Source organism: Varanus komodoensis, unplaced genomic scaffold (assembly GCF_004798865.1).
Source record: "Varanus komodoensis strain SLA01 unplaced genomic scaffold, ASM479886v1 scaffold29_1, whole genome shotgun sequence".
Taxonomy (NCBI): Eukaryota; Metazoa; Chordata; class Lepidosauria; order Squamata; family Varanidae; genus Varanus; species Varanus komodoensis.
In genome coordinates this window covers 12,147,785-12,268,127 of record NW_025335759.1, presented here as the reverse complement: position 1 = coordinate 12,268,127, position 120,343 = coordinate 12,147,785, and the positions used below count along the sequence as shown (strand labels likewise).

The 120,343-nt window shown below is 51.9% G+C and overlaps 2 protein-coding genes across 7 annotated transcripts; one reads left to right on the top strand and one right to left on the bottom strand.

Annotated features, from left to right (window-relative positions):
- The first annotated feature begins 7,741 nt into the window (after positions 1–7,741).
- On the top strand, positions 7,742–17,861 carry LOC123025904 (galectin-4-like). Of its 2 annotated transcripts, XM_044435045.1 has the most exons (12): positions 7,742–7,786; positions 10,930–11,018; positions 11,539–11,740; positions 12,272–12,406; positions 12,894–12,932; positions 13,092–13,133; positions 13,944–13,946; positions 14,058–14,099; positions 14,989–15,018; positions 15,120–15,208; positions 16,077–16,239; positions 17,671–17,861. In XM_044435045.1, the coding sequence occupies exons 1-12, from the start codon at positions 7,742–7,744 to the stop codon at positions 17,815–17,817; spliced, it is 1,026 nt and encodes a 341-aa protein (XP_044290980.1). In that variant the 3' UTR covers positions 17,818–17,861. The 2 variants fall into 2 exon arrangements, with proteins under 2 accessions (XP_044290980.1, XP_044290981.1); XM_044435046.1 differs by lacking the exons at positions 13,944–13,946; positions 14,058–14,099.
- Positions 17,862–30,562: 12,701 nt separating this feature from the next.
- Positions 30,563–114,178, bottom strand: ACTN4 (actinin alpha 4). Of its 5 annotated transcripts, none has more exons than XM_044435318.1 (22): positions 113,931–114,178; positions 68,055–68,169; positions 66,068–66,187; positions 61,619–61,705; positions 59,981–60,068; positions 59,556–59,634; positions 58,765–58,846; positions 57,614–57,699; positions 49,822–49,914; positions 48,516–48,746; positions 47,455–47,602; positions 40,841–40,991; positions 37,571–37,679; positions 37,341–37,481; positions 36,892–37,074; positions 36,618–36,752; positions 35,594–35,773; positions 34,746–34,892; positions 32,799–32,879; positions 32,385–32,450; positions 30,866–31,024; positions 30,563–30,769 (listed from the first exon to the last, which is right to left on the bottom strand). In XM_044435318.1, the coding sequence occupies exons 1-22, from the start codon at positions 114,069–114,071 to the stop codon at positions 30,611–30,613; spliced, it is 2,781 nt and encodes a 926-aa protein (XP_044291253.1). In that variant the 5' UTR covers positions 114,072–114,178; the 3' UTR covers positions 30,563–30,610. The 5 variants fall into 5 exon arrangements, with proteins under 5 accessions (XP_044291253.1, XP_044291250.1, XP_044291248.1 ...); XM_044435315.1 differs by lacking the exons at positions 32,385–32,450; positions 57,614–57,699 and adding exons at positions 56,612–56,697; positions 106,554–106,753 and having other exon boundaries at positions 113,931–114,044; XM_044435313.1 differs by lacking the exon at positions 32,385–32,450.
- Positions 114,179–120,343: the final 6,165 nt, after the last annotated feature.

Here is a 120,343-nt window from a genome sequence, read left to right as displayed (position 1 = left end):
CACAAAAGCAAACCTTGGCAACTGTTGAAGAGGAGAAGGAAGCAAGGAGGAAAGGAGAGAGGGGCAGGGCTGGGGGAGGGGGCCGTGGCCATGGCCCCCCAGGGAGGGAGGGATCTGCCCCAGGCCTGCCGCCTTCTTCCCCTTCTCCAAAGGGCAGCAGGCAGTGAATGTGCCGGGACGCCGGGAGGTTGTGTGGTGTTGTGACACAACATGCGTAGCACAGCCAACGGGCCTTCATTCAGTTGGTCAAAGTGTGTGTTTGGTCTGTAGACCTTTCCACAAATCAGTACATAAAACCATTATCATCAAATAACTGTTAAAACAGGTATTATTAAAGGAACAACTAGAACAGTTTTGAAGCCGAGCAGGGTTAGTGAGTTGACCGAGAAAAGCGGAAGACCAAATGGTGCACAAGTGCAGACTTTTCATCTTTACGAACAGCCGTGTGTGTATGATCTCACCTTAATAACTGCCACAAGCTCTTGGTTGTTTGTTCTAGTTCAGGCTTATTTATCATAGCCCACAGATGGGGAATAGAATCGCCCTTCTGGGCAGGAAAAATAAGTCGAGCAATTGGAAGGTGGGCCCTGGTGCCATTATACAGGCGGCGTGGCGCTCGAATCTGCCCCAGTCCCGACTGACATGGTCCCAGCCCTCACTCGAGCAGAACTTTTGGAAAACCTCCTCCCTTGCCTTCTAATGGACCAGGGGTCGGCAACCCGCGGCTCCGGAGCCGCATGTGGCTCTTGGACCCCTCTGCCGTGGCTCCATTGCTCAAAACACCGCCCGCACAGCCGCTGATCTGTTCGAAGGAAGCTCCAGTAGCTCGTGGAACGCAGCGCTAGCTAGTTAAATCAGCTAGTTAAGTCGGTCTCTACGTTTCTTCGCTAAACAAGCTTCCTGCAGGGCTCTCATGTTACAGGAAACGCTGCTGAAAGGATTCTCTTTGTCCCAATGTAATCTCCTTCATCTGAATGTTAAAAGCTGCGCTTGGGACCTGTCACAATTCACAGCACTTGACGGTTTATCTGCTAATCAGTCACTAAACACACCTGTATCTCTACTGCTGATGAACTTGGGTTTGCTGTTTAATGCATGCAGCCCTTTAAGCACTGATTTTGACTCTTCAGGAAGCTGTTCTCCTATTCAAAATATGTGAAAGGAGTCTTACTAGTGCATAGTGTAAGATTAAAAATAACAGTTTTTAGTGACTGAACAAGAGCTGCAGCTAAAGCATAGCTATTTATTTATTCATTAAAACATTTCTATGCTGCCCCTTGCCGAAGCCTCGAGGCAGCTTAAGACACAATAAAATACAAAAATAACAATATAAAATTAAAATTAACAACATAAAATAAATAAACAATATAAAAGAAGTCGCCCTGGCCAGATAAATAGTTTGCAGTGGCCGGTTTGCAGGGGATGCCGTATGAGGCGAGACTGAGGGAACTGGGTCTCTTCAGCCTGGAGGAGAGGAGACTCCGAGGGGGTCTGTTGGCGGCATGCAGGTACGTGAGGGGGTGTCACGCAGAGGTGGATCAAGGCCTGTTTTCCCCTGGGGAGGAGGGCAGGACGCGCTCCAACGGAGCCAGGCTCAGGGAACCCAGGTTCCATTTGGATGCCACGAAGCACTTCCTGACAGTCAGGACCCCGAGGGTGTGGAATGGGCTCCCACGGGAGGTCGTTGAGGCCCCATCGGTGTGGGTGTTCAAGGATAGGCTGGACGTCCACATGGTGGGCATGTCATGAGCGGAGCCGGCTGGAGCCAGGGGTCAGACTAGATGGCCCAGGAGACCCCTTCTGACTCACTCTGTTTCTATAATGAAGATATACATAGCATTAAGGTAAAAAAAAAACGATATATGCAGTGTTATCTTCATTTTAGATGTCAAAAGGATTTTGTGGCTCCCGGTGTTTTCTTTTGTGTGGGAAACGGGTCCAAATGGCTCTTTGTTGAAGGTTGCCAACCCCCGTGATAGACCAAAATGACAAGAACCCGGTGCTTCTGTATTTGTGCTTGCCTTCCTCCGAGAAGCTCCGACTGGGTGAGAAGTGGGGGAACCTGCATTTTGCCAAGCCCCGTTCGGCACAGCTCGAGTAGCCGGCTGCTTCGGGATCGCCCAGGCAGCACCATGGCCTCGTGGGAGCTTGGACCTGTGCCCTGGCCCTAGCCAACCCGCTGGCCGCAGCTGGCTCTTCTGCAGGCAGCAGATGCCCAGGCAGGCTGGGTCGTTCTGGGGAATGGGGCTTGGGCAGCTGGGCTGCAGAGTTGAGGCCCAAGCTGCTGGTTGAGGCCCAAGCCTTCAGAACCAACCGTTCTTGGTGGAAGGCCCCTGGAAGGCCCCGTGTTCTGACTGCACCCACAACCTGAAACCAGCAGCAGGGTGCAGCCACGGCCGCCACCGTCCTGCTTGCAGAACGATGGCAGAGCAGGTTCTGCAGGTACCCACGTTTCTTCCTCGTTCCCCATCTGCCGTGCCGTGCACAGCCCACCACCAGGAAATACTGCTATCTCGGAGCATAATCTCCCAGCCAGAGGTTCCATTCAGGCCTGGGTCCATCCAAGGGTGGATCAGCGCAGGCCTTGGCAGATTGGTATCGCCTTGTGTGAGCAGCTCATAACCTGATAACCCGAAACTTTGCAAACAGCAATAAAGATCTAGTTGTTAAGACCAAAGGTGTGCTTCCTGCTGCGTGGAAGGGCGCGAAGCTTCCCTCTTGCAAGGCCGCTTTGCAAAAGCCCCAGGCCCTCCTGCCCCTTGGAACCGGGGGGGGGGGGGCGCCGCCAAAGCTGCTGTTATGCCACTGTTTTTGTTGCCAAGACGTGCAGCGAAAACCCCTCAACTTTCCTATGAAGTGGGGTGCCACAGGGAGCAAGATGCACCCAGAAGGAATCGTGTGTTAAAGCAAAACGGCCCAGGTTGAGGACAGTGGGAGCTGTAATCCAGGGCATGTGGAGGGCACCCAATTGGGGAGGCTGCCCTGCACAGCCCAGCACCGCCTCCCCAGCTGTTGGGCCAGGGTCTTTCCCAGCGCTCCTGGGGCCTGATCCTGGGGCGCTCTGCGTGCAAAGCAGGGCTCTTTTTCCACTCGAGTGCCGCCCCTCAAGTGCCGCCCCAGCCATGTGCCAGAAGAACCGTGAGGTCTGTGTTTGCATTTGCCACCCTTTCGGCTGCTTTCGGGAAGGACGGCCGTGCCTCCTTGCACGGTTCCCGGTTCCAGAGAAGAATCTATGCTTCCGAGCAGGGCTTTCCCCCAAAGAGCCCAAGGCAAGAAACGGTTCCTCCGATCCTCCTAGTGAACCTGGGGAGGAAGTCAGGCCATGGGCCAGGTCTCTGGCACGAGGCACCCGCCACTCGCTGCTTGGCTGAGGGGATTGGAGCCTGGGGGCAGCCTGGCCCCACACTGACCAGCTCCCCTGCACCCAAGTCCAGGCAGCCTCTGGGCCGGTTCGGCTCCCCAGGTCGGGCGGCCGCATCTGCCCACTGCCCACGACACGAAGCGTTGAGAGGGCCTTATTTTGCTTCCTGGAGCGGCGGGAGGAGGCCGCCTTGGCCGTTGCTCTCCTATTCGCGGGCCCTTTGGCGGGGGCATTTCTGCCCTCCTGCCTCCGCGCCTCTGACATGTGGGCTGCGCCCCCTGTTGCACCAGATGGACGCGTCGGCCTTCAGACCGTCTTCAGGGCCACGATCTCCATGGCACACGCAGATGTGGACGGGGCGAAGGCGGAATGTGTGTGCTGGCCAGGTTTAGCGTGGGAAGAGCCTGCGGAAGGAGCCCGGTCAGGGGGCCTGGCTCATGCGCCCACGGATGGCGCCAGCCCCGGGGAAGCCTGTCTGGGAGTTGCCGGGCACTCCCTCCGCGCTCTCCTGCCACCGCACACCACCGGTCAGAGTCCAGCTGGCACGACCTCGCCTCCATTCATCCGGCTCATCCAGCCCCCGCACCTGCTGTGCCCTCCCCACCCCACTGTCCTTTGCCCCGTTTACAGCGCTGCCCATCCCTTGGGCGGGTCCCATGGAGGACCGCGATGTCGCCCAGCACCCAAGGCCCGGGCTGGTTGGCTGACGATTCAGCGCGGCTGCCTGGCTGGGCTTCTGCAAAGAGCGCACCTTTCGTTATTCCTTGCGCCAACGAAAGCACTGGGGCTTCATTGCCCCTCTTGCCCCTGCAGGCTCTCCGTGCATCCAGACGTGCCCCCCGTGGGCTGGCGGGGGTGAGAGTTTATGGATTCGTCCATCAAGGAACAGAGACGGAGAACCTGGGTTCCCGGTCTGCCAGTGGTGGCACTCGCTGCTAGTGCCCCGGCCAGCAATGCGTGCACTAGAATAACGTTTCCTTTGAGCATGTACTAAGTGCCCTTGCCTTGCCCCCGAGTGGTGGGTGGGGGATGATGGCCTCCAAGGCTCAATGCAGCTGGCCTCGGGCTCTGGAACTGGCAGAGCTCGGTGGAACAACGGTGAGCGAGAGCTCCTAGGCAGAGGCAGAGTTTCTCCCCTTCCACGATGGAGAAGCCACACACAGCACCCGCTCGACTGGCACTCAGGTGCAGCATCCCAGGGCGTGCCAGAGCCCTTGTGCTTCTCCTCGGGAAGCTCGGAGAGGGCCCTGCGGGCGAGGGCTTCCTCTGTGTCCTTCCAGAGGGCCTTCCCAGCTGCCACCGTGTGCTTCTAAGCGCCTTCCCCACTGGCCTGCTTAGCCCTACTTTTCAGCACTTCTGGAACTGCTTCTGCCTTTCTCGCACCCGTAGGGGTTAATTTGCTGTTGATGACTTGACCACTTGGAGGAGATACACTCTGCACATGGACAGAAGCCCTCTGTTCTTTTTTGCAGAAATGGAGTGGTACAAACTGGAGGGCAGCTGCAGGTCCCACTCTGCACCCCTCTGAGGCCTGCAGCTGCCCTTCTAGGAGTCGCACCAGATACTTGGAGTGTGCAGTGTGCATGTGTGTTGTGTGCAACACGTGTGTGTTGTGTGTGCATGCCTTTATGCACACCTCCTATGAATGACCACCTTTACCAGAGGAAGCTGCAGCACACAGGAAACGGGAGCATCGCCAAAGTGCTGAGACTTCAGGCCAGCAATTCTCCGAAGCGCCCAGCTCTCCGGCTTCTACGCCAGCCACACCCCCCCCACACACACCCCCACCCACCCCTAGCTTTGCTCCAGGGCCCTTAATAGCAGCTTAGTGTGCATAAATTCCACATGTGTGAAATCAGATACTGCTCTGTGTGTGAGCTTTCCCTGCACAAGGTGCTTAAAGGTGCAAGCAGCAGCAAAGGACCAGGAAAGCGCCCGCAAGTCCGAGTCCCTCCGCCAGCTTCCCCCTCCCTTTGCCTTAGCTGCCGGGCCAGCGGTGGTGAAGCTCTGGCCCATGTGCCGCAGCGGCATGCAGAGCCCCCTCTGTCGGCACGCGGGCCGTGTCGCCCCAGCAGCCGAGCATCGGGTAACAGTGCGCATAGTGGCCATGCTCGGAAAGGACGGGCTGCGACTCATAAGCCACCACTGGGTCGGGGTTGGAAAACGAGGTGTCCTGGCACGAGTTTGATGGCTGGAATGTCTTCAGAATGGGCAGAGATGATGAGCTGTGCAGAAAAAGCTACTCAAGGAAGGCATTTTCAAAATCGCCTTCTTTTCAATGGAACTTTGCCCCCATATTAGGGTTAGGGGTGTGCACCAGGGTAGGGTTAGGGTTAGAAAAAGCAGGTGTCCTGGCAGGATTTTGATGGTTGGAATGTGCTCAGAATGGGCAGAAATGGTGAGCTGTGCAGAAAAAGCTACTCAAGGAAGGCCTTTTCAAAATCGCCCTCTTTTCAATGGAACTTGGCCCCCACATTAGGGTTAGGGGTGTGCGCCAGGGTAGGGTTAGGGTTAGAAAAAGGAGGTGTCCTGGCAGGATTTTGATGGTTGGAATGTGCTCAGAATGGGCAGAAATGGTGAGCTGTGCAGAAAAACCTACCCAAGGAAGGCTTTTTCAAAATCACCCTCTTTTCAATGGCACTTTACCCCTATATTAGGGTTAGGGCTGTGCGCCAGGGTAGGGTTAGGCTTAGGAAAACCAGGTGTCCTGGCACGATTTTGAAGGTTGGAATGCGTTCAGAATGGGCAGAAATGGTGAGCTGTGCTGAAAAACCTACCCAAGGACAACTTTTTCAAAATCGCCCTCTTTTCAATGGGACTTGGCCCCCACATTAGGGTTAGGGCTGTGCACCAGGGTTGGGTTAGGGTTAGGAAAACCAGGTGTCCTGGCAGGATTTTGATGGTTGGAATGTGTTCAGAAAGTGCAGAAATGGTGAGCTGTGCTGAAAAACCTACCCAAGGACAACTTTTTCAAAATCGCCCTCTTTTCAATGGAACTTTGCCCCCATATTAGGGTTAGGGGTGTGCACCAGGGTAGGGTTAGGGTTAGAAAAAGGAGGTGTCCTGGCGCGAATCTGATGGTTGGAATGTGTTCAGAATGGGCAGAAATGATGAGCTGTGCTGAAAAACCTACCCAGGGACAACTTTTTCAAAATCGCCCTCTTTTCAATGGAACTTTGCCCCCATATTAGGGTTAGGGCTGTGCACCAGGGTAGGGTTAGGGTTCGAAAAAGGAGGTGTCCTGGCAGGATTTTGATGGTTGGAATGTGTTCAGAATGGGCAGAAATGGTGAGCTGTGCAGAAAAAGCTACTCAAGGAAGGCTTTTTCAAAATCGCCCTCTTTTCAATGGAACTTTGCCCCCATATTAGGGTTAGGGGTGTGCACCAGGGTAGGGTTAGGGTTAGGAAAATGAGGTCTCCTGGCAGGATGTTGATGGTTGGAATGTGTTCAGAATGGGCAGAAATGGTGAGCTGTGCAGAAAAACCTACCCAAGGACAACTTTTTCAAAATCGGCCTCTTTTCAATGGAGCTTTGCCCCCATATTAGGGTTAGGGCTGTGCACCAGGGTAGGGTTAGGGTTAGGAAAACGAGGTGTCCTGGCGCGATTTTTATGGCTGGAATGTGTTTAGAATGGGCAGAGATGATGAGCTGTGCAGAGACACCTACTCAAGGAAGGACTTTTCAAAATCGCCCTCTTTTCAGTGGAACTTTACCCCTCTATTAGGGTGAGAGGAGCGCACCAGGGTTGGGTTTGCCCTTTGGTGGCGAAGCTTTGGCACACGTGCAACCGCAGGCACGGAGAGCCCGCTATGTCGGCATGCAAGCCAAGGTGCCCCAGCATCGCCCCAGCAGCCGAGCATCGGATAACAGCGCCCATATGGACCACCGCATGCTCGGAAAGGAGCAGTGGCGCCAGGCGGTGATGTCACGAGCCACGACTCGTCCGGGCTTTCGCATGCCCGGTCAGTGCCCTGCAAGGATGCATACATACAGATTTGCTTGGGCTGGCTGTGAAGTGTTTTTTCTAAACTAAACCCTCAGTTTTCCAGTTTTATTGCAGTGTTGGCACTTTGCGATAAATAAGTGGGTTTTCGGTTGCAGTTTGGGCAGCTGGTCTCTAAAAGGCTCACCATCGCTGTGCTGGGCCGTGCCAGAAGAGCAGCAAAATCCCCAGGCTTTCCGTGGGGAGCAGCCGGGGTGGGGCGCTGCTACGTAGTGCAATGAACTTTCTTCCAGCTGCGGTGGGTGGACCGGAGCCGCCTCCTGGGCGTTCCAGCCCTTCCGGCCCGCGTTATAAAGGCTTTCTCCTGGGACCTGCCAGGACTCCTCACCGCCCGCTCTGGACTCTGAGTCAGCGCCGACGCAGCAGTTGCAGCACCATGAGTTTCGTCCCGGCACCAGGATACATGCCTACCTTCAACCCGGTGAGTGCCCCCCTCCGGCTCCCGGATCCACTGTTTGCCCAGAAAGGCCATTTAAAATGCAGTGGTGCTGATGTTTTAGTGGGCTGGACTGAAGCATTTTTGGAGTCATTACCACAACCTCCAGGATCCCTTTTGCTTCGCTTTTCTTCATCCACAAAACTACTTTCTACTGAAATGACTACAGAGTTCTATTAATAAGTAACTTCCTGCGCTTTTTTCTAGCGAAGAGCTTGCTGGCTTCCTAGTTTGCTGGAGTATGAGACCTGGGCAACCCTAAATCCTGCATTGCCTTGCAGTGCCTGGAGATCAAGTCAGGGGACACGCTGCTTCCCCCAAAGCAGAGGATCCAGCCCTCCTGATATGCTGGCAAACTCAGCACTGCCAGGGCCCCCCAAAACTTGGGGTATGGCTTCTTTCCAATCCTGCAGCATGGGTGGGAACGATGGGGAATTCTATCAATTACTGCGTCCTGTCCACTAAATTTCCCAATGAAGAATGCAATTCTGTGCCTGTTTAGACAGAAAGGGCACGGGGAACACTGGGGCCGGAGGACGGTTTCTGTCACAATATGGCACCCGCACTCCCCTTATGGGTGAGCTCACACAGTGGCCATCCCCCCCCCGCCGACTTTTCACAAGGAACCCCTATGACGCCACTGTAGGGTTATTCTTTTTAAGATAACACTGGATGTATATCCCATCTTTTCTGCCTTAGAATGCAGCTGGGACGGCTTTAACATCCTGCTTAAAAGCAGCACCTTACTAAAACATAAGCCAGGGAGATGTGCAGGCTTTTCGCATCTCTTAGGCCTTTCAAGTGCTTAAAGGTGCATCCTCATGCACTTTTTGGTGGAAAATTGTCCTGCAAGTTCGGGCCCAGCCCAGCCAGCTATCCTGGGAGCTCAGACCTTTTCCGGTCGAAATATGCACAGGATTGTGCCATAAATGAAGCTGCATTTCCCATTTCCACAGGGCTTGGTCATCCTTTTTATCAATGGGACCAGGAGTCGAACCCTGGCACTCAAAGTTTGGGCCAGGCATGACGTACACCAACCTCCCCTAACCTGGTGTCCTTCAGAGGTGTTGGCCTACCATTCCCATTATCCCCACCCTCTGCCATAGTCCCTTCGCACGGGGTTCTTCTGCAGGCAAACGGATGCTGCAGGGCTCCCCTTGGGAGGATGTAACAGACTTGCTCAAAACAGCAAATTTGGCAGGTGCTTTTTAAAAATCAGGCGTCTGGTTTGAAAGCAATCGCTCATCCTCGGCCATTTGTGTCCAGTTGATGGCCACCTTCCAGCCCATGTACCTGCTCCATTCCTGCCTTGTTTCCTCCTGGGAGGAGATCTGAGGCAGGTGCATGCTATTTGCATCTATTTGCTAGTCAAATCTTCCTGCCCAAGTTTGGCCCTGGAGACACCTGTCCCTGGGCAGTTCTTAATCTGTGACAGTGTATTATAGTTTTCTCCCAGCTTTTTTTCCTTTCCCAGCAAGGGACTCAAGGTGTTGTATGGAAGCTTCCTCCACCAACACCCCTGTGAGACAGGTGGGGCTCAGAGTCAGTGACTGCCCCAGAGTTACCCAGTGGCCAACAGGGAAAAGAAACAGACTCTCCGGAGTTGCAGCCCTGCTTTCACACTGCCACGCTGCACCGGTTCTGGTTCGGGGTTATTTATTCATTATTGCTTTATGGGAAACGCTTGTATGCTGGCTGTTGTGCCACAGCATCTCTAGGAGGCTCACAATTGGACAATTAAAGCCCTTAAAAACTAAAACAGCCATTGCCCCTAAATCCACTTCATAAACTGCATCAGTTAGGATACAGTTCTCTGCGGCTCAGCCTGCTGCACCCTCGAAGACCCACATGCCTCTCAGCCCCCGCTGGCCAAAGAGCGTGCCCAGATCCTGGTCTCACCAGCCTGACCCAGCTGGAGTTGGCAGCTGCTGCTGTTTCCTGCCCGCGGTTTTCACTCCTGTGCATGAACAGATCTGATAAGGGCGGGCAGCCAGCCAGCCAAGTGCCCGGCCGCTCACTTCCCCCATTCCAACCAGGTGAGCAAGGGCGAGGGCGGAACTGGCTGGCAGCCTGAACCCGAGGCCCGGCCTCGCCCCAAACTCCCTTTCATCGTTCGATGGGTTAATCATTAATCCACGAGCTCTCCTTGCACCCCCATTTCATGATAACATCTCTGATGCAATCAGAAAGGCATGAAGGTGGTGGTGGGAAATTGGACCCTTTTGCCTCAAAAGAGGGATGGAAAAACTCCTGCTGTGTGCGTCATTAAATTAAAAAAGGAAAAAATATGGATTAAAGTTGCCTTTGAGTCACTACAGATATTATTTGACAACCACTCCAGCTTCTGAGTTCTCAGCAGATGCTATCCATCCAGTTGGCAAATATGCTCTCTCCATCAAGGGAGCTAGAAAACAGCTAGAAGGGAGCTTTTTATTTAAACGTCATTTTAATTGTTAATATTATTTGCTTATTTTATCTGGCCAGAGCGACTTATTTTATATTGTTAATTTGTTTTATATTTTGAATGTATTATATTTTAATTTTATGTTGTGAGCCGCCTTGAGGCTTTGGCGAATGGGGCGGCATAGAGATGTTTTAAATAAATAAATAGAAATTTGAAGGGTTTTTACAACGATGCCTGAAATTCTTAGCAAATAAGAATTCCCTAAGTTCCACTGCAAAAGTTGCAAGGGCCACTAAGCACCCTTGGACCAGAAGACCAATGGATATATTTCGGCTTGGCCTTCCTGATGCCGTCAGCATCTGTACTCTGTCTCTTTCATTCTACCCATGACCAACCCAAGAAGTGCATTTAGCATCTGTTTTATAATGTAGCTTCATTTCCTGCCAGTGATGACTGAAGGCCCTCTGCACATGTTCAGGCGCTCTCCTCCTCCCTCAAGCTCATGATGCAAGAGCCGCAGCCCCTCCAGCTCCCACTGGCCTTATCCTCTGGGGACTGGGGAGGGGAGAGACCAGCCCTGTGAAAGCTGGCGCAGGGCCTGGGATGCCCTGTTGTGAGCCGCCCCGAGGCTTCGGCGAATGGGGCAGCATAGAAATGTTTTAAATAAAATAAATAATAAACGCTGGCATGGTCTGACCCGTGTGCCCCCCCCCCTGTTTTCCAGCCCCTCCCCTACTCCATGCCCGTCCCTGGGGGGCTCCGCCCCGGGATGTCCGTCTATGTGCAGGGGATGGTCCCGCATCACACCAAGAGGTAAGGTGCTCCGCGAGAGAAAGCGCTGGTGCTGTCCCGTGCACCTTCTCCCCGAACCGCCCAGATCTTGACTAACGCCCCGAGGGCAGCGGAAACCCCCTGCGTGGAGGCGCTTTCATGCGAACCTTACCTGCCTACCTGGATGCCCCCACCTGTGCGGGCGTCCAGCAGCCACGCCACACCTCTGACTGCCACGAGCCCTTCCTCCTCGTGGTTTCCCTTCGGAGATTTCCACACCTCGCTCCTTCTGTTTTTTCCACCATGTGCCCAGAGTCAAGAGGACTAGAAACCTGCCTTGACCCGCGAGGTTGTGTTCAGGGGAGGAGGCTCCAGCGCACGTGAAGGGGGCCGGGGTGGGCGAGGCCGAAGGTGATCGGTGGGAACAGAGGAGGGGGAAACCTGCGCAAAAGCCGCGCATCTCCGAACCGGGGGGCTTTGCGGGCTGGGCTGGGCTGCTTGGGGCGGCGGGCTTGGGCCCGTGGGATCAGGGAAGGCCTCACCTTTGGGGCTTGGCTCGCAGGTTCCGGGTGAACTTCTCCTGCGGGGGGCACGAAGGGGCGGACATCGCGCTGCACTTCAACCCGCGCTTCGACGGCAAGGACAAGATCGTCCTGAACAGCTTCCGGGGGGGCTCGTGGGGGAAGGAGCAGATCCAGAGCATGCCGCTCCGGAAGGGGCACCCCTTCGAGGTCGTCTTCATCGTCAACAACGACGGCTACCAGGTGTGTGGCTGCACCCCCCCCCCCCGAAGGTGCCAGGCGGGGGGATGTGCCTGGGCCCCCCATCTAATACTGGGCCCCCTTGGGAGTCGAGATGCTGTGGCCATGGGTTAAAGCCATTCAGGGCAAAGAAGTGCATGTATTTCCCCTCCGCATAGGTGAGTTTATTTTTCAGTTGTGTATGTTCTGTGGGAAAGGAAAGACGGGAAAGGAAAGACGAGGTCGCCGCGACGAAGAAGGACAGTGTGCACTTCCCAAAGAACTTTGATTATTGGCCAATGTAGACATGCTGAAAATGAATGTTTGAAAAAACAGGCACGGCTAGGACCCAGGTCCATGTAGCCACAGACTCAACGGGGGTGAGGCATTGTTCTTGGCCTTAGTTTTTCCACCTGTAAAATGGGCATGATTGGCCCTGCTTCCCAGGATTGTTGTAAGGATGATTGAAGTGCGAGCGCTGCCTAGCCTGGCCCTTAGGGATAAAGCTGGCCATACGCATAGTGATCCAGCCGCTTGTCTTTGCAACCCCGGCAGATCCTGGTGGATAGGAACCCCTTTTGCACCTTCGAGCACCGGATCCCTCCTGAGCATGTGCAGGTCTTGAATGCTGATGGAGACCTGGAGCTGCAGTCCCTGAATCTCATGGGAGGGGCCATGATGGGACCTGGGGTGAGTATCCTGACGGGCCAAGAAGGGGGCTTCCCGAAGATGCCACCCCCAGAAGGCATTTTCGGCATTTTCCTCTTTAAACTGGAGTGCTGCACCCAGAGCTGGAGAACCAATGACTCCCGGGCCCAGCAGGCAACGACCACCTGTGTGGCGGAGCAGTGAGGGTGCATCCGGCCACCTGCGCCAGAGCAGCCCCGATTGCACACTAAGCACACCACTCAGAAAGAGAGCACAGAGTTGGCTTAAAGGTGCGATAGCTGCAGAATTAATTCGGGCGTGAATTTACGTGGAAATAGCTGCTCAGTTCACCGTCCAGGTGCAGGTGGCTGTGGGCACTCCCAGGCCTCTAAGACGGCTCTTTATCGTTAAGCTGAACTTGGACCAGACTTCCCTTCAGACAGAGGCCAGTCCTCTATAAAATAGGGCACCCGGCTGCTCTGGCTGGCCTTCCCTGCTGATGTTACCTCTGCTTCTTTTCTTGGCACAGGGGATGCCTCCCCAAGGCTATCCGCCGATGGCAATGCCGGTGAGTAGGTCGAGAAAATAATCCTGAACGGGGCGACAGGGCAGTGCCTGGATTAGCGGGCGATCCCAGGATCCGGATCAGGTTCCATTTCTGCCCCGATCTCAGTCCATATCCCAAGAGCGACTCACGTATTAAGACCTCTCTCTCTCTCTCCTGTAGGGCATGGCGCCCGGTTCTGGATACCCAAATCCAAACCTTCCTGTAAGTACACAGAATAAACAGGCAGGGTGGGAGAACCCGGGAAGGTCCGGATCAGTCCCGCCAGCGGATGAACGGTGCAGGTCCAGGCAGGGAAGCCGGCCTACGGCTCTGGGAGTCGCGGGCCTTTTCCCACCCAAACCTGCCGGTTGCTCTGAGCTGAGACGGCCTTGCATATTTGGTGGCACAGGGTCTCTGCTTGCAGGGTGGATCAAGCGTTTTAGTCCAACCCCAGATGGTGCTGAATCCGGATTCAGTTCCGGCTTTCTTAAACTCGGTCCCGGAAGCAGGAGCGATTCCTACCTTAGAGCCGGCCCTTTCTTAGGGCATGATGCCAGATGGGGGTTACGGCTCTTCAAACCGTCCTGCAAATAGGCAGAATATGTCAGGTGAGGGGCAGGATAGGATCGAAATCGGGGTACATCCCATGGCACCCCTGTCACCTTTCTCAACACCCAGCTCTGCAATACTGAAAGAGACCGGCGAGTGTGCAGGAGGGAAGGTTTGGGCTGCTGTGCACGACCCAGGAGCAGAAAAGGCCATTGCTTTCTGCGAACTTGGTTCGCGCAGGTGCCGAAGGCTCCGTGTCCAGAGGAGGTGCAGGCTTCCTGTTTCGGCTTTTAGCGTGTGGGTGCTCGGAGCCCGCCTCCGCCTCGCCCCAGCCGTTTGGGCTAGTTACATGTCCCCTGTGACTAGCCCCACCTCCCATGGCAGCCATGTTGTGGTGGCACCCATGGCAGGGTTTCCGCCTGTCTCCGTAGCTCCCAGAGATAACACACCCAGACCAAAGAGTGCGAGTCCTACCAATACCAGGGTGTTGGTGCTGAAATGGGCAGAGCTCCCCCAGAGCAGATGGAGGCACCTCTGGGATCAGCGCCGACCTTCCTGGGGCCGTGTGGTCCCCACCTCACAATACATCCTTTCTAGGCCATGACACCAGAATATGGGTACGGAGTGCCAAACCTTCCTGTAAGTATTTGGAATAATCAGTGTCAGTGTGACACCCCCTGCAAAAACCACAACAGCAGCAGACAGGCTAAGGGCACAATCTTATGCCTGTTTAAATTTTAGGAAGCCTTGCAACACTTGCCATTCCCCAGCCAGCCAGAATATATTTAACTCCAAGGCCGAATGCAGGCTGACTCTGGAGCAAGGGCTTGGCTGATAGCTCGCTACTTCTGGAATGGTTTTCATGTATGTTTTTCTCAATAGAGTTCTTGCAGGTTTTTGTGGGGGGTTTGCTCCTTTCCCTGCATGCGTATCATGGCTTAAATTAATGCGGAATGGCCACCAGGGAGAGAAATTGCAAATAATCTGCAAATAAATGAGCAATCAAAAAGCTGCCTTGGAAAACAGCTTCATCGAAGGGGCAAATTCGCAGACTCTGTCTTAGCTCAGCACTGTGGCTGCAGGGTGGCGCACTGATTGACCGCTTCCACTGGTTCTCTGCCTTTCTGCCCAAAATGCCTACAATCATTCAGGCAACGCGGATAAAAATCATAAGCAAATCCGTCGCTCACCATGAAATGCGATTCAAACGATGTAAACGGCAAGAACAGAGTTTTAAAAGCATCCATCTCGAGAGACTCGCTTTCACACCAAAGGTCTATAATCCAAGAAGTCTCAATACACGGGGGGAAAGGCATGAAGTGGCCGGAGGGGGTCTTAGGTCTTGGCGGGTGGAGCTGGTGGAAAGGCCTCCAGAGGCACAGCCACCTGCAATGGCTGCTGGTGGTAAGTTGACGGAGCGCGTTTATTGAAAGCTTTTCGGCACTGCCCTTCCCTGGGTCTGAGAGCCCTTCCCCAGGCGCCGAGGCAGGGCTGGCGCCTGACATCTCTGGCTTTCTTCCCCGCACAGGTGATGTCCGCCCCGACTGCCTACCACCCGGTAAGTGGAGCCAGACTCGCTCGCGCGGTCTCCGCAGCTGCTCGGGGTGCTGACCCTCTCTCCTGCATCCAAGCGTGATGGATCTAACGTCTCTTTTTCAGCAAGTGCCCTACCGGGGGAACCTCGCTGGAGGGCTGGGATCCAAGAGCACTGTTGTCCTGAAAGGGTTTGTGCCACCTAATGGTAAAAGGTAATCACTCCATTTCTACATGAATGTATTTCATGAATTAATTGCCTGCTGGGGTACCTGCAAGACCACAGGGTGGAGGTAGGAGGAGAAAAATTGATTGTGCTCTAACCATTGGGACCACTGTCCCTTCTGCCATAAGGTCCAGGTGATTCTCTGCTCTGTAATCTGGCCGGGATGGCAAATTAGGAGCCAAGGAACCCAAGTTTGAGCCTTAGCCGGTTGAGTCCCTGCACTGTCTCCGGATAGCTTTATTTTTCCAGATGGTTTATAATTTAAAATAACAACAACAATTATATATACACAATTGTAATAAAACCAGCAGTATGAAAAGATTGAATCTGCCAAAAGCACTGTAAACATGGCAAAATAAAGCAGCAAAATTAGTTTAAGAGCAATCAGAGTACAGTCTTGCGCATGTTTCAAGAGAGAGAAAACAGACGATAATTCCGAACGTTTTCCAGCCAGCATATTTAGAACGTCATAGTGAGAACAGGTGGGGCAGATGGACAGTGAACCAAACCTGGTGCATGTTTAGGCATTCAAAGGGTCCCACAACGCCCAGTGCTCTCCTGCCATTTCTCTGTCTAAACATGCTCAGGATGAGGTCCCAAAAAACTTAAGTCCAAGAGAGAAGAAAGGGCTGGATCTCTTCCTTCGGGCAGGGCTGCTGCCACCTGCTTGGGACAGAGCCGGGGGTAAGGTCTCACATGGTGCTGGGACCTCGCCTCCCCAGGCAAGAAATTCCAGAGCCCGGGAGCCGGCTGCACAAGGCCGGCGCATGCATTCCCACCAAAGGGGCACCCGGAGTGGTGCACAAGGGGTGAGACCGTGGCTCGGGACCTCACTGCGGGTGCCCCTTTCTGCCCAGATTCCACATCAACTTCAAAGCCGGCCCCCAGGACATCGCCCTGCACATTAACCCCCGCATGGACGAGCGTGTGGTGGTGCGGAACAGCCTCCTGAACGGCAACTGGGGTCCGGAAGAGCGGGAGCTGTCCTTTAACCCCTTTCAGCCTGGACAGTACTTTGATGTGAGTATTCTCCAAGGCGCTGAGTTCGAGTCCAAGAAGAAGGGGGGCGGGGGGGTAGTGGTCCTGTGTTTGCTGCTGCCCTCCCCTGGAAGGGGTGTGGGCTACCTCTCGGGGAAACTACCCATGTCCTGGTCCTGATGACAGGTGCATCGGAACATGTTTGTGTCAGTGATCATATCCCAGGGTGGGTGTATTCAGTGAACAGCGCATGAAGATTTTTATTCTGGACTCTGAATCCAGTTGCCTGATTGTCTTGAGTTTATTAGAACCAACTTTCCAGTCCTCATGGTTGCAAAGCTACATTTGACAGTGCATGGACAGTGTTTCTAAGAAAATTGGGTAAATTGTGGCCAGGCTGGGGTGCCCTTACCACACTTCAGGTTGCAAAATGTCTTTGGACATCCTTGGTTTGTTCCCCAAATCAAAAGGTCATGCTTTCTTCTGGGTAGGACCTGAGAAGGAAACTGGGGTGCCTTTTCTGCTTATTCTGTGTCTCTTCTGCCATTAGCTAAAGCTCTTCAAGTGGCTGGGAAGGGAAATCAGAAAACCATAGAATACAACAATACAGCTTGACCTACTGAAAAACCCTAAGTTCAAAAGAGAATAAAACCAACGTATACAACCTTTGGAAAATAGCAAGGTCAACCAAATCTGCAGTCCCACACAAGTTTAGATTTTTTTTCAACTCCCTGAGAGCTCTGCCCCCCATGGGTTAAGATGAGGTGGCAGTTCAAGTAATTTCCCTTTAATATCTCCTTCTTGTTTTAGAAAACATTTGCCTCCTTTGACAAAAGGCAGGCAAAGCTTGACCTTCGCACTGGAACCCTGGGTTTTGCGTAACACAAAACCTTTCCCATGCGAATGGTTTGGTCCCATTTAGGAAGGAAGGGCCTCACTAACGGAGTTGGTCTTTGACCGAAATAAAGTTCTTATCCATCTAAGGGCCTCCCTTGTTCCTACCACACCTAGAATGCTCCAGGCAGTGAATTCTTATGAGAGCCAGTGTGGTGCCGTGGTTAAGACCGTGGGACTGGGACTCAGACGATCCGGGTTCGAGTCCCCGCTTGGCCATGGAGCCAACTGGGTGACTTTGGGCCAGTCACAGACTCTCAGCCCAGCCTACCTCACAGGGTTGTTGTTGTGGGGATAAGATGGAGGAGGAGGATGATGTAAGCTGCCTTGAGCCCTTTGTAGGAAAAAGGCAGGATATAAATAAATAAATAAATAAAAATTCAGCACTGTTCTGCCGAGGCCTAGATTCAGATGGTTCAAATGTCTGTCTTCCCCTTTGCTAGGAAGCATTTAGTTTCATGGGAGAGCCTTTGGGAACTAAGAGAATTGCCAGTGGACTACAGTTCCCAGGATTCCCGGGGGCAGGGCGCCACGGCCATGTTCCTGCCATCTAATGCCTGCTCTCCCCCTCCCCTACAGCTCTCCATCCGTTGTGGCAACCACCGGTTCAAAGTTTTTGCCAACGGCCAGCACCTCTTCGACTTCAACCATCGTTTCCACAACTTCCAGCAAATTAACATGCTTGAGATCGATGGGGACGTGAACCTCTCATACATCCAGTATTGAGCCTGGGAGAAACGAGGCGGAGGGGGACATGCTCGCACACACGCCCCCCCGCCGGTGTTGGGATCGGCCCTCGGCATGAGCGTGCGGTGCAGTTCTCATGGGCAGCATCAATAAATGTTTCGTACCAAAGGTGGCAACTGTCTTGCTTCTGTGTACAGATAGGACAAGACCTCTGCTTCTTGGATGCTTTGGAATGCAACTACCATCATCCCCGACTATTGGCCATGCTATAAGGGGCTAAGGGGCGTTGTAGTCTGAAGCATCAGAAGGGCAACATTGGGAATCCTTAGCTGAGTCTTCCAAAGCAAAACTGCCCAGCAGGAGTCCTAAATTCAGGGGCCGTCTGCTCATTTCATCGCTTGGTTTCTCTCTGCCCGTCCCAGTGGCCAGCAGCAGGGGCGGAGGGGGGGCGGTCCACGGATCTGCCAGACACCCCCTGACACACCACGCCATGCTCTGCAGAGCATCACTTTTTCATGCCCAGACTCTACGCCTGCATCACCAGAGCAAAGTCTGCAGGCTTGTCGGACCCCCCGAGTCTGGAGACGGGGGCTAGGGCTTCCCTAGGTGGCTATGCCCCTTCCCCCCAGCTCTCCTGCCTCCTGTGCCCCCCCTGTCCTGAAAAGTTGAGGTGCGCCTGCCAGGTGTAGCAACTGGCTGTGGATCCTCTGGCAAAAACATGCCCCATCTTGTCAGCCATCAGTCCTTCGATCCCCAATTGGGATGCGGTCCCAGAACATCCCTGACCTGGACTTGGCCTGGAAGATGTAACACCGGGTGCCCCGGGACATTCTGCTGCCTGGGCCGGAGGGCTTGAGGAGGGCCCCCACACCTGCCCCAACCCCCCCCCATCTTGTTGCAGCACAGGCAAGGGGGCACTGTTTCCGCCCCACCGGGAGGCAGCAGGGGAGCTTCTGAAGCATGCGGCAGACCAAGGCGACACTTCATCGCATCACGCTACCCAGCACAGCCTCCGTTCTTAGGCACAGCCAGCTCAGCGCCCACCAGCTGATACTGGAAGGTGGGCTTTTTGCCCCAGTTGCTTACACTGAAATGCGTGGCCCTTTGGGTGTCCATCGTCCCAGCTTGGAGAGAGATCGCTTGGAGCCGCTCAGGATGCCCTGTGGCCTTAACCACCCTTAATAGTTTTGTGCCATCCACAAACTTGGCCGCTTCACGGCTCACCCCTAATTCCTGATCATTTAGGATTAAGTTGAAAAGCACTGGTCCCAGTACAGATCCCTGCACTGGTTACATTCCTCCGTGGAGAGAAATTGCCATTTATTACCACCCTCTGCTTTCTATTCTGTATCTAGTTACTGACCTCGCTTTAATCCTATGACTGCTAAGTTTGCTCAGGGGTCTTTGGTGAGGAGCTTTGTCAAAAAACTTTTTGAAAGTCCAAGTCAGCCCTGCCTACCCGAGTTCCCCATCCAGCTATGGACACTCAAAGAACGCTGAAAGGCTGGTAAGTCAGGACTTACTTCTGTGATCCCTGGAACCTATCGTGGTTGATTCTGTAGCTGTTTTAAAGTATTTTAACCACATATGTTAAAATTTTACATTGGGTTTTGATTATTTTGCACGTGTGGGTTGCCGTTTTTGTGAACGTGGTACAGAGTTTGGCTACTGGGCAACACTGGAATGAAATGGACTGAGGACATGGCACAGGTGTGAGTTGAACCAGTGACTTTCCAGTTCACGCACTGAGCTGTTCTGCTCCACCTGCAGTCAAAGCATTCAAAAACAAGGAGTCATCCATTATCTTCAGCCTTGTGATAAAAAAAACCTTCTTGGCTTGAACTGGGTGTTCCATGCGTGGAACTGGTCCACCGGAGCAAACTCTCCTCTCTTTGGCAAGGACCTAATTAATTCTTTGAGTAAGAGCATCGCCACCCCCCTCTAGGTGCTGGGCGTTTGCTGTTGCCCAAGCTTGTGGCGAGGGGAATTTGCGTCTCTCCAGATTGGCTCACACGGGTTGTGGAAGGTTACGCAGGACCGGGCCCTCCTGGAAGCGCTGACCTTTCAGGCACCAGCTGACCCCGCGCGCGGTGACATCAGCCTCATGGGGCTCTTGAGTAAGCGCGGACTCACTGGGCGCGGGTGCTTGTGCCGCTCTGAAAGATGCCCCAGAGGGGAGAGGAGGGCCGGCATCACTTCTTGGCACTGCATCTATAAAAAGAGGTGGTTGGCAATTAGAGAGACTCGTTTTTGCATGTCTCCTGCAGCGCAGGTGCGACCGAGATGGCGATCGAATTTGAGACCTTTGTGAGTACAGAATAGCTTCCCTTTCCTTTTTCCGTCTTGGCCCGTGGAGGCGAGAGGAGAGGGTGTGGGAGGACCTGAGAACGCTGACTCTGGGCTACGCTAGCGTGACTGGCTGGGCTTCACTGGGAACGGCAGCTCACGATGCCTGAAGGACAGCAGGTTTGGAAGGGCCATCCTGAGTGCGTGGAGCGGCAAGGAGGGCCCGTGCCCAGCGGGACCAGGGTGCAAGCCACAGCCCAGGCCCAGGAAGTCAGCAGGCGAGGAGAGGGGAGGAATCAGCAGGAGGCACGCCGGAACAAGGTGCCAAGATCGACACAGAGCCCTCGATGATCGGATATGCCAGGGAGAGACAGGTCTCCGGCCCTCCGGAGGAGCAACTCAGCTTGCTTCCCCAGCCTTGAGGAACTGCACTTTCCCAGCGTCTCTCCCCTACATCCTTCGAAAGACACAGAAGCTCCCCTGTTCCCTGTGCATCAGGGCAGCTGACTGAGGGCCGATGTCTAAGACAGGCCCCTGCTGGCAGCCCCCGCCCAGCAGGACAAGCCTGCAGACAAGAGCCCCCTGGACATGCCCCCCCTTCCCCTTTGCCACCTGCTTCCTCACTTGCCCCTTGCTCTGCCCCAGGTTTTCTGTGCCCACTGTGGCCAGAGGGGAAGGGGCAGGATCTGCAGCCCCGCACGGGAGAAGGGCTCTGGCTTGCAGGAGGCTGACCTGTGGAATGCCGGCCCGCTTGGCTTTCCAGGGACATCCGGCTGGCCACATGGGTGCCCCCGAAGGCCCCAGAATTTTTGGCGACACTTTTGCTTTGCACACGGAAGGTGCCGGATCCAGTTCCGACTCTGGCATCTCTGATCAAAATTCTCAGGCAAGCTGCAACCAGCAGCCCATCTTGGGTTGTACGGACCAGCGGCCTGACAGGCAAGGAGGCGGCTTCGCAGGCAGAAGCAACCCACAGCTTCTTTCACAGCAAACTGGGTGGTTACTCTGGAAGGCGGAAGTTCGAGATTAGCCACCCACCATTCTCTGGATTAAGTGGCATCAATCAATGTGGGTTTTCCCTCCCAGTGTCAAAGCAGCCTACCAGAGTTTTCTTTTTGGGGTTCCCCTCCCTGTGCCCTCATTTTTGGCACCTCTCTTACAAACACTGCACCTGGGCTGCAACCAGAAACCAGTTCTGGAACCAGTCTATTCCTGCTCCCTGCACTGAACAGCGCGGAGGCATTTTCAGCAAGTGGTGCAGCCAGTCCCCACCCACCTTCAGATGGACTTTCCCAGGATGCCGGAGGTGCCAGGCCAAGCAGTGCTTTGCAGTCCATAGTGAAAATCCCGTGCAATTAACATGAATAGCTGCAGAGCACGGCTGCTATGTGAGATCGTACATAGACAGTCGACATTTTAAGTATGCATTGTGTGCTTGCTTTAAATGGTTAAAAAATAGTAATGCTAGATGTTCTTGTAGACAGTTAGGTCTCCCTGTTTAAAGCTCCTAAATCTCATCCTTCCCCAAGTTGACACCCTCTAGACACTTGGATGACAACATTGCTGGGGGATTATGGGAAAAAGTCCCAGAATGCTCAGTGTGTTCCAGTCAGCTATTGCAGGTCTGGGGTCAGGTGTATGAGGGGCATCTTCTGATGCATGTTTAGGCAGAAGACAAAAGGCTATGGCGGCTGGGACATCCTGGGAGAAGCAGGGCTCTGTCCTACCTAACTGGATGCGGCACGGCACCCTTCGTAGAGCTGGCTATAGGTCCACTTTGAAGAGGTTTGAAATGTCTGACATCTCAGTCACACCACTGGTTTAAAATGGCTCAGTAGCCACTTTGGACTGTGAGGAGATCAAACCAGTCAGTCTTAGAGGAGGTCAGTCCTGACTGCCCTTTAGAAGGCCAGCTTCTGGAGATGAAACTCAAATACTTTGGCCACCTAATGAGAAGGAAGAACTCCCCGGAGAAGACCCTGATGCTGGGAACGATTGATGGCAAGAGGAGAAGGGGGCGGCAGAGGATGAGGTGGCTGGATGGGGTCACTGGGGTGGTGGGTGGGCTCCGGGGGATGGTGGAGGCCAGGAGAGCCTGGAGGAATGCTGTCCATGGGGACGTGTGGTGGGTTGGGCACAATTTTGCGAGGAACAACAAGCCCCCGCACATGTACCTGGGACTGGGGGTTGTTAAGAGACAGTCCCCTGCCCTATCCACCTTTCAGAAACCCCCGCCCCAAAATACAGGCCCCAGGCTTCTTGGTGAAAGGGAGGAAGAGCCATGAGAAGTTCACTGGGTACATAACCTTTTGTCGCAATCTCTAGCTTGAGGCCGGACGCTCAATTTAAGTGCAAGGTGGCAATAGAGGGAAATGCTTTCTGGCTGACGTCCTTAACCACTGTGTCACGCTACCCTGTAGAAACCATCCTCTCCCACGGGAGGCTGCTGTGAAACAGCCAGTGCCAATGCAGGCAGCCCTGCAGGCGAGACGGTGCTGTGCTCAATCACGCAAAGGACCTCTTTCTCCTCGTGTCGCGGGGACCATTCCTCCGTTTCCTTCCCTTCTAATTTTAGAAAGGAGGAACTGAGGTGGACTTAGGGTTTCTCAACTATTCACTGGAATTTTTGAAAGCAAAACAAACCCAGTGCACCTCTCACCGGAACGGATCTCATCAGCCTGATTGGTAACATCGGAGGCATTCCTCGGAATAATGCGCCTTCTAAGATTGCGACAGCACACGATTTGGGGAGGGGGAGGGAAGGATGTGCCAGTCCCGTCTTGCAGGGAAGGTTTTTGCTTGCATGACTCATTCACTGGTCCCTGGAACAACCCTCAGAGGGGAACGAAGAGGTTTTAAAACCCATGTCCTGCTTTTGAGGAAACAGAGGCTTAGATGGGGGTGAACTCACGGGTAAGGAGAGCTTTGTGTCCGTGCCGCAGGAAATACCGAAGCTCACTGCCAGGCAGGGCAGAAGAGCAAAGAGGACACCGGGCCTGAGCTAAACCAAACCAGAAGAGAAGACACCTGCTTTCTGGCACAAGTCACTTGAGGCAGCAAGAGGGATGTCACAGGAGTGCTGCGGATACAGCTTTTGGCTCAGACCAAAGACCTGGGTTTAAATCCCTGTGTAGCCATGAAACTCAAGCGGTGATTCTGGCCATTCACTCGCTCCTCTGCCTTTGTCCTGCTGCGTCATTGCATCCAGTGCTGAGATGAGAGGCAGTTGGAACCTATTTCCTAAAGCGGCATTCTCTGATCTGGTGGCCTCCAGGCGCTTTACTACAACTCCCACAATCCTCCAGCCAGCGATCTTGGCTGGGCATTCCGAGGGTGCAGTCCGTTTGTAGCGCCGTTTGTGGCTAAAGCGCCACTCGGAAAGGAGAAGGAAATGCAACAAGTTTTGGTTTTGAGAGGCGAGGTTCTTTCCTGTCCTCAAGAGGACTAGAGACATGGGGGGGGCGGGGCGAGAACTGATACATGCCCCCTTTTTTCTCCCTTACAGAAGATGCCGTATTATCGAGCCATCCCGTTTGGACTCGATCCGGAGTCCTGGATGCTACTGGAAGGCGTCATTCCCCTGCAGAGCAAAGGGTAACTCAGCCCCAGCCCTATCAGCATAGAAACCAATTCAGTGAGCTGCACTGGTTATGTAGGTGGAGGGAATTGCTAATTTGCAGGGCTTAATTTAGGGCAAGTCTGTACTCCCCACTCCCGCCTCATGCCAGCGGTGGTGCAGGGACTCCTCTGCGTGCCGGATGAAAGCCAGCGTTTGCCAAAACAGGCAGCGAGTCAGGCTTCACGGCCATCCTGGCCCAACGGTCTTTTCAGCGATGAAGACGCATTTAGGAAATGAGGCTACGAGAGGAGTCTGGGCGAACCCCTCCAGGCATTTTAGCCGGCAGCTCCCCATCTCTCGCTGTCGTCTATGCTGCTGAGGGCTGACGGGAGTCCTAGGCCTAAGCAACCCTGGGCTCAGAAGAAAGCTGAGACTAAACTGCCCCCGCTCTGTATTTCTTCTTTCTGGCTTAGCTCCTGTGCCTTTAATGTGAGCTTACCTGGCGCACAACATCTACCAGGTCACCCTTCCCTCCATCACAGTCCAGAGCAGGAAAGAGCAGCAGTGCAGGGATCCAGGGCCTGGATGCCACCCGGCCACTCAACTCGCTGGGTAACTTGGAGCCGGCCGCAAACTCTCGCCAGCCTCCCTCACAGGCTGTTGTGAGGTTTAGAAGGGAGGTGAAGGTGGCTCCGGGCAGCATAGAAATGAAAGAAAGGTTCAGGAAGCAAACCAATCCCCAGAGGTCAACTCCAGGGTGAATGAAGGGAGGAAAGGCTGCGGAAACACCCGGGTGACTGGGCTCTCCCACCTTCTCGCTCAGGTTCCAGGTGGACTTTGCATATGGCCAGTTCCGTGGAGCCAGCATCCCCCTGCGGTTCAAGCTCAGCTTCGAGGGACCCCCGTCTTCCTCTGCCGTGGCAGTCTTCAACAGTTTCACCGACAGAGAGTGGGGGAAAGAGAAGAAGACGGCAACCCACATCCGGCAAGGACAGCGCTTCAAGATGCAATTCATTGTCACCAGCAAAGGCTTCAAGGTGATTTCACAACTGGTGCTTGGATCAGGGACACGGGTCCTATCCCAGGAACTGGGGTGCAGTGAGGGAGACGACGCCTCTTGAGATGCAGCCCAGAGGTTCATTTTTGGGCAGGGAAAGTTAACGCTCTTTGAGCTTTTTGCAGCGCTCAGGGCTGAGCGAGGCATTTCAGTTGGGACAGGAGGAGGGCTGATGCATCAAACTTCTTGAGGCCTGAAGGCTGGCGTCCGTTTTGGAGCAGCATTTCAGGGCCACATTCTGGAGTCAGGTAGGGCCAAAATACCAGTGCACCTCCACTTCAGCTTTACAGCCAGGAGGCCTTCAAACGACGTTCCAATCTTGCACGATAGGAGCCGGGAGAACTGTGCCAAAGCCAACAGCCAGATGATTGGTGAAAATTTGGCAGATCGGTGAAAGGGCGCGTGCTTGGGGAATGCGGCTGGGCCAGATCCAGCTCACGGTTGCTGGGGAACTTGGGTGGGAGGGGGCCGCTGCCCTCACGTGCCATGTGGGGGTTCCCCACTGAGGCAGCTGGCTGGGCATGGTGTGAGCAGAATGGTGGTCCAGGATGGACCCTTGGCCTCCTGCGGAACAGCTCCCCGTGGCAGCATTTCAACATACTGCGAACACGGCAAGAGTTGTGTCCCGCCTCCTAGATCTTTCATCCCCAAAGTTTTCCTGCCCAGCTAGCCGTGCACCAAGGTGTGTCTGACTTGCAGAATTCGCAGGCAGTAGCTTTAACGCACCTGATGGGCCCATGTATGAAATGGTCTGTTGCAGTGGAAGCTTAGACCCTCCCCTGGCTTGAGTCCACAAACCATTAATAACCCGGTGCTTGGGACAAAAGGACCAAGCAGGCTGGTTTGGAAGGGACGGGTATAGATGCATTTCAGACCACAGACTGCTGGGGTCATTCCGGTCCCTTAAATAAGAGCCTCACAATCCAGAGAAAGCACGGGGTCCTTAGCAGATACACAAGCATTTCGCCCAGTACGAGACATTTTGAGGGCCTGCAGGCTCATCCATCACACGGCCTTTTTCTTTGCCAGATAATGGAGAACGACACGTTTCTTTGCGAGTTTGACCACCGACTCTCACCAAAGAAGATCCGCTTCTTGGAGATGGATGGAGACATCAAACTCGAGAAAGTGGCCTTTAATTGGGAAAGCAGCAACGCAGGCAGAAATCACATCCCCGCATCCAGGGCAGGCTGGCGAGTGCGTTAAGCCGCCGCGAACTGGGGGCACAGCGGGCTTCCTGGAATCAAGCAACCTGCACTCAGCACCATGGGAAGGAGCAATTCTGCGATGAGGATTGGGAATTTGGCAAGACCTCCTTTCTGCTTTACATAATTTATTTTCCCGCACCAGAACCCTGGAATATGAAATGGAGACATGGGGAGAAGGGAACTGGCTTGAGGGCAAAGCAGCTTATCTGCGGGGGCCATGAAGCGAAGGCAGGGGGTCTCTCCAGAGAGCCTCTTCCACGACATTAATCTGGTAAAGCGCGTCAAGTTGACCTACCAAGAGGCAGATGAAATGGCTCCTTGAGGTGGGCAGCACCAAGTAGCGTCTTTATGGCAGAAGGAGTCCTGGCTCAGTCCTTAAATGCTTCTCCCATGATAAAAACAACTTCTAGTTTTATTTTACACGGCAGGAATGGGTGCCATTCAGATTGTGTGCCTCAGGTGCCAACATCTTCCACTGGTTCCGGTCATGCCCTCCCTCAGCTCCTTAATGTCAAGTCCAACCCTCACGCGAGACTGCCCTATGGCACGTGGTATCCGTAGCTTTGCTTGCCATTTCAGTGGCCAGCCCTGCCCCATGTTTAGCTGGAATTCCTGTGAAATTGTCCTTACTGCACTTTCTTCTCTGCCTAGGAGAGGAGAGAGAGAAGGCGACAAGCCAAGATGAGCAGGGTAAATCTTTTGCAGGAAGTAACAGACATACATGGAAAGATTGTTCAGTCTCATAATCTTCTAACCATACCCAAGTATCCAGTGTATTTTAGCATTTCAGAAAAATAAAAAAGATGGGCTTGAAGAGAAAGTACCTGGAGTTTTCATGCTTAGTTGAGGGAGAACACCTTTCAGGCAGCCTGGTTCACATGAGTAATTTAATGCTGTTGAATATTTCTGTCTCAAAGACTGAAGACGTAATGCCTTCCAAGAAAGGCTATATACTAGATTGGTCTTCCAAGTCCTTCCACTGGTTTATGAGCGATAGTGTGACTGCGACATGTGCCTGACAAGTGACTGGATCTGAATTTGTTTTGGAAACTCTTCCCAATCCAGCCCATAAATCCACCAGGGAGAGGAATTTGGGGCAAAAAGAAAACTCTCTCTTCCTAAACCATTGTGTGAGTGGAGAAGCTTCTCACTTTCAGCCTAACCTACCTCATAGGGTTGTTGTGTGGATAAAAATGGAGTCAAGGGGAACCTTGTAAACTTGGGTGCCTTGCAAGAGGAAAAATGTAGGATAAATACAATGCGGTGTATTGTGGTGGTGATATAATTGGAACAAGAGAGTTCTGATGTTAACATTTATGATTTGCAGTTTGCAGAACAATGACTGGTTTTCACACACACAGACTTACAGAGGATTGTGATCAGACACCACAGGGTTTTTCTGAATGAACGAAAAATGAAGCTCATACCGCCCTCTGCAACTAGCTGGCTCCCTCCCCTGGGATGGCCAAGGGCATGGGGACTCAGCCCTCCTCCCTAGAAGTCTAGGAAGAGCGTCAAGGGGGTGACACGAGGCACCCAGGCATGTGCTCCCAACCCTTCAAACACCAGGGCAAGGAACACTTGCCACAAGGAGCTCTTTCGGGCAGAGGGGACCGTTTCTGGCGCCCTGCCCCGCTTCTTCCCCTCACAAAAAGCTGGGGGGCGGGGGACAAAGGATGCAGCAGAGCTGGCTGCCAGTGGGTCGGAAGCCCTTTTCAGGAGCTCGGTGGTAAGGACAGACCATGCTCCGGAAGCCACACACCTCCCTTCCAAAGGCTCTCTGGTAGCCGGCCGGCGGAGCCCTACACCTGCCGCACTGCAGAGTGCCTGGCCACAGGCTGGACAGAGAGACGCTGTGCCCGCTTCAGAGGACGGGCCTCTTGCTCACACCGGGCATGATCCAGCTGTGGAACCTGCTGCAACCCAAGCGCCGACAGCCACCCACCTGGCCAGCTTCTGCCCCCTCCAGAACCAGAGCAAGGCAGCCCACCTTCCCTCCCACCCAGGGCCACTTCTGCAGCTCCATTTTATCTCCCAGTGACAGCCTGGGGTTGGGCGAGAAGGCGAGGCTGGCCCAAAGTCGCCCACGAGCTTCGTAGCTGAGCGGGGACTAGAGCCCAGACGCCCTGCGCCCCAGTCCAGTCTTCGGCCTTTGCTCTGATCCAGAGCGATTCTTCGCAGGACAATAACACAAGTGGCAAGAGGAAAGTGGAGGGAAAGAAGACAGTACAAAAATAATCCTTAAAAATATTACACTTTATTGTCTTGTTCCCAAAAGGGAGTGGGGGGGCTGGCTTCCCCAGAAAGCTTGGAAGTTTCAGAGTAGACTTGCTGATGAACAGGGGTGGACAGGCACTGACTACTCCCTTTCGGCTGAAGCATCTGTCCTCCACGGGCAGGCATCCAGTAGCAAACGCAATAAAAGAGGCTAACCTTCTCCAACAACAAAAAAGAGAACCTAAACAAAAAATATGGATGACGACGACAACAAAAACACTATGGGAATGTTACAGTTTCCAGTGCTACAGTCAGCCGTAATTTTAAGTACATGATGAAAGGAAAAAGACAAAAAACGCCACTGATCGGCACTATGCGATGCTAGATGAATATATATATACTTTATAATAATAAATCTGGACGTTATTAAATTGCAACAGCTTGCTGTGTTTTTAATTTCTCTTTTTTAAAAAAGATCTTTGCACGGTTCTCTTCTGTTTAAATTTGGTCCTCAGAAAACCCTGCACCATGATGAAGAAATTACAAAAAATAGATATATATATAATATATATATAAGCGTGAAGCAATGAATTTAAAGGGTTGTTCCAAGTGGAGAGAAAGTGAGGAAGACTGAACCGGTGAAGCACCCCTGCCTACAGAGGGAAGGAATCAACTGAGCGGTTTGAGGCACCCCAGATTAACAGGGAAGGAGCTGCTTCGGGCTCTCCCCTGACCCGTCCCACGAGCATGACCTCTTGCTTGGGCTTCCTGCAGCCCAGGAGTGGAAGCAAGCAAAAGGTCTTGCCATGTCCCTCCTTCGCAGACACCGTTCCAAATTTCCCTTTAAAAGCATCCTTTAGTTATGATCCCTGTGGATCAATACCCCACCCCACCCCCATTTCACTTCCCCCATGACGCATGCAAAGGGGGAAACAGAGGGTTCCACCTATCTGGGAGGAAGGACTACCTTCTTTTAAGACTGGTGTAGGCACCTGCTCCCTCGCAGCTGTGAATCGGCCTCTATTACATCCCTGAACCTGTTCTGTGCTTCGCCCTTCGTCTGTGTCTGTATTGCTGAGATAAATGTGTTTCTAAACGTCGTACAAAAAAACCGACTTGGGGATGGGTAGAAAGGAGGAGTAGTTTTTAAAAACAGGACACAGGCCTAGCATGCAGAGGAGGATGAGGGCATCTCTCTCTATACCATTTTTCCTTCTTCATAAGGACCAGTGAATAAGCAGCCGACTGCGAGATAGAAGAGCCTGCAACTTGCGCTCACAGTTTGTGTAACGCAACCAGGGCCTACTTCTTCCCCAGAGCGAGGTCTCCTCTGATCCCCACCCCAAATAATCCGGCACTGGGCTGGAAGCCAGGTGGGTAACTCTCAGCCAAGTGGGGAAGGTCAACTAGAGGGGTTAAGACAAGAAAGGAGGCAGGCAGACGATGCTTGAGGAGGGAAAAGAAGAGCTGGCCGCAGGACTGGCAGATCGGCGAGCTTAGCTGCCTGCCTGTGCTGAACGGCTGCTTTGGGCCAGGCAGTGTCTGAAGTCCAGCTGTGCCCCCCATCCTGGGCGCATTTGTGTCAGGTGGGCTTCGGGGGGGTGGAACAGGGAGGGAACAAATGTTCTCCAACTGCCTGGCACAGTGAGGTGGAAGGGCTGAAAAGGAATGGGGTACCCAGGTTCTGTATTTAAAAACTCAAAACAAAACAAAACAAAACAAAACAAAACAAAACAAAACAAAACAAAACAAAAGACACCTGCAGAAAGTGTATCTTGGTGGTCCTCCAGACCGGAATTGCTTGGGTGTCAACATGCCGCTGACCCACGGCAGGGCTCTGGCCGCCGTGACGCAAACTGGGAGAGGGAGGGACAGACCGAACCGTGAGGGAGAGTGAGATCCAGTTCTGGAGAACTTTGCCAGCCATTCGGAGAACAGAATCTCCCCTGCTTTTCTGACTGAGGAAAGAAAACGGAACGGGACCTAAGCTTTAACGAAAAGTGCCACCTGAGCCACAGCTGCCTGGATGTTTTCTGCGTTCGACTCTTTGCTGCAAAGCCCATGGACCTGCCTGTCTCCCTGCCTTGCAGAGCAGTGGAAAGCCGAGGCGACAGGGAGATCACGGCCCTCTCCCCCCTGCTTAGTGTTGTAGGAAAGAAAAGAAGTACAACCATTGCATAGGTAACAGTATACGTAAAATACGTCATTAAAAAAAAGTTATATAGGTCAGCTCCTAGGGTCGCCCAGCGTGGAGGCAGCTTTCTGTCCTCAGAGAGGGAGAGAGAGCGAGAGAGAAAGAGAGAGAGAGAGAGAGGGGGGGGGGGAGGACATAGTCCCCGTTGCTCTGTGTGTGTGTGTGTGTGTGTGTGTGTGTGTGTGCGTGTACGTGAATACAGCTTGGAGGGAAATTCCAACTGTCGCGCCCCCTCCCCTCCCCTCCCGTCCCCCCACCCCTCCCCAGAAGCGCCAGCGCTTGCTGTTTCCGCTGCCGCCGCCCTCTCTGCCTCACAGATCACTCTCGCCATACAGCGCCGTGGAGAAGGACTTGTAGTCCAGGGCTCCGGGGGTGGCGTCGGGCCCCTGGTAAGGTGCCATGCGGGCAATGCAGTACTCGGCCTGATCCGGGGGAAGCTCTCGCTGCAGCTCCTCCGCTGTGATGTAGTTCTGCGGGAGACAGAGAAGGCGTCAGGGGCTGGGCTCTTGCCGGTTGTAGGGCAAGGCGCTCGCTCTGCGAGCCCCGTTCCCGTCCCGGCCTCTTACCTTGTCGCCAGCCAGGACCTTGAAGGAGGCAATGACTTGGTCCGCCGTATCCGTGTCTGTTGTCTCCCGGGACATGAAGTCAATGAAGGCTTGGAAGGTCACCACACCGCTCTGGTTGGGATCCACAAGGCTCATGATCCGATTGAACTCTGCATCTCCCTGGCAAAGGGTGGCGGGAGAGAGGATTTCAGTTCCCCCACAGGAGGTGACGGCCGCGGCCGCTCTGAAGGCTTGGCGCAGCACGGCGAGCCGCAGCCTCCAGCCAAGACGGCACACCCTGGCGCTGGTTCCTGGTGCAACTCCTGGCAGCACACAGGGGGCAAAAATGCCTGCCTGCCCGAGACCGCGGAGAGCTGCTGCCTGCTGGAGCTCTCAGTCACTGACAGGCAAGAGTGGCTTGCGTTTGAGAGAGATGGCTGCACACTGTGTAGCTTCCACGGTGCAAAACCAGAGTGAAGTTCTGTGTAAAACTCAGGCTCCTGAGATGACAGCAGGGAAAAAGCCAAGACTCTGCTATTCTGGGAAAGCGTGTTGGAGGAAGAGGAAGATTTCAGGAGCTGCCGGAAGCTGGAAGGGTTGGCGCCTGTTTGGTTTTAACTAGTGAGGGGTTCCAGAGACTGGGTGTGAAGGTGTACGGGCCCGATCCTGAGCCATCACAGGCTGGGCCTCTGGCATTTCTGGCACTGCCAGGAGGGTGTCTCCTGATGAATGCAGGAATGAAGCAAGATGGTATGGTCATACTTGGCTAGACGGACAGGATGCACTGCCTGCCCTAGGCCACTCCCCATGGCTGGCTGGGGCATGATGAAGTTTTAGGCCTTTTTCCCTTCTCCAAACTTTCATAGGATGGTGCTGCAAGTTACCCATCCTCACCCATCTGAAGGAAACCCCTTCCCACCGCACAATGCGGCTCCTCACACATCTGTGTTGCAAGTAGGAGCAAATACTTGGTTGCAGGCGCCCAACTTTCCATAAAAGCCTCCACCGAGTCCAGTTTTGATTGGCAGGGCTGTGACTTAAGGACCACACGCCCACTCCGTACTTTTGCTTTGGCAGCTAATTATCATAGCCAACTGGTCTGCCAAATAGAAATTACAGGTCAGCAGCAGAAAATGAATCGAGGATGGCTTTTTTCTTCTAAAACTAACACGTCTCCTTTGTTTAGAACTTGCTCCAAGGTCTCTCCTCTGCCTTTGATCTCTCTCAAAAGACTCCCACACTGAAGTCTGGGTAATATGCAAATATATTTATGCTAAAATAGATTTCAAAATGTGGATTGACTTAAACAAAAAATTAAGCATCTGGCAACCCTAGCAAAGAGCCAAACATCCCCCCCCCCCCGACATCCACCTTGAGCACAAATACCTCCAAGGACAATTTCCTGACCCCGTAGTCAAACTTTTGACATACCAGCCCCCATCAGCTGCAAGAGGACGGACAGACAGCCAGAACACTCAGGCGACCATCACCGCCAGCAAAGACAGTGCAAAGAAGAGGAGAGGCAAAGCAGAGTGCGTACCAGGCTGTATCCCGTGGAGATAAGGAGGGCTCGGTAGTCATCGGTGTCCATGCTCCCCGTGCGTTTCTACTCCGAGAGGCCAGCAGGAGAAGCAAGGAAGGAAGGTGGAGGAGAAGGGTGCAGACAGACAAGGCATGCACGGATGAAAGGAAGGACAGAGCAACAGCCCCATGGAGGGAGAGAAAGACGCAGAGAGAGAAAGTCAGTCCGGAAAAGTCATCGAGATGCCATGTTACCAGAGGATGGGGGTGGGAAGGACGAATTGGGCACAGGAATTGGATATAAAAAACATTAACAACAGGATGATTGGAGGAGAAGTTGGGGGAGGGAACAATGTGAAGGAGGAAGAGAGAAAGGAGATCAGGTTAATTGCAATGTTTCCAGAAGTCTCCGCAGTGAGCGGACGTCAGGTACCTGTCGGTCATTTTCCACATCGTATCCCAAGCTGATGAGGCAAGCTTTGAACTCTTCGGGTCCCAGGGAGCCGCCGTGGTCCTGCCGCCGGGCCACGCACAGGAAGGGCGGAGGGCGCGGTATGTACGTCGAGGAAAAGAGAGGGCGGCGGGAAGGCCCGTGCGGACACAACGAGGGAGGCCAGGTGGAGGGGAAAAGACACGCCGTTAGTCCCACACCGAGTTCACAACCAGCTTGAGTCTGCAAGCCCTGACGCGGGGGAGGATTGCGCCCCCAGAGAAGGAAAGGGGGCCAGTCTAGCCCCACAGGCTCGGCCTCAGCGACTTTCCCCCATCCCCGCTTGGGCCACGGGTGGATACTCACAGGCATCCACCGGGGAATGGGACATGCGTTGCCTCTCCGCCAAACACAGGGAAAACCGGATTCCTGATCCCCACCTTTGTTTTTAGAAGGCGCGGGATTGGTTCGCCAGTGGGTGGGAACCACTCCATGAATTCCTGTGCTTCCTGGCATATGGGAGGGAGCGCAGGGCTTCCACACTGAACTCTGCTGCTCACTGGATCAACTGGTGGCAAACTATTCCCAAATATTTGGCGTGCTGCTACTGGGCATGAGTCATATGTGAACATCCGGAAAAGCCACTGGCTTGGAGAGGAAGAGGGACCCCTCTTGTTGCACTGGCCAAGACAGCGCAGCCCAGCCGCTGCTTTTGGGGGCTCACGTGGTCTTGATGGTAGAAGGGAGAAGACCCATTTAAAGAAACACACTTCTGCCAGGGCTGGGAAGGGAGGCTCCACCCCGCTGCTGGCAAGACTCGGATCAGCTGCTTTGTGCAGGAAGGTGCCTCCGGGAGGCTGGGAGGCGCCTCTTCCAGGATGTCCAGAGGACAGGAATGCTGGGAGCTGAAGTCCAGCACACCTGGAGATCCACCTTCTGCCCACTCCCAGCTTTGTGAACACACCTAAGCTGCGAAAGTGCTCCTTGGCACAAAGAACCCTAACGCAGTGGTGGCAAACCTATGGCCCGCGCGGCACAGCGGGCACGCAGAGCCCTCCCTGTCGACACACGAGCCAAGCCGCCCCAGCATCCAGGCATCGGATAACAATGTACAGAGGGGCCATGCGCATGCTCAGAAAGGAATAGTGGTGCCAGGAGATGATGTCACAAGCCATGACTCATTAGATGCGACTCGTACGAGCTTTGGCATGGCCGGTCAGTGCACTGCCAAGGATATATATACATTTGCTTGGACTGGCTGTGAGTTGTTTTCATTAAACTAAAGCCTCAGTTTTCAGGTTTTATTGCAGCGTTGGCATTTTGCGATAAATAAGTGGGTTTTGGGTTGCAGTTTGGGTACCTGGTCTTTACAAGGTTTGCCATCAATGGGCTAGGGTTAGAAAAACGAGGTGTCCTGGCATGACTTTGATGGTTGGAATGTGTTTAGAATGGGCAGAAATGTTGAGCTGTGCAGAAAAAGCTACTCAAGGAAGGCTTTTTCAAATCGCCCTCTTTTCAATGGAACTTTGCCCCCATATTAGGGTTAGGGGTGTGCACCAGGGTAGGGGTGGGGTTAGGGTTAGAAAAACGAGGTGTCCTGGCATGATTCTGATGGTTGGGATGTGTTTAGAATGGGCAGAAATGATGAGCTGTGCAGAAAAAGCTACTCAAGAAGGGCTTTTTCAAAATCGCCCTCTTTCAATGGAACTTTACCCCTACGTTATGCCAAGCCCTGGGCTGTGCTAGCCTCTGCCAGGTATCTCAGGTCTATTGCGGCTGAAAGATATGGGGCACATGTTGCTCACTGTGGCCAGGAGCCCTCTGCCTTTTAAAAAAGGAGAGGCAAAGAGGAGCAGGGGAATGGCCTGTGTGAACCCCCCATCCCCCAACCCCATGGAGCACAACCGTTTCTGCCATTCCATGGGGAGCCCTCCCCCCGGTCCAGTTTACCTTATCGAAGTGGTTGAAGGAGGCCCGGAACTCCTGCATCTGCTCCTGGCTGATTCCCTTCGCATCCCGGGTGAGGATCTGGTTCTCCACCTCATTGATGGTCCGGGCGATGGTGGTGAGGAGCTGCTCCCAGCCGACACGGATGTGCTGGAGATGGGCGAGAATAAAGGGGGCAGGCTTAGCTGTTGGATCCAGCCAAGAGGGGGCATCGCTCCCTTCAATTTTTACCCGCAGGACTACTGGGAATGATGCCCGTCAGGCATTTCCGAGCTTGCTGCTAGGCAGTGCCCAGGGCGGAGGCATATCCTAATGCCAAGCGTCAGGAGCAGAGGGGCAGGAGGGTCCGCACCGGGGATTCAGCCTCTGGACCCGCCTGCTCAGCCACCCAGCATGTGACGCAGAACAGAACCCCTGGCACGACCAGCCAAGGGGAACAGTGTGCGGTGCATCGCATGGCAAGTGCCCCACCGATCTCACGGAGCCCATTCAGGCCTCACGCAGGCATAGCTGAGCCACGGCATTCCCAAGCAGGCGAAGCCCTACAGGGGATGTGACAAATTCCGCAGGGAGAAGGCTGCCTGTGCTCCCCCAGCATCAAGGCCAGTCAGTGGGGGGCACGCCCCAGAGCGGGCAACGGCACCCGAGTCCTGCTTGTGGGCGTCTCACAGGCAGCTGGTCGGCTGGCCACTGTGAAAGCCGCATGCTGGACAGGGCCTGCGCAGCTCTGAAGGGCCCTGTGCGGCTCTTCCTGAGCACCGGTGCAGGCCTCGCCCGCCCTGCAGGCCGGCCGCTCCCTCCCACGACGGCTCGGCCCCGGAGCAGACGGCCGGCGGGCGCCTCCCCCTCACCTCCATGGTGTAGTTGGTGTGCTTGTTGTCGAAGATGAGCGCCTCCTGGATGAGCTGGTGCTGCTGCTCGAGGACGTCGATGTTGGGCTTGTAGTCCACGATGCTCAGCTCGTACTGCTTGAGGTGGTTCAGCTGGTCTTCCAAGGTGCCGTTCATCTCGATGGAGATGCGCCCAATTTCCTGGAGGGGAGGGGAGAGGGGTGAATGGGCGGCACGCCGAGGGCAAGCAGGCCGATCGTCCCGCCTGGGAAGTCAGCAAGAGGCACCTGCCCCCTGCAGCCCCCACCCCACTCCTGCTCTGGTGGGCACTGACAGAGGCTCTCCCTCGCCCCTCGCGAGCAATGTCACAGCTGGCGTAGTGCCCCCGTCTCCCCGTGACCCCCGTTCCAGGTGCCAATGTCGCTAATATTGTACTCCTTTTCCGCTCGGCGGGTCCAGTCCAAAGGGCTCCCAATATGCTGAGTCAATATGCTGAAATGAGCCGCCCACAGAGCATCTGGAGAAACGGACTTTGCCAGCCCGGGGACCCCTCAGCTGGGAAATGCCAGCAGACCAGCCCAACACATCTGCGGGATGCTTAAGATACCAGCACCACCTCCATGGCCGCCGCCGCCACACCTGGCACCTGCGCATCCCTTCGGGAGCATTTCCCATGCCCCCACCTTGGGCAATTTGAAAAGCAACCAGAAAGGGGGGTTTGGAATGAAAAACGGTTTGACGGGCAGCCAGCAGCAGGGCGTGACCACCAGACAGATCACTTCTTGGGGTGCGGCCCTTGCAACAGCCCTCGGAGCTAAACAAGATGATAGTCCCTGCATTTCAGGTACAGACTGAGGATGGGAACACGGCCACCTGCAGGCATCCAGCTGTGCCGAGATCCGAACCGGGGTCTTTCGGGCACATCGCTTGCTCCTGCAACCGGCTCCTCCCGGCTCACACCTGCACTTGGAGATCCAGCACGGCTCTCCTCCTGCCTCCCTCCCAAGTTCTCGTGAGGGGGGAGGGATGGGGCAGAGCCGCTCACCTCCATCTTGGTCTGGATCCAGGGCCCCACGATGTTGGCCTGGCTGGCGAACTGTCGGCGCAGGTGCTCGTTGGACTGCTGCTTGCTCTGCTCGCCCTGCAGGGCATGGTCCCGCTTGGGGACCAGCTGCTGCACCTGCCCGGCAAAGGAAAGGAGAGCCGCGTTCGGACGGTCGGCCTCAGGCTTGCCCGCCAGTCGCACCCTCTCTCCGCCCGCCGCCAGGCTGAGAAGGGATTCACAACATGGCCCGGCAGGCCCGGCCGCCGTCGCGTACCCTTTCCCACTTGGAGTTGATGATCTGTGGAGTGACGGAAGTGTAGGGATTGTTCCCAGAGAGCTTTATGTTATTGTAGTCCGCGATTCTCTGTGCTTCACTCTGGATACCCAGGATGGCCTCCCGTTCCTTGTCTGCGTCGGGCAGGGTGGATTTGAACTGGTCATGGGCTGCGATCAGGCCCTGGAAGAGAAAAGCGCCCCAGATAGAAACAAGGGAGGGATCCCGAGACCTGGCCAGCGGTGAGATGGGACTCACTTGGCAAAAGCCTGAAATTCAGCCAGGCACTAATGGTGCTGCGCTGGTCTGGAACGGCCCGTCTTGGAAGATGGACTCGTCCTCTCCGCAAGGCACAGATTGTGAGGTTTCAGGGCAGGCCACAGCCCTCCTGAGAGCAAGACGCACGCTGCACTCCCCCGGGCTGCAAGCGGCCCCTCGCGTCCGCTCACCTCGATCTCCTCGGTGGTGTGCACAATGAACATGTCCTGCAGGTCCTCCATCGCACTCTCCATCCAGTTGTTGAAGGGGGCTGCCCTCTTGGCATACTCCAGGTGGAGCTGATCGATGGTCTCCAACTGCTTCTCTGTTTTCTGGGCAGGGGATGCAGGGCATGGTCAGGTCCCCGCAAGGGCACTGGTACTGCCCCCCCGCCCCACCCCCGGAAGGCCCTCCGGCTCACCTCAAGTGCTTCCCTTCGGGTGTGGGTCAGCGATCCCAGGGAGTCCCACTGGTCGCAGATCTTCTGGCACCGGGCGTTGACGCTGGGCGAGTCGTAATAATCCAGCTCACTGTGGGGAACACAGAAGGGAAGCGCTGGCTGGGGGCCGGACCACACGGGGCTTCCAGGCGCACCCGTGTCTGCTGCTTTTTCCAGTGGGTGGGAGCATGCAGTCCAGCCACGGCTCCCATCAGGCCCAGCCAGCACAGCTGGCGGTGCAGGACGGTGAGAGCTGCAGTCCAGCCACGGCTCCCATCAGGCCCAGCCAGCACAGCTGGCGGTGCAGGACGGTGAGAGCTGCAGTCCGGCCTGCCCTCAAAGGCCACATGTGTCCCACCCCAACGCAAGGGCCGCCACGCAAGAATGAGGCGCCAAGAAGCACGTTTGGGCACAGGCGGCAAGGTGGGAACCGTGAGGCTCCGTGCCTGCCTCCATGGGGCAGCGCCCCCTGCATCTGGCCTGGACATGCTACAGCTTTAACTGGAGAGCAGACGCCCGGGGAGGGTTCCGCTCTGGGCGGCGAGCCGGACGATCGCCCTTCGGCAAGGCCAGGAAAGGTGCCTCCTCCTGCCGCCGCCACCACCAAGAAGCAGGCGATTTCTGCACGCCACGTGAGGCAGGGGCGGCTAGTAATCCTCCTGGCAGTTTTAATGCTAGGAGAAATGTGAGAGCAGAGTTTTTTGGGGAGGGGATGCCGGGGGGAGTTGTGGGTATGTGGCTTGGCTAACATTTAGGGGGCCAAGCGGCATCTCCGGGGAGGCCACTCGCAAAGAAACCCTTTTCTCTGCGGGCCCATCTTTTTCCGGTCATGCTGGAGAGGCGACACGGGAGGGCAGCAGTGAGACGCAAGATCTGGTGGGCACCGTCGGGATGCTCCGCTCGCGTGGGCAGGTTCCTCTTCGGAGCAGAAGACAGGTGCTGCAGCGGCAGCTCCCGGGCACCAGGGGATGCTGCCGGCCACCCAAACGCTGCCAAATGCAGACGGCTCGATCGCGCATTCCCACCCGAAAGATGGCCCAGATCTCCATCCGCTCGGCGGAGCAGGGTGGTGGGGCGGCACAGTGCCACCCCCCACCCACAGTGGCAGGCTCCCAGAACCCCTGGAAGGCGGCAGGCTGGGATGCAGCCCCCTGCTCCCCAAAAACCTGTGGAGCAAGGGGTGGGGCAGGAGGCGTAAGAGCCAGTGCTCAGGCGTGGTGGGGAGCCGGCCTATGGGCAGAGCCCCTCCTATGGGGCCCGAATCGGGGGGAGGGGGCACGCCCCGGTGGAGCGCTGGGCGGCAGATGTGGGACGGAAGGACTTCCCGGCCACCGCTCCTGCCACCCAGCGGAGCTTTCCGAACGCAAGGCCTTGGCAAGGGAAGGAAGCGGAGACGGAGGAGAGCGCGTGTGCATTCTCTCCATGAAGTCATGCTCCAGGCCACACACATCCGTGTTTCCGTGTTCTCTGCCATTCCCAGCCACTGGAATAAGAGCCTCCATTCATGGCGAGGCTCCGCTCTTGCCCCTGTGTGTACTAATTGTGAGTGAGTTTATCTGAGTGGAAAAAGCAGTTGGGTGGTGGGGGAGAAGTTTGGAGCAAACTCTTACAATAACTGCATTCTGCGACACACAAAGGGGAGGAGGGGAGGAGAACAATAGGGGCACTGTGTGTCTGGTGTGTGTGTGTGTGTGAAGCCGTGCCCAAGGGAGAGTGCGGGCTTTTGGGCACTCATTCCAAAGAGAGGTGATCCCAGCCGACGGCGCAAGAGCCAAGGACGCGTTGGAAAGGGATCCTAAGTGACAAATGGAAAAGGAGGAGGGCTGCTATTTTGGATTTGCCAAAAATATCACACACAGTGTCGCTTTGTGTCAGCCCTCTGCGGAAAAATGGCCCGCGCAGACACACGTGGGCAGCCGGGGGGCTTTTTAAGGGGCTGGCGGGCTGCTGGTGTTTCTTTAGGGGAGGTGGGCAAGTTTTATATGGCGGCCTTCCTCATGCTGGCGCACTGCTGGTATGTTCCGGCTGCAGCCCCTCTGGGGGCAGACGGCGTGGCTAGCAGAAGGGTGGGGGCTGACACCCACTGCATCCACCCAGCACCTGGTTAGGGACAGACGAAAGAAGCTGCGGAGTGAGGCACGGGGAGGAGGAATGGGAGTGGATGGGATCACGACCCCACGGGGCGGAAAGAGCAGGAGGAGGGCAGGAGGAAGTGCGACAGCCTCGCTCCGCTTTGGCCAGGACGCTGGTCCAGGCGGAGTCGAGGTGCCCCTCTTCTCTCTAGGCCTACCTGCACGGCGAGACGTTATGCTCCGCTGCTTGGGAGGGCGAGAGCTCAAAATGATACCACTGACATCAAACCATCAGCAGGATTAGGCAAAATGCTGCCCCACTGCAGGTGGAGGAGGCAGAGGGAATTCCATGTCCCCCGTGCTCCCCACCGGGGAGAGCGCACAATCAGCTTACGTGTGGAGTCTCCGCCTGTCCCTTTCCTCCCCATGGAGTTTTTCTACCTGCAGAGAGTGGTGGGCAGGTTGGGGGGAACGTTCCAATGCATAACCCAGCAGCTGGAAAAGCATTTATTACTTGGGCCTGCTGCCCGACCACGTGGGGTGCACTTTGCACACCCCGTAAGACATTTTCTGCCTGTTTCTCCGTAATTTGGAAGGGGGCTGCGACTGGAGGCAGGGGACAGTTCGAGCATGCATTTAAAACTGGTTTAAGGTTCTGCTCTTCCTCCTCATTCCGCTCCTGGAAACCTTTGAAAATATACTCTGGGGACGAGGGGTAGGGAATGTTCTCAGCACTCTCACCAGACCACAATTTCCAACCCTCCTCGGAAGAGGCACGGCACTCAGATGGAGCAGCGTGCTTCTTAATTTGCCCTCCCCGTGCTGAGCCACCGCCGCTGCAGCATGACTTTTAAAATCGAGGTGAAGGCGGTTCTTCATGGCATGCTCAAGGGCCACACCAGCGTCATCCTGGCCTTTCGGGACCAGAAGGGGCTTCCAGGCCAACGGCCGATCCCCTGCGCTTCTGCTTCAGGGCCCCCAAGCAGAGGGGAGAGCGGCAGGGCCCGAGGCAGCCGACCCCGCTGCTGAATGGCCCGGGCTGCTCGCAGAGCTTTCCCACCGTTCGGCTCACCCACGGGCTTCACACCTGCCCGCAGGGCAATGCAGCACCGGGTGTGAACGCCCCCGGAAAGGGGCCGCTCGGGAGAGCGAGGCAGCAGAGGAAGGCAGGCAGGCCTACTTGAGCTCCTGGGCGATGGCGGCGATCTGCTCCACGCGGTCCTGGTGTGCTGCGAGGTCGCTCTCAAACGCCTCGTGCTTCCGGATCAGGGCTTTGATGTCCGACAGGGTGGCCGTCTCGTAGTCCTTCTGCCTCAGCATAGCCTCTTTGCCTGTGGAGGACGGAAGGCAGGCTGGTCAGAGGAGGGGCAGGTCCGCCAGCCGCGGGGGTCTGCGGGGAGGGCACCCCGGCCCTCCCGCCCTGCTTGTGGGCCTCCCACGGGCAGCTGCAGGGCGGCTCTTCTGCTCGATTCTGGCCAAGGACCCGCCCCTCCCCCCCGCCAAATGCATGCGACGGGCAGGCCTCCCGCACGACACGGCGGCCACCAGCCCGGCGGTCCCTGCAGGCACGTGCTCAACCTGACCCGGCGTAAGTGACTATCCTGCCAGGCGCAGCCACTCGCCCGCAGACCAGTCGGCCTGCTTCACAGGGCTTTTAAAGGAGATTGTGCAAAGCGGCCCACACGCTTGAGAGGTGCTGAGCACAGCTGCCCTGCCAGGATCAGCCTCACGCCGCAGCTCTCCCACCACGTGCGTGGCGCTGGTCCGCCTTTACAGGGCCCCAAAGCGGGGTCCCCGCTGCACCGAAACACTCCGTGTGTGTTTTCCAGTGGGATCCGGAGGAACTGCAGAGCGCTGCAAGGGTCAGATGCACCACGGCTGCGAGCTGTTTGATCCTCCCGATGCCCTGCAGCAGCTCTGGAGTTTTGGGGCCTCTCCTGTCGCGTCTCCCAAGCAAGCACGCTCCCCTCCCTAGAGGGGTACGGCTGGCTCTTCCTTAAGCTCTTGGCACAGCTGTTCAGACCCTTTTAGTCCCCCATATTCTTAAGGCAGATGGGTATTTTTATGTCCCTACTTTTACACTTTTTAAAATAGTTGCGTCTCTTACATGGCTGTTGTTTTGCTTTAATATGTTGAGGTAATTCAGGAACCTGTCATGAATTTATAAAGGACTGCAGGACAGATATACTCATTGGAAAAAGGAAAGAGGGAGGGAGGGAAGCCAGGCGGGCAGCAGGCCATACCTCTGCGGCCGTGACCTGTAGGAGCAGCAAGCCTGAGTGACTCTGAAAAGCCCCCCACTTTGCCAAGGCAGGGGGTGGCTGGTTTCCCACGGGCGCTTTGAAGGCAGGCTCTGTGGGTGTCGCAAGCCCCCACATGGCCCCGCTTGCTCCCCCCCCCACAGTCCTCGAGCAGTGTGGGTCCCCCTACAAGCGGCTCGGGCTGGCCCGCTGTGCGGCGAGCTTTGCGCCATATGCCTCCCAGCGCTCCGTCGAACGGGGCCCAGACACAGGAAATGCGCTCTTGGCTTCCTTCAGCTACACAGGAAATAAGACTTCTGTGCGACAGATTCCAGCGCACGGAGCTCCCCCTCAGGCCCCGAAGGATTTCTCCCGGCTCATCCTCCAGCTGGAATTCCACTGCCACCGCCGCCCCTCCACACACGATTCCCCCCATTCCTTTCCCAGCCTCAGCCAGAGGGGCGGGGGGCGGGCAAGGGAGCCAGAGCTGCGAGCAACCTGGCACATCGCTGGAGCTGCTGCTTTCATTTAAAAGCTATTTGGGTCGGGAGCAGAAAAGCCGCCGGAGTTTCGAAAATGCTCTTCTCATCCAATCAGCTGTTCCCCGGGACACGCTCAGCTTGGAAAATTCTCACCTGGCTGTCAGCCAGGCAGGGGTCTAGACAACTGGAGAGCAGCAGGGCTCATGCAGAGAGGCCGAGCCTCAGCACTGGCTGGGCTGCTAGCACACCAGGACTGGGCCGGGCCCCTTCGGAGCAGAGAACCTTCTTCAGGCCACAAGAAGGGCTGGGGGGGGGGGGGCGTGGAAGGGGAGGGAGCCATCCGCCATGTTTTGCAGCATGCTCCCTTGCGATGGGGAGACCCCCGCGCAGCACTGAATCCCTGACCCCTTTTCCTGCCAAGAAAGGAGCAGGGAAGCGGCGGGATTCTCTGAGCCAGCCTACCCTCTTTGCTGACACATGTGGGAGAATCCCGGAAACAGCAAGTGCTGTGCTGTGCAGAGTGATGCGTGTTGGGGCAAAAAAATCCCAACTTCCCAATAGGAGCTGAGGGAAACGAGCTGGGGGTGACGGACCACAGAAGAACTTGGCGTTCCTGCCCGACAAAAGCACTAATCCAGCATAAGCAGCTGTGACAAAGGAAACTTCCACATTAGGCATGGTTAGGAAGATAATTAAAAACACAATGGTCAAAATTATCAAGCCCATACACAAATCTATGGGGCAACTACAGTTGTGTGCAGCTCTGGTCAACGCACCTACATAAGGTTTTCTGCAGTTGCTAAAGGTGCAGAAAAGAAGAGCTAAAATGATTGGAGAGCTGCAACAATTACCCTATAAGGAACGGGTAAAACATCTGGGACTATTTAGCTTAGGAAAGGGGCAAGTAAGAGGAGACATGACAGAGGTGTACAAAATGATGCGTGCTTTGGAGGAGGAGGAGGGGGAGCCATTCCCGCCCGCCCCATGGGGTCGTCTCAGGAAGCTGAGAGTCAGAGTCGGGCAGCTAAAGTCAAGATGTGCGCAAGTTCATCCTCCAACTTCAGGGAGGTTCCCAAACATTATGAAGGCCCAGAAGCTTGGCTTTAAAGGGAAAGGATGTCAACTGAATTTCTCTGGGAGCTCAAAATCTACACTTAGATTCTGCTCTCATGTGGGATTATAGGGCTAAGAGAGATGTTGATACCCTACAGAGTTCTTTGATTCACGTAAGAATATGGCACAAAATAACCCTGGGTTTCTTAGCTTACTTAAGTCACCAGATTCATCTCTTCTTGGATTTCACATTTGTGTTTCACACCAAGCAGAGAGAGCCTGGGCCCAGCCATGTCTACTGAAGGAAAATGTGGAGGGAGCGGGGCCCTGACCTGCCTCTCTTGGACTCAGAGAGAACCCCTCTCCCCTCTGGCTTCCAAAGACTTCAGGTTTCTGGGCCACGTGACCTCTGAGAGAACGATAATTTCTTGGGGGGAAAACCCAGCTGTGTGATCGGGTTCCAGCAGGTCTGCTCTAAGCAGTGGCTCCACTTACTCTCCAGAAGAGGGCTGGCCTGAGGCTGCCCGATACTGACTGTGCCAAACTACAGAAGATGCCCTTACGGCAACCTTTGGCTCTTGCCTTCTTTGTCCAGGCAGAAGCATAAACAGCGATATTTCCGGCACCAAAGGAGTCCCCTCCACCTCTCCCTCACCCACCTCCCATGAGCTGTTTGGGGACACACTGCACCTCCCACAGCAACTGCCCGCCCGCTCGCCCACTCTGATGGATGAAGCCACCGTGGCGAGGGGGAGGGGGCGCAGCCCAGAAAGTGGGGTGGGGGTGCGGCCCCCCCTCTTTGCTGCAGAAAGAGGAATCTGCCATGGATCAGATGGTGCCCAACAGGAAGCTGCAGGGACGTTGATAACGCTCTCCCTGCCCTGGGCTGCGCTAAGAATAGGGCTGGTGACAAAAAGATTCCAGGAAGGCGAGGAGGTAAACAACCTCAGGCGGTCCTGGGCCAGCGGCAGAAGAGTTTGCTGCCGCCACCACTGCTGAGAACCGGAGGGGTCAAGCAGCGTGGCTCTCCGGCAGCCCGCGAGGCAGAGCAGCGCTCTCGCCAAGCAGGGGCGGCCGGAGGAGCCTCCTCCTGAAATGCAGGTCGGCTCGGTGGGCGTCCAGCAACACAGCGGCTCTGGAACGTTCCCAACGGCCGAAATGCCTCCCCTAAGGCTTCTGGTGATCTGCACGATCCCATGCTGCCCCCGCCCATCCTGCAATGCTGCCCGAAGGAGCTTTTGCGAGAGCCGATTTGGCCCTCAGCCTGGAGGAGTTTCAGCCCCTCCTGCTGCACCTGAAGCGGCCTCATGCCAACTCAGACCACGGGTCTCTCCACAGCCCAAAACGGTCTGGCTCGGCTGGCGGGAGCTTCTCTCAAGCCAACAGGGGAAGAACCTGCCTGTGGGATATGAACCCCTCGGGAAAAGGCACTGGGTGCAAAGTCCTGCTTCTTAAGAATCTCAGTGCATGCGCCAAAGGTCCAGAGTCCGAGCCACAGCGCCTCCAGCAGAACCATTCAGGGAGCAGGCCAGCGGGTGGCACGGCGCCCTTCTCCTCCCTGTGACCCCAGAGAGACGACGCCAGGCAGACAGGGGCAGATGAACACACTGTCTGGAGGACTGTCCAGGTTCCTCTTTCAAAGAGGGCCCAAAACACCCTACAGTGCATAACGCACATTAAGCTGGCTGAATTCGACGATCGCATAAACTGTGCCAATCAAGGCAATCCCTCCTGTTGTGTGCAAAGTGACTGCCATTTTTAAACAGCATCACACCACCCTTTTTAGGGGGAGTGGCAAAGCCTTGATTCTAAAAATCTTATTCAGCACCCCCGCAACCCGAGCAAACAATTTTGCATGATTTCATGCTTATTCATGCATCCAGAAGCGTTAGAATCTTGCTCCTCTGCTCCAAGCCGCAATCGGGGTGATCTAGCAAACAGTTCTGTGGTTTTCACATCCTGTGGCTTCCTTCCTTCCTTCCTATCCTGCTTCTCTACAACATGCTGCAGTAATTGAGTGGCACATGGAAAGCAAGCAAGCAAGCAAGCAAGCACGCACGCACGCACGCACGCAAGCACGCACGCACAATGGCGTAACCACCCTACCAGGAAAACCATGCACAGCAAGAGGGTGACAAAACTTTGTAACCGCAAACTGGCAAGCATTAAAACTGGGCTCTTCTGGAGCTACCACCTACAGGGCTATGGCTGTTGTGTCCAGCCACCTGGCTTCATGAGATGCACTGGGGGAGAGCGCCTGTGAATAAACAGCCTTACCACACCCGTTTGCTACAGTGGGAAAAAGATGACTAGTTGCAACTTGCACAGGCATAACAATACAAGAATAAACCAGGCCTTTGTCAAGTTGGATGCAATTCAAGATTCCATCTCCAGCAAACAGGAAGATGGAAACAGCTTCCTTTCCTCCCACCCCTCCAGTAAGATGTGGCCCTCTGAATGCAAAGAATGAAGCTAAAAGCCACGGGCAGGATGGTCCTCCAAACGGCTCCGGCACTTCAGCAGGGCTATCGCTTCCTGCAGCGATCGGCTGCATCAGGTGAATAAATACTGCGTGAAAGGAGATCTGTGCGTCCTACTAGCGGCCCATTTCATTTTCAGTCTCCACAAGAGGAGCACACAGGGACTTTCCTGAAGGCACAAACAGCCCCAGACTCTTGTGACTTAGAAACCTGGTTCGAGCAGATGCTCAAAGCTGAACAGCAGGTTCCTCCTGCCCTGGAGAGGCTGTCGCTCCCCACTGCGTCTGCGGCCACTCCACAACCACACACTGGGCCAGGTACTCTAACTCTAGGAGTGGTGGATTTAGGTGCTCCTCTGTTTTCCCACCTAAAGGTCTAATCGACCCATTCCTACCCCAACCGTGAAGGCCCCCACGACCACAGCTCCCGGTTCTGCATGTTCAGTCATGTTTGAATCAAGGAACAGCCGAAACAGATCACTTTCCGCCCCACGGCCACCGCCATCACACACTTTTGCTGCTCCGGCAAAACCACTGCTCCCACCCCGTCCCCCTGTCTAGAGGAACAAAGTTCTTTCTGGGGCAGAGAAACGGAGGGTTAAGACGTTTCTCTATGGAATGGCTGCCCCGTTCAGCGGCCTAGTCCTTGTACCCTGGAAGGCAGCAAGACATTAAGATGACGGCAGTGGCCCCAGAGAGGCCTGCCTCCCCCCTGAAAAAGGGGAGATGCAACTCTGCCCTCCTTCCGGAAAGCTCCCACTCCGGCGGGGGCCCTGAACTGCCCTACTGCAGGAAGTCCACACGGGGCAGCTTGGCACTGCGCTGGCTCAACCCCGTGCTTTTGGCAGGCTGGGCTGGACTCCGGCCTTACAGGCTCCAGGTCACTGTACAGGGAAAACCGCTCTCGGGCTGCACTATCTGGACAGATTCTGACAAACATTAAACTGGCGTCTTGGAGAAAGGCTGGGCTGGAACCTCTCTCAGTCTCACATGACTCCGTTTCCTCACTGTTGAAAGCTTTCAGCGGGTGAAGCCCTGCATCACATGAACCCTTCCTCCCCGCCATCCCTCCAGAATAGCTTTACTTCTTATCTGGACTAATTTATGCAGGTTGCAGGATTTGGGGTCCCTTTGGCAGAATCTGGGCTCTTCTGCTTGTGAGTGGAAAATGCACAGGGCTCTCGCAGAGGGCTCCCGCCCAGCAGCAGTGCCCGCTGAAAGGACCAGTCAGCTTCGGCAGCTGCGGCTTCAACAGTGTGGAGAGGCAGCAGCCAAAGAGACAAAGCTATTATGCTAAAACCGCTTGCCACCAACAGGCCCCCGGAGTTGAGCCGTTTCCAAGGACTGGGTCATCTCGGGACTGCCGGGAAGGCTTGCAGCTTGATGCAGGAGCACATTCCCTGCTCCTGGCAAGGCCCGGCTTCGGTCCCAGGATCTGCCGCCAAAAGGGATCTCAGACTGCTGACTGGAAACGACTGACAGAGGCCAAGGCTGCTCCGGGGCGATGTGGTCTGACTCGGCCTGCGTCCCCTGTGCTCACCTTCGGTCCAGCCTTCGTGGATGGAGGCCTTCTGCCTGAACTTCTCGGCCAAGTGGTCCAGCCGTTCCAGCCGCCGGATCTCGTTCAGCAGCCATTCCTCGTAGCCTTTCTCTGCTTGCTCCAGGTGCTGCCAGCCATTGTGAATATCCTGGAGAGGTTTGGGGAGATGAGAGAGTCTTTCTAGGGAGGCCCTAGGGGTTATCATGCTAAAGACAAGGCAAGACGAAACAAAACTTCTACCCTGCTTCTCAGCTAGGAGGGTGCCAAAGTGGCCAAAAGCATCTGCGGAAAACTGGTGGGACAGCATTGATTGATTGATTGATTGATTGATATCCTGCCTTTTTCCTACAAAGGGCTCAAGGCAGCTTACATCTCCTCCTCCATCTTATCCCCACAACAACAACCCTGTGAGGTAGGTTGGGCTGAGAGTCTGTGACTGGCCCAAAGTTACCCGGCTGGCTCCATGGCCGAGCGGGGACTCGAACCCGGATCCTCTGAGTCTCAGTCCTGTGCTCTTAACCATTATGCCACCCTGGCTCTCGTGTCCCACAGCGAGAATACCCATCCCAGCTGCAAACCCCATATGGCGCCTTCCCAGCCTGCGTGTGTGTAGGACAAGGTGGGTTTCGCTGGTTTCTAGAGCTCGCTGCTCACGAGGAAACCCATCCAGCAGAGATGGGGACGTTCTGAGCCCCCAGGTGTGGGTGGAATACAACTTCCATCACCCTCACCCACGAGGCATGGTGGCTACTCAGCCGGGGTGGCTTGTGGTGATGGAGACAGAACTCCGCCACAGTGATTAATGGAGGCCACACAACAAGCCACACCTGTTCCTGTTGTGCACGTGCAGTCAGTGCCTCAGGCATGGCTGCAACAGCCCTGCTGTGCTGAGCGTGCGTGGCCGAAGGGAGCTTTAACCTGGTGGCTTCCTGATTCCTCCCTGGCCCTCACGGCCACCTCTGACTGACAGGCTGCTGGCCCATTAGGAAGCCTAACCAATCCCACCAACCAGTGCTGCCCCGCTTCTTCAACCCCCCCGCCCCCCGGTCGCACACACTCACCGAAACCATTTTCCCCTCGGAGGGCATGAAGGCTGGCCGGTTGCTTAGCCGCAGCTTGGTCTGCAAGGTGTTGAAATTGATCTCCAGCTGGCACTTCTCCTGCACCTTGGGGGGCTTGTGCACCCTCCGGTAGTCGCGGAAATCCTCCAGCTTCTGCTGCATCTCCTGCATGGTCTTCTGAGGAACGCGGTTCTCCAGCCAGGGGATGGTGCGCTGAATCCACTCCAGCAGCTGAGGTGGTTTGGGGGGGGGGGGGAGAGATACCAGGTTAACGACGCGGGAGACGGGAGCCCAGCAGACATGGCTGCAGGTGCCTGGCAGCCTCTCCAGAGCCGAGGCACCTGAAATGCACCGGAAGATAGCCGAGCCCCATGCACAGGAGTGGAACTCTGAATGCTGCCTTCAGTACCACACGTATCTTTTTCTTTTCCACCTCTTTTCCTCCAAGAGAGCCAAAGTGGCTTACACAATCCTCTCCTTCTCACAACAACAGCCCTGTGAGGTAGGCTAGGCTGAGAGTCAGTGATTGGCTCAAAGTCGCCCAGTGGCTGAGTGGGATTAGAACTGAGAACTCCCATTCTAGTCCAGCGCTCTAACCACTATGCCTCTCATTCTGGAAGTCAGGCTGTTCTGACGCGTTCAGGGCAGCTGAGGGGCAGGGGGCAATCAGCAGGCCCAGGGAGGGACACTCGGGAGCAAGAGGGAGGCCAGCTGGGGGAACTCAGAGAAGGGCCAGTCTTGACAGGGGCGGCTCTGGGGTTGCCACTGGGAGCAACACTGGCTCTCAGCTACGGCTGAGCAAACAGAAGCCAACCAGCCGGCCGTTGCGCAGCCTCCTCCCGCCTGGAATGGTGCCCACCTTCAGCCGGAACCGCAGTGGAGGGATATCCTTTATTTTGAAATGTTTACAACTGGCTTCCCACTAAGAAGAGCCCAGAGAGGTTTCAAATATGTCACTATAAAAGCAGAATGACACGAGGGCACATGAATGCCACCAGCAGTTGGCCTTGCGGCAGTGAAGGCCTTCTGCCCTCGCCACCGGCCTTCTCCACCAGCTCAGCCCTGGTGACTCCGGTCCTGACGCATCCCCACGGTGCACACATGCAAGGGTGCACGGGACCCAAGGGGCTGCTCCCCACCCCTTAGCCAAAGCCAAGCACTGGTGCTCTATCTGGCCCGTGGAGAGGACGTGCCACTGAGAGCACTCTCTTCCAAGAGGCTGGAAAGGTCCAGCTCCCGCAGAGGAGGAGGCCTTCTTGCCGTGTGTGTGTGTGTGTGTGTTGGAGGGGGGGGGAACTACACTCACGTCAGAAGCCAGCTTCTCATAGTCTTCCATCAAGTGCTCATTTTCTTGGTTCACAGCCAACACTTTGCAAATCCTGTTTGCAGCTGTCTCAGCCTGGAGAAAAGCAGAGAAAAAATGTTGGTCGAAAGGACAGGCAGCCTTCCCGACAAATACAGACCTGCCTTCAAACAGAGGCAAAGTGTGGAAGGAGGCTGAGAGAGCAGAGTCTACCGGGCAGCGGGCAAAGACGGCCGTTTCCAAGGAAGGCCAGTGGGTTTAGATCAACCCTTGTGGCAAGCATTCCCTGGAGGCGGCGCGGGCGGCTCCCCTTCTTCTCTGCCTGACGGCCCAGCAAGACATCATGTTCAAGCGGAAGGCACCTCCGGCTTACCAGAAACACAGGCCTCAAGTTACCAGTTGTAGGCCCCAAGAAAGTGCAAGCAGGGCCCAGGGATCACCGATCCGTGAGCCATCTAGGCTTCAGTGCATGACTGAAGATCCCCTGCAACGGACAGCCTGGCAGGCCAACTCTGGTCCACTGGACTCTTCTGCTGTATGTCATACTGTGCAGGTGACACTGGCCCAGTCAGTTTAAGCCAAGATGCACATTAGCCTCGTGCCCACGTGTTTTGCCCCTCTTCCCGCCTCCCTTTCTGGCAGGCTGCGATTCAACTCTTCCTTGCTTAGATATAGTTTCCTGTTACATCCAAACCAGGTAACTGTGGTTACCAGGATTGGAACAAGCCAGTTTCTGGCTCAGCTTCAAACTGAGGTTTCAGGTCCTGCCTCGCCTTGTAACTGGGGACCACAGGAACAGAAAACTAATCACTTCTCTGTGGTTAATTAATGAAGGAAGTGTGTTGAATCACAGTGGACAGAGGAAGGGCAGCAAAAAGATGGGCAGTATGGATTGGACACAGGGTTTTGGTATATCTCAGCTTAATAGGGAAGATAGAGAAGCCTGAACCAGACTGTTGTGCTCTTGCCTAAAAACTTGTAACAGCTAAAAAACACCAGCTTAAGAAATTTATCTTTTGCACGTGCACTTCTTATTTTGGTATACTGCAAACGTTTTTCTATTACACTGGTTCATCAGAAGGCCTTTCCTGCTGGTTTGCAAGGTTAATCGCTTCCCCTCTCCGTTCCTTTTAAATGGCAGGCCCCAGTGACGTGCTTTCAGGAGCCTGCTCAGACATCAGTGACCTCCCAAGCTGATCGCATTTCACTTTTTTTTTTTTTTTGGGGGGGGGGGGTCCCAGCTAGAACAACCCAGTCAGTTTCATATTCATGTCGTATGCAGAGCACTCAGAACAGCTTGCAAAAACTCAAAAGATGCAATAAAAGTAAACATAAAATAACAGGCTATAAAAATGTAAATTTTAAAATGATGCAATATAAAAGCAGTGGGGATGTAAAGGCCAGTTTAAAAACGGCATCAGAATCACATGTCAGGGGGCGTGATGGAGCAGGGGGGCTTTCGCATTGTGTGCGGCTGCCCCCACACTGGCTGGAGAGGCCCTCCAGGAGGTGCGGACACCTGGCTTACCAGAAAGCAGGAGGGAGAAGAACGACACAGAAGCCATGGGGTGGGAAAGTCAAGAGATCGAGTACCTTGCTAGGAGCAGAGAGTGTCCAAGGGGAGGAGATGGAAGCCAGACATCAACAGAAAGGGTGAAGAGGGTCTATAGAAGGGTGGGGAGAGGGAGAGAGCCATGGAAGAACTGAGTTGCAACGGAATAGAATATTCAAAAGAAAAAAACTGTTCTTGCAGGAAGAAAACCAACACGCTCTGGGATCTCTGCTTACCAGGCCCCACCTTTCCTAGAGGAGTTTCCCCATGATTTCGAAGGGCAAAGGTTGCAGGAGGCAAGCCCACGTGAAGTGGGAAGGAGCTTTCGCACTGCAGTGATGGCTAGGCTGGGTGGGGGTCAGAATAGGACTGGACTACAGGGATAGAAACAGGTTTCCCAGTCTGTACATTTTAAAGAGTTTATTCTTAGCCAGGGCTGAGAGGAGAGGGGCTTCGCAGCAATGGGGGTGGGGGTAGGAGGACCCCAGCATATCCAATTATCTGGAGCTGTTCCTTTGTGCTCTGCAGGGGTGAAGAAAGGGTTCCTTGAACCTGTTCAAAGCCGCTGATTCACCAGTAAATGCGACTCTTGACCAAAGGAAAGACCTGCTGGCACGCAAGACTTCTCTTTGGCCCTTTGGCAAAGTCCTGGGCACAAGTGAAGAGCAGCAGTGGGGCAGCTTCTCAGCAGCCGCCCCCGTGCTGCACAGCGCCCCCTCAGCGACTGCACCAACACGGCTTCGAAGGAGCGGGTCAAGGCGCTCTTGTTCGGGAGGGGCCCCTGGAGGACCTACGTGGGGCCTGAAGGAAGGCGAGGCGGCGGGGGCAGGAAGAGCATCGGGCCAGTTAGGGGAGCCCCTGCGCACCAACAGGCTGGTGTGAGCCAGGCAGCAGCTGGCCACCTCCAGAAAGGCTTCAAGGTCAAGCTTGCCCGGCAATCTGAGCAGTGAGGCAGCCTGCACTTTCTGGCCCTGCCTCTCTCAACTGCACAGGAGCAAGTCCTGACGCTCGCACTTTAATGAGCTTCGGCTCGTTTCACTACCAGCAGATCCTGAAGTACATCTTGCAGACTTTGCTGAAAGCCAATCAGGTGCCCATCAGACATGCTGCACTACAGAACCCGTGGTACCCAGCCACTATGGCCACCTGGAGGGCACCAGGTTGGGGAAGGCTGTGGCAGATGATAATTCCCTACTTAATGCAGTCTCTTTGGCCTGAATGTCCAGACTGCAAAGTGCAGAGGGGCTTTTTTTGGCAGGGGTGGGGGCTGTTTTGGATGCTGTTGACAAAATGGGATGCCGCTTCTAACCCAGCACCCACACGCCGCCTTGAGCCCCTGCAAGCCATGCCCACAGACACGCTGGAGACCGATCGCTGGGGCTGCTGCGAGGCAGCTAACTAATCAATCCCAGCTGAGGGAAAGAACACGCCAGCTGAGCTCACAATGCCTGGGATCAGACACAAAGGACCATAACACAGGGATACTGCCGAGGCTCGAAATCCACCCAGCCCACTCCCCCTCGCACCTCGGCACCCCCGGCACTTGCAGGGGGAAAGCCTGCTTGTGAATGCCGCGGGCGCAGGCCAGCCCAGGCCTGCTGGCGGGGAGGTGGGGGCAGGCGGGGTGGGCCACCTCCTCCAGCTGGAAGGTGCCCAGAGAGTGCTCTGGCCAGAGAACAAGAGTTCCCCTTTCTGCCTATAAAGGGTTTACACATTCGGAGCCAATAAATTAACGCTTGCCTTTCACGGAAAACACGCCACTAAAGCGCTGCGGCACATCTCTCATGTTAAGGCGCAGCCTGGGAGGAGGAGGAGGGGGAGGGGGAAAAGGGAGCCCCGTCCCACACGCCCCACAATGCCTGCCGCCAGAAAAGGAGCTGCCGGAGCGTCTGGGGGAAGTAGTCTCCCTCTGCACATTATGCACGGCTCCGTTGTTGTGACTTCCATGCTGAGCAGCTGGGGGAAGTGTTCGCAGCAGGTTGGCATTCGGTGAAACTTCTGATGCGGTTCCCGCGAAAGCAGCAGGGCCCAGCGGTGAGGCTCGGCCTGCCTCTGCCAGTCAACCGGGGCACCGGTTTGCCGGGAGGGGTGCGCACATGCTTCCCAGAGGACTGGGGCCCGTCTCGGACAGGACGGAAGGGATCCAGGACTTCCGAGAGGCCCTGAGCCTGGCTGCCCACCTGATGCCATCGCCAACGGGCACAAGGGCCCGCGAGCCTCCAAGAGCACCATGGTTCCTCCGGGCGCACACAGCGCTTTGCATGTTCACAACCAGAAGCCTCCTAATTACTCCTGGGGAAATGAATGCGCTGTAGGACTGGTGAAAGCGACACAATCCGGAGTGAAATCTGAGGGAGGGCGGGCACTCACAATCCCTGCACGGAGCTCGGTTATCTAAACCCCTCTAAACTATCCAGGCAGCACTTAGAGTAAAGCTGACCGGCTCCCTCCCTTTTCTTACTGGTTTCAACACCGAAGGGAGGAAACTAATCTGCACAGTCCCCTGCAGGTACAGAACAGGCGTCGTCAGCAGATGCAGGACCGCCGAGGCAACTCGACTTTTTAGAATGGAGCGACAAGCCTGTGCAAAAGCCACCAGGCTGCCGGCGACTGGGGGAAAGGCGGGGAAGCCGGAAGACGCGGCCGCGGACACACGGGGAACCTTGGGGGCTTCGCACCCACCACCTCCAGGAGATCCCTGGCTAACCAGCATGGGCTACAAAGACAGGGTCTTGATTTGGCACTGGGAAGGAGTTCCAGGGATGGAGACTACAGCATCTTCCTCCCGAGTGAAGCTCTATGACAAATGGTGATACGCCGGGAGGTACAAGCAGCGCGACAAAGGGTTGGGGGTGTGACTTTTGAAAAAATTCTCGGTAGGAGACCGTTACCTTATTTTGACAGGGTGGGGCAAAGGGCAAGGCAAGAGCTGAGGGCTTCTGCACAACAAGGGATTCTGCAGAGCCACCTGGAAGGCAGCCTTCCCCCGATCTGGTGCGCTCAGATGTGCGGACTACACCTCCCTTCTTGCCGGCAAGCCTCGACATCTGGAGAGCACCAGGTTGGGGAATGCCAGCTTAGAGGGCAGGTCGCGGACCCACTCCTCAGCAACGTGAGACCTCCTCTCAGCTGACTCTCACATTAGGCTGTTGTGCAGCTAAATGGAAATCCATGGCTGAAGAGCAGCAAATAACTACGAATAACGGGAGTGGGGGCCATGCGCCCCACTCCATGCTCCTTGAGTTAAAAACTTAAATAGTGATACTTAGCAATAGGTCATCTGATGCATGAACCAAAACGATCCATGCCTAGAATTTGACGCAGAGGGACACAGGCTGACCTTTCCTGACAGAGGGTGCCAGTTGGGCAGGTGAGCGACCTGGCTGTGAATAGCAGCAGCTACCGGTTGGAACGGGGAGGGCCGTGTTTGCGTGCAGGCTGGAGGGAGGGACAAGGAGAGCTCTGTGATGCGCTATGACGCAAGAGGCCGGCGGACCGGAGAGCTCATTGCGGGAGGACCCATGCGGAGCACAATTCCCAGCTCCATGCTCTGTGTGTGGCAGCAGGCTGGCGTGTGACGTAAAGCGGGAGGAGGAACGGAGTGAGAAGGGATGGGTTTGACAGGCGATGCATCCGACAAGAGGGCAGCACGCTCCCTACGTAAAAAATTCAAGCCGGGGGCCTGAACTTAACTTCTGCAACCGGCATAAAATATGCAAAGCAAGTGTGTCTACATTTATGAGTATAGTTTCTATACTTTGCTCTGCTCCCACTGGGCACACTGAGGCACGGGCTGTGGCCAGTGAAGCCTGACAGGACTTGGGAACCAAAAGTTGGTGAGATTCTTCTAGGCTTCTCTCAGACACATTCAAGTTGCTCTTTGCAACAATCAGAGCAAGAAGCTTGACATTAAAAGGAAAAGAAAGCCAAGTTTCTTGGGTGGCTGGATTTATCTTGTACCCAACAATCCAATATTGCTTTGGCCTATCAGGATGGAAGGAACTACATTCTGCCCTTGGTATCATTTCAGATGGATGTACTTTGTGGCCCTTAATGCTCTCAGACCTGCAGAAGAGATCACTGTCTTGTAAGGACTCAATCCAAACCCATAATACGCAGAGTGGAACATTCATACAAGAACCCTTGTGGCCAAAAGGAGCTGCGTACACCATCCTGGGCAGACATTTACTTTTCAGTTACTGGCCTGAAGAGGAATCAGAAAAACAGCGAGTCCCATCCGAGGTGTGCGGGGGAGAAGGCAGAAGAGCCATATTCCTATGACCACTTTGTCGAGCAGAACAAGGCACGAGGACTGAGCTGCGAATGAGTCATGCTGACCTAGGTCTGTTCAGAGAGTCAACAACATGCCTGGGATTTCCACTGTGCGTACAATGCGCTAGCTAGGAATATTGGAGGCCGGCTTGTACTGAGGCAGTCAACTGGTCCATTTAACCTAGTGCTGCAGACACTGACTGGCAGCAACAGCTCTCCAGCATTCCAGGCAGTTTGCCTGGCCCTGTGTGGAGACGCCGAGGAGTGAACCAGGGACCGGAGGCACACAAAGCCCATGTTATACCACTGTGCTATAGATAGCCCTAGGGTTACACAGAGTTCCTTATGATCTCAAGCAAATCCAGACATCTTTCTTCAGGCGATACAAAATGGGCTTCAACTAGCAGAATCTCTCAGAGGGATCCAAGCATCCCTACACAGTCAGCCAGCTTTTGACCATTCCAAAAGCAAGCGTGAAGGCTCCAGTCCCGGTGAATCCTTGGTGTGATTGGGCGAGATGGAGGAGGGAAGCGGGACACTAAGCTAAAACGTGAGAAACTCCCTCTGAGAAATGCCACCCTTGCCTAGCTAGGTCTGTCTCTCTCACACCCCCTCCCCCGTAGATCTCCTAGAGAGAAGGGCCCAACGAGAGCACCGGCACACAAAGATGTCATTGGCATCACATTTTCCAACATGTGCTCCATTTCCTTCAAGCAGTGACCCAAAGGCAGGCGTGAGCCAAACTTGAAACGGCCAGGAGAAGAGAGCTGCTGCTTCCTGACTCATTGGCAAAAGAGCAGACCTGGAGCATGCCCGCCAAGCACCCAGCTGAGCCTTCTTCACAGCCCTTTCCATGCTATTACTGTGCCATGCTGGAGGAGGCCGATTAGGGAACACGTTAGTGACAGCTTAAAGCAGTTAGGCAACTTTAAAAGTGACAGCAAGCAGCCCCACCCAGCCAAAGCTCACCTTCTGAGCCCCTGAGAAAGCATGATAGAAGCAGGAGACGTAGGTCATGATGGCCTTCTCATCGGGCCTGAGCGTGCCTACAATATCTGTGCAAGAGGAAAGAGAAAAACGGAAGCAGAGTCAAGGGAATGGCACAAGATCCTCTGAGGCCCGCTCCGGCATGCAGCACGGCAGAGGTGGAGTGAGAGGAGCAACCTTTGCTCCTGATGGAGACCCAAATCTCAGCTGGGGCAGAGCTCTGCCGTTCTGAACCATCTCCTCCGTGCAAGCTCCAAGATGCCTCTGAAAAAAGCTCTAACCTGACCCTACTCCTTAAGGAGGGAGAACTCTTGAAACTCGCAGTTAATTTACTCTACAGTTCTGTGCATGTTTACACAGAAGCAAGTTCTCCTGTGTTTCATGGGGTTTAATTCCAAAGTATATTTAAGATTGCAGCTTCCATCAAAATCAGAAGCATCAACTGATTTGGGGAGGGATCTATTGTAATTGGTGGAGCTTGGAGTTCATTTGTTTGTTTTGAGAAACTATTTTGAATCTGGTGTGCTATTGTAATAATGAAGGGGAAGGAATTAGAGGCTGCCCCTTCTTCTCATGTAGGAGCTTTTATTTATTAAATGAAAAGTTCTCACATTTCCTGCAGCACCTATAGTGCTGTTTGGAAAAAGTGTAAATATGTTTACATTTAATGCACTCCTCCACTGTTAAAAAACAGGTGATAAATGGTTGACGGGGTGGTACAAGAGAAGTCCCCTTTTGCAAAAGCCTTCCAAGTAAGTTGGCCATCCCTCACACTCTGTTTGGAAGAGACACATTTCTGGCTAAAAACTGAATCGAGGACACAAAGCAATGGCCCTGCAGCACGCCTGGCCCTGAGCCAACGGAGATTTGGGTTCCAAGTTCACTAGAAGATGGCTCATCCTCTGCAAGAGAAGCCAGGAGAGCACAGGACGCTGGAAAGAACAGAAGAGTTGTTAATGGTGGGAGCTTGGGTGCTTCTGGTACCTTCTGTGCGCCAGAGAAGGCATGGTAGAAGCTGGAAACGTAGGTCATAATGGCCTTTTCGTCAGGACGGGCCGTGTTGACAATATCTGAAAAGCGAACAACAAGCATTGAGTAACACCGGGAGCCAAGCCCCGCCATCCGATGCCCTGTCAGCTCTGGTGTCGCCCAGGGACCTGCTGTCCACCAGCTCGGATGTTCTCCTGCAGGCAAAAGCGAAGTCTGGGAAAAGTTAACTTCAGAGTTGAGGCAATCCAGAACAGAACGTTAGCCGAGTTGAACTTGCTATCCTAGGGGTGCTTTTCCGCACCACTTCTGACAGTATCTCGAGACAGCTTACAGAATTCCTGCTAAAGGATGTTAAAGGCTGCAGAGCTTATTTTCAGAAGTAGTTCTCTCGTTTGGCTTTTCTGCTGACCAAAAGCTACATTGGGTGCTTTGGGACTTCTGAATAAAATCTGCATACTCATGGAGATTTGCTTGTCCTGGGATGACCTAGGGCTTGGCTCTCTAACTGTGGGCTTTTCCCATCTTCACCCTAGGAGGACCACAAATGGTTGGAAGTCCCAAGGGACGTAATGTCAGGGCAAACACGCAGCATCAAGAACAGTGACTTGCTCTTTTGGCTGTCAGTCTTGTGAATGGGCACCGTGTGACACGGGCTGTCAGACAACACAAGGGCCCTAGTTTTGGCTCCATCAAACCCGTGTGCAAGCTATGAGCCAGGAAAAGTTCTACAGCATCTCTCCTTTGCCTGCCCCTCAGGGCGGCTCATGACTAATTTTAGAATCCAGGTCCAAGATGGACTGAGGATGATGGGCTCCACGTAAGTCTATGTTAAGGAACGCCCGTTACCTTGAGTAAAGACATCCGACCCAGCTTTCCCAAATCTGGTTTCTTTCTCCTGATGTGTTGGGACTTTTGGCTTCCAGAAAACTTCAGTCCAACACAGCTGGAGGACCCCAGGCTGATCTAACCAAATGTAGCATTCAGCAACTTGTTTTTGGCTTGTGGAGAGAGTGCACTTCGGCTTAAAGAACCGCTTAATATGGGGAAATGCTTACATTATAACCCAGACACTATCCTGACAGTATTTTGTTCTTTTAAGCAAACAGAGCCACTCGCTACTTCAATGAAGACACAGTTCAGCTTACCTTCTGCATCCAACATCTTGGGAATGTCAAGGTATTTCTCAGCAACCTCAAAGGCATTGTTCAGATTTGTGACTGGATCATCCTGGGAGGAAGGAATTTGCCAGAGAAGCACAGCTGTCAGAGCTCTGCCATCCAATGCAAGTGGCAATTCTGACCGGCCAAACCACCTGGAAAGAACTCTAATGACAAAAACTGCATCTGTGCCTTCCCACCAGCAGCTACTCTGAGATGCGATTCAACCTTTCTATTTCTGGTGCAGCTGCTATGGAAAATGGCAGCCAGGTGCTGTGGTTGTACACAGCTGTGTACAACCACAGCAGAGCAGCTTTTCCTGTGGGGATATGCAGAGTATCCACCCCCTGCAGCTTAATGATGCTCACAGCTGCACATCAGCTGAGCACTCTTCTCCCAGCCATGAGACTCAACTGAGCCACATGGGATGTGCATGTTAAGACGGCTGCACCTACATGAACTTCCGACCATGCAGCTGCTATGCCAGAAATGCAGTATGTGAACCAGGCCCAGCTTGGCATAATTTGCCAGACACCTGTTTTTAGTTCTGCACAAGAATTCTAAAACCCGACATTAATTCTAAGCTGTTTCAACCCTGCAATTTACAGTAAGTTTTGTACTCTTTACCCTGAGGTTGCCACTGTTAATTCACATTTTACACATTGAGGCTAGGAGAAGATAACTGGCCAAGGTGCCATGCCATTAGCAGACACTCCTGGGTTCTGGGGAGATCACGTGAGGCCAAGGTGAAAAGGAAGGAGCTGCTGCTCCAGACGTACCTTTCTTAGCTTGTCGTATTCAATTAGTTCTGGTCTGTGTCTGTGGATCAAGGCATTAAAAGCGAGGCCATCTTTCCAGCTGTAAAAAGAAGGCCAAGGATACAGTTAGGCTGCCTGGGCTGTTTAGAGAGGATTCCAATTGATTTTGTACCCTCTTCCTCAAAACTGTGAACCCTCTTTCAGAAAGGATGGTGTTGTTACAAACACCAGCATCAAAGACCAAGAAACCAACCACCAGCAAGAGAAGCACAAGCCAGACCTTACGACTCCTGCTGGGCCAGGCTTAGGGCCCCTCCAGTCCAGCATTCTGTTTCTACCAGGACGCCTGGGAAGGGCACTGCATGGTTTGAGGGCAAAAGCTCTCTCCTACTATCATTTCGCACCAGTTATTTGTCCCTGACAAAGCACTATGTTGAACCGTTTACCTTATGTGGAAGTTCTGCACATTAACGTTCTTGTAGGGCGCAGTCTTCCTCTGGCACCAAAGCAATAGGCCTTCCTTGGCCGAGGTCTCTGCACATGAAGGAAGAAAAGGAGGTTACAATGGTAACTTCAGGAAGGCGCATGCCTAAAAGGGAACTTTAATCCAAGGTAACACAGACAAGGGACAGAGCCAAGCCAAAACATTCAGAGCCACGCCAAACGCGACTGCCTTTGTGTCTGCAAAGGGCAGCAGGCACCCCACAGGACATGGATTTCTGGCACTTCATGTGAGAGTGTAGCACATCCAAGAAGGAAACCCTCTTAGCCAGGTGGCCCTTAAGACTTCCTTTGACGCATCTGAAGAACTAGGACCAAATACATCACAAAGCCCACAGAAGCGTATGGTGGGTTGTCCTCCACAAGGTGACATGACTAGATATTCAGTAGCCATCTTAGATTCCTAACCTGTGATCGCTGTGGGCTCAAAACCAGGGCATTTCCAGGAGGGCAAGGAGGGTGAGGGGCTCCTTCCCTTCCCTTTTCCCAGTCTATGTTCCCCAAATACGTTCTGCCAGCTGTTCACTACCACTTCCCCTTCCTGCATCATGGACTTAATCAACTGAATACAGAGACAAAAACCTCTATGATTACGAGAATCCAAAGCAACCATCAAAACCACCATGGGCTGATAAAATTTGGGAGATTATGTACAAACATACTCAGCAAATTCAGGAAGCAAGGAATTCTGTTTTTACAAAAATATATAACAACAGTATATTTTCTGTTTACTTCCATGTGGAAGACTTTCCACCCTCTGATAAAATTCCAGTCAAATAGTGACGCTTGTGCTTTATCTGTGTGCATCTTATATGCCCCATCATTTGAATTACTGACTTTCTCCTTGGGGTCTTTTACCTGAGCTGACCAACAAGGATATCCATGGTATAATCCATGGTATATCACGGAGTGGGTTTTTTTTTTTTTTTACTGATTTAGGATTCTCCAGGGTGCAATTTTATGCATGCTGAAAAAGGAAAAAGTCCTACACATGCGAGCTTTCCTCAGCTGGCAGCCTCCCTCACCTTGTTATGCTGCCTGAGTGTTCTGCAGCCTATATTTCTCTTTCAAAATGAAAGAAAATTCCTTAGGGAAGGAGAGCAAAGGGCTCCTCCTGTCCCTGCTACAGGGCCCTTTGCCTTTAATCCACGTTGAGCTAAAACTGCAGAGGTGCCTCACTGGTGGCCTGGCTGTGCTTCTGATCAAGGGACTACCCTGGGGACCAGGTGGAAAGCTTTTACAGGGGGATATATTTGATCCGAAAGCCTCCAGCTCCTTGACAGCCATTCCCAGATCTGGGATGTGACCAACTGCCAGAGCCATGAGCTCGACAGACAAAGTGACTGTCACTGCAACTGGCCGAGTTGCTGCCCTGTGCATGATGTTTTGGAACTGATCTAGAGGGAAGCAGGAAGCATCTCCAGACACGGGCACTGTCCCTGGTTGCCATCCTGCTCCACCACTTGGGGTTTAGCACGCTCCCCTCCTGCGTATGAACTACGCTGGACGTACGGCCAGTGCTGCCACACCAGCAGGAAATGCAGAGGGCCTTTAGGCAGGGCTAGGAGAGACCTGAGGCTTACCTTCCACGGAGATGTCCTGAATGGCAAACCGGAGGATGATCGTCCAGATCATGCCAAGGGTCATCTTTGCATTGCCATCGACAATTTCTGGAAGGCGGGAGGAAGAGGGTTAGCACTGGGAACGAGTGCCGCTGGGGCCAGGAGCCTTGGCGGAACGTATGCCAGTGCTCTGTGCAGAAATCACCCAGTGTACAAAGGAGCTGCACGCCAAGCAGATGATCGTGGCTGTGTCCCCGCCCCCCCCAGTGGGACACCTGCAAATCACCAAGGGGAGTTGTACGTCTCGCCTTACTGCTTTGAAGGTGCCACGATGCAGAGGCTGAGCAGCAAGGGGCCTTCACATGTTTCAGTTTGGGATATGACTTGTTTAAAGCAAGTTTCTAGGTCTCATGGCAAATGCCTGGTGTAATATCCAAAGTCAAAGGTGGAGGGGGGGGGCGCGCTGGGTAAGAATCCCAGGCTGTGGCTTTGGCGTTCTATGAAATTCTTTACTGTTCCTTACAACTACAGGATCAGCCTGAATTTTATAATAAAAACCCCTTAACAAGTTCGGATTATGCAAGCTAATAAGAACAACCATGAACCATTTATGGAAACTGGAGAGCTCAGGCTGCTTGGACCTGGAATTGTTTTGTGCGTCGCTTTTAGTTTGGAAGCAAAGACGGCAGACATCCTCTCATTCTTCAGCCACCCAGGAGGCCAGAAAGCCGCTGCTGCTCTTCCAGTGCAATCTGTGCCTTTTCTTTCTAGCAGCAGACACAATAGAGGAAGAGTCTGGAATGTTTCAGCTACCGTGGAGATTAATGGGAGACACTCCAGGCCAAGCCAGTGGCTGGTGCATGATCATGGCCATCTCTGCGAGCAGCTGAACATGAAATTTCATGAGTGCCCTGGGATTGCGAGAGCCAAGCTCCAGGCAGGCAAGTGCTTGGAACTGGGAAGGATTAAAGCGGCAGTGCTAAGCAGAGAAGTCAATCTGCGAAAGGTGGGAGAGCAGGGGGAGTGGCCGGTGCAGCAGTAAACGCTTGCTTCTGTAATTCGAGATGCCACTCCTGATGCACAAACCTGTCCGAACCTGCTTTGGTTTTCCCCAGGACGTGAGGCAGTCAATGCCTGATCCTTGGGGCAGCCCTAGAAAACAGAACCTGATATATCCTGGCCTAAGATTGCTAGAAAGGATATTTGTTTGTTTGTGTGTGTGTTTATTTAGCAGACTTATATGCCGCCCCATTCACCTAAGCCCCGGGGTGGCTTACAAATAAATAAATATCAATTAATACAATAAAATGCAATTGGAGATATAGGAGCAAGGGAGTGAGGCTTCCTGTGAGATCAGGAAGAGGCACTGTAGCTACTGTCTTATTTTGGATCAGTGACTGGAGAGGGAGGCTTTGCAAGGCATCTGCAGCCGGCACAGAGAAACCAAAGCACATTGGCTTAGACTAAAACTTGTCCTGCCCACCCTTCCCCAAACTGGCATCCTCCAGATGGGTGGGCCATGCTGGCCAGGGATGGCGGGAGCTGTGGTTGGGTTGGGGAAGGCTGTGCTACGCTATACTAAGACTAATGTCATCTTCTCCAGGTGCTGGGAGGAGGGAGAGGAGAAAAGCGGTGCAAGATAGAGCAGTGGTGTTTGGACCCAGGGGGATCCATCAAGTTTCTCCAGGCAGGCAGCTCAGAAGCAGACAATGCTGGCAGCCCCCTCTTTGTTCCCAAGTATCCAGTATAACGTGGTTCTGTTTCATTATAATAGTCATTGATGAAGTCACTTTCTCTTATCCTTCTTTCTTTTTTTGAGTCATAGAAACTGGATGGCATTTCAGCTCCAGACAGTGGTGCAAGATGGGTAGCCCAAGGAAAGATCTACGGGGGCAAAAACTTTAGGGAGAGTTTACATTACGAATCCATTCACTGGCTTGATGGTGGGACACAATGAAGCTTTAAGGTCACCATCTTTGAAGAGACTGAGCGGCAGGTTTGTTTATCAGACATTGTACAGGCTGCCTGAAGGCCTGATGCTGCATCTGTGGTCACAACCTAGGGAAGGGGCTTTTTATTTCAATTATTCCCACAAAACACCCCATGCAGTGACCATGAAAAGAAGTTTGATGTTTATTTGGCCTTTTTAAAAGCTCAGAACACCTCAGAGTGATTCTCAGGACTCTTGTAGCCCTGAAAGGCAGATTAACGTTAGCCCCTGATTACAGGGTGAGCAAGCAAGAAGGCTGAGAGAGGAATGCATTGCCTAGGGTCACCCACTGTTTCTGTGGCACAGGGTGGAAGAAAAAGGGCTGGAGAGAGAAGGCAGTGGAGAAAGAGCAGGAGGAGCCCAGAAAGGAGAAATGGAAAAAGGAAGGGTCGAGAAGAGGAGGAAAAAAGCTAGGAAAGAGACTAGAACAGAAGGGAGAAGCACAGATGGCCCAGAACTGCGGAAATGAAGACAGCTGAAACTGAAATGCAGATTTGAAATCGACAGCCAAGTTGTTTAACTGCCGAACTGCAGCTAATTGTACCTTTTCATCAAGAGTACAGATGTGAACATCTATATAGGGGGCAAAGGGTCAGCAAGCTCCCCCACTACACAATTCGGGATAGAGCCCCCTCCCCCCCCCCCAAATACAAGCCAAATCCATGCAGCCAGCAGAGAGAGCAGGGAGCTGGACCAGGGGCAAAGAACTGCAAAGCTGAGAAAAATCTAATGGCATGAATCAGGGGGATTTTTGTTTGCTTGTTTTAAAATGTGTAACGAATTTATCACCAGCGTGTAAATCTGGCCAAGCTCAAAGGCTTAGCAGTCACAGAGGCTTGGAACAGCAACATATAAACATTGGACTCGGAGGGAAAACGCATCCTGGAATCACTGGCCCCAACTGGTTTGGAAAAGTCAGCAGCTGGGGAGAAACCAATGCTGGCCTGGGCTCACAATGCCATGGGGGCCGCGACAGAGCGGCGTGTGCACACGCCTTCCTTCCTTCACACCCCCAGCCTGACTTTCAGATTGTCTTTTACATGGGGAACAGTAAGAAGAGGAAGAAGAGGATACCTGCTCTTTCCAGAATGCTTGTTCAAAGCTCCCAAGCCAGAGCCTGTCACACCTTTACACCAGCTCTGTCCTGTTTCAGCTCACACAGACGCCATACTAAGCCCGTTGAAGTCAAAATTCTGCACTCGCAGCCACTCTGCAGCAGCCCCCTTCTGGTATAACACCCAGGCACTTCCTATTCACCTGCCCCACCGTTATACACAAGCTGGTCAGGTGCACACAGAGACACTGCCTCCGGGGCACCTAATTAGGCATGGAAATCATCAGGAAGCTCGTCTGTGCAGTATGCAAGGTGCAGAATCCCAGGGCACGCACAGCCCTTTCTGTATTCTGCACAATGCAGTCGTTCCAACGGATGGCAGCCTTCCAGCATCTATGCTCTGCTTTTCTTTTTTGGTATTTTGTCCTTCACAATTGTTCTGTGAAGTAAGAGGGAAAGGGAGAAGGGGGTGGATTATGTCAAAAGACACACTTCACGTTGTGGGACCGGCAGTGGAATCCGGCCTCTGCTGTGTCCTTTACACCCAGCCCTGTCCACTCATAACGTGGTTCAGGCGGCAGAGCACCCCTCGAACCAGGAAGTGCACCAAGGAAATTCCCGCAGGATCATATAAAGCAAGGTCCACCCGTCCTGACACGCAATGATGCTCTGGCGCCACGCAGGCTGCCTTTCCCTTAGGACTATGGACCATTCCTCAGTCCAGGGGCGGGAGAGGCCACATACAACAGCTAGCCGGGTGCAGCAGCAGACATGGGGGTACGTGTGGAATCTGTTTTAGGTGTGGGAATCCATTGGATCCTCTGGACATGGCTCCCCAGATGCTGGTCCACTTCAATGCAGCTATGAGTCTGAGTTCCTGGCAAAAACACCCAGTGTTCAGGCACTGATTCCCCAGGAGTCAAGCCTCAAGCATTCTGCACCAGGTGTGGCTGCACATGACACAGAAGGCAGCTGCTGGTTGTGCAACTTTCCTTCTGCGAGCATTTGTGGACTTCCTCTCAGGTCAGCTCACTTTTCAAGACAGGGCCAAGCATGAGAGAAAGTGTGCAAGTGCTGGAAGGAAGGATTCCACAAGAGCTTCGATGCATCCCGATGTCCAGGTGTCATCCTCAGCATCTCCAGGTACAGGACCGCTGCCAGCAGGGCTACAAAAAGCCACCCCCTAAATCTTCCAAGAGCCCGTGGCAGTCCAGGTAGCTAGACGAACCTAAACAAAGCTTCATGCACTGCTCATTATGTCCCTAGTATTGCCACAGCACTTCTGCAAAGTTTCGAGACACGAGGTCCCTGCCATGGAGAACCTAGAAACCAAAATGCTTATACAAAAGAACTAAGTTGTAGGTTATCACTCAGAGAGTCTGAAAAAATGGCTCTCCATTTGGCTCTCACATGGCAGCTGGCTTACCTTCAGCTCCTATGGAAACCAGCTTGACTCCTTTGCTTGCGATGAAATCGAGAGCTTTGTTCACATTGTTGATCTTATGTACTCTCATCTTTCCTCTCTCAGGTTTTGGTAACCGCTCCCCTAAAATGTTCAGGGTTGGAGGGATAGGTCAAAAGAACACAAAGAACACAAAAAGTTTGCTTCCTTTTTTACATCAAATGCCAGCTTAGCGATGCACATGAAAGCCGACAGGTCTTGCCAGTCAGATGATCTTTAAGTTACTTCTAGTTAATATTTTGAATTCGTTTCATCTGTTTCTCCAATTCTCTTGAATAGGAGCCAGACTAAGGTCACCCACCTTGCTTTCTAAAAACGATTGCAGCTCCGTGTAATCACTCTTGTGCTTATGAGTACGGCTGCATGTGCTGGCTTTTACTGCCTGATCTGAGGGTATGATTGTATTTACTGGTGTGTCATTTAGTGTTTTGCCCCTCAGAGAACAATTTTGGTACACAGCAACTTGAATACACTAATTTTCAATGGTGTGAGTCGGCGGAAACACTGGAATTACACAAAGCGTTGACACTGAAAGGCAACCAATGCCGCTTGGCCACACGGGCATAATGACCCCAATTACCCCAAGCAGGTGCGTGGCTCGCAGTGCCAGCAAGTCACCAGCCTGCTCCATTAGCGCTAACCACCCACCGTCTTGCACATTGTTCAGTTTAGCAGCAGCACTCTTGGCACGGCCCAGTCAGAGTGCAAAACTGGCCACTGGGAAGATGAGGGAGGAGCAGCCTCACCTATTCTCCCCCCATTACCCACCACTGCTTTGTGATTTGCAAGCACCTGGCCACATGATTCCCAACCAAGCCTCTAGAAAAGTGCGTTACAAGATTTGGGGATGCAATTGCATTATTGTTATATGTTTCATGCTAATATATTTATATATTTAATGGTAATTTATTATGTGCTATCGTATTTCAATGTATTTTATCGTGTTGTAAGCCGCCCCGAGGTTTCGGCAAGGGGCGGCATAGAAATGTTATAATAATAATAATAATAATAATAATAATAATATACCACCCAACAGCCAAAGTCCTTTGGGCAGGTTATCACAATACATATGATGATGATACATATGATGAAATATAACACATTAAACACCACAACGTATATTCAGTATGCACCATTGTAAAACAACAACAACAACAACAATTTAATGAATGGAACATTTTTTATATGCAAACTAGACCTGCTAAAAACAGGTGATAAAGGTGCCCCAACTTGCCACTAAGTGTCCTGAGATGCCATCAGATGCCACTGTGGAGAATACAGTCTTAGCCTGGCGCTGAGAGGATGTCAGGGTGAGGCAGGCCTCAGGGAGGAGCGTGTTGCACAGCCGGGGCCGCCCTGGAGGTGCCCAGGCACACTGTGGCTGGGAAAGGTTTTCTTCTCGGGAGCTGCTGCCCCAAGCCATGCAACGCACTATAGGTTAAGGCAGACCAGATGAGCTCCCTCATCCACTGCTGATCACAAACGAGAGAGTTTTACAAGTCGCATCCAGGGACTCTATGACAGGCTGACAAGGCAGCCACCAAACCTGTGGGTGTGAGGAAGATCGGAACGCAGCCCAGCCCCCTTACTTGGCTGGTCTTTATCCCAACACGGTACCTCCCTTTACCCATCACTACACAAACAGGGTCCTCCCCCAGGTCTCCCCACCTGGCCCCCCATCCTCCCTCCCAGTGGAGTTGGTCCTAATCCCAGGATAAGATGGCTTCCGCCAACCTCTGAGCCCTCCAGATGTGTTAGACTACACCTCCGATCATCCTCATGTGCACTGCCATGAGGGCTGGGGATGATGTGAGCTGCAGTCTAATATACCCGGAGAGCTGTCCTAGGATGCTTATGGATGATTCGTCCATTCCTCAGAAGCTCCCGACAAAAGTAAAAAGCGACCCTCGGAACTGCCTCAAAATGCAGACTGAGCCGCTCAGGGCCTCACCTGAAATGACTTCCAGCAGCAACATGAGCTTGAGTCCGTCGCGGAAATCTTCATCGATGTTCTCGATCTGCGTGCCGGCCTTCCGCAGGTGGGAGTTGCACCACGCTGTGAAGGTCTGAGTGGGGAGAAAATTGGAGGTGAGGCTCTAAAGTGCACCTGCATTCATGATGCGCAGACTGGCACAAGGCTGTGCTCCCTGGCTCCCACAGAGCCGCGTGAGATCCAACGTAAACAAAAGCTAGATCTTTTTGGCATGAAAGGAGACATCCGTGGAGGATCAGCATTCTGCTCCTGCTTCGTCCTGACCCCACAGCTATGCTTTTACTCCAAAAATGAGGAGGGCAGTGAATGCTCCTAAGACAGGGCATGGAATAGGACCCTAAACATGAGGCTGTGGTGTTTCTGCAAATCTCAGTGTTGCTTTAGAAAGAGGCCACATTTCTGCTTTTCATGTTTAAGGGGGAGGCTGGAAACAGCAGAAGGCAGGGTCCTGTTGGTCCACTTTCATATACTTAAGTTGAAATCTGAGAGTTTTTTAGCTCCCTGACTCAATCTCTTTTGTAACACTTGGAGACAAACTGCACAAAGGCGGCTGCAAAATGCAAAATGGACACATTCTCTTCCCACTTTGCCCAATTCATTCGAGTTGCCACATCTGCAAATTTCTGCTGGCAGAAGCGGAGTTTACAACAGAGTCCCCATTCTCACTGTCCCTGAAAAAGCCCACTACCTCGCTGCTGCAACAGCACCACAAGTGGGTGCAACCACAGCCAAGGAAAGAGCAGCCCCCCAGGCACTCAGGAGCCCTTCTGCCAAGCTCCAGTGATACCCTTTCCAAGGCCCTAAAAACTACCATTCAGTGAGAAAAGGGCCAGGCACATTTCAGACTCCCCATTCCAGTATCCTTGCTTGTGGGGTCCTTGAGAAGGCCCCCAAAGCATCAGAGAGTTCTGGACTGAGTGCCAATGCAGTCCTGAAATCCTACCACAGTGAAATCCCCCTGGTTTCCAAAACCTGTTTCCACACCCATCATCACTGTCAATGTGTAGGGATACTGGGACTGAGGTAGCAGCAAAACGGGGCACGAGTCCCCCCAGGATGATAGCGGGAATGAGCAGAAAGACCCCGAGTTCCCTAGAAGCGGGTGTTCTGTCCAAAACATCCATGCCAAAGAGATGACAATTCTGCAGCCAGGCAATCTGAGTTCCACTCTGGGAAAGGCTGGATTGGACAGCCAGTATAAAATTAGAGATACTGCCCCATTCTGCAAGATTGATTCTACAGTTTTTACGACCACACATCATTTATTTTGGTTTCAGCAAGCAGAGGCGCGAGGCGCGAATGTGGCACTGAAGCCCTATCCCCAAATAAGGAGAATCTTAATTGCTTCTTCAGCTTTTGCTATTGCAGTACAGACTGCCCTTGCCTTTCCAAGCGTCGCTTCGTACTCATTAGAAACTCTTTAGAACCTGGAAACCACATTTCTCAAGAAGTTGAATTCTGCACCAACTACAACATCATACACTGCTGTGGAACTGAAACAGTCCCGTCCATAACCGACATGGGCTGCTGTCAAACCCTCTGCCATGGAACAGTCCCCCCACAGGCCGCTTCCCCGTCACCACTTTTGAGGTGTGCAGCTGGACAGGCCTAGAGCAACCTGCAGGCCAAAACATCCAGATGTTGCCAGCCTTGGTCCACAAAGCCAAGAGCAAGGAATGGAAGGAGCTCCAGGCCAGGACAACCGGAGGACCCTACGCTGCCCACGGCTGCTCTTGCCCGAGCCAGCACTTTGCAACACGGGACCAGGTAGAAACAGCACTACTAGGCGCTGAGAGTGGCTAGAACGGAAGTGGCTCCTTGTGCCCTGACAGAGGAAAGCAAGTACACGAGCTCCCTGGACAGATGGAAAACTGGCCCCTACTTGCTGCAGAAGAGAAATCCATCCAGTCTGGATGCGGCTAATGAAATTGCTGAGAGGGGCATCAGCAAGGAACAGCAGGGGACCACTGAGCCCCTGAGAAGCCTTCCCCAATCGGGTGCCCTCCAGAAGTGCTGGACTGCAATGCCCATCATTCTGAGCCAACACAGTCACTGGAAGAAATATATTTCCTGCCCTCTCATATATGGAAAAAACACATTCCTTCCTTCCAACCCATGTACAAATCATGCATGCACCAGCTAGAAAGTAAGCCAACCTTCTTCCTGATATTAGCACAAAGGTGCTATGCTTTAGCCAGGTCGCTCCTCCCGAAAGCAGGTAACAGAGGGCTGGGGGAAGACACGCTGGCTCACTCGGCCTGAATCACACCTCCACCAGACGCTAATGCCATGCAGCGAACAGGTGCCCATTTTTACCAGCAACAGCAGGGGAAACAGGAAGTCCCATGTGGCTGGGGCATGGGTTGCCGGAAGGCGAAAGCGCTGCAGGGTTTTGCAGGGGTGCAGAAGGAGGCTCTGCGGCAGAGAAGCTGCTCGAGCATTTGGAAACGAACTTTAGTGGCTTCGGTATCCTTCCGGACTTAGGAGCATACTGATTGCAGAACCTGGATGTAGGGTTTGTGACCACCTCCGTTTGCTGACCTCACTTAATCCAAGGAACGCATCCGTGGCGTCTCCCTGTCCATGGATGCATGCTTGCATGCATCGTTTGTACATGTGCATGTGTGCTGGGTGCTGAATAGGTTCCAGTGATGACGAAACCTGTGTGGTTGCCAAAGGAGCCACGATGGCACAAGGCCTTGTGTGCACCTACGTGAGCTCGCTCGGGTTCCCTTTTGAAAACAGAACCAGAAAATAGTGACTCTGCACTCCAAGAGAGAAGCAGCTGCCTCATGCGCCATGACTCTTAGTCTTCAGGAAGACGACACCACGAGGCACTTGAGAGAAATGTGTAGCAATATGGACAGAAAGAGGTCCTCTCGACCAGCTGGATATCTGGTCAGGCCCACCAACTCCCTCCACTGACAGCTGCCAGAGGCACCAATGCCCATGTTCCTCTACTCCACCCTACCCCAAGCAAACAACTGCTCACACGGGAAGCTGCTCTTAACACTGACTTCCTTGTGTGGCTTGCAAAGGGCTTAAGGGCCCACCATTCTTCCAATTTGCCCTTTTAAGTTTAAAGAAAGCTCCACACAGGTATAGCAGACATGCCGGTGATGGAAGACTTTGGAAACACGCAGTATCACATTGCCGTTATGCCGAAGCAGGGTATTTTGGCTTTGAACAGGCCTGCCATTCTTCATTAAACGTTATCGGCAACACCCCAGCTCCACACGCCTGCTCCCTGCACCACCACACTCGGAGACAGAACGGGGTGGAGGAGGAAGCGGCACACAGCCCGATGAGCTCAGAGACCGGTTCAGGAGGCCAGGAGTGTAGCCGGAGAGCTTTCAGCGGCACAAGGCTTGTTTTGACAACGGTCACTACCCCCCATTCATTCAGAGACTTGGAGACGGTTGCTGATTAATTGAGCAGCGATGCCACACGTGGTTATCTGCAAGAGCCAATACGGCTGGAGCAAGCGGCACTGGGAGCGGAAAAAAAGAGCTGCGGCAGCTTCAAGGGCTCTCAGAACCTCTCCAGTCCCTCCTTTACTCGTATCATCTGGCGGAGGGATTCCAGTCAAGCTGGGAAGCAACATGAGAGCCCTCTGGCCAGTGGGACAAGCAGCCGGGCTGAAGGACTTTCCTCAGAATGCTTGGAGGAAGAGGAGCAGCAGCAGCAGTAACCTGGCTTTCTGCTTTGCCCGCTTCAAGACGTCAAGCAAATGTGCTCTGACAGTGTGGAAAGTGAAAAGCGTTGGAAAGAATCCAGAAGAGGCAATTTGGAGTGGTGATGGAAGAGCCTTATCCGCTCCTCTCCAGGACAGCGATGCTTCCAGCCTCCGGCATGTGGCAGCAGAAAGGGGCACTGGGCAGTGGCTGAGGCAAAGGCTGCAGCGTCAGGATGGCCTTTCTGAGAAGGCACAACGATTGTGTGAAAGTGTGGCGGCCCTCCTGCCAACGCATGATGCCACTGGGCTTCCCCTGATGATCGTACTGGAAGAGCAGAGGTGGACAGAGATTTCCTATCAGAGAAGGGGAAAGAAGGGGAAGGCAGCAAGGCTTCCACTCACCCTTCCACTCACAGTGTATTACCCAGCGGAACTGGCCCACAACTTCCTGCCCTCCAGAGGGGGAGCCAGCTGCAGTCAAATCACTGTGAGGGGCCCCACTGGTCCCAGTGCTCTTTGGGAACTGGATGCAGCTGTGCTGTGTGCTGGAAAAGGGGTATATTTGGCTCTGACAACGTTCTGCTTGTGCTCCTTTCCAGCCCGAGTCTCCTATGCTTCTGCACCCAATGGGGTCTACGCCTGGCAGTGCTGCCACTGGAAGTGGAGAGCACAAAACATGTCCCCCCCTCCTTATTATCACTGGTGCTGTGAGCATGGAAAAGAGCAGAGACTAAAATAATAATAATAATCAGACTCCAAAAGTGAAATCAAATGATGCCAACAAAGCCATGGCTGATCAGTCAGGGAAGTCTTGATGAAATCAATGGTCTTCAGCAGGTGCCAAAAGCAACATGGGCCAGCATTATGAATTTCCAGGCCTCCACTCGCCACCACGCTTCCTTCCTCCACCTTTTTTCTGCCCCCACCCTGTGACCCCTAGGAAGTTGCACATTGGGACCATGTGACAGAGCTGTCCCTAAACTGACCCCATCACCCCAAGAGGCGCTGGACCACAATTTGCACGATGCAAGTACAATCTGCATACCTGAGCGTATTTGGGCAGTGCATGGACGGCGTGGCTGGTCTGGCAGGGAAGAGACCATTCAGAGTGACCACAGACTTCCTAGACTGCCTCTGACAAGCACTTCTCCCTCCCAGCAGTCGCTCCGTGAGGACGGCACTGAGCTTCCCACAGGCCTGACGCAGGATGCCACAGGGAGCGTTCACACCATTTAATGCACCTCCGTGAGGTGCAGTAAGCACCAAATGCTGTATTATTACACCAACATGAAAGAGAGCGGTGTTGTAACCTGCCTCGAGCGTTTTCAGGAGGCAAAGAAATTGGAGGAAGAGAAATTACATCTGTCGGAGAGGGGGGGAAATAATTCTAAGCAGCACAGGTAGGAGACAGGAGTGTCGGGGCGTTTTCGGTGCCAGCTGCTGGAGCTGTGCCTGGCCGGCTCACCTCTTTATCGCCACAAGTGCCTCCATTCCCACGCTCCGAGGAGACCCACCCCGAGGGCCTGAAAGGACTGGGAAGCAAAGCCCATGCGCGTCCCGCGGCAGGCCCTTCCTCTCTCTGCTGGGTGGCATGGGGAAGCTGGGTGAGCAAACAGGGCCCTCTGTGTGCCTCCCTCCCAGCCCTGCTCCCTGGGCATGGCTGCGGGCCAATCCGAGCCGGCCTGGCTGAGCTCAGCCACCAGGAATGTGGCTTTGACAGTTTCTAATGAACCATTCATCTGACAAGGAGGGGCTGCGAGGAAAGGCTCTTCCCCCGAAAAACAAGAACAAGGAGACTAGACTTTTTTGGTTTTGTTTTTTGAGCTCCCAAAGTAACCTCCAAAAGCCGAGCTGGTGATGTGAAGCTTCAGAGACTGTAGGAAGAAATGCGCTTCGGACCGCCCCCATCCCCACCCCCGCCCCCTCAAAAAACAACTTTATGGTCAGGAAATTCAGATTCGGCCTCAACAGGAAGAAAAGTGGCCATACCAGGAGGAATGAATAAAAGCTTTTGCTGCAGAAAAGAAAAGAAAAAAGACCAAAGAACCGTTTTAGCTAAGCTTTTACAGACATGCCCATTTCATGAAAAGAACCCTAAGTCTGGGATAGTTTCTTCCTCCCCATTAGGCTGCCTCTGGATAGAAACCCTGTTCAAAAAAACGGTGCTTGTGTACCTGGAAGCATTCGGAAGCAGCAGCCTTACAGCTAGTTGTGCAACTATCCAAACCAGATGTGCAAAAGCAAAAGAAGTGTCAAGAGGACAACGGAAGGCAAGAGTATACAGAAGTTCCTTGCACAGGGTGAGCTTCTGTCTATACTTGATCCTTCTTCTTTACACACGTCTCAAATTCAGGTCACTCTAATACGAGAGGGTAAGGAGCAGCAAGTTCAAAGAAAATGTCCAAAGCAATGACAAAACACACGCGTATCTTACGACCAGTTGTGGCCTGTTTGCCTGGTGTGCGTCTGGGCCAAACTCGGGGTTCCCACTTTAACCAGTAGTGCCTTACAGAGCGTGGGACCACCGCACTTGCAGGAGCACCTCTCCCACCACACGCTACCAGGACTCTACGCTCCACTTCTGGCGCCACCACCAAGTGAGTCACCAGGAGGGCCTTCTGTGCAGGACCCACTGCAACCTGCCTGGGGCCAACCTTGCGCTCTTTTCGGTGCCAGGAAAAAGCAGCCCTTCCTACTGAGGCTTCTAAGGAGCTACGTGGGCATTCGAGCGCTTGGGGGGATGACCCATCCCAGATGCTTTTCTTTTACAGGGCTATTCTTCACTGTAACTGTGTGTAAGGCACACAGTTTTATGGCTCTTTTGATAGGAGTTTCTGGCAGCTTGACTGGACTGCTTTTTATGCACTGTGGCAAACCGATGCGAAAAGTGTCAGGGCTCAGGCTGGGCCGGGAAGTCCTGAAAAGAAGTCAAAGAACCGGCTCTTCCAAACAACACAAGTCTTCTTTGCTGGTGGCCTGGAGCCAATTCTTGTGCGCAGGTGACTATTCACCGGCCCAACCAGGAGAAGCAGGGGTGCAGCTGGCTGCACAAGGTGTGACCCGGTGCTTAGGAGACTGGTATGAAGTGGGACAAGCAAGTGTGATCTGCCGTTATCACTGAATCATGAGCAACCAAGTGCCAGCTCTTCAGCAGCCCAGGCTCCAATGAAGAGATGGGAAATACTTATTGCTACTCTCTACCTGAACAGCTCAATTCATTTAAAGCTGCCACCCCTGTGCCTGAAATGCAGGCATTTTCCTCTAATCAGTGAGTTTCCAGACTTACTGTTTGGTGCTCTAATACCTACTCTCCCAACCAGAAAACCAGTGGCAGGTTTCCTCCAATTTGGCATACCATTTGTTATGTTTATTTCAAGTGATTACAAGCAAGAGCAAAGGCCAAATTTCATTATATCTGCCTGCAGAACAGATCCCAAAGGACAGAAGAGAGTCTGAAGTTGCCTAAATGTGGGCCTGGACCAGTTTTTTAAGGATGCATGGAGTGCTGGAAGACCTTCTGACTTGGTGCTGTGCCTGCACCAATCCAGTTTCACATGATGGAAATGAAGTTTCAGCTGGTAGTGTATACTGGAGCTTTTACTTGCTCTCCTGATGCAAACATGGACCATGACTTGAACTGGTTTTCAATCCTGGTTTGGAGAGCATACACAAATCATAGTTTGCTTGTTTGGATGTAATGGCACACTACAGTTCAGTCCAAGGTGAAACAAACATCTCTGAGGGAAGCCCAAAGACACAGGGGTCACTCCCATACTGCAGCACCGCATGCAAATCTGCTGGGAGTTGTCCTTGCTCCAAAATCAAGTAACTGATAATTACATTAAGAAATAAAAGCTGTAACCCTGTGTAAGCTTAGACAGATGGAGGCCCTACAGCTTGAGGATTTTTTTAAATCTAAATGTACACAAGAATGCCTTAAAAGGATGTTATTCAGAGAAGTATTTGCATTTAAAATCCATGGCTATAGCAGTCTGTTGCTCAGCTCAGAAATGCAGCATTACAAGATACAAGGATCTTTGCCACTATGGGCTTGCTTTGCCTCTAACATCAAATAGCCACCCAAGATGGCAGCATAATATTACAATAGCTCACAGCATGAGCCGAGACAAGCCCCAGTCAAATCTCACCTAAGCTGAAGATAGCCAGCCTTGAAACACAGCATGTCAACTGGGCATTTAATGCAACTGGGCCCAACTAATCACAGCATGGGCACAACAGAGGCAGAAGGGGCCCGTGGCTGATCTCCTGGATGGTCACCTACAGTGAGCAATCACCACCTCTGAGGTAACCAGGCAGAGCCCATTTAACAAGCAGAACACTGATCCCCCCCCCCCCGCTTCAAGCTGGATATGCACAAACAAGATGGAAAACTGTGTGCAGGCAGGAAAGACGCTAGTAGTTGGACGATATATAAAAGCTTTAAAAACCAACCAACCAACCCTGTTTTAGTCTAGTAAGCCTGAAATAGCCCCCCCGCCCCCTCCAAAAAAAGAGGTGGCTCTGAGAACTTGTTTTAGTTTTTGAAGCACAGCATGTTTCCAGCTTTTACAGTTACGAAGGCATGCTCCAAAGCACATGTGCAGTGCTCGCTGACGCGACAGGAGGAGGATGAGATGCTGAACAAGCTTTCCAGCAGTGCTCCTTGGCAATCATCCCTCAACTATCAAAACGAGGGTAAAGTAACCCTAAAATTACCAATTACATTAGCTGCATGAAATTCAGAACACTTTGCGCAACATTTCTTTTTCAGCGTGGGACCCAGCTATGGTCAGCACCCAAAATATTTTACTTGCCCAATCCATACAGGCCGCTATTTTGTGGCCCATGATGGCAGGGGCAGATTAAACACTGCCTGGTTAAAAACGAACCTTGGAGAAGATTCAAACACAAGAAAAACCTTTAGAGCTGTTTTTCTGCTCTCTCACAAGCCAAACATGCCTTAAGGTCAAACTGCAGGCGGTACAGGAATGTTCCAAAATTAATAAGGGTTTAAATGCACTATTTTGAAACTGGGCGTGACTTGGCATTTAGGAAAAAAAGAACCTAATTAAGTGAACCTAGTTTCAGCCGGGCCTCGTTCTGGCAAGTTCTTCCCCTGAGCACACCCCTGCCTGGAAAATTCTGCTCCTAGCCCTTCACAATGGCAGCGTTCAGACTCCAGCTAGTTAGGGGAGTGACGAACCGAGAGTCTGACTTTGGGCGCAACACAGTTTTTCCCCTCTTGGTGAGTTCCTGTGTGCTGAAGCCACTCCTGCGGGCAGGAGGAGCCATTCAGGAGCAATCAGACAGCGTGCACCGGCACGCTTGCTAGAGGACAAGAAGCCAAGAATCTCCAGAACGAAGGCATATTCATTTGTGTGAATGGAGCCAATATCTTCGCTAGGTGAGAAGCTGGTTTACCAGTGGTGACAGGACTGCAAGAGCCACCAGTGCTCCAGCTTGGCATTCTTTTCCCATTGCAAGACTTGATGGGGTGCGCATGTACCCATACACATGTGCATGTATAACGTGCACGCCACAAGGAACGCCACCTGCACCTCCACAGCAGATCCAGCAGGCCAAAAGAGCTGTGCAGGTATCAACAGAGACACCTGGACTGCCAACAGGCCATTTTTTCCAGGCGCAAAGGCATCGCTGTATGACGTCTTCCTTGCTTTCTCTAGGGAGGCTAGTTGCTGTAGAGCATGGGTCCTCAAACTACGGCCCAGGGGCCGGATCCAGCCTGCCATGCCCATCTGGACCCGCCGCGTGGGCACCCACGCCCACACACACCACCGCCCACCTTGCCCCGGGAGGCAGCGGTTTGCTTGCTCGGAGAAAACAATCTCCAAGCGAGCAAGCCACTGCCTCGTGCGCCTGCCCGCCCCCGCCTTGCCTTCCCTCACTGCGCACGTGCGCCTCACCTCGCCGCGTGCCCCGCCTCAGTGTGCATGCCCGCATGGGCTGCCCCCGGCCCACACGCACTGCCAGCACCACCTTTCTGGCCTGCGCCCGACACCGGCACCTTTCAACTGGCCCCCTGGTGAAAAAGTTTGAGGACCCCTGCTGTAGAGGGCTGAAAATTGGAACAGGGATCCAGCAAGGAGCTGTGAACTGTTCAAGAAATCCTCGCCTATTCACACGCTCCTCTCTGACTCCCCTCACTAGCAGCAGAACGGCATGGCATGCAGGGATGGGCCGGCCGGCTAGTAACAGGTTGTGACTTGTGGACTAATTTACAAGTTTGTTTCACTTAAACAGGAGTGTCAGACCACTGCGAACCTGAGGGTCAAATCTGATTTCGAGGAAGCTCTTTGGAGCCATATTAAAGTGGTGTGCATGGCTGCACACAAAAGGGACAGGGCCCAAACACTAAACATTCCTGCATATTTTAGTCTAAAGCTCTTACTGCCAGGAACTAAGCCTTAGGAAAACCATCTCAACTTAACAGAATGAGAAAAACACCCAGGCGAAAGCCAGGAGATCATGAAATGATTGTTATTTGGAGTCAGATAGGAAGCCAAGGCAGGGTGGACTTGGCACATGGGACTTGAAGTTAGACACTGTTTAGTCTAAGTTTTGTGGATATCTTTTGCTATCACCTTCCAGTTTGTGCGTCTGAAGTAAGTGTTGCTGACATAAGCTTTTATGTGTTAGTAAGTCCGCAAGATCTTATGTTACTACAGATACTGCCCACATTTTGATGCGGTTCTTTACCAACAGAGTTCATTATAAATTTTCTCTTACAGAACTGATCTTATCTGCATATTATTGAAGAGTTATCCAGCAGATTCCAGCACTGAAGGTCTGCAGACCATGCAATCCAGCTTTATCAGCCACTCTGTTCCCCATGTGGTCAACTGTTAGTTTGGAAGCGCCGACTAACAATTTAGGACAGCCACCCCATTATGAATTACAGCCAAGTTGCTCCGGAAACACCAGCTGGATACTATCATAGGCTCTGGCCACCTTTAAGTGAACACAAGTCCACATTGAGTAAATATCTCCCCTTGGAATCACCATTATTTATATCTATATAAATACAGACCCTGAAACTGCATGGCTTACCATTTCCCACAATTAATCCTGGGATAGAGCCCAGTATTGGAAAAATACATTACATCTCGCAAATAATATGCACCATTAATCCCAAAATATGAAGACCTTTCTTGTAACCAGTCCACAGCTCAGACCCTCAGAGGAGAGGGACCTGCAATTTTCCAAACCCATAAATTTTGTTAACAGAAAAACTGATTATAAGGCAATAATAAATTAAACCACCAAGATGTATGTTTTAGCCAGGAGAGGGGTAGAAGGATAGGTAGGACTTGGATTTTTATCAGGACCTGTAAGGGGAAAGGCTAAAAAATTCTGGATGAAGGGAAGATGGCTAGCTTGTTTTGATGGGGTGGCAGACATGTGTGGGGAAAAGCTGGAATATGGAGATTTATTTAAATATATGCAATGCTCAAAGGGAAACAACACATATGTATGACTACTGTTTAATACATTTAGGAAATCTGAAAGTACAAATGCTTTCATGTAAAAAGTTACAAATACAGGTATGCTGTTACTGTCTATTTTTACATTCAGAGATGTTAAGGAAGGAGATTAAAACTTCAGAATGCTGAACTACTGAAGAGTATCTTAGCTTTTGCCAGCTGAGAAAGTGGAGAGTTAAGGGAGAATTTAAAGGTTGAAAAAGTCTAAACAAATGGAAGGTTTGTTCAGCGGTTAAGAGCATGGGACTGGGACTCAGGCGATCTGGGTTCTAGTCCCCGCTTGGCCATGAAGCCAACTGGGTGACTTTGGGCCAGTCACAGACTCTCAGCCCAACCTACCTCACAGGGTTGTTGTGGCTGGGATACGATGGAGGAGGAGAATGATGTAAGCTGCCTTGAGCCCTTTGTAGGAAAAAGGCAGGACATAAATCGGGGTGGGGGGGTGGGGGGAGGTTTTCTATCTGAGCTAAATGCTTTTATTGAGAAAAAGAAATTGACTATTTGATTAAATGCCCAGAAAATAAAGACCTTTAATGTAAATAATGTGTAGCAGTGAGTTTAAATATTAAGTTAAATTTTATAATAGTGAATTCTTCAAAGGGGTTTCAGAAAATCCAAAGGAGCCTGTCTTGCATAGAGGGAACTTACTGTGACGTTGTGGAAATAACACCCTTGACAAACTTGCAGAATGCACCGTTGGATCAAACTCCGGAAGATGTTCTACAACATTTGAATGCACTTTTCAGTATCATGTCCCAAAGGTGGTGCTTGTTTCGTAATCCAGGCACAGTGGCAGTGCTGCTAACATCAGTAACACTGCAACCTTTGAATCCTGGTCCTACGATCTGCAGCTGTGTAAACTGGCTGCAACAGTACCCTGTTTTCAAAACTGCTGTTAAGTGTTCTACCCATTGTCCTGAAAGAAAATTTTCCATTTTTTTTTCAATTTCCTCCCAAAATTTCCAGTTCTCCCATTTCTGACCAGCGTGATGGGAGTCAGAAGAGAGCAAAGGAAACGTATGCCCTTGCACCTTTTTCTCCTTTGTTCCCAGGGCCGGAGCACCTCTAGGACAGAATAAACAAACAGAACTAAAGAGCAAAGAGCACATACAACTGCTGAGGTTTGAGGGGGCAACTCTTCTCTATCAAAGCATTCTTTGCTTTTATCTTATGAAATCCTCCTTAGAACCAGATGTATGGGGATTATCTCATGGCATCCCCAGAGCTCCCCAGTGAGGCTGAGAGGTGGTGACCAGTTCAGTGGTTGAACACGAGTCTTGCAGAAGGAATCACAGCAAGAGATGGAGGGAAAAATCCTTTCTGTACCAGGCATCCTGGAAAGGCACTGCCAGCTGAAGAATGGAAGCTTTCCCTAATCGGGTGCCCCTCGGATGTACGGGATTACAAGTTCCCGCTCCCAGTAGCAGAGATGTAATCCAACATATCTGGGGGAACCAGACTGGAGTAAACAATACTGGGGTAGACCGACAAAAGCTTGACTTGGGATAAAGGCAGCTTCTGGCATTCCTTGTGGCCAACCATTAACAGGACGTTGATTTCATGACCAAGCAGGAAATCCAAAGTGTCCTAAACCCCTACATTTTCTGCTCTTCTAGGATTAAAAAGATGCAGGCTGTACAGGACCCTCAAGCTGGCAGGACTAAGAACTGTGCCACCTACTTGTCCAGCCAAACTGAGCTATGCAGTGCCAGTCTGCATGGAGAGGAACAAGCAGGGCATCTTCCCAGCAGCCTTCGGCCTCCCGTAATTGCTCCTATTCTCCCTCCGCTTGCTTGGGAGCTTTGCTAGAGCAAATCCCACTGCGGCACTGCTCCCCCCACCCACCCTGCCTTAAGCACACCTGCAGATCAGTAAAGGGGTCTATGAATTATTTGTTCTTTGCCTTCCCCAAGGGATGGGGGAGGGGGAGAAGAAAGTTCCCAAAGCAAGTGTTGGGCAAGCACCGCTCTTGCTCTTTCATTAACCTGGAAGGTGGAGGAAGGGACCTGCAGATAATCTGCTCATGTTGCCCGGCAACCTTCAACACTTCCAGGACATAGTGTACCCAGGAGGTACCAACAGGCCTCCCAAAGCCAGTTTGGTCTCCATGGGCTTTTGAGTCAAAAGAGAAGAAGGCATTCCTTCCAAGCTGGCTTACAGAACAATCATTCTAGGAATGGAATGAGTGAGGAAGGCCGAGACATCCAAATAAGAGCTCTGCAAGGAATGCATTGGCCCTGGACCCTTTTTGCGCTGGTGGGTAGATTTCAATTTTTCATCATGTTCTGGGCTCTCTCTCCACAGGGTTGCTAATGGAAGGCACAGTCATACACACCACAAATTTCCCATACAAATAAATTAGTGATGAGTGGAGTGCAGAGGTTCAAAACACAAAGCCATTTTACTGAACTCTCAAGCTTTCTGGTCAAGATGTATTTCACAAAAGGTACATGGATGATTCTCAGTGACAAGCGACATGACCAAGAAACTAAGTTTAGGGCAGATGGGAGTCTGAGCCCTAAATGTCAAAGCACAGATTTGTCTCCATGAAGCACAACAAAATGCCTATTTCTCAGTAGACAAACTGGTGATGCTCACAGAAATGTAAGGGGGCAACCCTGCACAAACATACCCATGCACAAAAATATACAACTCAAATACCCACACAAGTCTCTGGCAAAACACACACCGAAACAAGACAGCTAATGCAAACACACCAAAGCAACCAACCAACACCAGGAAAAGTGGCATCGACCCCCCTTTTGGCTTCCCAGAATGCACCTCACCATTTTTCTACCCACGCTTCAGAATGAAGTGCTAGCTACCCTCACCCCGTTTTTCCCTGGGAATGTCTCTGGGGCCCACTCAAGGCAGGGAGGTGTTCTTGAAAAGAAAGGGATGTGCTGAAGTCCGAGGTGGGCAACATGCCAGGATTCCAGCTTCTTTTTTCCCTAGTGTACATTTTTAAAGCATTTTGTGTGGGGGGGGGAGGCAACTTTAAGCAACTTACACAGCACTTGGGACGCCAGGCCTGGCTGGGTGACAAGTGAGCAGCCCGACTTATGGTCAGTCTGCTGAAAGGGCGAAGGCAGCTCCGCGCACAGGTCTTCAGAAGCGCTGTGGTTTTGCAAGTGGCAATTCTGTGCGTTTCAGGTGGGAGGGTTGACAGGAAGGGGAGGCTGCACGAAGGCGGCCAAACTTGCTACTTTAAGTACAGACAAACTGAGTTTCGAGTGTGACCCTGGTCAAAAGACCACAGCCCGGTGTGGGCTGGGGGAAAATTATAAGGTGTTTTAATTTGGTACATCCTACCACCAAAAATACTCAGACATTCCTAGCTACAGCTCAGGTTAGGACTTTTGTGGGGGTGGCAAAGCTGACGCTCGCCGGCATAACGTCTGCTATCCTGTGCAGGTGCAGACGGGAAAGTGCTGGAGCTCCCGGCCTTCCCCAGGTAGTCCCAAGCAGGACTGCATCCGAATTGAGTAGACCGAATGCACCAGAACCCGCCACAAGCCAATGGGAAGCAGGAAGCGCCTGCATCTGCACCGGCTACAAGGTCCCCAGAACGTCCTTGGGAACAGCCTTCCCTCACCTCAGATGTCCCAGGACCACGGCCCCTATTATCCTCAGCCAGCTGAGCTGAGGACTGGACGGAGGGGCAACTGGCTGCCCAGAGGTTCAGTCCAGCCAGCAGAACTACCCTCCTCACCAGAGTCCTGATACATATGCAGGCATTTATCTAGCACACCTCTAACTTGAAACAACGGAACAAAAAGAAGAGCCACAACTTCCTGTTATTCTGCACCTTCTCCTGCACAAGCAAGCCATCAGCTAAGGCTCCTCGACATCCTTGCCCAAAGTAAGCCCTCTCTCACCTGAATACCAGCCTCAGCTGCTGAGCTGCCTTCGAGAGAAAGGAGCCCCCTGCCAAAGTCTGTCAGTTTGAAGCTGAGGCAGGGCAGCCTAAGAGCCACCTGGCCTGCATCTCGGGAAGGTGGGCAGGTAGATGCAAGATTGAGGACACCTCCCCAGTTCAGCACATGGCTCCAGTTGGAAATGGTCAGTCAGAGGTCTTTTTGAAAAGTGAGACTGGATTGCCTCTTTGTTCTTTACTGATGCTGACTGCTCAGCTCTACCCAGCCTACATGTATCTGAAGCTCTGCTATGGCTTATGAGGCTAAACAGAACTGACTGTCTTCCTTCAGGAGAATAGAGCCCCCTTCCAGCATAACATTCTTTCAGTTCTTGACAAGCCATTTAGCTCAGTTCGGGGTGGGGGGAGCATGACCTCTGCATTTTATTAAGCCCAACAGGTACCACTGCCCTCCCTCCAGCCTCTGCAAAGCAGAAGTCTGAGCTGAGCACAGAAGACCAAACGGGGGAGAAGCAGCGACCAGCAAACATTTCCCCAATATTCCCCCGCTGTTCCACCAAGGGCACCAGCAACCTCGAGTAGTTTTCTACAGGTTTAAAGGGTCCAAGATCCATGGTTCTTTTAGAAGTGAACAAACCATGTCTCACAAGTAGATCCAGGATAACCAGAAAGGCAAGCTAAGGATGCGAGATCAGGCCTTCGGGGTGGGAAACACACAACAGTTTATATTTATAGTTCCAGGGATGGACCTGGAGTGATTGAATGGACAGGCTGAGTGGACACTGGGTCTAATTTCTGCACTGCTTTCCTTGGGTGCTTGCTCAGGGCATTGCAAAGGTGCCATAAGATGCAAATGACAGACCCATGCGTACAAACTCATACATCTCACACACAGAAACATGGCAGCCAAGGGTATTTTCAGGGGCAAACCTGGGCTTGCCACTCTAAGTAATGGAGTGGCTTAGGGTTCAGTTCCCATTTCCAATTCCTCATCTGTGAAAAGGGCAATGGAAAGGGCATCCATTTCATAGGAAAAGATCCAGCCAATGTCGTGCTGGTGGACATGCATGGACTGGGCTTCCACCACTTCTTAATTGCAACCAAGGGGGGAAATTCTCCCAGGCTGGAGGCTCCAATTTGCAGGCCAGCTCAATGCCTCATTTTGTCTCTATCAAGCATAGCTTTGGAAAAAGGAGGAAACCAGAATGCGATTCAGGACATGCAAGGCTGACTCACCTGTAGCGAGGTAGAATTCAGTGTAGGCCACGATATGAGAAACGGCAGGTTAACTGGGAAAGAGCCAACCCAATCCCCAAAGACACCGCACTGAGACTGCCGATGCGGCACACATTACTTGCTAGGTTGCACAACTAACTTTTATGGACTTATCTGTAAGGAAGGGATGATGGTTCTATGTCCCTTAAAGTAGTTTACTTGAGCCGTTAAGGTAGAAGAAAGCCAAGCCCTCCTTACGGTTAGCCTAGCCCGAACCCGTAGCCAGAAGAAGACACTGCCACGCAAAGGAGAGGCTGCCAAGAAGGTGGGGGAGGGGAAGCAACCAATGCACCTAGAATTTAAGCTTCCGGAAGGAGACCTGCTGTCACTTGCCTGGAAAAAGGAGAGGCAAGAGATGAGTCATTCTGAATTTGAGAGGGGAGAGAGAGAGATCTTTCAAATGCATTTGGGAGAAGAACACTTTGAGTTTTAACTAGTCAGCTACTCCAAAGCCCTTGCCCCCCCCCTTTGGCTTGCAGCATGGTGTGCACTGGCAAATCCCCCAAACACCCTACAGATGTTGATTCCCCCACTGAAAGCCAAGTATTTTATTACCCAAGTTTCTAGAAGAAGCTAGAATGTTCAGTTTTATGGTGGGGATCTACCAAGGGCATCATCAGAGAGACTCCTTCCATGAAGATTGGCCGGCTAGTGGGCCTAAAGGCTACATTCTACATTGGACTGATTTTTGGTTCCAAGGCACTGCTGTTGTGAAAGGGGGGCTTCTTTTTAAAGCTTGGAGGCTTACTCTTGCCAGATCGGTGTCCACACCTTTTCGACGCGGCTTTAATTGCTCTCCCAGTGGTGCCCCACCCTTGTTCCATGAGCTGAAAAAGCTTCTTCCACTCCCTGGTGTGCCTCGCCCAGGACCTGCTAGGAAACACCCATAGAAACTGTCAACATGCCTTCATGAGTCCCACATAATCTTTACTGCATGGCAAAGGGGCTCTGAATCCGTCTGTGCACACACACCTGAGCTCACCACCTGCACCATCTCTACCAGGTCTTCAGAGAACCCATGTGGCACGTGGCAAAAGGATAAGGACGAGAGCCGCAAGTTCCTTGGACAGCCATGTTTTTATATGGCCTTAGGCAAGCCACAATTTCCCCTTTCTGCTCTACTGTAGGAAAGACTGAGGTCGTATGCTTGAAGCTTCCTCAACACTTGAAGAGTGGGACTTAAATGCAGATGATCCGCATTCTGGAGAGTAGTATCTTGTCTAGCCATCTCATACTCCTTGATAATGAATCCCCCCCCCCACCTTGTTCCCTACCTCACTCCCATGACTGTGCATATGCGATGGCTCAACACACACCAGAATTCCACAACAAAGTACCCCAATTCTGCAGGAAGAAAAGCTGAATTCTGCAACCTGTATAAACCCTGCAAGGCAGCATGGTGTAGTATAGTGATTGAAGCATCAGGCTATGACCAGGAAGAAAGAGGTTTCTAATCCCTGCTCAGCCACCAAGATCACTTGGAGAGTTTGAGCCAATCTAACCTAATTCCCAGAGTTGTTGCAAGGATTTAAAAAGGGTGTGTGTGTGTGCGGGGGGGGCACCTGTGTGTGATTCTGTATGCCAGTGCAAAGGGAAGCACAGCAGTGAGACAATTAAGTCATATAAACTCTGCAAGATCACATAATTTCTAATGGCCACATTTATTTTGCAGTTTTCCTGCTCTGTTTAGCAGATGGCACAAGGAAAGAGAAGATGACCAGCTTCTTCCCGTCACTGGAAACCTATTTCGGCATCTGCCCCCAAGACATCCTTGACCAGCTGCATGCACAGGGGGAAAAATGGATATTTGCAAAGTTTTAAAAAGCAGAATTTCAGTTCCATGGCTACTCATCTGGGACTGTTAAGTGGAAATTCATGAAGCCCTGACACTGCAGAAAGCAGAGGCCGATGTTTGATATTACCTGCATTAGAAGCGCCCTCTCCTAAGAATGCCAGTGCACGCACATGCAGAGAGAGAGGCAGAGAGAGAGGCAGAGAGAGAGAGAGAGTCAGTCCAAGCTTCCTCAAGCAAGATGCCTGTCCCTTTTGTGCAGAGGAGCTAGCCAAGCTAGTACAGGGAGGCCCTCTGATGGGGAAAAGGGAGTGAGCAGATCAAACACCAAATTCCAAAGGGGAGGCCAAGGCACCAGCACCCCTCCCATGAGGCGAGTGGCCAAGGGCCTGGAATCTCAGCCAGCTAGGAGGGGAGTGACAAATGCCACACACACCAGCTCGTGACAGGTTCCCTGCCTGGATCAGCCAGATTATAAGCAGAGAAAGCCTGTTAAGCAGTTACCCTGATAATAGACGGTGACAGGGGAAAGAGATAAGGAGCATGACGGATGGGGAGGAGTAAGCCTGCGGTCTGTTCCCTCTAATCAACGCTAGCACAAAAAGGCCCTAGCCCACAATGCTTCTAGACAAAGCCACCTCCACATTTGGCAGAAATGAGTGCTCACTTGACATCTAGACTGGCCCCCCACCTTTGACTTGCCATCAGCAGCTGCTCACTCAAAAACTGAAGCCCTTTCGCCATTTGAGAACTGCAAAGTCACTCGGCAGCATTATTAACACAACTATTTATGGGGCATTTTAAGGGCATGATGAGCATTTCACAGGGTGGGGCTGGCAAGTTCCATATGCTGCCTCGCAATATCATGAAATGACAGGGGAATGTATAACACCCACCCGGTGAGTCGGCAGGATTGTCAAATCTGGAGCAGAGGCAGGGAAAGGAGTGGAACCGGGGCCTCATCTACCTCACAGGTTGTTGTGATAGACTGGACAGAGAGGAGCATGTACACTGCCCTGAGCTCCCTGGAGGGAAGGCAGGAAGTAGCTGCAATAACTGAAGTATGACCCAGCGATGCCGAGGGAGAGGCAGCGTCTGAACCCAAGGGCCAGTCTGCCTCCCTGGCACCACGTCACGCCAGCTATCAGCCCCACTCTTTCAGCTACACGTCACCTAAGTCCGGAGCTTTGGCAACTTGGCCTCAGTCCACCGCATCCACAATACACACGCCTGATCTTACCATATAAGGCTGCTGTAACTTTTACTAAGGTAATGTAATTTTAGCCTTGGTAACTCCTGGACAAGGCTGGTACCATGAAGTGTCCTACCAGTGGCTGCTTGAGTGAGTCAGACCGTACTTCATGCAGTACGTCCGTCCTTGTGAGAGTACTTTGGACTCCCCACCGTTTGTACAGCAGGAAGTGCAAATATAAAACAAGCCGCCCCTGCCAAAACAGAGTCCGGAACTGCGACGTTCTCCACCACTCCTTTCATGTCAGGAGCAGGGGGGAAGGGTGTGGAGTTGCAATGACCTTGCCGCTTCCTCCAAAAGCTTTGAAGCCATCTGCTCACCTACCTGTAAAACTGAATCCTAACTTGAGCCTTCATTGGCAAGACGAACCAGAAGTTTCTGGAGTTCCTCTGACAGCTGAGGGCTAGCACAGCAGCTGCCAGGATGAATGGGACTCGGGATGCAACAGCTTGACAAATTCCTCCTGCTGCCTTAGCATTTAGCTTTACAGCTTTCCACAATCGAAGACCCTTCAGAGGTGCTGGACTCCAACTCCTGTCATCCCCAGCCATCACAGCCAGGTCGGGGCAAGCGAAGATCACCAGTCTTTGTAGTCAGATAAGGTTCTATCCCCCTATTTTCCTGGCAGCATCTATTTGTCCCTGAAGGGTTGGATATGAGTTACTGGACCAGCCCACTGAACCGCCATCATAACGCTTGTATAAGGAAGTTCGCTTCATTCTTCATATTACAGGCGACTGCGGGCAGGCCCTTCAGAACACTGGCCTTTAGCTGGCACACTGGAACCCACAATGGGTTGCAACGTCACATATCTGTATGGTGCAACTGCTGCTAAATATTGTTATTCGGGGAGACTAAAAGGGTTTGTTTCAGCTAAAACTGGTCTGAAAACACTGGTATTACTGATCCAAAAGAGGCACAGCGGAGGTGGTGTGAACCCACGCCCAGGCTCAAGTCCAACACTGTGTTCCCTGAATACAACTGGACATGTGAACACGGGCAGCCTGTGTTCAGAGGCCACTGAATATCTATCAGTTATGGGGATTCAACCCTGGGTTGAACAGACTTGCCCTGGTCTCCTGCCCGTGGACTCTCCAGAGAGACTTCAAAGTACAGCATAGCTCTGCCCCCTTTTTCTTTCTGTAGACTTCCTACATGAAGCTGTGCTCGAGCCATCAGAGAGAGCAGAGGTCTAAAACAGATTAGCCTGAAATGCTTTCAAGCCGGTTTGGCAGAGATGTGACGAGTCTCCTCTGCGAAAAGCATTTGCTTCAGTGCAAAGGTTCAGCAGGCAGCAGAGGTGGCCAGTCTCTCTCTCCTGCTCTGGATTTTTAATCTCCACGCACCAGGGTGACTCAGCAGACATGCTCATTAGGGTGAGTGGGAAAGAGCCTTCTGAACCTGGGATGCTAGTTGAACAGGCTTAGCTGTAACGCATGTGCCCCTTGCTCCAATGCCCAATTCCTCTGCCCAGGCAGCCTGCATTCTACTCCAGTCCACCAGAGAGAACACAGCAGTGGCACAGGCAGCAGGGCTCCCAAGATTTCCTGCCTGTTTAACTCAAGGCAGTGATGGGTGACTGGCGCCCTGCACGAGGGGCTCGGTCAACTACTCAGGCCCCATCAAATTCTAAAAGCAGCATGTGAGCACTTTTCGGGCAAGCTCTGTCTTTTTTGGTGGGGGCATGGCTCGCTCACATCTTTTGGAGAAGCGAAGGGCCACTGCTTCAGGAAAGCACCTCGGGGAAGGATTCCTCCCCACGTGTAGTTTGAAGCCTTCACCTCTGGGCCATGCCCACTTCATTTCCAAGTTGACCATCTACTGGGGAAGTGGGTATCTAGCAGTCCAAGCCCCAGGAGGACACATGATGGACAGAAGCTCCTTTGCAAACTGCAGGCAAGGTTTCATGTGGATTTACTCTCTCACCGGAGATGAAGGGCAATGAGGGTCTTATGCTCATTCTGCACTCCCCACTTCTCTTCCTAGAGCCAAAAGGAGTAAAGCTGCAGCTCTGGAGGCTCAGGTCCATTGCAAGGAAAGCTGGCGTGCTACAGATACCTGTGTTCACTCACAAATAGGCATGTACATTGACAAACATACATGCTGAGTCAGAGAGAAGCAAGTAGGCACCCAGAGCGAATCGCCGAAGCAGCACCAGCGTGCCCGTGGGTGACCCTATGCCCAAAGTGGCCCTTTGCCAGGGAACACAAAGAGTCCGAGAGAGGTTTCCCCTTTCAGTGGCCACATTCAGATGGATTAAATGCTCCATCTATGCCTGCAATAGGTGGGGTGCGTCCAGCAGCCAGGGGCCACCAGCCGGCTCTTTGCCTGGCCATACTCTGTCCAAACCTGGGAGGCCCTTTCGCATCCCCAGTGGAGAAATCTGGCAGTGCCCTTTTCTAGATGTGTCCCCCTCTTCTAGATCTCAAAGTGATTAGCAACAAGGGTTAGAGATCCACTGCCAACCGTTCAACTCTCAGATATGCAGCATGGTTTAACGGTTACTGTGCATAATGGAACTATGCAGAAGCGTGGCCCTGGGCACAGAGTTCAGCTAACCCTTATGGCAGAATTTATCCAGTCAGGCAACAGCCCAAGTTAACTTGTTCTTGGATTTGTCACTTGGCATGTTAATGCTGTTCTTTTAAGCACAAAGAAGAGAAAACAAGCCAGAGTATTTCACTGGCAAAGGCAGTTCTGCTAGAGTCTAGTTTACCTATTCAGCAATTCATCTTTCTAAATTCCAGTTGATGCTCCCCTGCAAAAGAATGTAAAGGGAGACTCCTGTGGGACATACTCTACCAACAAACACACACTGGATGCGTGGGAGAAGCAGCCGCATCCTGAGGCTAAGTGAAGTGGACACCCTGGGTACCAGTAAGAAGGGCACAGGAGGAGGCAGATGAGCTCCCTGTGCCCACAGATAAAGAAAGTCCCATCACATGCTTGACTCTCTCTGAAGCAAGCTGCCATGCTCTTGCACAGCCCCCATTCCTTGCAGTAGGCCTCGTGTGGAGGACATGTGGGTTGTGAACCACATATTAGATTACTTGATAGAAGGGGGAGCCATTTTGGATTCTGCAGTACCTTGGGAGAGAGAATGCCTCACTGAAGACTGAGGTCTACATTGAACATTTCTATACCAGAAAGGGGGCTAGGGGAGGCCAACTCTGTATGCCAAGGAAACTCTGTTCCTCCACACAGAAGTAAAGGACTGTGACAATCCACAGCAAACGACTAACTTTTGCCCCAGCTTCCTCAATTCGCAGCTTTTTTACCCCGAACGGTATGATGATTTTGCACGATTTGGAGGGCTTTCTTGGAAATTGAGTGTTAGGAGAAAAGAAATAGAAAAAAGAAAGGCAGCTAAAGCTGTTGTGCATGGAAAGCAGGACTGGTGGCTGCTGCTGCTTTCTAGGCAAGTTCTTTGGAGAGTCATTGGGTACAATACTCCAAAACTACACATTTAACTCCAGGTGTGTAAATAACCATTTTCCTTGTCATATGTGGCAACTTAGGGACTCTTCCAAAGGACAAAAGGGAAGCCACAAGTAACTCATCCAAGTATGATGATGTGCAAAGCTGGTTAGGTTCCCACATCACCAAAAGGTCTCTAAGGCAGGTAGGCCTCTCTTCCCATTTGAGAGGCGTGACGCCACTTGCTCTACGCTGCACAGCAAAGCCAGGGGAGACACCGACTTCAACCTATGCCTCCACTGGAGCACAACACAATAATGTTCTCTCTTCCACAACTATCTGCCTGAATGGATGACTGCTGTTCCGAGTGGCAAGCTTCAGACACCAACCCCTTTCTCACAAAAGAGAATGTCACTTGCTTGCAAACTAGCAGTAATCACTACAAAGCAAACGCAATCATCTATTCCTCCCTTCATCATATTCCCAAAGCAAAGCACATGGATGTTTTTTACCAGCTCTCTCTCAATTTTGCTGCAATTGCAAGTAGCAATTATCAAGATGGTCAGACACCATGGTACACACACTGTTGCCAAGTTTTAAACTTTAGTCTGGAGGATTCCATAAACAGAGACAGATGGCACCGAGTAGTCATGGGGAGGTGGAGCGAAAAGAGAAGGAACAGAATCGGTGTCTTCCCATTTGTACTTTCATTCTTAAAAAGAAAAACAACCCCCCCCCTTCATTTCATTCAGTCTAGGAAGTTTTAAAAAAAGGATTACTCGATAAAGAACAAACATACAATGCAGATTGCCTGGCCTTTAATGAGGTGTTAAACATGAGCATTGGCCTTCCAATGTTAGCTGGAGGCCGGTAGCCAAGCGCTCAACTGGCTATTTGAAGTCAATATACAGCTCGCCTGCTTCTAAGGTGAAGCAACAGCCTCTTCTTGGACCAGTCTTTGTCCAAATATCTCCTCCTTCCAGGGGTGCTTGGCCAGGGTCTTTGCACCCCTATGAATGCACTTACTGCCTCCTCATCTGGGCTCCCGCTGCTTCAGCCACTGGCTTCCCCAGACCCATCTGCCTGCATTTTTCTATGACTGAGCAACTCAGCTACCAGCAGCCAGCACTCTTTTGCCCTTCTGCAGGAGAAGGGTTGCTCAGCTGCTCTCAGACAGAGGCTCAATACCGCTACCACGAAAACCCCTAGCTCAGCTTTCCTGGGGTTATTTTTCACTCCAGCTCCCATCAGCTACGGCCAGTAGGGCCAATGGTTATGGAGTGTGGTTCAACATTCGGAGGGTCCCAGGATGCAGAAGGCTGCCCTAGCTCATTAGAGAGCAAAAGCGGCCGGTGGATTCAAGGGAAGTGTCACACAAGATGGTAACCCTTCCTCAAAGGACTGTTTGAGGCTGAATAAGGTGGTGAGATGCCTCACACTGCAATTAATACAGGCTTGGAAACACCCATTTGCCAAGTTGCTTTCAGATGTCCAGAAAGGGAGAGTGAGCGAGCGAGCTTTACGACTTTCACTCCACCTAAAACACTCACCCAGGAGTGTAGGCAAGTGTTTGAGTACTTCTTCTGACTTTATTTGCAAGACTAATTCAAATTAATGTCACAACATGCTTGCTTCCTCTCCACCAGTTTGCATTAATATGTGAGCCTGGAGGAGGTATTTAAGTTCGTCTGGAACAGGCCCCATGTTTGCCATCTGCTTTTCCAGTGGGGGGCGGTATATGGGCCACAGTCATGCCACACACTTCCCTGACTCCCAAACCCAAGCAAATCCATATTCTGACAAGGCTGCAGCCAGGAAATGCATGTTACTTTTGAAATGAGGGGGCAGAGGATCAGCCCCACCCATAAATACCCCAGAGAAGCAGTCCCTTGGCTGCAGTCCCTTTTCTCTTGCCTCTGACATGGAAACGGGGAGCATCAGCTGGTACTGGTCCAAGAGCCAATGCCAGCCTTCAGCGGCCAGCTCCAAGGCCAGACACAGCAAAGTTTGTCATCCGCAGTTTGTTCTACTCCAGGCCCACCACTGGAATTTGAGCTTCCCTCTCGCAGCGTTCTAGCTTTTGACGCAGCTACATGCATATTTACAGTGCTGCGCTGCAGCTGTTCTGATCAGAGCAGCAGACAGAAAATGGAAGAGCAAGGGGACGGCATACAAACGCTTTAAATAAAATAAATGCCATCATGCAGGTATTTTGCCAGGGGAGGCTTGTATGTTGCCGCATTCCACCACCCTGACAAGGAAACGGGCCCTTCTGCAATCATGGGGCTTTAGTCCCTTGGGGAACAGTCACCACTGGTAATGCAGGAAAAACCGGATATCAAGGCTGGCTGAACAAGCTTTGCTAGACTAGCACAGGATTCTGAAGGAATTTCTTTGCAAAGTGTCAAAATCTGCTGAAGCTAATACTGAAGCTAATACCTGCCAGAACCCTGAGCTCTCAAAATGTGAGTTTTCAGGTTTCATAGGAGTGGCTTGTTGTTATGTGTGAATACCGGAAGCAGGGTAAAACATGGCATGTTTGGTACCATGTTGGTTACAGAGAACCAACAGCCTGCTCTAAGGTTTCCATGTTTCAGCATCGCCTCTCATCATGTGTGAATCTGGTTACAACGTTTTTCTGCTGTTTCCCCATCTTGGCCAGTCAGTTCGGCAGTAAGAGCAGCTGCTGCCACTCCAGTCACCATTTTCCACTGCCCTGTTCGCCGAGCAATGGCTGAGTTACCAGCAGCAGGGCACTGATTGGCTGCCCTCATGCTCCCTGCCCTCCTTCCTTGAGCATGCTCCCCAGTGTCCAGCTGGGTGCCCGTCTCCCCACCTCCTGGCTGGACAGCTGAAATGCCCGTCTCGCTCGCCTGGTGCAGCTGCGCCACCCGATCTCCACCTGGGGTGGCCTCCCAGGTAAGCACGCCGTCCCTCTACGATGGCCACCTGGCCTGGTAGGGTGTGCTCTGGGAGGGAAGACATGGAGTAGCAACCACAGGGGCAGTAGCACTATTCTAATGCGTAAGCAGGGCCTCTGCAGAGCCCCAGTACTATTCTGATGAGCAGACAGGGGGTCTGCAGAGTGGCAGCCGACTGAGAACGCGCCCCTGGAGCTTGCAGGCCAATGGGGGAGAGAGAGGTGGGTGATGCAGACAAAGCAGTGAACACTGGGATTGGTTCCCGGCAGCAGGAATCGATGGGACCCAATAGGAGGGAAGAGGGGGGTGTCGGGGACTGCTCATGAGCAGCTTCCTTGCAAATGTGTGAACGCAGGACACAGGGTGAGAAAGGCAACTGCACAGCAAGCACTGGCATTATGAGTGAACAGCCCCATTATCTTTTATTATGCATCAGCTCTGAAATCTGGGTATCTGACCACTGAATTTTCTTCCTCTCCTTTCTGTTTTTGCATCACATCTCAGAAGTCATTATTTGAAAACCAAAAACTGCCCAGATTGATTTCACTGAAAAGTAGTGTAAAAGTTACAAACTATAAAGTAAGAAATACCCATTCTATATCTTAACAGGGGCTCTTATCCCATCTAAGCCTTTGGGATACAGTTGATTAGAAATGCAAGTTTTGGCTACCAAACACTATGCATGCTTATACTCCAAGCTGTTATTTTGTTAACTTTGATAAATGGATATCCAAGGGGACGGTCTGGAATGGCCTTGTTTTATTGCAAACTGGAATCTCATTAACCCTTCTTAAACTTCTCCCTCTGGAATGGAGATATTTAAAAACTTCTGATGTTATGTACCATAGTTATCTTTGCAATATAGCAGTGAAGCAGCTGATCTTGTGGCACGAGTTTTTTACTGGCATTTTTAAATATAGCTTCTGAATAAGCATTTTTCCTTCCTCCCTGAAAATCTATGACTAAGGCTCACTTGACCACAAACGCTGCATATTTCACCCATTCAACAAATACTTCTGGACCTGACACTGGATTGCAGCACCAACAGTACCTCCAATTCCTGTGACTTCAGACAAGCCTATCTGTGAAGTTATCAAGGGTTGTGGACATGCAGAAGATTTACTATGTTGTAATCAGATTACAGAACAGAGGCCTGGATAACAGGGTTTCTGCAAGGAGGGTTCAGTCACACAGTTTCCAAGAAAAAACAGCAAAAACAGAAAGGCGGTTAGGAGGAAGAGGCAGGGCCGCACTTACAGATTTATGGAATGGGAGGAAATGTAACAATAATAAAGGTTTAGAATAGGGAAGACTTAGATATCGGGGATTACTGGTAGAAAGGTCGATGCAGGGTTTCATTTATTCCACTGAATACCTCTATTATTCCATTGAATAACTACCGCTGAAACAGGAAGTTTTCACTTGTGGCTTGTGTCAAAGACTGCCCCAGGAGACTGAAAGTCCCCTCAGCACAGCTGTGGCGGCTTGGATTTTTCTGCCCCAGGCACTAAAACTTTCATCCCCACTGCCACTCCGCTTCCTCCTCTTTCATGGGGTTATTACCTTGTCTTTAGGGAACTTCCCCTGAGAGCCTCAAAAGTCAGGAAGCTCTTCTGAGGGAGAAGAGAGAGCCAAACCATCTTCCAGCATTTGGGTAGTGCACTTGAGAGCCCACTATCGGGCCTATGCTGTGGCGGTGAAGGCGGCGAAAAAGAAGTTTTTTTCTGCTTCCATTGCCTCCTCACAATGCCGTCCAGCGGAGCTTTTTCGAGTGGTGCAAGGCCTGGTTCGCCCGGGTCCTAAGGAAGATCCGATGCCACCCTCAAAGGCCCGCTGTGACGACTTTGCCAGGCATTTCAGGGAGAAAATCGCTCAGATTCGTCACGAGCTGGACTCCACTAATGAATCAGAGGTCTCTGAGGAGTCGCCAATGCCACCGTCTGGTCCAAAATTACTGGAGGAATTTCAATTATTGCGGCCCAATGATGTGGACAAGGTGCTTGGAAGAGTACGTCCCACCACTTGCCTATTGGATCCTTGCCTGTCTTGGTTAATAAATAACTCCAAGCACGGGATTGGGACCTGGATTTTGGAAGTGGTTAACGCTTCTCTGAGGGAGGGTCGAGTGCCTGCCCCTTTAAAGGAGGCGGTAATACGACCGGTCCTGAAGAAAGCGTCACTGGATCCAGAGATGGCCACTAACTATAGACCTGTGGCCAACATCCCGTTTCTGGGCAAGGTGCTGGAGCGAGTGGTGGCGGGACAACTCCAAGCACTCTTGGAGGAAACTGATTATCTGGATCCTTTTCAGTCCGGCTTCAGACCCGGGTACAGTACTGAATCTGCCTTGGTCGCCCTGTACGACGACCTGTGCAGGGAGAAGGACAGGGGGAGTACATCCCTGTTGATTCTTCTGGACCTCTCGGCGGCTTTCGATACCATCGACCATGGTATCCTTCTGGACAGACTTGCGGGATTGGGGGTTGGAGGCACTGCTCTGCAGTGGTTCCGCTCCTATCTCGACGGTCGATTCCAGAAGGTAGTGCTGGGGGACCATGTCTCTACGTCATGGCAGCTATGCCATGGGGTACCACAGGGCTCCATTCTATCCCCTCTGCTATTTAACATCTATATGAAACCGCTGGGAGAGGTCATCAGGAGGTGTGGGCTGCGGAATCATCAATACGCTGATGATACCCAGCTTTACCTCTCATTCTCCACTAACCCAGATGAGGCAGTGGCTGTGCTGAACCGGTGCTTGACCGAGGTAAGGGAATGGTTGAGGGCCAATAAACTGAAACTCAACCCAGACAAGACGGAGGTCCTGTTGGTTGGCGGATCGGGTTTCGGAGAGGGTGGATTTGACCTGGTCCTGAATGGTGCAACACTCCCTCTTAGGGATAAGGTCCGCAGCTTAGGAGTACTCCTCGACCCGGAGCTTTCTTTGGAAGCTCAGGTGACAGCGGTGGCGAGGAACGCCTTCCTTCAGCTTCGGCTGATTAATCAGCTGCGCCCCTACCTGGAGTACGACTGCCTGGCGACAGTGACACACGCGCTGGTGACTTCCCGCCTAGACTTCTGTAACGCGCTTTACGTGGGGCTTCCCCTGAAGACAGTCCGAACACTTCAATTAGTGCAAAATAGAGCTGCCAGGTTGCTGACGGGGACGGGGCGTTATGCTCACATGACTCCAGTCCTCCGTCAGCTCCACTGGCTTCCCATTGAAGCCCGGGCCCAATTCAAGGTGTTGATTATGACCTACAAAGCCCTAAACGGCTTGGGTCCTGGCTACCTGAACGAGCGCTTACGTCCATATATGCCCGACCGCCCTTTGAGATCTGCGGGAGAGTCCCTTCTCCGGGAACCCTCCATGAAAGAAATTAGGAGAGTAAGTACCCGGAGGAGGGCTTTCTCTGCGGTGGCGCCCAACCTATGGAATTCACTCCCCAAAGAGGTCCGCCTGGCACCGTCGTTACTGGTTTTTCGGCGCCAGGTAAAGACCTTTTTATTTAAACATCATTTCAATTGTTAAAACATATGATCTGGCCAGGGCAACTTCTTCTTCCTTCTCTTTCTCCTCCTATATTTTTATTTTATACTGATAATTTTAATTTTGTATTTGTAAATCAATGTATTTTTTGTATTGTTATATTTAATGGTAATTTATTATGTACTATTGTATTTCAATGTATTTTATCATGTTGTAAGCCGCCCCGAGGTTTCGGCAAGGGGCGGCATAGAAATGCTATAATAATAATAATAATAATAATAATAATAATAATAATAATAATAATAATAAACTGTAGTGAAAGTTTCCAATCTCCTCCTTGTGCCCTTGCCAGTGGAAAAGAAAGGGGACTGGCATTCTGTTTCCAACAGCAACCAGCTAGGCTTCTTGAAATGAAGTCCATTGCTTAACCAATGTCGAGGTTAAGCAGGAAACCTGGTCAAGCAGGAATCTAGTTAGCCTAAACAACTGGGAATATCACCACTGACGGAAACTCTGCAGAAATGTGTACTCTAACAGCGAAGGAACACACAACCCAGTCGCTGACTTTCAATTACCTAGCAAGTGCAAGGGCTGCTCTGGCCTCCAGGGAGGTTTATAAAGCTCTGTCAAACGTTTGCCACTCATCTAAAAGAGGAGGGAGGTGCTTGGAAAGGGCAAAATTATGACACCAGCCTGTCTCGATGCAAACAGAGGCAGAGGAAACTAGTGTGTGGCAGGTTGCTTATGCTTCAGTTCCATCTGATGAGCCTTAATGAGCCCTTTGGCTCATCTCAGCTGCTGAAAGTAGAAGCCAGGCCTTTGGATGTGTGGCATTTGCAGGCATGATTGATGGAGCTAAATGGGTGGCCTCAAGATACGCACATCCCCTGCATTCTCCTATGGAGGGCCCGGCACAGCAATGCCACCGCAGGAGCTGAAGCGCACTCCCAGTGAAGGAAACATTACCCACCTGGAATATGCACATACCAAAAGGGAAATTTTAACTGAACCTGGGGGGGGGGGGCATGGCAGCAGGTCAGCTTCTGAGTTTCACAGCACTCTTCCAACAGCAGTCAAGTAACCACAGACCCTCAGCACAACTGGCACAACTATGTGACAGCTTCGGGCCCAGAGCACCCACAGACCACTGCAGCAAGCCATGCTGCAAACAGCGGCCTGCGCCGCATCACTGGAAATGCCAACTACCACCCCACACTTTTCAGGACAAGCTCCAGGCGGGCGCCAACAGCGGAACCCTTCCCCACCTGCCCGACGAGGCGATGCGGCCGAATTCTGCTGAGTGCCTGTGCTGTTCCAGACTGCACAATGTGGGAGGGATGAGGAAGGTGCGCACCAAGGCGGTTTCTGCAAATAGCCAACTAGGCCAGCAGATAAAGTGGAGAATTAAAACCTCTCCTGAGGGGCGGAGCCGCTTCCCCCACACCCTGCACGCAGCAAGAGTCATGAAGAGACAGCAGAGGGAACACCTCAAAGGTACCGTTCCTGCTCCCTCCTATTGGGACCAGCAACACCTGATGTAGAACGCATGTTCAGAAGAGCTTGCACACTGAGGAAGCGTGCACACCTTCCCATAAGCTCGTCTTCTTCACCCCAAAATTAAAGTTGCTGCAAGGAAAGGCAGCCTATCTGCCTAAGGAAAAGTCCTAGGGCACCTCATTTGCACACCATACGCTTTAAACCACACACACTTCATTTGAGGCTGTGGAGAAGAACTCAGGGGAAAGCAGGTCACAGAAAATTCCCATCATTCTTTTGCCTTATTAGGCTGCAGACAGGGTAGCGTTTTATGAGATTCAGGCAAAGCGGATGAAGGGCAGCAGGAAATGGCTTTCAGGGAGACAGATCACTTCAACAGAAGCGGGGGGGGGGGTGGATCAGCCCCACCCATTTCTCTGCCACAAAGAGGCCTTCCCTGTGCTGGAAGCTCCAGCAATTGCAACAGGTGCATTTGTGTTTCACCTATGCTAGCGGACGTCTGAAACCGGGCACACCCTTTTCCCTCTTAAAGCAAACCTGCCCTGCCACTCTCAAAGTGGAAACTGAAAGTGAACATCAAGAACCTTCGGGGACAGCAGCTACTTTTGGGGTGCTCCTGAAGCTTTTGTTTCTGCGGAGGAGAAAATGCACAGGCTGGAGATCCAGCGGGGTTTGTCTTCACACACATTTCACTTTTGGAAACTGGACAGTCACAAGGATCAGCAAGTGCACGAATTTTCCTTATTCTCACTCACCATGCCCTAGAACCCACTTGGCGCCAGGCAGGCCACTCACTTGACCTCAAATCCCCTACCACCACAAGCACCACACACTGGCAAGAGAAGCATAGATGCAGGTCCTGCAGTAACATTTTGCCGTGTGAATGCAGGTTCCAGAAACTCAACTCCATTCCTCTTTCCCCAGCTCAGCACCACTGGGCAGTATTTCACAGAGGAGCTAACCAGCTGGGGTTTCTCCCCTTCAATACGCTTTGTTGTACTGCAAGGGCCAGAGTTTCCTTGGCATGCTGGTAACACCGTCACCCCTTAGAATTGAGATCACTACTAATATGTGCACCGGTGACCGAATATACAAAAGGCCCACGTGGTCTCGCATCGCCGAACCCTTCGGTGGCCAGCTGTGAGCTTCCAGGAAGCAGCGGCCCTCACCTTTTCCCAGTCCCTCAGTTTGATACTGAGGGCTACTCCGCCCCTGAACAAGGTGGTTCCATTGAGCCATCGAGGCTAGTAATTGTTGGTGAGACTATTTTGTGCTTTTTTAAAAATATGCATTGCCTCCTACCACAAAAAGCAGTTTTGAAGTGACTTGCATAATGCACATTCTCAAGTGTTATAGCCTACCATGCAGGGTTGTAGGCAAAGCACAAAAGTGCTTTGAACTTGCAAAACACATAGTATAAATGCTAAGCATTATTCCCAGCCATCGTTTCATTGGCAAGGGATGTGTATGGCTGTTCTTACCCCGCCCCCCAACACACACAAACACAGACACACAAGGTGATCTATTTCCAGACTACCCTGGCCCCTGAAATCCAAATCAAGAGCTTGTGTGCACATAAACACACTCACACAACACCAAGGACACAGCAACGCTGGCCAAGGCACTTCAGACGAGTTTATTCTCATATCAAGAGCTGAAGTGCCACTTGCCATGCACCACCTCCCTTGTATCTTTGCCACGGAAGCAGGTGGACAGGCACCACGAAAGACGGCCAGCTGCACCCACAGGCAGCAGGGCAGCTAAGGGGTTTGTGTGGGAAGGTGCTTTGCTATGGAGCACGGAGTTTCCATTTACCCATTAGGGCTTAAAGGAACCCAGCGAAAGAGGCCTTTGGTAAGTAAGAAGGGACGTGGCCAAACTTCAGATGACTGGAAAATGCGCAAGAACACCCAGTGAGCTTTGCACCTCGGCGTCAGATCTGTAAGCCTCCAATTCTGCTGTCTCAGACAAGCCACCTCACCTTGCCTCATGCTAGGACGGCCTCTGAAAAAAATAAGGCTTAGCTCAGCAAAGCTGACTTCCCTTCAAAAGTACTGGAGAGTACCTCAAAATGCAGCCACAGGGCAACATTTCACCAAGCACCTTCTCATTAAGTTTTCTTTTGGCTGGTGGTGCTACAGTTCTCTTGACCCTGGCCTCATTCTGCACCTCTGCTCCCTTCCTGATCCCCCCACCCTGAAAATCACAGCAAGTGTGTCAGGTTCATTGCTGGCCTATGACATTTTCCTGCCCGATGCAGAGCTCAAATGCCGCCCGCACAACCATGGCCTGCCCTGTAAGATGTCTTGCGGTGCCACTCAGACACCAACTCTTCCCGTCATCTGCTCCTGCCCCCATCACAATGCCACCTGGTGGGGGCGGCAGGGCCAGCCCTGATCAGACCAGAGAGCCGTGGCAGTATTTGCTTCTGCTTCTAGCACTCTTCTGTGCCTTTTAATGTGCCCATAACCAGAAGGTAGGGAAGGAATACAACTCCCAGTGGCTTCCAGTTCTTGTCTACCTGCAGCGCCTTCACAATATTTCATGGTACAGGCTATAGCCACTTAAGTACTCAACTGCGGAGCAGAATACTTGCTTCCAGATAACCAGACAGCACTCACAACCTCTCAGGTTTGATCCCTGCATTCATGGCAGCCTGGAAAACTGGCTTGAACTCCTGGGGAGCTGCTGACCATCTGTGCCCACAATAGATGAACCCCAGTCGAAGCTGCTCGGCACACGGAACCCCCCGGTGTTCCTGACCAGACTGCCAGGAAGCAGCTTCGTGTAAACGACCCGGAACCCGAGATCTGGCAGCTCACACAGCTTTCTCCAGTGCAGCATCCTTCCTTGCGCACAATGCCCCACCACACATATTGAGTTGTGGCTCGCTTGCCTTGTACGCACGGCCCAGGTCCAGATGCCACGGGGGAGGGGCTCCCTCTGAGGCACGGGTTGGGGGTTGCAATATGCAACATGTCCAATTAAGGAAGAACCACCAGCAGTGCTAACTGCCCTCTTCTCAAGCAGAGGGATATTTTGCTCTGCAGTCGGATGCGTTAACTGCTGGCTGCACTAAGGCAGCAGCCACAGTGGGTTGAAAGGGTTCCTTTCGTGTTAGCGCTTCTCAGATTTGTGTTCCCTCACCACCACCTCAGAGAAGGATTTTTCCCTCTTCCCAAGCTGAAGGTTTTTAGATCTAAATATAATTTAACAATATTTGCAAAGTTACATCATGGGAAACACTCTCCATTTGCCAAGGGATAAATGTAAGGGAAAAGAATGAGAGTTAAAAGAAGACCAGGGAAGACCAAAAAGAAGAAAACCGGGTTTAGGTTACACAGCACTGCACAGAAACACTGCTTTGAATTATACATCCAGCTATGAAAGTTTTAGTAGGCAAGGCTTCGCTGGACTGACATTTTCCTCTGAAAGTAAAAGGTGGAAAAACTAGGAGATTTTGGGAAGCCCCTCCACCACCCCAATGTCATGGGAAGCAGAAAGAAAGGGGAGGTGAGGCAAAGGCGAACAGCTGCCATGTTTGGTGTGTGGCACTGGAGCACTGCTCTGTCGCACTTACCAAGCATATGCAACATCTGGAACCTTAAGAGGAAAGTAAAGTGACCTTATTTCTGCAGAATGCTGAGCGGAGCCACAGCAGCGGAATCCGTGGTGCAGGCAGTGTGTGTGTGCGCGTGTGCCACTTATTCACATTTAATTTACAGTGCGGAGAATTAGCTTTCTCAGTCCTTTCTGTTCTGCCACTCTAGAACAGGACTGATGCTCTTTTACGAAGGATATTTTTGAGCGGGCGCCAGCAATCAGGTCAGACCGGGGGCCAAGTCTTCCCTAGGAGCATGTCGTCACATCCAGGAGTCCTGCCGCACCTGGCACCAACTCTGCCTTGATCTAAGGATTGCATACCATGAAGGGGGGCGGGGGCAGCCCAGGGGGAGAGGCAGGGCAAACCTGCCCACTAATTCCTTGCCTTTAAGAATGGTGTCAAAACGCTGCACCAAGGTCAGCCTAATTCAGGAAAACAGGGTTCTGTGACTCTTAAAAGCTGCACTTTTATTCTTATCTGGCATAATTTAGTTGTTTATAGGGGAGGAGGTAGGAGACATCTAGAACCAAGTCCCAGCTTCTAAAGATCCTATTCAGTCAGTTTTTAGCTTCTAAGAAATTATGAAGCATAGCCCACAATGGGTAAGAGCCGGGAGCTTATGAAGTTTGCCAAGTAAATCCTGACCCCAAGACTTGTGTTTTAGACTTGGGCAAAACTGCAGCTCCAGTAACAGATTTGTACAAGCTACTGTGTCCCCTCACAACAGCAACACAGAAAACTGAAGGCCAAAGCCACCTACCAGAGATCCTCACAACCACCACCTGTATAAATGCATTTTCTTTAAAAGGTTACTAAAATTATGGAAGTTGAATTCCAAACTTGCCATCCTGCAATTCACCGTCTACCGGCCAGCTCGGCTGTTTCTCAGCACTCTTTCTGAGCATCTCTGAAAATCCGGGAGCGATGGAGATCGCAACGGCCACACCAGGAAGCATCTACTAAACAATGTTCCCATGGCACTGCAGTGTCAAGCCATCTTAATGCTGGGTTAACACTGGTCTCACAGGGCTGCAAGCAGCATTGCAAGCATCCCTATTTCCCCAAGACTCTGTTTGATTTAGGAAGCCTCTCTGTCCTGGGCTCAAAATGTCCTTATACTGAGAGGAAGAACAGACACAAGTAAAGAACCTGCCTGCTGTGATGGGATTACACTGCAGCCAAGAAAATTGGCAAAGGGCAGGCTTCTCTCAGATACCTGCAGCAGATGACCAGCAGAGCAGTAAATTAGGAGTTTTTCTATTAGTGCATGCAGAACGAGGTTTAGGCTAGGCTCCAAAGGCCCAATTGCAGGCGCTTAAGGAGTTCCAGCAGCTCTCCGGAACTCCTGAAGGGGCCTTCCTGACCTTCAAGAGCAGCTTTCGAGGGGTGCTACAAACAGGGTAGAACAACACCAGTGCACTCACAGAGCACTACACTGTGCTTCGGATCCTCACTCTGCCCGCAATGTGATTGCAAGGCAGAATGTGCAAGAACCATTTACATCTGAATACACATTTTCACTGACATTTAGATGTTGGAAATGTGAAACAGCCTTTGTAATCACCATGGGGAAAGGCGCTGATCTCCATCACAAGGGGAAGGGAGAACCCCATACTCCTCAGAAGGGCAGGATAACAATGCAATACAATGGAGAGGCATTGCAACCTGAGCAAGCATCACCTGCTCTGTTGCCCCACAGTCCACATTTCTGAATCTCAGCCCAACACAGGGTTGCTGTTGTGGGGATAAGATTACGGGCAGGAGGAAGAGAATGGTGTAAGCTGCATGGAGTTCTTTAAAAAAGGGGAAAAAGTGAGATATAAATCTAATCAATCAATAGGGAAAGCCAGAGAGAAACTGCACGAACATCTGGACAGCTTCCAACAGGGTAGATGCTGCAATTCGCAAGCTGGAACTACCTATTTCCAAAAGCATCTGGCTGCCCCCAGAACAGAAACCATGCATTTTCTCCCCTCACCCCTCTGCAGAATTTAATACAACTTGCTGTTATGACATGAAATTCCACCCTTTGCAGTTATCCCACAGTACTGGCTGGTAAGAAGGGCCAATGCATAATATGATGCAAGACAAATTCTACCAAACATTTCTGAGATGGGGAAAAATGAGACATGAAATACCATTTCCGATGAAATAGCACTTGCAGGAGCAGTATTGCAAGGCAATCCAACTCAAGGGCCACTTTCCCCACCTTTCTTGCCCACCAAGTGGTTGACAAGGTATTATAGGATGTTCTTATGGCTCTGGGAATTCCAACTCACCATGCATCTCCAATTTAATAAGCTTATGGGAGATCCTGGACAACAGGTAAATGTACTATCTCCCCTGGTCAAAGCATTATTGGTCCAAGAAACAGCAAATGCTGGAGGGAAGAAAAGGGTCGAAATGTGCCTGAGACAAAGTTTCACCTTATCAGAAAGCACTGCTCCTAAAACCATCCAAATGAGGACGATAATCTGAATGTTATTAACCATGGGGTAAACTAATTTTTTATTTCCTGATTCTCTGCATGTTTCCAGGTTATCAGCAATCTTTGCTCAAACAGGACAAAATCTATCCGTGGGCTTTTCAGTTTTGGTTTTTAAACACTGCTTCTTTCAAATGGTAGTGTGAAACTGAACTGTCAACCTAGAAACCATTAGAAGCAAGATAAGATTTACCAAGCTCCTGTGAAGGGGCCAGGGAGGAGAGAAGTAAACCTAATCAGGTCATTCTGGCTTGTTGGCATTTGTTCGCTTCTCCCAATTCAACTTCAGGATTTGGCTTTCTTCCTTGTAGCAATGAGATATTTGAATACTAGGCAAGGAGTAGGAGATGAGAATGTTCAAACACAAAAGGCTGTTGAACAGAGGGAGTATTAAAAAAAAACACGCACACAACCTGATCTTTGTGTAGGAAGCTGTTCTACCTGTCCTGTGAACAAATTTTGTTTTTTACCTTTGCAGCCATCTCCTTATATGGAAAGGAAGGAAAGAGCCAAAAGAGAAACCAGAGTGAAGGGGGGGGAAAACCCAGAAGGGCAGGAGGCACTTCCAGTTGCAATGTATGTGACACTGTGTGTCATTCAATGCCTCCCAAATTAATAAAGCAAGGCTGTACACAAGAATATCACCAGCACCACAGGAGGAACTCTGCAAGAGGCCTCTTGGATCATATTTGAGACAGAGGTCACTGAAATTCTAGCAATGACTAAAAAGGAAGGCCTTGCTAAGATGACCCATGCACAGCAGTCTCCTCTTCACAAGGCGGAATGGAAAATTTGTGTCATTCATAAACCATGTTTACTGCTTTCTCAAAGGCCAATAAATGCTCAGAAGCAGGCTTGGAAATAGCCACTTGCCTGCAGCAAGTTGAGAATTGGCTCCAGGCAATCATGGAAAGGATGCTGTACCAGAAAGGAAGCTGGTTGCTTTCAGGTCAGAAATCAACACCGGGTGCTTAATAGTGGACCCATCTGAGAGAGTAATCCGAAGGCTCCACAGATAGCCCCATCTCTCTCCTCCACTTCGTAGTAAGCACGGACAGTGCATCACAGATGTTGCCTGCACTGAGCAACAGGCCTGGACTTCCGGCCCACAGAGGGTAAATTCTATCCCAGTCCCCAGAGATCTGCTGCCCTTCCAAGGAGACAGCAGAGGGGGTGGTCCATGAGTCTGCCTCCGTATATCACAGCAGCCTCCTTGCTTCAGCCCTGCTGATGCCATCTAGAAAGCCAGGTTTGGCACAACACAACCCACTCGAGAGCGGAGGAGAACTGAAGCAGGCTTGTGGCACACATGTCTGGCTGGTGGGCTGCCCTCCCCACACCCTGGCATGTAGCCTCCTTAACAGAGCACCCCAGCCATATGCAGAATGGGAAAGGGAGTCAGGAGATGAGCAGGTCCAAACTCAACCCTCTGCTTTAATCACAGGCAATCAGTGCTTCCAAACAGTAGAACTCTAATGTTAAAGGCCCACAAATACATGGATGGAGACGGCCACAAGGGTCTCCTGTCCATACCTTTACAGGCGTTTCAGCTTTACAGATGCACTGAGGCACAAGCCCAGGAAAAAGCAAGGCCACGGAGCATACAAGGCACCTAAGTAACATGGGCATGCGTGAACAGGCAGGCCAAGACATGTTTGTAGACCAGTACCTTCTACAATTTCTGAAGCCAGAACTGCGGAGTCCCATTGAGTCTTCACTTTGTGCAAGGTCTAGTTTCTTCTGGATCAAAGAGTTGTTTACATCTTTTCAATTCCTTCTGCATCAACACTTGTTTTCATCTTGCAGAATGCATTGATGTAGTTTGTCGGCATGGAGCAAAAGGGTGGGGAGGAAAAGCCAGGTTTCAACCTGTTGGGTAAGATATTTAACCATAATCCTCTATAACTATTTGGCTCTGCTTAGCATGGGCTTGCACTCCAGACCTATGTCGGCTTCGGTGTGGTTGCAGCTTGGAAATGCTCATATTTAACCCACCTCAGCTGGGATGCCTTGACTTCCTGGACATGCTCCAATCAAATGAAATTTAGATCATGATTTGTTACATACGCTAGCTAATAAGAGATGATTCATCTACCTGGTCTTCAAACCAACTCAAGCAAAAAAAAAAAAAAAAAAAAAAAGCTTTTCATTCAGTGCTTCGCTATGGCTTCCAAACCACTAGAAACTTGGAAGTAGCTCCCAAATGTACACGCACAATTTATGATCTCTGCCTTGCAGAAGGAGAGAAAAACAGATCAGTGAGCCGAAGCAGGTAGCACTGGACTTGCCAGCACTGTCCACACATTTTGTTCACTCTTCTTATCAGAACTGTTCCCCCAGACTGGGACATTTGGGAAGCACACGACTGGGATACAGATGGGTTTGTTGTCAGCAGTTTGGACAATGGAGGAGAAGCAAGCAACTACGTGTGAAAGTGGAGCATAACTGGCATTCCAAGACAGATCCCACATTCACCCTCCCGTCTCGATGCCTCAACTGGACCGCAGCAGCCACCAAACATGCACAGCTCACATCCATGTGGACACACAGTACAGCAGCCACTTCGTGGGGCTTTTTGCTCAGCTGCAGCATCTTGCCCCCCCCCCACTCCAGCTGCCAACAAGAGAAAGTTGTTAAGTCTCTGGAGTTATTAAGCGTCCAACTGAACCCTTTGTATTTCAGCACAAAGTGAAGCACCCGAAAGGGCCCTTTGCTCTTCATGCCTTTGTGGGTCTTGCTGGGGCTGCTCAAGTGCCCAGTGGGCGGCACCTGCCTCTGGATGGATCCTGTCTAATCTTTCCTTCTCTCTCTCTCTCTCTCTCTCTCTCTCTCTCTCTCACACACACACACACACACACACACGGGGCGTTTGGCCTACTATTTTACAGATGGTGCAACAGGCCCGACTGTGGTCAGGCACAGCTTGCTCTGGCCCTCACAGCACAAGCGAGTGGAGAGCGAGTGAGCTTGCTCTGGCCCTCACAGCACAACCATTGCTTGGACTGTCCGTCAGAGCACAGGTTTTGCGATGCCCAGACAGGCCTCCAAACTGGACCAACACCCTTCACATCCCCTGTGCCACAAAGGCAGTAGCAGGAGGGACACATTCTTACATCTGCCCCTGCAGCAGAGCCTAAACTGCTCTTGTAACTTTTCATATCAACTTGGCATGGATTCAGTCTCAGGAACTGTTACAGTGTAAAGTCTGCTACCTTTTGCTAGGCCAAAGAAAAGTACCCTGCATCCTCCAACTGAACTGCAACACAAGCAGTTTCCCTACAAAAATTAAATCCAACTATTCAAACCTTCCAGCCAGTCCATTAAATCAACTTACAAACTTAAAAACCGTGCCATTTGAAAACTGCTAGCTTCTAAGCCTTTATTATCTAACACCGCTACATTCTTGCCTTCATCTTGGAAACTTAACATAGATATTCAAGATTCAATCTCTCAAAAACTGCGTGTTGCACAAAATCAGTTTTAGTTTACATGAAAAGGGGTGAAAGGTGCTGGTCTGGTTATTTCAAACACTGGTTATATGCTGCATTATGAAGCAATCATCATGTAAAAAGGAAAAAAAGGGTACGAAGATGTCCAAGCCCAGGACACAATACCTTCACACATCTTTAGGATATTCCCTCCCCAGCCACAAGCAGCAGAAACCATATATTACAGGAATGTCACATGCTATTCAAATATTGGTACCAGTGTTTGACATATCAGTCCTGAGAGAATGGGAATATTAAACTCACCACTTCTCACCCTTGTTATTCACATATAGGTCTTGTTATTGTTACTAGACAGTCCTATCTCCTTGTTTGAAATTATGCCAAATATGCCATTTTTTCACTTAAAACCTACCAAGCAATGGTTTTGAAATCGAACTATGCTAGGGTTTGAATCAGAAGACACTGCACCCTTTCTGCTTCCAAACTTATCCTCAGTCAGTAAACATGGCTAAACTTTCGTAACACATAAGGAGTTTAGGGTGCTGCTCAAAACCCCAACATACAGTGCAGTTTTGCCTTGAGGAATGGAAGGAAATCCATTTCCTAAGCATATGGGGTTAGACCAACCACTGCAAGAGGCTTGCCATTCCCTTGGGTTTCCCGTCACACAAGAGTAAAATAGGAGACAGGGAGAATGACTTGCTAAAAGCCAGATCTTCTAATTGCACAACCAAAGCATGACTAGGCTGGAAAGAAAGACAGAAAGACAGACAGAAAGACAGAAATTTGAGCTCTTGCTGAGAATGTGACTTAAAGGATGTTTGTCAAAGTTTGATCAGCACAGAAGCAGTTGGAGTCTTTCTAGCCAAACACTTCTCTGCAACTGTGTTTGAACAAGAGTTCGAGGCCCTAAGCAATGCTGTGTACAGCTTCAGCCCAGCAGGATTGAAATGGTTATGTAAAATCGATTCCAGATGACTACTGAACTGCACATCCAATTCATAAAGTGGACACTCTGTGTCAGGACATTTCAGGAAGTTGCTAAGGAGTAAACTGGAGGGGGAAAAGGCGCTCCAGTTCTCCGAGTGTTAAGCGGGAAGCCCAGGAGAGGCATGGAAATGAGAAGACCTGCCCAGTTCAAATTCCACCCTCAGCCTCATCTCAATGGGGAACCTGAGGCAAGGCACATGACTTCAGCAGCAGCACCCCCAATTTTCAACTTAAGGGCAATGAAATACTTCCCAAGTGCTTAAGAAGTACTTTGAACACGGTAAACTCCTAAGTAGCAAGCTGTGGTGGGTGCTCCTCTCCAGCCGCCCGAGTCCAATGCATGGCCTGAACGCAGCCACAGATCCCACTCCACCCCTTTCTTTGATCTGTCCCAGGCCAAGGATGAGAACGGCAGCGATTGCTCTGCTGTGCTATCAACCTTCCTTGCTGGAACTGGGAAGGAGAACTGTCCATGTGATTTGCAGAATGCTGGACTGCAGTATTTCAGGCTGCAGCTGAGGGTGGGGATGCAGGTACGCCAGAAATCCCCTGCACATCTTCATTCCCTGGCCTCTCCCCTCCCTTTCAGGGTCCTGCTTTCCTTTTCTCTGCACAGGGAGGTGTGCATAAGCACCCAAAGATGAATTCTACAGCCTGAAGAGTTTCCCTTCCTTGGATCCTACCAGCTGCAACTTCATCCTGCTGATGAAGCAGGGCAGAGAAGGAGCAGAGCTGTGCCTCATGCGATACTTCAAACAAGCTCGAGAGGAGAAGGTGCCTCCTCCGGTGTGGAAGCCCGATGCAGTCTGCAATGCTTTGCTCTTCGCTGCGCTCTCCCGTAAAAATAGTTCCAGTGCCACGTCACAAAGGTTGATTCAAAGCCCATAGCCAGGTGTAGCGGTTACAGCGATGCTACTGTACTGGGCTTCAGAGGCTGCGCCTCCTCTCCTCTCCTCTCCCCTCCCCACCCCCACCCCGCAACCATTACATGAACAGGCTTTTGGAAAGAGACATACGCATTCCCTCCAGGCCACAGCTATGCCAGAAAACATGGGAAAGTCATTAGCGGCGTTGCTGGCTCTCACTCAGCGCATAAGTCTAGTGACTACCACTTTGGTATCTTGATTTCAGTCCCGCTCTTCTTGGGGGTGGAAAACCTTGCAAGGCAGAGGCTCCTTACAAGCATTTGATCAACACATGCTCGTTCAATTCAGAAAGCGATTCCTGCAGGGAGCGTCTTCCTGCCAACTCAGAGCCTGAAGGGTCCCGTGCCTCCTTGAATTTGGCTCCAACGTTCTTAGCTCAGCCTTAAAGACAGCATGCAATTAAGATAATTAAACTAAATAGCAGATGGCCAGTTTGGCTTCACCACTACTTGCCCTACAGAAGGAAACAAATGCAACACCCCCAACAGCCTTCTGCAGAATCATATTCTTCTTCTCAGGTTGTGGAGTAATTCCACAGGCAGAGGAGAAGGGGATATTTTCCTGCTCTTTCCACTCAACAACACATCAAGATCTCCAACAAATATCCTGTCCATAGGATTCTGTTATGCTCCCTATGGCTTGAGAAGTACATAGTCCAGAGAGGCATGAAGACTGGATCAATACAGGCATGGAAGAACGTGTGTGTGGGGCGGGGAGGGGTTTAACTCCAGCCTCAACAGCTTGCTGGAAAAAGAAATAAATCCTTACTGATCTAGTTTGCCAGGAAGGATCCTGTCGTATTTGCTCAGAACAGTTACAAAGCTACGCATTCGTGCAGCACTTGAGCATGTTCCTATGTTCCCCCAATAACCCTCCAATACACCAACAGTCCCATAAGGATGGTCAGTATTGCGGGAGAGCCACTGAGGCCACCCACCAAGTTCACAGAAAAGCGACGACTTCAATCAGACACATCTGGGTTCGCAACTCTGCCCATGAGCTACTGTGGCCTTAATTCTCTAGAAACCCACACACTACACCATTTACGAAGGCCATGGACATCAACACATCTATGTCTCACATCCAAGCAGCACAAGGTGGTGGGAGGAAAATGCCTAAGAGTCCAATCTAGTGTATCTCTGTTAACTGTAGTCTTCTTACTCCACATACATGCCTTTTCACACTGGGCAAGCCAAGGAGGATTTCGCCACAGTAACAGCACACGCCACTAAAGAACTCTGTCTACCCAGAACAAATATTTCCACATCACAGGCCACAGTAATGGGAGCAGAAACCCCGGCTGCCTAGCAGGGACCGAGAACAATACCAGTCAGCGCTACTGGACGTGACAGCTGACCCCAGGGAAGTGACCGAAAACAGCAGGGAAAACTGGGGAGTGGGCAGACTTTTTATGGAAGGGGAGTTTGCGGACATGTCCAATAAGCCCACACAATTTGCCAAACAACTGCCAGCAGTGCCTGGGATTTCAAATGATTTCATCATAACTGCTATGCTTATGAAGTGCCTAAAATGCCTTTGATTCTGTACAGATATTTTTAAAATTTAGAAGTAACTACTAACAATACAGACCAGACACATTCCAGAGGAAGGGAGGAAGTAGAGGAAAAAAGGAGGGACATCATGCGTACAAGGTGAAAACCCTCTCCCTTTTCTGGCATTCACCGGCCAAGGAACCTCTCTTGAGGGAGAAGCAGGGAGAGCTTTGTCACCCCTAAAAGCAGGACACATAACCAAGGCTGAGCAAGCCAGATTTCTGCTGTGAGCCATTTGTCATTAAAAAGCCTGCCCCGCCCCCCCCCCCCCCCCCCAGCCAAGCAGAGCAGGAGGATGGGAAAAAGCCATCCTTTCCCTCTTCCCATCCCCGCCCCCCAGGATGAATCAATCAAGGGAGAATGCCGAACAAGCAGCGGGCAGGCTGGCAACATTCAGCTTTCCAGAGGCAAGTTAGAGCCGCCCCACCCAGCCCTGCCTCTCCCCTCCCCTCCCCTGGCAAACGCCGGCCACCTTGATCAGCAGCTAAGCTTCACCCTGTCCTTCAAACCTCCACGGCACAGGTGGCTGTGGAAGGCCCGCCTGGACAAACAGGCCCCGCAAGCCCACCCCATTATACCCTAGTGAGCAATCACCCCGAAATACCACTCCCTGCAGAGATCCGAAGTGCAGCAGGTTCACAGGCCTCCTTCCTTCCTTTGTGCTGCCCCCCCACCCTTCCGCACTCAGACTCAGACCCCCACCTGACACGCTAGACCCTTCTGCTCACTAAAACATGCCGCCGGCCCTGGAGACCTGTCCTTGCACCCTTCAAATCCCACACCCAGGAGACTTAGCCTCTTAAAACACACTTGCCAGCCATCCTCGGAGCGCTCTAAATCCCCCGGAGTTGCTCCATAAGAGAAGGCTGCAGCCTCTAATCCCACACATGCTTACCTTGGAGAAGTGACATCAATTCAATAAGATCTGCCTTCTGAGTAGACCTGGGAGGGATTGTCAAGGCCATCCAAACCAAGAGCAAGCCCTCTGAGAATCTACCTTCCCACAGCACCACACTTTAGGGCGCTCTACCCCCTTCAAAAAAACCTACAGCAACCCCTAGGATCTGCCAACCCCCCTCCCCACACACACACACTTCAACACTCAGAGCCACCATTTTGCAGACTCCTGGAAGCCCCAGATTTCCACATTCCAAATCACCCTAAGGTCCCCATGAGCCCGCCAAGTTGCCTTCTGATCACTTCTACATTGCTTCCCAGAGCCAGAAGCCCTGAACTCTTCATCTCATCAAAACCCAGCAGCCCCTCTTCTCTCCCCCCCCCCGTTTTCCCCCTTCTGAGCCAAGTTCTGGTTGCTCAACCCTCCCCCCCAACACCCCTCCACCCCTTTCTCTTCATTACAGGCTCATGCACACACCGACAGGGTCAAAGATCAACACAGCCCTCCCAAGATCACGCACCACTGGCAGGAAGGAGCACACTCCTCTTGACTGGACAGTACCGAACACCTTATCCTGCACTTAATGATGATTCCCTGATTTGAGCAGCCCTGCACATTAAATTCGTATTGCGCTTCCCGACAGAGACGCCAGAGTGTCCCCTCCAAACTCGGGTACCGCACCCCCGATAAGCGAGAGGGTGCCCCATCTCCCCCCAGCCTCCACGCTTCTGCCACTTCGGCCTTCTGCACAGGACAAAAGCCTCCTCAGCCAACCAGATGTCTGTCCCCATCTCTTCTTCGCGGGGGCAGCTTAAAAATGCAAGAGCACAGGAGCCCCACGAATCATGCCCTCCCTCGGGACGGGCTTGCTCTCCCTCCTCTGCTGGCGCTGGCTTTTGCATTTTTTTCAGGTTTAAGAAATCTCGGATAAACAGCAGGAAAGGCCACAAGTTAGGGAGCACTCGGTGCGTTTTTAAGAGTTTAAAAACTTGCACAAATGCGGGCACGGAGAGGGGCGCGCGCGCGCGCCTGTGAACAAGGAAACCCCCTCGCCCCCTCCTCAATCCCAACCTTTGCCCTGGAGGTACGAAGGGAAAAGGGAGGAAGAGGAGGATGAGGCAGCACTCTGCACATGTGCAGAAGCGCCCTCTTCGTCAATCCGCATTATTGCCAAGGCACCGAATGGCGGAGAAGGAAGCGGCGCCGGCCCGAACGCTGCTCCTCGCTCACCTTGCGCTGCTGCTTCTCCCAAGCTGGGTCGAGCAGGAGATCTCGGTCCCAGTCGTCCTCCTGGGCCATGTAGTCGCTGATGCCCGGCCCATTGCCGCCGTACTGGTAAGTCGGCTGCCCTGCTGCGTGGTAATCCACCATAGTATCGCTCGCAGGCGGTCTCTCTCGCGGGGCGGACGGTGCGCGTGCGCGAGTCCCGGGCAGGCGAAGGAGCACCCAGCTCCGAGCGAGGCGGCGAGCGCTGACCAACTGACGACAACGACGACGGACGCCGCCGCTTTACTAGCGGGGCGCCTGCGCGCCGCGCGGACACGCCCCCGTTCTGTCTGGCGGGCGCATGCGTCCGGGGAGAGGGCGCTCTAAGCCCCGCCCACGGAAAAAACAAAAACAAAGTCTCCTCTCCCGGCCCAGGCTATTAAAAGAACAGCGATCGCCGAAGGCAGCGCGCCTCGGCAGGTAGCGCCTCTGTGCGCATGCGCAGCAGGGCCCGTCCGCGCTTCGGTTTCTGCCTGCCGCGCGCGCGCGCGCGCGCGCCTTTTCGGCGTTGTGCATGCGCGGTTGGCCCCAACGTCTTCGCCCTCGAGCCGGCTGAGGGGCGCTCGCGCCCACGTCTGCCTCTCACGTTAATAACACATTGTGTATTCGTAATCACAGTTTTCTTAGTATCCGTTAGACAGAATTAATAACATCCGGCCAAGAGGATTTTTTAAAAATTGAGACAATTCATATCATCTTCATTGAAATGAAGATTTATAAATATGAATGGGCGTCGTTATTAAACCATCCATTCCATTAACAGCGTTTTTACTACGTGTTCATACCCGTGCCATTCATCCTAACAGCCGCTGTTGCTCTCGTTAATATTAACGTGGTTCTGTGAAGCTGAGGGCTCAATTTTCCTCATGACCAGCCACATCCATTGCGGATAATCTCCGTGTGGTTTTCTTTTCACCTCATAATTAGCAATCCTGAACAAAGGTGCTGGAGATACATTAACCTCCACAGGGCTGGCTTGGTGATGGATTATTTGTCCTTTTATTTAAGGTGCAATTGAATGCAAAGGCCCACAATTGCCAGCTTTACCCAGACAGCAGTAGGGATCTTGAGGTACTTTGTGGCCTTAAAATATTTGTACTCCTCAGCCAAAAGGAGCGGCAGTGCAGTGTAGTGGTTAGGAGGGCATACTGGGACTCTGGGGATCTGGGTTCTAGTCCCCCACAGTCACTGAGCACACTAAGTGACTTGGGCCAGTCACTGACTCTCAGCCCAACCTACCTCACAGGGTTGTTGTTATGAGGCGAAGCTTGAAAGGAGGCCAATTATGTAGGCCCGCCTTGAGTTCTTTGGAAGAAAAAGGTGGGATTCAAATAGAATGAATAAAAAGGTTCCCTGAGCAGGGAACATACAACCCATAAAACAAGGCAGTTTCTCCATGCAGGCTTACAATCCAAAAAGATGGTACACAAAGAAAAAAGTGATGGGGAGGGAGGAGGAAAAATAAAAATAGCGTATTTGCGCAGGCTGATGATGCTAACTTTCTTTCTCTGCTTCATCTGCACGGACTGCTGGAAGTTGCAGTGAATTACCTGCAGCTCCAGTTAAAAGGCTGGGGTACAAGAAGAGAAACACTTTTCTCCACCTTATTAATTTACATAGATTTAAAAAATTGAAGTAATTGCTGTTGCTTAACTGGAAGTGGAATATGCCTCAGCATTTGGAAAAGGCTGTCCAAGTGCTACCTGTGGTTGGGAAATGTCAAGGTCTCTGCAGCTCCCATGATCTTTACAGACTCAACAACCTTCAGCTAGAGATACTGTCTTTTAAAAAGTGGTCTGATGGCCCTTCAAATATAGGACTGTAATAAAAAGAAATAAGAATCCCACCTTCAAGTAACAACACATAGGAAGCAGCAGTGATAAAGTGAGAGAGAAATTTTGGGGTTGTAGTGGAAAACTCAAAAAAAAAAAAATGTTGACTTAACATGTAGCTGCTGCAAAAAGGGCTAATTCCATGCCAGGCATAATTAGAAAGAAACTGAAAATACAACTGCTGATATCATACTCCTATTATACACATCTTCACTGCAGTCACACTTGGAAGAAATACTGTGTACAGTTCTGGTCACTATTCCTAAAAAGGATATTGCACAGTTAGAAAAGGTTCAGAAAAGGGCAACTAAAATGATCGAGGGACTGGAGCAGCTCCTCTCTAAGAAAAGGTTATATTCACTGGGATTGTTTAGCTTAGAAACAAGAGCATGAGGAGAGACAATAGAGGTGTCTAAAATTATGGATACACTGTAGAAAGTGGCTAGAATAAAAGCCCTCCTTCACACTGTGTATAGTTAAACTAAACTTCCACAAGGTGTACTGATGGCTACCAGTTTGGATGGCTTTTAAGTGGGATCAGACAAATTCATGAAGAAGAAATTTATCCATGGCTATGGACTACCTCCAGTATTGGAGGCAGTATACCTAATATACCAGTTACTGAGCAACAGGGGCAAGAGTGTCTGTTGTCCTAACATCCTTCTTGTGGGATCCTGTGGGCAGCTGCTTGGCTATTGTGTGAACACAGAATGCTGGACTAGATTAATTCTGGATCTGATCTAGCAGGAATCATCTTATACCCTCCATAAACTAGGACAAGTGATCGATGAAGGGTCAGTGGCATATGCAGTTGCTCAGGTTGTAGCTTTTGGCCAATCATGCTGTCCCTGATCTGGTGAGCAAAATTAACATCCCCTTCCCAAAATTCAAGTATCAATTGCCTCAGGTCTCAATGCATGCAGGAACATATATCAAGGGAAACAGAAACAACTTCAGGTTATTTCTGACCACAGGTTCCCTAAATGGCAACCTCAGCTTTGCACCAGGAAAGGAAGTGGTTCAGCTTTCCACCCGCCAACATGACTGATCATCACAGTCCAGGATGTGAGCCATTGCCAACTTTTTATTTCAGCACCGTTCCTTAACCACAAAAAGTTTCATGTTGGGTTGGCTCAGTTTTTTTTTGGCATGAAGATGCAGTGATGTAAAGCACTATATCTGTTGAATTGCTGACTGTCATGATGCTATTAAAGGCACAGAAAACCTGTTAGGAAAACAAAAATGGCAACCACACATGGGTGACCCACTGAAAACCAAGGAGGGTGCTGCCACGCATCTCAGAGGACCTGCAGCCAGATCATAGAGGCTGGAATTAGAATGAGCACAACAATCCCAAGAAGCAGACCTGTCAATTTATGCTATGCTGCGTGTGCTTCTTGTTTATATTTTTTTTTCCTGAGTGCTCAAAGCGTTGCTTTGTTAGTAATCCTTACAACAGCCCTAGTAAGATCACCATTACTATCCCCTTGTTGCTGGTCAAATTGCACCAAAATGTGATTGCATTTAATATGACTAGTTTGGGTTTTTTAAAAAGCATCTGTGAGGGGAGGATGTGTGTATGGTGGGGTTTTGAAATGATTAAAAGTTTATGCAGGGGCAGTTGGATTTTCATCAGGATCTCAGAGTGAAGAAAAATTTGAAACCTCTAATGTGTATTAGTGCAAATCCTCCCGCTGCAGGAAAAATGATCTGCAAGACAAACCTAGTCCATTGCAGAAACTGCAGGTTGCATTTATAGAAATCCAAACTCAATCACAATTACACATTTACTATAATGTATCATTTAGCTCAACAACTAAGAGAATTATGGGTTCCCAAAGCCACCTAAAGAGAGAATTGCTGAGGTGACATTTGCAGTATTCAGCTAACCACATCGGCTCCCATTCTCAAATAGCTTATATTTTGCAAAAATATCTCACAACCTGCTGCAGGGTGGGTCAATCGGTGTTATTTCCCTTTTTCAATTGGCAACTGAGTCCAGAGATGGTAGGCAAAGTTGTTCACCTGCTGAAGACTAGCGCTGAGTCTGAGAAGTGTTCTCCCCAAGGTCACACTATCAACTTGTGACAGACGTGGAGGAGCTGAATCCCAGCGGTTATGGCAGAAAAAACAAACTCCTTGTTTTATCAAGTGTTAATGACAACATGCTTTGCAGATTGTTAGTCTGTGGCCCACTGCCAGGTTATCCACAAGCTTAGTGTGAAAAATAAGAAATCTTTAGGTCTAGAATGGTGACTGGTTCTGAATTAAAACATGCACTTATGCACTTTGCAGATGTTGTTGTACCAAACACACAATGTTAAAACTCGCAAAGCATATGCAGGACCTACACATTTTTTTCTTGCTGTGCAAAGGACAGGTGAACAAGCACGGCAGCCAGTGATGAAGCCAGGCCCTTGGGCCAGGTGCCTCCAGGAAGCTCCTTCTCTGAGGAGACCCACCTTCTCCTTGCCACTATCTGTTCACTAGTTGTCTTCCCCCAGGCAAAATCCACCTGCCCAGAGGGAAAGCACACTGTATGTGGAGGGTGCTTCTCAAGTGTATCACTTTTTACACTTGCATGTTTTCAGAAGACAACTTGAAAGGCACCAGCAGCAGCCCCCGCCCCCTGCCAGCCCATTCAGAGGTACAGGCCTCAACAGATGCCCAACAGTGCTGACCCCCACCCCCCATACCAGGCCACCCGTTCCAGCATCATTAGCCAACTACAGGGAGGGAATGAAGAAGTGTGTGCGCTTTCACATGGAGCTGCTTCTCCATATTTAGAGGAAAAGCCAGTGAACTCGCCCAGAGAGTGTGCACGTGCTCCGTTCTAAATCTGTGTGCAAATGTTCTAAACGACCACTGACACATCCAGCAGTAAGCTGAGTAACCCCCGGAGACATTCCAAAATAGCAGGCCACTGTAGAGTCTTGCAGTAGGAACCAATTAGTTCCATCCACCTGGAGCAAAACTCAGGGCTAGTGGTGCATTCCTTCGTCATGACTGGGGCATTTCATTTTTGTATAGTCACATGATCTCTTGGCTGGGACAGATTCACAAGGGAGTGCAGGGATGCCTTCCCAGGGACCCAAGTGCCTAGCAGATCTAACCCTATTTGTGAGGCGCTGTAGTATGCAAAGGGCTCAGATGTGAACTAATTAGACCTGCCTTGCAATCTTCATTCATGGCATTCCAAACAGGGAGAGGAATGAAATAGTCTGTTTAAGAATAGGGTATAATCAGATGTTTGTGCTAAAAGAAAATCAAGTTCTGCTCCAAGTAAACTAGACTTTGTGCAAAGAATTATTGCACTGTGTAAACCAAAAAACATTGGCAGTGTTTTTGCCTAATATATTCAGGAAGCTAAAGGGCAAAATCCTATGAAGGCATCTGCATGTTTCCTTTGGACAACCAGAAATCCTGCTCATTCCCCCTTCTTCCTTCCCTCTCAATATCCAAGATTTTAATCAGATTTTGCCCAAACACTTCTAAGTCTATCTTCACTACCTTAAGGACTGAAAATTTCTATAACACTTGGAATTATCTGGCCTCTGAATAAAAATGTGTACTCACACATCTTAGGTTAGAGTAGATGGAAGAGACAGTAGGACTTCCTGGCTGGTGTGTGGCCAACACCTCTTCAGAATTAAATGTTAAGGCCCTGTAAGTCAGTTTATGATTATGAATGACCATTAAGTCTTTCAGGTAGTCTTTCTGTCCATCTTGGACACAGATCCACTCAAGATGTAAAATCAATGTCTCAGCCTTCTATTTCCATCTCGGTGAGGTTAAACTTCTAACCTTTTGGAGGGGATAGCTTTAAAAATCTGCATTCTTCAGTGACTTATCCTGGGTGTTGTTGCCCTCCAGGAAACACCCATTTTGTCTGCTGACTGAACCATCTAGTGTTTTTGTAAGGCACAACCCTTTTCAGAGAGACGTTAAGATGGTACAAACTGGCAAACCAGTGACACAGCATTGCTGATGACTGCCCTGTACCCACTTTTCCCCTCCTCACTGAGGTCACCCACCTTCATTCCAGTGCTCCACCCTGGCTACGGTCAAAGACAAAATAAACAGCAGGTGTTGACCACCGTAGATGACAGGGACAAATATTTCATGACAGCTTCACCAACATGACATAGGAAACAGGTGTGAGAGGGAAGCTGTGGACTGAGGGAAAGACCCAGCCTGCCTGCTGAGAGCAATGATTCCAGCTGACACCATGTCCACCTTCACTCTGGGCAGGCACAACTATTAGGTTGTAAGCTCTGCAGGCAGGATGGTGGCACATCCTTGCTTTGGGAGATGGTTACTTGGGACAAGTGTCTTTCCCCAGTACAGTTCACATAGTCCAGCATAAGCGAGTGTAAACTGAAGCCTGTCAGAGCCAAAATCCCGACTTCAAGAATAACTGGACCAAGGAGATGATTTTGGGGTTGTGGTACACACCTCCATGAAAATGTCAACCCTGTGAGCAGCTGCTCTGAAAATGGCAAAATCTTTGGCCATAATTAGGCAAGGAATTGCAAATAAAACTGC

Excerpts from the sequence above, each read along its gene's own strand:
- LOC123025904 (XM_044435045.1), top strand. The coding sequence starts at position 7,742 with ATGAGTTTCGTCCCGGCACCAGGATACATGCCTACCTTCAACCCG. Across the intron at positions 7,787-10,929 it reads ACATGCCTACCTTCAACCCG|CCCCTCCCCTACTCCATGCC; the intron begins GTGAGTGCCCCC and ends CCTGTTTTCCAG. Across the intron at positions 12,933-13,091 it reads ATCCGCCGATGGCAATGCCG|GGCATGGCGCCCGGTTCTGG; the intron begins GTGAGTAGGTCG and ends TCTCTCCTGTAG.
- ACTN4 (XM_044435318.1), bottom strand. The coding sequence starts at position 114,071 with ATGGTGGATTACCACGCAGCAGGGCAGCCGACTTACCAGTACGGCGGC. Across the intron at positions 68,170-113,930 it reads GGGAGAAGCAGCAGCGCAAG|ACCTTCACAGCGTGGTGCAA; the intron begins GTGAGCGAGGAG and ends CTCCCCACTCAG. Across the intron at positions 60,069-61,618 it reads TCAGGACATCTCCGTGGAAG|AGACCTCGGCCAAGGAAGGC; the intron begins GTAAGCCTCAGG and ends CTTCATGTGCAG.